At 31.5% G+C, this 144,179-nt stretch overlaps 10 protein-coding genes and 1 long non-coding RNA gene across 12 annotated transcripts in view; 3 read left to right on the top strand and 8 right to left on the bottom strand.

Annotated features, from left to right (window-relative positions):
• The window catches only part of LOC114185828 (vacuolar fusion protein MON1 homolog), a 5,777-nt gene extending 1,746 nt beyond the window's left edge, over positions 1-4,031 (top strand). The window contains exons 4-14 of the mRNA XM_028073760.2: positions 16-55; positions 591-692; positions 884-1,005; positions 1,215-1,347; positions 1,420-1,511; positions 2,020-2,101; positions 2,200-2,264; positions 2,440-2,730; positions 2,833-2,924; positions 3,336-3,400; positions 3,860-4,031. Of these exons, the coding sequence (XP_027929561.1) occupies positions 16-55; positions 591-692; positions 884-1,005; positions 1,215-1,347; positions 1,420-1,511; positions 2,020-2,101; positions 2,200-2,264; positions 2,440-2,730; positions 2,833-2,924; positions 3,336-3,400; positions 3,860-3,955 (1,180 nt within the window). The 3' untranslated portion in view covers positions 3,956-4,031. The remainder of the gene's footprint in view (positions 1-15; positions 56-590; positions 693-883; positions 1,006-1,214; positions 1,348-1,419; positions 1,512-2,019; positions 2,102-2,199; positions 2,265-2,439; positions 2,731-2,832; positions 2,925-3,335; positions 3,401-3,859) is intronic.
• A 25,341-nt stretch (positions 4,032-29,372) lies between these two features.
• LOC114186073 (double-stranded RNA-binding protein 2-like) lies at positions 29,373-31,962 on the top strand. The gene is made up of 3 exons (XM_028074085.2): positions 29,373-29,819; positions 30,386-30,605; positions 31,013-31,962. Exons 1-3 carry the CDS (start codon positions 29,574-29,576, stop codon positions 31,765-31,767), a joined length of 1,221 nt encoding a protein of 406 aa, XP_027929886.1. The 5' UTR covers positions 29,373-29,573; the 3' UTR covers positions 31,768-31,962.
• Positions 31,963-39,094: 7,132 nt separating this feature from the next.
• LOC146886530 (uncharacterized) lies at positions 39,095-42,090 on the bottom strand. The gene is made up of 2 exons (XR_014995096.1): positions 41,574-42,090; positions 39,095-39,312 (listed from the first exon to the last, which is right to left on the bottom strand). It is a non-coding gene; the product is annotated as an uncharacterized LOC146886530 (long non-coding RNA).
• Positions 42,091-49,525: 7,435 nt separating this feature from the next.
• On the top strand, positions 49,526-58,455 carry LOC114184983 (uncharacterized). Its single transcript, XM_028072433.2, has 19 exons — positions 49,526-49,770; positions 50,602-50,705; positions 50,972-51,058; positions 51,152-51,227; positions 51,315-51,389; positions 51,487-51,540; positions 51,756-51,815; positions 51,901-52,017; positions 52,384-52,478; positions 52,617-52,825; positions 53,502-53,599; positions 53,942-54,045; positions 54,322-54,487; positions 54,640-54,762; positions 56,101-56,183; positions 56,544-56,685; positions 56,778-56,807; positions 56,955-57,025; positions 57,387-58,455. The coding sequence occupies exons 1-19, from the start codon at positions 49,732-49,734 to the stop codon at positions 58,204-58,206; spliced, it is 2,553 nt and encodes an 850-aa protein (XP_027928234.1). The 5' UTR covers positions 49,526-49,731; the 3' UTR covers positions 58,207-58,455.
• Positions 58,456-64,893: 6,438 nt separating this feature from the next.
• LOC114185330 (auxin response factor 18-like) lies at positions 64,894-68,050 on the bottom strand. Its single transcript, XM_028072995.2, has 4 exons — positions 66,711-68,050; positions 65,443-66,311; positions 65,234-65,299; positions 64,894-65,150 (listed from the first exon to the last, which is right to left on the bottom strand). The coding sequence occupies exons 1-4, from the start codon at positions 67,773-67,775 to the stop codon at positions 65,066-65,068; spliced, it is 2,085 nt and encodes a 694-aa protein (XP_027928796.1). The 5' UTR covers positions 67,776-68,050; the 3' UTR covers positions 64,894-65,065.
• A 6,796-nt stretch (positions 68,051-74,846) lies between these two features.
• On the bottom strand, positions 74,847-78,864 carry LOC114185950 (GATA transcription factor 11-like). Of its 2 annotated transcripts, none has more exons than XM_085674079.1 (3): positions 78,589-78,864; positions 77,935-78,190; positions 74,847-75,658 (listed from the first exon to the last, which is right to left on the bottom strand). In XM_085674079.1, exons 2-3 carry the CDS (start codon positions 78,163-78,165, stop codon positions 74,960-74,962), a joined length of 930 nt encoding a protein of 309 aa, XP_085530205.1. In that variant the 5' UTR covers positions 78,166-78,190; positions 78,589-78,864; the 3' UTR covers positions 74,847-74,959. The 2 variants fall into 2 exon arrangements, with proteins under 2 accessions (XP_085530205.1, XP_027929728.1); XM_028073927.2 differs by having other exon boundaries at positions 77,935-78,177; positions 78,589-78,844.
• Positions 78,865-86,695: 7,831 nt separating this feature from the next.
• LOC114185046 (Pleckstrin homology (PH) and lipid-binding START domains-containing protein) lies at positions 86,696-95,630 on the bottom strand. Its single transcript, XM_028072541.2, has 21 exons — positions 95,147-95,630; positions 94,893-94,967; positions 94,746-94,799; positions 94,598-94,663; positions 94,457-94,518; positions 94,197-94,303; positions 94,024-94,070; positions 93,838-93,938; positions 92,928-93,023; positions 92,758-92,822; positions 92,600-92,671; positions 92,109-92,255; positions 91,647-91,954; positions 90,089-90,152; positions 89,826-90,004; positions 89,452-89,553; positions 89,263-89,313; positions 89,042-89,185; positions 88,556-88,651; positions 88,206-88,307; positions 86,696-88,058 (listed from the first exon to the last, which is right to left on the bottom strand). The coding sequence occupies exons 1-21, from the start codon at positions 95,321-95,323 to the stop codon at positions 87,966-87,968; spliced, it is 2,208 nt and encodes a 735-aa protein (XP_027928342.1). The 5' UTR covers positions 95,324-95,630; the 3' UTR covers positions 86,696-87,965.
• Positions 95,631-109,957: 14,327 nt separating this feature from the next.
• Positions 109,958-113,093, bottom strand: LOC114183852 (Nucleotide/sugar transporter family protein). Its single transcript, XM_028071011.2, has 9 exons — positions 112,938-113,093; positions 112,754-112,822; positions 112,295-112,420; positions 111,990-112,174; positions 111,783-111,850; positions 111,565-111,697; positions 111,246-111,407; positions 110,560-110,835; positions 109,958-110,341 (listed from the first exon to the last, which is right to left on the bottom strand). Exons 3-9 carry the CDS (start codon positions 112,413-112,415, stop codon positions 110,237-110,239), a joined length of 1,050 nt encoding a protein of 349 aa, XP_027926812.1. The 5' UTR covers positions 112,416-112,420; positions 112,754-112,822; positions 112,938-113,093; the 3' UTR covers positions 109,958-110,236.
• Positions 113,094-122,647: 9,554 nt separating this feature from the next.
• Positions 122,648-123,829, bottom strand: LOC146886529 (uncharacterized). Its single transcript, XM_085673492.1, has one exon. The coding sequence runs from the start codon at positions 123,827-123,829 to the stop codon at positions 122,648-122,650; it is 1,182 nt and encodes a 393-aa protein (XP_085529618.1).
• A 2,345-nt stretch (positions 123,830-126,174) lies between these two features.
• LOC114185658 (uncharacterized) lies at positions 126,175-133,559 on the bottom strand. Its single transcript, XM_028073520.2, has 15 exons — positions 133,333-133,559; positions 132,391-132,500; positions 132,153-132,261; positions 131,898-132,059; positions 130,823-130,927; positions 130,296-130,379; positions 130,076-130,191; positions 129,881-129,982; positions 129,674-129,787; positions 129,490-129,546; positions 129,307-129,373; positions 129,122-129,175; positions 128,496-128,570; positions 126,736-126,771; positions 126,175-126,474 (listed from the first exon to the last, which is right to left on the bottom strand). Exons 2-15 carry the CDS (start codon positions 132,399-132,401, stop codon positions 126,373-126,375), a joined length of 1,194 nt encoding a protein of 397 aa, XP_027929321.1. The 5' UTR covers positions 132,402-132,500; positions 133,333-133,559; the 3' UTR covers positions 126,175-126,372.
• A 3,402-nt stretch (positions 133,560-136,961) lies between these two features.
• On the bottom strand, positions 136,962-140,393 carry LOC114183697 (cytokinin riboside 5'-monophosphate phosphoribohydrolase LOG1-like). Its single transcript, XM_028070810.2, has 7 exons — positions 140,162-140,393; positions 139,681-139,778; positions 139,563-139,593; positions 138,676-138,775; positions 137,641-137,711; positions 137,375-137,518; positions 136,962-137,251 (listed from the first exon to the last, which is right to left on the bottom strand). Exons 1-7 carry the CDS (start codon positions 140,279-140,281, stop codon positions 137,186-137,188), a joined length of 630 nt encoding a protein of 209 aa, XP_027926611.1. The 5' UTR covers positions 140,282-140,393; the 3' UTR covers positions 136,962-137,185.
• Positions 140,394-144,179: the final 3,786 nt, after the last annotated feature.

The raw sequence follows: 144,179 nt of genomic DNA, 5'->3' as shown, positions 1-144,179 counted from the left end.
CTATTATGTTTTCAGGGGCGATAATGTCAAATTGGTGAGGGCTGGAAAACATCAGGTTTGATCATATAGCTATCTCTTGTTAAAGTTTTTTTCTCATAAGTATAATTTAATTTAGACATTCTTACTTTCAAGCCTAATAAATACTATGTTAAGCACGATGATATCTTAAACGTTTCTGTGCTTTGAAGTGTATGTTAGAGATACTGGATGTAAGATATGTTTGGACAAACGTTTCCGTAAGCACTTCTGAAGAAGAATAAAAAATTAAATTAAATTCTCCATAAGCTAAAATTAGCTTATATGTTAGTTAAATAAGTGAAAATTGAGAGGCTATATGAGAGACCTTCTACAAATTAGTTGGTGCGTAAGCTAATTTCTGCTTATGGAGAAACTAATGTCAATTTTTTTTCTTATTTTGTTCTCCTAAAAAGGCTTATAAAGAGGTTAACCCAAGCATACACATACTTTTTTTTCTTTTTGATTAGTGAGCTGCTCACCTTATGTTATTAGTATTTAGAGGATCAAGAGGCTTTTATCTTTTACCAATAAGATGATTGTGTTATGAAATCTTGTTTGAATTTATGCTACAGGTGGTTTTTCTTGTAAAAGGACCAATTTACTTGGTCTGCATCAGCTGTACGGAAGAACCCTATGAGTCCCTCAGGGGGCAGTTGGAGCTTATTCATGGCCAGGTATAATTGTGTTGGACTTGAGTTGGCTGCTTATGTGCCCAACGGAAAAGTGGATTTGTTTTTTGCTTACTTCTTTTTCTTCAGATTTTGTGTTTCTGAACTTACTAATTGTGTCTGTTTTTTGTTATTGAAATAGACTAGTTATGTTGCAGCGGTTGTATGATACATCTCTATTATTGGTATGTATGCAGATTATTGTTATACTAACAAAGTCAGTAAACAGATGTTTTGAGAAGAATCCGAAGTTTGATATGACACCCTTGCTTGGTGGAACAGAACTTCTTTTCTCTTCACTAGTCCACTCTTTTAGTTGGTTTGTTTCTCTTCTCTGAGCACATTTTTTTCTTTTAGTTTTAGAAATGTTAAAACATTTGTATTGTATAAGATAGAGAGGGATTTTTGGTGCTTTTTAAGTATTTTTCTATTAATTTCTTTGGTGGGTTGGGGGAGTAAGGGTTATTTACATTTCTCAATAATTTTATTTTTTGATGGTGAACATTGTTCTTTATCTGATTGTATCAGGAACCCGGCTACATTTCTTCATGCCTATACTTGTCTACCTCTTGCATATGCAACAAGGCAAGCTGCTGGTGCCATCTTGCAAGACTCTGCTGATTCTGGTGTTCTGTTTGCAATTCTGATGTGCAGACACAAGGTGCAACACTGAATTTGTCTATTTACATGCTAACATAACATGATAAAATAATTCATTAAAGGTTGAAGGCAGGTAATCAGTCTAGTTGGTGCTCAGAAAGCCTCTCTTCATCCAGATGATATGCTGCTCTTGGCCAACTTTGTTATGTCATCCGAGTCTTTTAGGCAAGTAAAACTGAAACTACTTTTATCTTTCAGCTAGCATTTCAAAGATTTTTTGATAGTATAGTTTTCATTTAATCCAGACTTTCTAGTTTTTGTTTGATGGTATAGTTTGGTATTTATTCAATCTACCTTGACTCAAACGGTAAAACTTCTTAAAACCTGTGCATTAACTATTCATTTAGATTTTGAATTTCTTTGCTATATGGTTATTAGACTTAGAGAAGATGCCAATCAAATCTGTGTTCTCTTGAGAATTCTTCATTAATTAGTGATGATACAATATTTTTTAATAAATGTTTTGCTAACTAATTATGGAGATAATTATATAATTATAGTTATACTATCATGCAAGATCTTTAACCAAGGAATCTGCATGAATAATAACAAATATTCTGCAATGTTCTACAATGTACAACAATTAATTAATAGCAAATATTTTGCAAATCAATTCCTTTGACAATGGTACCTTTATACATTTTAATTTTTTTTTTGGGATATGAATATGCAGGACTTCAGAAGCTTTTTCTCCTGTTTGCTTGCCACGATACAATGCTTTGGCATTTTTGTACGCTTACATCCACTTTTTTGACGTGAGTTGTTGGATTTGATTGCACTAAAATTTGCTGTATGATTTTCATCTTATAAATGATAGAGTTTACACAGATCATGACATGTAAATATTGGGCAGGATGATACGTATTTGATGTTGCTGACCACGAGTTCTGATGCATTTTACCATCTTAAGGATTGCAGGTAAATGATAGTTTAATGGTCTGAATGCTGTTATTATTGGATCCGTGATTCTAATTTTGGAAGAAAACTAAAAAGTGGAAAACGGATGATGGTTCATAGCAAAGAGATCCTCATTCTCTATGTAGCAATATCTGTCTTGCATTCATAGCTCAGAAATTTGTTTGCCAATTCACAGGATTAGTATCGAAAATGTCCTTTTGAAGTCAAATGTCCTCAGTGAAGCTCAGAGATCCTTGATAGATGGTGGGATGCGTGTTGAGGATCTTCCACCCTTACCTCATTCTGGATCTTCACATTTAGGTCAGCATAGGCTTCCATCAGATTCTCCTGAAAGATTAAGAGAACCTGATTGTGGCATTGGTGGTGCTGCTGGGTTGTGGCATTTCATATATCGTAGCATTTATCTAGATCAATATATATCCTCAGAGTTCTCATCACCTATTAATACTCCTAAGCAGCAGAAAAGGTAGTGATTTTATGGAAACTTTTGCGGTGTTTAGGTAGCTGTAGATTTTTTTTAATGCCTAATTGTTATTGTCAGAAGTATAACTTGCCTCCACTCTTGCAGATTGTATAGAGCTTACCAAAAACTTTTTGCATCCATGCATGATAAAGGACTTGGGCCACACAAAACCCAGTTTAGAAAGGATGAAAACTACGGTAACTATTTTTTTGTTCTTACTTTGTAACGGGTATGTGATATTTTGAGTCTGTTGTTATTACCAAAATCTCCTTTTGCAATATTTTGTTTTTTAAAATTCAACTGTGATTTTCTTCTTGTGGGGAAGAAGGGGGTGATCAAGTCATTTTTTTCTGTGGCATATATCCGTTGTTTTGGTAATAGATGTTTCAGAGTGATTCTATTGGTGAGCAAACCTCTTATTTTCTGAGATGCAAATGGAGATTCAAACGAATAATAGACAAGCCAATCTATAAATTTTGTTGTGCTGTGAAAAGTCAAATCTGCTAATGAAAACTAAACATTTTAGTTGGATTGAGATATAGTTGTGCTATTTCAGTTGGATGCTTTGTCAAACAGTTATCAGACTTGTTGCATATGTTTTTTGGCAGTTCTGCTCTGTTGGGTAACACCAGATTTTGAGCTTTATGCTGCATTTGATCCCCTTGCTGACAAGGTATTTTCTTTTTCTTGCCTACAACATTTCGCAAATCTCAATTATTTTGTTATACAAAAAGGTCAAGGTCCTATAACTACTATAGTTTTTGAGAATCTGAAAATGAAATATTTTTGCTGTGCTGTGAAAAGTCAAATCCGGCCAACTGTATATTCATAATTTACACTTAATGAGAATCTGCAAAAAAATATTTCATATTTAGATTGCAACAGTTGGTAAAATTTCTTCCGGTCCATTACTTCGGGAATAAACCATCAATTTGGTGTCTAAAATATCATTCTCTCCCCTAAATAGACCTTAAATTAAGGGAGTTATGTGAGTTGTTCCTAAAGTACTAGAAACCATGCTTCATGGTCCCTTAAATGTTGAAAGAATCTTGAAATTAATCCTCTCAAAGAGTAAAATATATCAATTTAGGTTGGATAAAGTCTGACTATTTTTGCACATTGAGATACGCAGGCCTTGGCAATAAAGACTTGCAATCGGGTGTGTCAATGGGTAAAAGATGTGGAAAATGAAATATTTTTGCTAGGAGCTAGTCCCTTTTCGTGGTGATTTTCTATCAAATACTGTAAACCTGTATGAGAAATGTTCGATTAATAAAAGTTCTATAGAATTTATTATTTCCTCATTCCCCATTGTCTATTAGGAAATTTTTTGATGAAAAATTATATTATCAGTATGTTTGAGCTTACAGCTGAACTGCTGCTCGGTTGTAAATTTTTCCAAATACCATTAGTTTTATTACATAGATTTATTTGAATAAATTTATTTACATGTACTTATAAGAGAAGGGAATAAGGTGAGATAAATTGAAGTTTTGCATAAGTTAAAATAAACTCCGGACACTTAAAATTGTTTTTCTTCATTTGATTTCTACTATAGTTAAGGTGCCTAAATTGAAGTTTTACACTAGTTAAAATAAATTTGATACTTAAAATATATTTTTTCTTCGCTTGAATGTTGCTTACATAGTTTATTGATGGAAAATAATGATTTTGATATTGACAACTTTTAAGGATAATACAGTAGTCAGAAAAAATATTGTACTAATAAAAGGAAAAGAGAGAGGAGAGAGTGAGATAATTATGTGAATTGGGTGTATAAATTTATTAGGGTATGAATCATATTATTTATGCACAAAGGTTTGGTTGGTGTGATGATTCAATTCCAGTGGGTTACATGATATGATTATATTGAGCAAGATGATTGTATGCATCTGGATAAATTATCACTCGAGAATTTACATAAATTGGCGAGAGTTCCGTGAAAAATAATAAATTTATATAAATAACATTAATTTAATATTTTAATAGTCTAATGAAGTGAAATAGTTAGAATAAATTTGTAATATTCAAATAATTATACCTAGTTATAAGTAATAATTATATAAAGTTTCTAATAAATAAGTTTATATAAATATTACAAAACATATATTATCAAAGTTATAAAAATTGAATGGCCATAAATGTCAAAGATTTTACATTCTTTTATATTATCAAAGTCACATTTTTTGATGATATCATCACCATCGGATATTTTATTATTCTAAGTGAATATTTTATACACTTGGACTTTTCAATCTCAGCAACATCGTCTCTTTGTTCAATTATTCGTTAATCATCTAACTTAATAGTATAAGATGGAAGAGTAACAATTTTTTTAATTGGTTTATTTTTCAACTTTTAAGTTATACACTACATAAATCTAATCATTCACATTGTTCTTATACAAACAATTTTTTCGTTTTGCATGAACCTATAATTAGATATGAAATGTCAGTAAATGAAAGTTATTAGTCAATCTTAAAAATGGAATAACAAACCTCTTCAAATTGGGACTTTCATCCATAAACATCTTCAACCATTTTTTAGGAAATAGTGTTTCCCTACATTTTTTGGCATCTTGTTCTGAGAAAATTCTCTAGCATAATGCGAATTAACAATTTGTAATTTGTAATAGATAGTGCGTGCAAAAATGTCTATGAATTTGATTATCTCATATTGCATCAATTCTTTTCCAAACATCTTTGTTACACTTAATACCAATTATGTCATATTAGAAATAATTTCACAAAAGTTATTAAATTTTGAAAGAAGGAAGGTTTAAAATTTTTACTCTTCCTTAATATATTAAAATTGCACTTAATCTTCTCTTTACATAATTTATTTTCAAAATAGTAGTGAGTGTTCTTTTGCCATATTCATCTTGTATATAAAACTCATTTGATTCCCTCAATCTTAAGATAACAATTTGAAGCATGTTGTGACATTCTTCCAAAGCCAACTAATATCCTATTTCAACTTTTCACCTATCCTACTAATCATCACGCCAGCTTGTTCTACTTTTTTTTTTCAAAAATGCTTTTTGTGATGAGATGAAAAGGTCAAATTTTGACCATTTACAAATAATTATAGAGTTGATTAATTAATCTAACTCTCACATGATAAAGTTCCTTATAGAATTTCCATTTAATTTTGGTAGGAGCAAGTAAAAAAAAAAAACTTTAGTGTGGAATGTATTTATCACTAAAATAGTGAATATTACAGAAAGAAAATTAAAACAAAATGGAACCAAAGTTTTAAAAACCAGTAATTCTATATCTTTTGTATTTTCCTCTTTACAATTATCTCATTATTTTATAAAGGAATCCCTTATCAAAACAATAAATTTTTATTCAGTAATTAAAAAACGTCAGAAACATACTTTCTTCATTAAACAATTGTAAAGAACTTTACGAAAGTATTAGAATATTTTTTATAATAATTATTTAATAATCATTGACTTGCAATAAATCATATTGAAATATCTTTCTTTCTCAGCTACAACAAGTAGAGGAGGAGCACTGATTAAAAACAAGTAGTTCCACCCCATTATAATGAGATTAAATATTTTATTCTTGATTTTATTATCCATGAGAGTAAATAATAAATAAATGGAAAAAATTATAAATTTTCGTTGTCTTATTAGCAAGTGTAGTGCTTTTAACCATAGGTGTGTATAGAGTAGGAGTTGGTTCAGGCCAAATTTATTTTGTTGGCCAACCTTTATTCATGGTTTTTTTTTTCTTCACGTTTTTGGTTATCACGAAAAAGGTGAAAAAATTGGAACCAGAAAATAAAAAAAGGTAAAAGATCCAAAAAGTTATGTTGTATCCCACAACTTTGTTTGCTTCCAAATCTTTACCTAATTTTGGTATTTTGATTTTGGTTCATGGGTGGATGGAAAACGAAAATTTTAGCTTTACCTATCCCTTATTATATGCTACAAGAGTTTTCAAGATGTTTTACCAACTCATGCAAAGAAAATAGAGTTGACATTGAGACTTAAATTAAGAAGGTTATAAATATGAAGTAATGATTTTGTAATAGTAATTTTAGGATCATGACAAACTGAAAATTTTGTAGTAACAAATAGTTGTAAATAAAAGGTTTGATATATATTTTCAGTTGAATTAGTAGAATGGTATAATTACTTGTATAGTACCCAGTTTGGGATTAATGTGTCAAATAGGTACCCGGTTTAGAAAAAGTTTCAATTGCATCCCAACTTTTGAAAAAGTGTTTCAATTAGATCTCTTTCAGACAGAGTTGACTAACGCCCTTAGTCAACGTGTCACGTGTCAGTATGTGATTTTTTTTGTTTTTTTTTTAAATTTCTTTTTAAATTTCTTTTATTTTTTAAATTTTTTGAAAAAAAAATGTCACGTGTCAAGTCCCTGTGTGTGCCACGTGGCATTGTCAGTGCCACGTGGCATTGTAATGCCACATGTCAATATCACTATCAGATGTCATTCTGTTGATTTCGATTTAGTCCCCATATATTTTTTTTTGTTTCAATTTAGTACCTACTTATGTGTATCTGATTCAATTTTGACCTAATATTTTTTTAATAATTAAAATCCATTTTTTATAAAATTAAAAGTAATTAAGTATAAAAGTTTTACAAAAAATTAAGTATTTGATATTTATATTAAAATTTAGTGGTAAAAGTCATTTTATTAAGTCATTTTTAATAAAAAAAATTAGTATAACATTCATACCACTAGAAATTTTGGTTTAAAATTGGTAAGAGACAATATTGTTCTATTTTGGAAAAAAAATAAAAATTAAAAAAACATGAGTACTTAATAAAAAAGTAATTAATAAAATAATATGTTAAAAAGTCATTTTGAATAAAAAAATATTAGTATAACATTTATACAAACAATAAATTTGGTCTGAAATTGAGAGACAGAGGAACAATATAAATATTAGTACTTAATTTTGTAAAAATATTTATACTTAATTATTTTTAATCTTATAAAAAATGGATTACAAAAATATTTTAATTATTAAAAAAAATTGGGACAAAATTGAATCAGATACACATACTTAAGTACTAAATTGAAACAAAAAGTCATATATGGGGACAAAATCGAAATCAACACAATGACATCTGATAGTGACACTGACACATGGCATTGTAATGCCACGTGACACTGACAATGTCATGTGTCACACACGGGGACTTGACACGTGGCATTTTTTTTTTCAAAAAATTTTAAAAAAGTTTTAAAAAAAATTAAAAAATCATAGACTGACACGTGGCACGTTGACTAACGACATTAGTCAACTCCGTTTGAAAGAGACCTAATTGAAGAATTTTTTCAAAAGTTGGGATGCAATTAATACTTTTTTTAAACCAGATACCTATTTGACACACTAGTTCCAAACTGGATACTATACGAGTAATTATACCTGGTACCTAAGTCCAACCAGGACTTTCGATTAACGAAAAATCATATTTTACACATTTAAAGAAAAATATACATTTTAATAGCAATATTCTTGTATTATTATTTTAATAAACCTATATAGTTTATACTTTTAAAAACAAATATAATGGTTAAGGTAAACTATTCATAAAATAATTAAAATAATAACTAAGGATACAAACTAAATAATTAAAGATAAAACTGAAATAACTAAATGTAGACAAAAAAGATGATCTCTTTGTATATTGTTATAGATTAAATTCAAATATACAAAGAGACTTATATTGATTTGAAGATACAGTTAAAATAGTAAGTATTAAAAACCTACTTTTAAATTAATATTGGTTGATTATATTTAATAAATTAAAATTAATTTTATAGAATTGAATTATACTCATTTTTAAACTCTATGGATATTATTAACAATTCTTGTAAGTAAGTACCGATGAATTTAATGTCTTTAAATTAAGTTTCATAAGTGTTTTGTGAATAAAGAATGAGAAGAAATTTTGCTAAATACTATTGCTGTTCTTTACAAATAATTGTTTTTGAATAAAAATATTATTTTTATTTGATACTGTTAAAAATTGAAGATAATCATTTTTTAATTATATCCTCAATTTAATTAACGTAAAAATAAAAATAAAAACTAGTTATGATATTATAAAGAGAAAATATAATAACATACAGATAAACATTAAAATAAAAACTGAAAGAAAGAATATCTAACTTATTAAAGATTACATCTAAAAATAAACAATGAAATAATGTTTTTGTTTATGGATAAAGATTTGAAAAACACTATAATCAAGGAAATCCAACTAAAAGAGACAAATTTAATTTAAAAAATTAATGATGTATAAAATTGGTGAATATTTTATGGGAAAAAATTGATGTGTATAGAATATAAGTGGTTAAAAATTGAAACAGACGGCCCAAGAGATAAAAAGAAAAAAAAAACGTAATTGACCCATCAAAGTTTCCTCAATTATAAATAACCATGACTACTATCCCATATTTTTACCTTTGATAATTTTCTTCTTCTTACTCCCTTTCAATCCTTTCAATGAAGTACCTGGGTAAGTGTATCTCTTCTCGTTCATCAGTAAAAAATCCTTACAAGGAGGAAAAAAGAAAACGAAGCAAAAAGAGCAAAGAGAATTATGTTAACGTCGATTACTTCTGAACGATAACGATGTGAGATTATCGAAGTAGAAATAATATTTGAGTTATTTAAAATTATGTTTAAAAATAAAAGATAATTTTTTCATTTATCGATCGACTTTTAAACAACACCAAGAAAGGAAGTATATACTATTTATTTTTATTATGTTCCAAGTATCGATCGACATTTTGAATTAATATTTATTAAAAATATTTATTACATTTCTTTTCTTTAATTTTCAGGGTCAGTTTCAATATTAATTTATTTTTATAATTAGGTGGAGACAAATTGTCTTAATTATAGTAATTATATTTTATTTTGAACACAAAATTCAAGAATTAATTTACATTATCTTCCTTAATTTGCAATATATTTATCACTATATTATAATTTTATTCAATAATTATATTTCGTATTAATAATTTTTATTCAATTATTAATGTTGTTTTTACTATTATTATTTGTTATTATAATTATAATCAACAGTTCTATTTTATTTTAATTTATTTCTTTATTTATTAATAGGATTATTTTAATACTTAATGTCGTAAACCATTTTTTCATTTTAACTTTTTAAAACCAAAGTTAATATTTATTTCATATTTGTTAATTTTTCTAACACTAATTTTATCACAAGTATCTGATTAGATTTTAACAATTTAATCAGGAATTATAAAATAACAATCAACTTACTTAGTATCTCTTGTCCAATAACTAAATATCTTTTAATATAATATAATATAATATATATTTACAATTTAAAAGATGCACCATCCATATTATAATTATCATTTTAAATTATTGTGTTTAATTACTAAATCGAAAGTTTAAATTTATATTATTAAATAATATTTATGTTAGCGTAATCTATCATCTACATCTCACAAAAAAATAACATGGTTATTCTTGTAACACCTAAGTGGATATTACTTAATAATGTAAATATCATATAATTTATTGAAAATCAAAAATATTAAATAAGGTTTTCTAGCGCGGAAAAATTTAAAACTTGTATCACTGCAGTTCAATTATACTGCTTCATCTTTATTACAAATTCATAGTAGAGAAAAACATTATAAAAATTTATTACAAAATGTCTGAAAATAAAACAGAGTAAATCCCCCATAGTCTGCCCATTTAGTCTCTAGGCATCAACATGCTCACCTGAATATCTGCTCCCACCACGCGATATCGCCAAACACAAACAGAAAGGGTGAACTGAAAAACATATAAGCAAAGTCCCTAAAAATGCAGAACACCAACCCAGCTCGAAAACACAACAAAAAACTTACGAAAAACACGTGATTCGAGTTCGCGTCGCCTGACGGTTCTTCCTTGCCACCAGGCAGTTCACCACTGAACCCATAAAATCATGACAATGGATGCGTCACTTAGCGAGCCTTCATAGCTGTTAGGCGGTTTCTGGGCAGAAACCCAGAATTTACGAAAAATAGCGTAATTTAGAGAGAAATTCAAGCGCTCAGACCATGGAATCATTCAGAACAATATACTTGAAATTAAAACAGACATGGATAGCTCCCCCTTACCTGGTTTCCTTGCTTCTAATGCATTCCCAATGATCTTTTCTTGCTCCCAAGACTCACCCCTCTTCTCCACGCCTAATTTTCGTTCAACTCTCACACTCTCTTCCTATGTCACGGTATTTTTCAGTTCTCTCTGACTCTCCCTACTGCCACACTCTATGACCTTCTGTTTTCTCACTCAACCTCTATCCTTCCCATTTTCCAGCCCAAATAAATAAAAAATATAATAACGAATTTAATTAAATTTAAAGCTAGTGGCCATTCAATTGTACTTTTTAATACACCACAACTGCCTCTATTGCCCTTCTGGTTTCTTAGAGGATCTCTAGAGTTTCTAGATTTTTCCCTCCACTAACAAAAATACTAAAACATAAACAAAAAAAAGGATAACTCTTGCCAACCAAGGTTCAATCTTACATCCCAACACTTATCAAGCATAGGCACAACCACCAAGTTATCATATAATTCATGTTAATTCATGCATATATGTCATGTTAAGTCTAGAGGTGTCAATTTGGCTCAGCCCACAGGGTTTGGCCCTGGCCCATGTGGGCTAGGGCCAAAAAAGCCTACATTGAAAAAAAGCCCCCAACAAAGAAGCTCACAGGGCCAAAAACCCTACAAAAGCCCTGTGGGCCAAGGCCAACCCATGGACTTTCATCTTCCACACGAAAAATATATTATTTTTTAAAATATATTACTATTTGTGGGACAGGCCCAACGAACCGGACAAGCACGACGACCTGAATAGGTCTAACGACTCGGACCTGCCCTACGACCTCGACAAGAACGACGACTCGAACGTGCCAGATGATCCAAACAGGGTCGACGACCCGGACAGGCTCGATGATTGGACAGGCCAAATGACCCGGACAGGACCGACGAACCTGACAGGCCCTATGACCCAAATAAGCCCGACGACCCGTATGGACCCGACGACCCGGACGGGTCCTACAACCCAGACGGGCCTGACGACCCAGATGGGACCGACGACACAAACATGCCCGACAACCCAGACAGGCCCGACAACACGGACAGGCCCAATAACCTGGACGAGACAAACGATATGAACAGGCTCGACGATCCAAACGGGCCCAATGATCCAGAAAGGCCCAACGACCACAACGGGCCCGACGACCCAAACGTGTCAGACGACCCGAACGGGCCCGACGACCCAAACGTGCCAAACGACCCGAATGGGCCCGACGACCCGAACGGGCCCGACAACCCGAACGATCCCAATGACCCAGACGGGGGCCTAATGATTCGAACGGGCCCGACGAGCCGAACGAACCCGACGACCCGAACGGGCCCAACGACGCAGATAGGCCCAACGACCCGAACGGGTCGTCAGGCCCATCCGAGTTGTCGAGCGCACTCGGGTCGTTAGGCCGTTCAGGTCATCGGGCTCGTTCGGGTCGTCGGGCCCGTTCGGGTCATCTAGCACGTCTGGGTCGTCGGGCCCGTTTGGGTCGTCGGGCAAGTTCGGGTCGTCGGGCCTGTTCGGGTCGTTGGGCCCATTCGGGTCATCTAGCACGTCTGAGTCATCGGGCCCGTCTGGTTCGTCGAGCCCGTTCGGGTCGTCTGGCATGTCTGGGTCGTCGGGCCTGTTCGGATCGTCGGGCCCGTTTGGCTCATTGGGTCCGTTTGGATCGTCGAGTCCATACGAGTCGTCGGGCCCGTTCCGGTCGTTGGGTCTGTCTGGATCATTGGGATTGTCTGGATCGTTGGGCCCGTTCGGGTCGTCGGCCCGTTCAGATTGTTGGGTTCGTCTGGGTCGTAGGGCCCATCTGGCTCGTCTGGCCCATCCGGGTTTTCGGGCTTGTTTGGGTCGTCGGGCCCGTCCGTGTTGTTTGGCATGTTCGGGTTGTCATGCCCGTCCTGGTCGTCGGGCCCATCTTGGTCGTCTGGCCCGTCCGTGTTGTCTGCCATGTCTGGGTTATCCGGCCCATCCTGGTCGTCGGGCTCATCTTGCTCGTCGGGTCTGTCCTTGTCATCGGGCCCGTCCTGGTCATTGGGCTCGTCCGGGTCGTCGAGCTCGTCCGGATCGTCGAGCCCGTCCGGGTCATCGGACCCGTTCGGGTCGCTCAATTTAATCTTTGACTCTGGCTTAATGTAGTATTATTTGGGGGGCTAACCCACCTTAGCCCTAGCCCTAACCCACTAGAGAGGAGGCTTTTTCTTTGCCCCCTTATTTGGGGGCCCTCTAAAATGGGGCTTTATGAAGAGTGGGTCAGGGCTGGCCCATGGGTTAGGGGCCAAATTGACACCTCTAGTTACGTCATACTTCTACATTCACAATATATTTGTAAAATAAAAAAATTAAATAAACATACTAATGGGATCCAAAAGATTTGAACTCTAGTTCTCTCAATAAAACTAAGTACTTTCAATCACTTGAAGTAAAATTATTCTTTGTTTAAGATTTATCAAGAATTTCTCTCAGGATACTTCCAATCTCCGACTATTTGAAATTTATTTATTATTATTTATTCCAATTTTTCGGGTATTACAATTCTTAAAATAATATAGATAAATATATAAAATAATTTTATTTTAAATAATATTCTAATAAAAAGGCTTATAAAGAAGCTTTCTTTAATGATAAAGATACAAACCTAAATAAATAAAAAGTTTAATTTAGTAATGATTTGTGCTCGGATATGTACAAATTGGAATTGTTAATATATATTACGTTTGTTTATAATATTTAAAGTTTTAAATTTTTTTTATTTTATTTTATATGGCTATTTTTTTAAAATATTGTTTTAAGTTATCTTTATCTATGTATGTTTTTATTAACAAATATTAAGCTCAACTTTATGTTATATTTATTTCGTAGGAGATCCATAATAATAATATTAACTATAATCACATAAATAAATTATTTATTTAAAAAATAAGAATAATGACAATAATTTTCTTAATCTAAGTTTAAAAGAAAACAGAAAAAAAAAATGACTATGCAATAATACATTAACAAACACATTTTGTTATTTAATGTTGGTCTATCAAACAATAATAACTAAGCAATAATAATTCAATACTAACTACACAATAATAACTAATAAAAATATTTTAAAAAATAAAATATCATAATAGTTCAACCTCCACTCATTCATCAATTAGTGTCATTCTTTGCAACAATCACATATAAATCAACAAAATATTGTAAATCCCGACTAAGATCAATATAATCTACATTAATTTTAAGGAATTAATATTAAAAAAAATACTACTTATATACAGTTAAACGATTATTATTATAAAACTATATACAAATATTTAACTTTCTTATATAATATAATTCTAAAATTAAATATTATATTTATAATCAAATATAATTTTAACAACTTAATAAGATTATAAAAGTTAATTATTTTTTAAAATATAATAATTATTTATTATTTTTCTTAACATATCATAAAAAAAAATAACACTAGTGATATTATAAAGAAAAAATATAATAACATACAGATAAAACCTAAAAGAAAATAAAAACTGAAAAAAGGATATTTAACTTATTTAATATTACATTTAAAAATAAAAAAGTGACTTTCTTTTTGGTTTATTGTTAGAAGTTTGAAAAACACTCTAATCAAGGAGATCCATCCAAAACAGACAAATTTAATATAAAAATTAATCATGCATATGGGAAAGTTTGGTGAGTAAGAGTATAGAATATAACTAGTTAAAAATTGAAACACACGGTCCAAGACATAAAAAAAAAAAAAAAACTAATTGACCCAATCAAATTTTCCTGAGTTATAAATAACCGATTACTTTTCATTTACTCTGCATACCTTTCAATGGAGCATTTGGGTAAGTCCATCTTTTCATTCCTTCTTTAATATGTGTACATGATTAAAATCGTTTCTAATCGGAAAATGATGTTTTGACTACTAAATTTTGACAACTTTTTTTTATAATTTTAGATGTTATTTTTCAGGTGATTTTTCATTTTTCTATCTTCTTATTCTCAATATTTCAAAATAATTTAAAAAATGACACATTATATTATAAAAAAAAATTATTAAAATTTAATAATCAAAATATAATTATCCATATTATAAATATACCCTGTTTATTTTAGTTTTGTGTGCAGAAAATGCTGATAAGAAGACAAAAAGAAAACGGAGCGAAAAAGCTAGAGGAAAATTGCATCCAGCCTCAGAGGTGTCCTTAAAGTTTCTTAAAATCTATTTAAAAACAAGGTCCGAATAATTCAACTTGAAGCAGAGCTTGCGAAAGCGCGTATAGAACGGGACGAGTTTTTTGCGAGGTTGAAAAGCCAAGAGGAATTAGTGCTAGAGAAAACACTGGTAGAGGTATAAAAATATTTTGATTATATATTGAGTTAAATATAAAATATTTGATTGTTTGTTGAGTTAGTTATTTTTGTTTTTTATTATTTGTTGTTTTAACCTTTTTATGATAATGACGTTGAAGAGACAGAGACACAAAAAATGGTGAAGTTTCTCAACCGCAATAAGAAGAGAAAGAAGTAATCAGAGGAGTTCTACAAATATTTTTTTTTTTCTTTTGATTATAAGTTTACCTTTCCCATTTGCATTTTCATGTTTTGGTTATCACAAGTTAGAAAGTTGGAGCCGGAAAATAAAATTGTAAAAAAACTTCCAAATTTTGCGGTTTTGATTTTGGGTAATGGGTGTGTGGAAAATAACAAGTGGTTATAGTTAGTAAAATTGTACTAAACTTTTTAAGTCTAACCAGGGTTAATATCATATTTTACACATCTAAAGAAAAATATATATTTTAATAGAAATATTCTTGTGTCATTATTTAAATAGAAATTCTTATTTTTATGCAATTTTTTATTTTGTTTGTATATTTTTGAATTGATAAATTAGTTCTTAAATTTTAAAAATTTAAGAATAAAAAAGTTGTTATTAAATATTAAATTCAAATATAAAGAGGGATTGATATTGATGTGAAGAAACAGTTAAAATAATAAATATTGAAAACCTAATTTTAAGTTCGATTATATTTATAAACTGATTTAATTACACTAATTTATAAACTGATTGGTTATTATTAACCATTCTTCTACGTCTTCAAATAAATAAAGTCTTCTTTAAATAAAGAATGAGCAAAATATTTGCTAAATACCCTTGCCTTCTTTTTCAATAGTTGTTTTTGAATTTAACCAATTCTATATCACTGTTATGCAAAACGAAACACGAACTAAAAATATTATATTTTTTTATACTTTTAAAGTTTTAAGATAATTTTTTTTTTCAATTATATTCTCAATTTAATTAACATAAAAATAACAACGCTTTATGTTAATATAAAAAGAAAAATATAATACATATAGACATTAAAATAAAATAAAAACAGAAATAAATAACATATAATTTATTTAAGATTATATTGACAAATAAAAAATAAAATATTTTTTTATTACTAAAATTTTAAACAATATAAAAAAAGAAGTATAATCAAGGAAATTCAACTAAAAGTTATAACGCAAATTTAATATAAAAATTTATCATGAATAAATTAGTTAATATTTTATGCGGAATATTAATAATTATAAATTGTCTTCGGTATTTTAAAATATATTTCAAAAACTAATGTAAAATTTTTATGATTTATCTACAATATTAGTCCCTCCTAAAGTCGTCGATATAAAATGATGAACAGTTAGCTAGTTTTTCAATTAGTAAAATTAAAACGGTTAAATATGTTTTATTTTTTCTTATCTTTTACTAAAAATTAAAGATTAAAATACTCTGTTGATCCTCGTTTTTGTTGCAAAATTTTAATTTGATCCTCGTATTTTTATTAGACTCAATTATGTCCTCATTTTTGTAAATTAATATCAATTAGGTCCTTTCCGTTAGTAGAAAACTAACATCGTCACGTGTCAGCTCCTCGTTTTTTTGATTTTTTTTTAATTTTTGATTTTTTTTAAATATTTATGCCACGTGTCACATTTATAGTGTGCCACGTGTCAATCTAATATGGTGACACGTGTCAATCTAATATGGTGACACGTGTCAAATTATTGTATGAATCTTAATTTGGTCCTCGTATTTGTTAATTTGATTTGAGTCCCAAATATTTTTAAAAATTTTCAATTTCAAGCACTCCAAATTTAGATCAAATTTTACTTTTATATAATGTTATGATTATTTTTATTAAAATTGATATTTTTACTAAATATTTTAATAATATTAATTGTATTTAATATTAAAATTTTAAATATATTTATTTTAATTTGTTATAAAATTATTTTAAAATTTTACATTTGAATTTATAAAATTGTTATTTTTAAGCCAACTCTAAAATATTGTTGATATTGAATATTATACAAATATTTCGAATATAAATTTATTAATCTATATATTTATAATTTTAAAATAAAATTTAAATAAAGTTTAATGTAAAATATAAATTTAAATAAATTAAATTGTTAAAAATATGTAATAGAAATATCACTTGTAATAAAAGTATCATCATTACATTTATAAAAAAATTAAATTTATTCTATATGTTTTATCATATAAAAAAATTAAATTATTAGTGAAGTTAAGCATGTAAAGATTAGAATGGATATAAATATGTTTTATCGTATAACCCAGTTGGGGACTCATGGTGTCTGTTTTGAGGGAAACATGGTGGAGGAATGGAGAGATGATTATTTTAGTCGCAATGCAAAAGTAATGATTTGTCGTGACAATGTAAATATTGGAGGAAGAATATTGGCAGGCCAAATGAAAGTGGAAACATGTATCCTGCACTACATCCTATGTCGATGCCTGGTGCCCCGATCAACTAACCTTGTCCAAGCTATTGAATAAGACATTATCTTAATGTGGGCAATGCTGACCTAAAGGCAGCTTAAATGGGGTCATCTGGTTAGATATCGCATGAAAAAGGCATTAAGAGACCATGCCCCTTTACCATATGCAAACCACATTACTGACATTTTAATTAAGTTTAATGTTCCTGTAGAAGATGAACCATTTGAGGAGGTTAATTGGAGAACAGGTCTAATTGGTGCTGAAATTATTCATTCCTTTGGTTTTGTAAAAAACCAAAATGGTCAATGGATTCATAAATGTGATATCCAGGATGAACCTATTCATGATGACCGCACACCATCTTCACCGCCTCAGCCTACCCAAGATGCATCTGCTGCCGTGCTTAATGATATTATCCACGAAATCCGCGATCTCCGGACTTTTGTTGGTTCAAGATTTGACAGTATAGATGCTCGAGTTGGTCAACTCGAGGAAGACATGGCTTATGTGCAACACCAATTTCCTCCTTCTTAGATGCATTTCGATCTTTATTTCATTCAAAAACTTTGTATTTGTTTAATGCACTTTCACATTGACATTATTATTTGTTATGTTAGTACTTTAATTCATTGTGATGTTTTTTTTTTTCATTATTATCACTGTTTTTTGTTTCATATTCGACTATATCATATGTCATTGCTCTTCTATCCAGTAAAATTTTTGTTAACCCTTTTTTTTTCAAAAAATTATGCATGTAATCGATTACAATTCGTCCGTAATCAATTACATTAGACCCAAAACACTACAATGCATGCAGTAATCGATTACATCATATGGTAATCGATTACTGCATGAAAAACGTTACCCCCTGCACGATTTCATGTAAAAACGTGTTGTCCCCCCACAATTTTTTTTTAAAAATAGTGTACCCCACACGATTTCGCCCTCTGACTAAACTTGACAAAAAACGTTTGGGTGTGACGATCTTTTCATATGAAAACTTTCTACCCCAACACGTTTTGTCCATTTTTGGTAATTTTTTTAAATGTGTCTACTTCCATAATAAAGCCAACTAAAATACTTATAAAGGAAAAAAAAATCCGAAGATTTTGGTTTTAGGACTATGCCTTTCTAAGTATGACTTTGAGTAATTTTTAGAACAATTAGGAGTATGGTTTTGAGATGTAAAACACTGCTCACTTTCGGTATAGAGAATAATTTTCAACTAAAGTATGACTATTTTTGTTCATGCCCACCCTTACTATTTGGCTTTTGGATTTTCAGCATAAAATATTAGCTAATTTATGCATGATAAATTTTTATATTAAATTTTCGTCATAACTTTTAGCTGAATTTCCTTGATTATACTTCCTTTTTTGATGTTGGTTTAAAAGTTTATCAATAAAAGAAAATATTTATGAATATAATCTTAAATAAGTTACATGTTATTTCTTTCGGTTTTTATTTTATTTTAATGTCTATATGTATTATATTTTTCTCTTTATATTACCATAAAGCGTTGTTATTTTTATGTTAAATAAATTGAGAATATAATTGAAAAAAATGGTTATCTTAAATTTTAAAAATATAAAAAAAAAATATAATATTTTATTCAAAAATAACTACTTGAAAATGAAGGCAAGGAGAGTATTTAGCAAAGAAATTTGCTCATTCTTTATTCAAATAAGATTTTACTTGAAGACGTTGAAGGATTGTTAATAATAACCAAACAGTTTACAAATTATTGTGATTCAATTTGATAAAATTAATTTTAATTTATTAAATATAATCGAACTCATATTAATTAAAAATAAGTTTTTAATATTTATTATTTTAACTTGTAACTTCAAATTAATACCAATCCCTTTTTGTATTTATATTTAATATTTAATAACAATATTTTTTTAAAATTTTTAAAACTTAACAATTAATTTACCAAGTCAAAAATATAGAAACAAAATAAAAATTTTCATATAAATACACAATAATATTAGGCTAGTTTAGAAATCTCTTTTACAAGAGAGAGGTTCTTGTGTATTGTCTCTTCAAGTTCAGTAGTTCAGCAAAGACTTTACTCTGCCCCGCAAGCACATTATTTCTGCCAGGTACCCAATTTAATTTGTTCATTGCCCTCTTTATTTTTGTTCAGTTCTTGGGTTCAATCTGGTTCCATTCATTTGATACGATTTAGGTTTCGAAAAAAATAAATCTAAGAGACGTCAGCATAAAAGATGAGAGAGGAAAGAAGAAGAATTGGAGCATAGGATAAACAAAAAAATGGGTCTAAATATAGGATACAAGTAGAACACACATTGGAAGTAAAGGAGCGAGATTACGTGTTTTCCAAAACTTAGAGAGTACACTATCACGAATGTCTAACCATCAAAACTTATCCTATTCTGACGTTGAAAGAAAAAAAATCATTGGTGGAAAAATATTAGAGATGATATCAGTCGAGCAATAGATTCTCTAGAGTGAGAATTTATAATTATTTATCAATTCTTGATCATGTGTATTTGAAAATTCAGAGACTTGGGTATGTTTGTTCGTTTGAATAGATGATCTTTTACGAATGGATTTGCAAATTATGTATGAAATCTATTCACTCTATTTTGCAAAGACCTGAAATGATTTATAAGCATTTTACTTATATACCCTTCTTATATTATATATATATATATATATATATATATAATAAATTAATAATAATAAGTAATATATATATATAATACTTAATAATAATTAGTAATCTATTAATTATTAAAAACATATATTATGATTAATAATATATTTATTGATATATATATATATATATATATAATAATTTTTTTTATTACTATTTATAATATTTATAAATAATAAAAATAGGTATAATAATTATTAAAAGTAATAAAAATTTTGTTAAAATTAATATTTTTATTCAATAAATTTTTTTTTATTTTTGTCATTGATGTTTTAATATATGTATTAAATTATAATATATATATATATATATATATATATATATATATATATATAAATTAATAATAATTAAAATATTGTTAAAAATGAATAATATATATAATTATTATTATTTATTATTAATATTTATATATATAAATATTGTTAAATATTAATATTTTTAATTCATCTAATAATTATTTAATTTCATTTTTATTAGTAAGGGTAATTTAGTAATTTTCAAATTTTATCTATTAAAATATTTTTTTAATCTATCACATCACTCAAATCATTCACTAACTTTCACAAAATTTATCTCAAAATTCACTTACCTCAAAATTCACTTACTTTACCTCCTAAATCCACTCAAAAAAACACACATATTATTCTACTCATATTCACTCAAATCTATCTTTATACTCTTTGTAAAGAGACCTAATTCTCATGAGGTAAAGAGACCTAATTCTCATGAGGTAAAGATAAAGAGACATAATTCTCATGAGGTAAAGATAAAGAGACCTAATTCTCAATTCATGAGGTAAAGATAAAGAGATGTGTAGTGAGAAGTTTATCATAAACAAGAGAGCAAAAACATAATATACAAGATATATTATCTCTAGAGCCACAATTATTGCTATTAAATAAAAATATTATTAGTGAGAAAATATAAGAGATGATCTCAAGAGAGCTGTATATCGTTTATACTGAGGAATGTATAATTATTAAAACATCTTTGATTGATCTATCTACATCATGATGGAAGCTGGCGGCACCGTTGATCGGCGAAAATGTACTCCATTCGACAGAGACGACCTCTAACGTCGATTGTTCGGTGAAATCGATGGAAAAACGCAGCGGAAGATTGATGACTCGATTAGTTCGGAGTTCCAGCGAGGAACTCACGCATTCTTTCCTGTTACGGTAACCCTAGGAGGAGAAATCCTCAACTAAGGAAGGAGGTGAGCTGACGAAAATGGAGGAAAGACTCAACTCTCATATATTCATCTAAGCTTGCATTTCCACACATAAATTCTGATACAAATCAGATTAGACTCTAATGAAATACGCATGAAATGAAGTTGAATATCTTACTGCATACCACTAGTAGAACTTCTAATACGCAACGATAATAACAATAATACAAATTATGTACATAACTTTGTATACAATAATATTAATGAATGATTGAAATTTGATTTTTGTTTATAATTTTTTTGTTTTCTTACTGAATATGAAAAAAAATTGTTTAAATGAGTACAAAACTTGGAATATTGTTAGCTATTAAATTGAACTTAATCTACTATCAACATTGTAAAATCTCAAAATTGCCCATACTTATAATATTGACATCTGTCCATCTTTATTCATTTTACTTATAATTCGGCCATTGACATCTGTCCTTTTTAAATAGTTTTATGTCATTTAACATGTATTAAAAATTGGCTCGCGACCATTTAGCAATGAATGATGTGTGCAGGCTTGGCTTCAAGTCAAAGTTTCACACTTTAATTGGAATCAAAGTTTCAGACGGTAATAACTATCCTTGTTTTCGTATACTCATTTCATTTGGAGTGGTGTTCATTTTCTCTTTCTTTCTCTTCATCGTATTGTAAATGTGTTTGTTTTTTCTTCTTCATCCTTCATTTCATTTGAAGGAAAGGTCTTATTAAAGTCGTAAGTGTTTTGTTTATATTTTTCGCTATGATCATGCAAGAATATTTGTGACTTGCTTCCCTGTCACAAAAGTTCATATTTATCTTCTTCTATTCCTCTTATAAGGTAAGCTTTTAAGATTTTGGTTTCGTCTGTTACTGTTATTTTTCTTCTACTTCTTTTGTTGTTATATATTGTTTTCTTTTTCTGGTGGTTCTCTGTTACTAGCATGTAAAAGTAAGTTTATTATTTCGTTTATTTTTCTTGACATGTTTTCTAACGTATTACTAAATTTTTCTCATTTGTTCACAGATGGCTTTACTCATGTTTTTCTCATTTCGTTTATCTTTTTTGTCCGCAGATGGCTTTACTCATTTGTCCGCAGATGGCTCTATAGCTTTCAATTTCCAATTTATATACATTGTTTTGTACTTTTATAGTTGCTTCTATTTTTTTTTCTTCCTTTACCTTGTGTTTGGATGGAACATTTCAACAATGCTCAGAAATTGAAATGCTTTGCATTTGAATTGCTTGTAATTAAATTTCCTTCATTTTCTAAATAACTTGTTTGGATAAAAAGAATTAAAATACATTACATTTCAATTTCTTGTTTGAAAAAAACAATTGAATTTCTTGTGAGATAAAATTTAATTTTTACAATATTTATTTTATACTTAATTATGTTTTGAGTTCATGATAAATTTGGAAACGGGCTTGATGACCCAGATGGAACGAGCTGACCCACCCGACTACCCAACTAAATTGGTCTGACCCGACGACCCAGAAGGGTCGGGCTGGTCAAAAAACCCAGACAGGCTGGGTCGACCTGATGATCCAGACAAGCCTGACGACCCATACTTATCGGTCATGCTTGTCAAGTTCATCAACCTGGCCCGGCACGACCCGACCTAACTTGACCTGTTTGGGTCATTGGCCCAGCTTGGCCCCACTAGGTCATCAAATCGACTCAACCCATATGGGTTGTCGAGCCCGTTTGTGTCATCGGGCACACCTGACAAGTTTGTGTCGATGGGTCGACCCGACTTGGCAAGGTCGTCGGACTCGTTTAGGTCGTCGAGTCGATTGGGCCTGACTAGGTCATCGAGTCGATTAGGCTTGTCGGGTCAACAGGTCGATCAAGTTGTTGGGCCTGCCCGACACGTCTAGGTTGTATGGCCCGCCAAACTCGTGTGGGTTATCGGACCCACTGACTCGTCTTGGTTGTTAGGTAAGTTCGGCCCGTCTTTGTCTTTGAGCCCACCCGACTCATCTAGTTCGTTAGTCCCATTCGGGCCATCGAACCTACCGACCCGTTTATGTCGTCGGGCCAACCTGGTTCCTCTAGGTCGTTGGGCCGGCTCGACACATCTCAGTCATAAGGCCCGCCCAGACGGTGTGGGTTGTCAAGCTTGACCGACCTGTTTGAGTTGTCAAGCCCGCCTGACCCGTATGTGTCATCAGGTCACCTGGTTCGTTTAGGTCATTGGGCCCGCTCGACCCGTTTAGGTTGTTGGGCCTGCTCGACCCGTTTGTATCGTCAAGTCGGTCCGATCCGTCTGAATCGTATGACCAGCCTAGCCTGTCATGGTTGTGAGGTTGAGTGAGAAGAATTTCAAATTCCACCTTTTTCTAGGGTATTTGAATTTCTTCTAATTTAGCTAATTGAAATACTTCAAGAAAATGCATGCATTTAAAATGCTTTTTAATTTTTCTATCTAAACAAAACATTTCATTACAAAGAATTTCAAATTCTTCAAATAAATAAATCACCCTCTTGAATTGCCTCATCCAAACACACCCTTAAATCTTTCAATTACAATGTGAAAGTAATTTGTGATTCAAGTAATTTATAATTTATAGTTGCACAACTATAATTATATATTTGTTATGTTGTATAACTGTTTGATAATTTTTAATCCTTTAATAGATGAAATTGTAGTTAGGTTATTGATTTTGCAAAATCCGGTGCGTCTGTGCATTAAGAAAGTCATATTGACTTAATTTATGTGATATGTTGTACTTTGAAATAATGACATGTATATGTTGAATTTGATTCGCATACGTTAAATTTTTTTAATTTCAATTTTCAATTACTAAAAAACATGTTATATATTTATTAAACAATTAAATTAATACTATAGCCTTATTTGAAATTTCAATTAAATTAAAAAAATAATTTATATATGGAGAACAAATAAAACAATATTCGTTTTCATTTTTTTTCTTTTTCTCTGTAGCATGTCGATATGATTCTTTTAAGAGGACCACTTTCTTGGAAAAACAAACATCACTAATACAACTTAAGTCACACCACATGATAAAGGATGATTTTTTTCCTCAATCATTATACTATTATTTTTTTTTTTATTTGGTCCCTTTTCATGATATGTAAGAACGTTTACACTAACAAGATATATTATTTTGAGCCTTCAGCTTGAACTTCAAACATAGGTAAACTTAATGCGTCCTATCAACAATTATTGTAAAGTATTTCAAAGATTTTTTTGAAGTAAAATGAATTTAATTATAAATACTACTAAGATTGTGATATATATGTTTAAAAGATATTGTAATCTTATAATAAATATACATACTTTTTTATGTTTTCAATTAATGACATTTACTTATTTTATATTTTGATAAAATGATATTCAATTTTCTTGTTTTATTTAAAAATATTTTATTGATTAAAATTTAAACATTTATCATTTTTATTCTATAAATATAGAAAGCAGTCAAATAAATTGTTTTAATAATAAAAAAATTTATATTTATTATAATACTATGTTTATATTAATATCAAAATTTTCCGTTTAATAAACAATAAGAAAGTAAGTTAAAATTAATGAAAATAACAAAAACTAATTAAAACTACACCAATAAAATTAAAAAAAAAAGTTGTGATTTTATAAGAAATTTAAAATTTTATTAAATCTTATTGGAGCATATTTTTATGATATTTTATACTTATGTGAGGTATTTTTTTTATATAGTTTTAAATGCATGCCCAATATTAGGTGACATGAAATAAAATATCTAAAAAAGTAAATAACTCATTATCACATCTCACTTTTCTACATGTAGGTATTCATCCATTCTATGAAAATCAATTAATCATTTCACCTCTTATTGCTATGGTTATGAGTATGAAACAATGAATTTGATTTTTTTAAAATCTAGGAATAAACTTTTCTACGATAATACTTCAATAAAACTTGAATATTTTTTAAATCAAACACTTTCATAACAGTATTTTTTTAAAAAAAAAAAAAAAACTTATTAATATAGTTATATTCATTTATCGTTTATGTCGCTTTTACAAATTAGGATTCGACCGATAAATAAAATTTAAGTGCTCATTGTCCAAATAATTAAATATGCAATGTGTTAGGTATATTTGATGGACTTTATGCATTGCTTACTTATTTAAAAATAGAGAGATAAATAGCTTTTGCAGTACATGAAGATGCCATTAGGTATAGAAAGATGAAGTTTGGGTTCCAACATAATACAGACAAAACTAGACCAGAGTAAGTGCATAAAAAATATTATATTTATTTCATTTTTTTAAAATATTTTTATTTTCCCCATTCTTATTTTCATATCTCGATTCCATTATCCTTTATTTTTCTTTTGGTTTGAAAAGATGTTGTAAAAAAATAAAGTGAGTATAATGCTTCTCTTGTTTTCATTAATGTGTTTCATAACACATGTTTTGAAACTTTTACATGTAAAATTGACATATATTACTAAAGTGAAAGAAAGTTATATAATGTTGTTATAACATATATTACTTGTTCACAACTGATGAGTTTGAGTGACCATTTTTTAAAGGTTAAATGTGTTTTTAATACTTTAACGTAAAAATTAGATTTTGTTCCTTTTAGAAACCTTGAACCAATTTAGTCTATTTTCTATGTAAATGTGTGGATTTAGTCATTTTAACTAAATTTTATTAAGTTTATTTGACGTTTTAAACACATTTCATTATTGTATTTTAGTTTGCTTACACCGTTTGACACATATTTTATTCAATGTTAACTAAGAAACGCGTTTGAAACGTCAAATAAACTTAAACAAATTTGGTTTGAATGACTAAATCCACACATTTCTAAACATAAGAAACTAAATTGGTTCAAAATTTTCAAAAAGAACTAATTCCATTTTTTACTAATAGTTGAAGAATAAAAATATATTTAACCCACGTATAAATAATTTAATATTATCTATCACCCACTAACTATTATAAACCCACTATTAGGTTTATTTATTTCACAAACACTACCAAAAACGACAAACCAACTTACTAATCAAAAATAGGAAACAAATGTTATTTTCTCATAATATCACTCGGATAAGTCACACAATAATTGAACCATGAAACTTAAGCTACAACGTTTTTATAAAAAAATAATTATACTTTAACTATTAATTATAATTTTTATTCAATACTAAACAATTAGTATCATAACTAAAGTGATAAATTGAAAAACTATTTCTTAGAAATATATATATATATATATATATATATTAGGCACAAATTTTAAATTTAATTGTATAGATTTTTTTATATTTATAGAAATTTAAATTTTTTATTTTTAAATTTCATATAATTTTAATTTTTTTAATTAGTATTAATTATTTCAAATTATTTTTATAACATCAAATTACAAAATCATTTTATTTTTTCATCAAGGATATTTTTGTAACTTTCTAATTCTATCTATTTTTACAATTTATTTTATCTATCACATCAATCAAATATTTTACTAACTTTCATAAAATTTATCTCCAAATCCACTTACTTTACCTTCTAAATCTACTCAACAAAAACACATTATTCATAAACTCAAATTCACACAAATCCATCTTTACATTATCTATCAAATCTATCCACACAAACCAACACACCCTTAAAAAACGCCTAATCCAAATAAATTGTAGATGTATTTTAGGATTGTTATTAATAATGCCGACGTGGATGGATCAGAATGATTGACCTTCACTAAAAAACGCACACGATAAATTAAAATTTTGAACATGCTAGTTTGTATAAGCTCAACCTACACAAATATAACGAAAAATGTAAACTATTTTGCTAGCCCATAATAACCTTTTTCAAAATAAAAACATAAATAATAAGTGTTTTTTTAAGTGAATGATATTAGCATAAAATGAATAAGTGTTTTTTTTCTCACTGCAATTTTTAAAACATTTTAAAATTACATCTAACTCTTATTTATCTCGTTGATAATATCTCTTATTCCAACTTTTCATTTCATTTTCATTTATTTATATTTTTAATTTTCTTAAACAATACAAAACATATTAAATTATATATATATATATATATATAAATAAAAGTTCACGAAAATAATTACTATATTTAATTGTTGAAATCTAAATAGAGATCATAAAATTATACGATTTTATATATTATTTAAAATAGTGTATTTCATTGTTTTCTTTTGGAATATTTTATTGCACTACTATTCGTATCATTTGATGAATAATTAAAATTTTATATTATTATATGTATTATTAGTTACACAATCACCTTTTATCTAATTAAATTATATTTTAATACAATTAAAATTACACAATCATCTTTTATTTAATTAAATTATATATTAATACAATTAAAATCATTTTTTAATAAAAAATATTAATATAATTAAAAACCAGTTGCAACACACTTTTCAAAATAAAATTTAATACAATTATAACTTTTCAATTTTGAAGCCACAATTTTATATAGACCCAAAATTAATAACATTTAATATTTATTAATTATATAGTTAGCATTTATTATTTCTCTATGAAGAAACATAATAATGTTACTATTTATTATTTTTTGTATAAAAAATTTATATTAATGTTATTCATTAAAATCGATGACGAAGTGCTTCTTTTTATTTATTTTGTGTTTGTTATTTTATTTTAGATTTTTTCATATTCAAATATTATATTATATTAATTATTATTATATATATAATTAAAAAATTTAAAAGGTAAAATTAGATTAATTTATATTTCTTATAAAATTAAATAATTATATATGTATATATATATATATATATATATTATAAAAAGTAAAATTTATTTATATTACAATCTCACCATCTACTATTATACGAACCTCTAACGATTATTATCATAATCTCAATTTTATTTTAACTTACAAACATATCACACGGAACATTAATTTTTTCAAATGAGATAATTAATAATTTACAGTTGTATATATGAAAACAAAGTATATACATATCTTTTATACATTTTTACTAAATCAGACTCATATTCTCAATAAATAAATTAAAAAAAAGATTAAAATAATTACTGTTGCTAAACAATTAGTATATTAATTTATGCGAAAACTAAAATAAGAAAAATGACACATTATAAATTGTGAATAATTCGGAAAGAAAGTAGGCAAAAATGGCAGTTCCTAAAGTTTAAATAATTAAATAATTGTAGTTAACACCTTAAGGAGGTGCCTTGAAAGTGTTTAGCTGACCTATGTGAATATAAAATTAATGGTCTCATTAACTATGTGATAAGATATTTGCTGTATTATTTAATGAATTAAAGAAAAAAATAATACTTTTTATAAAAGATATGCAAATGTATTAAAAATTTGAGTGTACACTGGACAAAATATTGTTTCATGCATTAAAATGCCATTAATATTTTTATAATATTTATTATATATAATGATTTATAATTAAATAACAGTAGAATAAAACTGTATTGAAATTATTTACACCTAAAACTTTACTGTATCTAAATTAATTTTTAATGAAAAATAGTTAATCAGTATTTTAAAGATGGCAGTGATATTTATTGAAGCTAGCAAAAGCTAACATTAAATAAGATAAGTAGTTGATTACATAGATTAGTAGATTAATAATTAATAGTAATAAATGAAACTTGGTGGGGAAAATGCGAAGTAAATAAATAGTGGTCTCATAAAGCATGAAAATATAGGAAAAGATCACATTCACATCCATGCACTGCACTGGTGCACTGCAGCCTAACCTTTGAGTTGACTCACAACAACAACGCAATAAATAACCTCCCAACATAATTATAATAATATTAATTAATAATAATAATTATTATTATTATTATCATTCACAGAAATTACCCTCCACTCTCCGCTTCTGCACTTTCCTCTCTTTTTCTCACTCCTCAACTTTCTCTCACTAACACAGTCTCCTCTCTCCGTCGACAAACCCTAAGCCCATTCATTTCCACTCCGACCAATTTCCCGGGCCGGTCCGAAATATTCGACCCGATCCGCGTGGCTAACGTCTTCTCGGTGGTGCTGGTGGCGGTGGTGGAAATGTACAAAAACCAGCTTCAAGAGCTGGCCCAACGGAGCTGCTTCAACCTGCCTTCGTACACGTGCATTCGGGAAGGTCCCGATCACGCGCCCAGGTTCAAGGCCACCGTCAACTTTAACGGCGAGATCTTCGAGAGCCCTCACTACTGCTCCACTCTCCGTCAGGCTGAACACTCCGCCGCCGAAGTCGCTCTCAATTCCCTCTCCCACCGTGGCCCCTCCCACTCCCTGGCCGCCAAGATCCTCGTGAGTATTCTCTCTCATTGCCGCTTCTAGGGTTTTTGCTTTCTCCCTTTCTTACTCTGCTTAACCCCCAAATATTTTGCGCACCCAACAACAATAACCCACGCTCTTTGCTAACCTGCGCCTTCTCACCAACCTCCACCCTTTTACTCTTTGTTTATATTAAAACTCGTCGACCTCTTCTACAATTATGCTAATGTTTCTTGTTTTCTTGATTTTTTTAATTAATGCACAAATGTTGCTGGTAGGTGTAGAACTTTGATCATACCGATTAATCCATTGTTTTTTTTTTATTTAATCATGTTAAGTCTTTATTAGAAAACTTTATGAAAGAGAACATAACATGAACATGTTTCTAAAATTAGTAGTGAACTTTATGCTGCTCTGCTTTATAGCTTGTAAAAAGTTCACCTGCTGTAAACTTGTAATGTTTTTTTTTTTTTTTTGTAATTTTGTTGATGTGGAATAAACATGTGTAATGTTTGAACTCATTGCATTGTGTGTCTATGTTGCATATGTGGTCTTTTTTCTTTCTTTCACATGCTTATTGTGTTCAATGTTTTTTATAGGATGAGACTGGAGTGTACAAGAACCTTCTACAGGAAATTGCTCAAAGGGTAGGAGCCCCATTACCTCACTACACAACGTACAGGTCTGGCCTAGGACATTTACCTGTTTTTACCGGGATAGTAGAGCTTGCTGGAATCTCATTTACTGGAGAACCCGCAAAGAATAAGAAACAAGCTGAAAAAAATGCAGCTATGGCAGCTTGGTCGGCTTTGAAACAATGTAAGTTGTAGCTGACTTTGATCTGGAAAATTAGTTGTTTTCATGTAAAATATACATACTTTATGTCAATTTGGCCTCTGAACTTAGCGATATATAAGTTGGAGATTAAAATTGGACACTGGAAACACCCAACCCAAGCCTGATTCCCTATTTCCTCCATTCTCATTACATATGGCAAAAGAATTTGGTTGGCAAATTTATTTGTGATAAGGGAGAATTCTAAAAACCTTTTTTATAGTACATATCTATTTTAGTTCAAAGATAATTTATTTAGAAGACATCGTGCCAGATAGAATTGGTCATGACCTTTTGGCAATAAAACTGCATTTTTCATCTTTTGTGTATCTGATGATTTATGATTCATTTGTGAATGATTGAATACGAATGGGCAAAAATTTTCTTACCAGTGGCAAAAGAGACTGCAAGCTCCTCAACGGAACCAGAGAACAATGATGAACTGGAACAGATCACAATAGCGCGGGCTTTACTGAATTACCGTTTGAAGGAGAAGATGACAATGTCTAATCCAAACACTCCCATTCCATTTCATAAAAGGTTTCAGATTCAAAATCCCAGACCAATCAGTTCTCAACCACCACCAGCCACTTCGTCAAAAATCCTTCCCCTAATTTGCCAAAGAACCGCACCTCGAAGTAAGCCATCAATGGCAACAGCAAATGAAAGTCCTCGAAACAGGCATCCACAGGCTGCAGTGACCAGCGACAATTCCACCCTACCACCACAGTCTTGTGCTTTAGAAAGCCGAGGGACTCGTCCCCTTAAGTTCCCTGCAGTAGGAGCAGCACCTTATGTTCCTATTCGACAAATGAGATCATCTTGCCATGGGATTGCTCCTGCAGTGACTATACGGACTGTAGTACCAGCATTTGCTGCACCACCTTGTCCACCACCTGCCTCAGTGCCACCCCATCCTGTAATACGGGCTTCTCCAATGCGAGTTGCTTCTGCAGTCAATATTCGGCATGCTGTTCCTGTATATGCTGCTCCACCTCCAAGAAGGGATGAACCTGCTCCCATCCAAAAGGATCTACCAACTGCTACTGCCTCTTGCCAACAAGATAAACAACCAGTTAAAATTCAAGATATGGACAAGGCTGAGAACATCGAGACTGTGCGTATTTTGGAGCAGCTGAAAATTTGAAATTTATTGAAGTAGGTCTGATCCATGGGAACACTGTCATGTTTTTGTACTTGATCCTATAATGAGTGATGTTAAATCATCCGTTCTTTTTTCCTTCCTCACCCCATTTTGTCCTGTTAAATGTGACAGTTGCCGCAGGTTGATTAGTATCAGCAGTTCAATTTCTGTGAAATTCAAGGGCAGTTTGGCTTTAAATTTTACTCGTGTTTTTTACTTTATTTATGCTTACCAAATCATGTTATATACCTTGTCAGGAACTCTGCGAGCTTTGGTATTTTTGCTGGCGATTTTTGTGATCAGTATTTCTCCACTCTGGTGTGCGAAATTGCTGCATTCCAGCATCGTAACAGTTGTTTCAGGAAAAATAAATACTAGAAGACTATTCTTTAAAAAATATTTCCTTTCCCCAGGAAGCGGGTGATAGTAATTGATTTTTTAAAAATAAATCGAATTAATTTCGTACTTTTCACCATTTGTTCCATCATCATTCTCGGATTTGAGAAAATCTCTGGCAGAGAACAGGCAAACTGTGCTCCAAGGTAGTTCTTTTATAAGCCATTTGAATCGGACCAACTAGAGTTACGTGTCCCATGATTGTTAGCTTTTTGCTGTTCCAGACTCCAGCAAGTTCCGAAGCTTACTAGTCTTTTTTCATCATCCTTGGAATGGGTGGGGTTCAAAGTTCTCTGATTATCAGAAACTTTTCGCCTGATTCACCTGTTTCTTTAACCGAACTGAGTCATTGCACTCCAATGGGACCCGAGAGTTGAGAGTTTGAGGTTGGTCGCATTTATTCATCCGAACTAGCACTTTTACCCATTCCTATACTGAGCAAAATAATAGATTCATAAAATAGAGCTTGTAACCACTTAGTTGAGAGGTTGCACTGTGATCCTTTTTACCTAGTGATCTTTGTCACGGTCTATTGAAGTAATGGAAAGGAAACACGTATCTTGAAGTGGTTGCAAGTGTGAGGGTGCATTAACTGAGAAGAAACAGGTTGTGTATGTGTGAGGTCACTTTCATCTGATTGTTGGATTAGAAGTGTAAAAGAGTTTCCTGTTAAGAAGGGGTGAAATAGTGTTGAAAGAGGGGTACCTTTTACACTCTGTAAATCACCTTGATACAAGAATTCTGAGATTCTATAATTAAAGAAGCAGAGGCTGAGAGTGATAATCTGAAGCCTATGCCGTGTCGGAGACTTAAATGGAACTCCAGAACGACTTATGGGGCGGTAGTTGGTATTTGTTTAATGCTTCTTTGAATTCTCGACGCAATTTTAACAATTTCAAATCATACTACTTTCTCATTCTCTCATTCATTAATCCACTGCAATTCAACTTTCTTCTCTTTCTTCCATCCTCACTGTAAACAAATATAAAGGATGAGGATGCAAGTTTATCTTTAATGTAAGTTTAGTGGTATAAAACCTTTGCAAGAAATTCAAGAATTTAGTCGCTGAGTTTTTATATCGAAGGGAGATAAGTAAAGTGAACAATGTATAAAGAGAAAAATCTCCAAAAATTTATTATTTCAAGACTTTTGGTTCAAAATGGTGTTAACATTTTATATATATATATTATATTTCATCACTTGAGATTCATTATATCCACAATTCTTCGTAGGTATAAAATGTTTTAACAATTTAAATATGAAATCACAAGTTTTATAGGGAAGGAAGATAACTGAGATGAACAAGATATGAGAAGAAAGACTCACGTTTATTATTTTAAAATTTTAAGTTGAAAATGGTGTAAAAAATTATTACATATAAAATAACTAATAGATAGATACTCACTGCATCCATAAATCTTATATATGTACCCCCAACACCCTTAGTTTATGAATTTTATTGTATTACATAATTTCTAAGATAATTTTTCTTCAATGTAAAGATTTTAAATGACTAATATTTTAATACTTAGTTGTTTATTTATGGATAGAATAGATGCTTTTAAAATAAAAAATAATTTGTATTCTCCTCTTATTACTTTTGACTAATGGCTGCATTCTAGAAAAGACTAATAGATCATTTTATTTGGATATTCTTCAAATGTATCTTCGTTTTGATAAAAAAAAATTCATATTAACTAAATATGGTATAAGTAATATTCAATTTTTTTTTTGTATATGTAATTTCAAAACTTCTCTTTTATTTTTTCTATTGCTACATATTTTATCCATTTTTTTAACTTGTTTTATAACAACAACACCTAATCACCTCTCCAATCTTGATTTTACTTTTTTGTTTTCCTCTGTGTAGTTATATTCAAATGGCATATCAATTTTAGGTCTTGTATGCAATTACTCTCTCCAATCCTTTTCAACTCATTGTTTAAATCGTTCTTATATATGAAATTGCAAATTAATTAAGGAGTTGAAGGATATTGAAAAAAAAATAACGAGTTGATTGATGACCTGAAGACAAGAAAATAGAAATAACGAGTAAGGGTGTTAAAATAAGTCAATTCGACTCACATAAGTTGGTTCAACACAAGCTCAGTTAAAAATGAGATAACTTAACACAACTTACTCTTTGGTGAATGCAAAATTTTATAACTCAACTCTACTCATCATGGATTGATGGATTCACTCATTTAAAGATATTTTATTCTTCAATATATATATATATATATATATATATATATATATATATATATATATATATATATTGTAGTACAGTCAAAATGGATTGACTTAAATCACATTTTTTATAGAAGTACAAACAAAATACTCTCTTATTTTGCCAAACATTATTATAAAAATAATTAAAAATTAAAATATCAACTTGCATAATTTAACAAACAAATAAATTAAATATTTAAATTATTCAAATATTATTAAAACACATTATATGTTTTAAAAAGTCAATGCGTCAACTTTCATAATTAAAAATAGTAAATAATTAAAAAAGAATTATGAAAAAGTTACACGGATAAAATAAAATATTATTGGTGATAAATAAATGATCAACTTACCTTAAACTCAAACCGAACACGTTAAACTCATATATTAAGTTAGTTAGATTGGAGTTCACCATATTTAGAACAAAAAGTAAATTACTTTTAATCCAATTCGGATCGTGATAAAATTGATTAACTCACATATTTAAATATATCTTAGACACCAATGATAACAATCACATCCTCTTGTTGACTGCTGATAAAAAAAAAAATCCTCTTGTTGACAACAAAAATCAAATAGCAAAATACTTAAATGAAAATAAAAAAAAAAATATTTTGAACATATCAATAAATCAATTTCTCTAATAAAAACATAAAGAAAAAAACTCAAATTTAAAAAAATAAAACCCAATTGAAATATAAATTCACTAACCAAATCATTCAAATTTTTCCTCTCTACCGTTATACTTGGAGTAGACTTTTCCAATCTTAGTCAAAGATCATTATTTCAAAAAATTAAATCTATAATAAGATTAGTGAAAATGACGACAAGGGGCGGTGTTGGAACAAATGTGAAAAGAATATGGTGTGTGGATATTATTAACCTGGTCAAACTAAGTTGGCCTATTAAATTCTATTTCTTTATATTGTTAAACTAATTAATGTGGTCAGACTACAATTCTTTAAGTAATTATTCTCATGGAGCACTCAAATTTATTTATTTTGAAAAAAATATCCACAATGCAGAGTTTTGTTTGAAAATACAACTTTGTAGGTGGAACTCGCATTCTCTTTCTTGACTTTAAAAATAACACTTTTAAAATTCATTTAGCAAGACTCACAAACCAAATCACTATTTTCTCATCTCTTTTATTCATCACAAACATTATATGAATTTTCGACAATTAAATGCAAGTTGAAACATATGTCTCCTCTCTATGTGTATGTGACGTAGAGAAATGGCTTATGTTTTCCAATACATTCGTTTTATGTTTGGTTTTATTTACAATATAAGACACGTTTAGTTAAAAACTAAAGATTTTAAGATAATTTGTGCAATGGTTTATCTATATATAAAAGAGATTATATATATATATATTCTAATTTTACCTTTTAAGTAATTGTTATTATAAACAAAAATATTATACTTTTATTTTTATATTTTAAATAATCGTAAATTTTAATTGTATTATTTTTAAAATTAAAATAATTATTTTATATTTTTTTATTTTAAATTTAATAATTTTTTAAAATTAAATTAATTACTTATAATAAAAAAAAATGACACACATACATAATGCATTATGTGTTTCCACTAATTTATGTAAAATGAATTCAAATGACCGGTGAAGGGAAACTTATTTAATTGGATTTGATTGGACTAGTGAAAACACATTTCTTATCAAATGTATGATAATAAAAAATAATAAAATTAAAATAATTTTTGCGATTTATTCATAAATAGTTTTTATTTATTTTATAACATCTCGTTTAATAGAGTAATTATACTAAGAAAAATATTACATATTTAATAATTTAAGCAGATAAATCATATATTAAGAGTTTCTATTACATTTATCCAAGACATAAAGACAAAAATGGTACACCGACACAATCTAAAATTCTAACCAAAAATGAAAAAAAATAAATCTTACAAAAGTTTTTCAAAAGATACAACTTAGCAATGAAAAGCAAATTTAAAGAACTAAACAACTACACTATTGTCACCATTATTAGGATACTAAACACCTAAATCATCATATGCTCACACCAGATATTAATGATTATTAAAAAAGAATAACAAAAACACGAGAACCACATACACAAAAGATGGTAAGTTAATATAAAAGAAATGTTTCATTATTAGAAAGCTAAGTAATTTATATCATTGTAAGCAACAAGCTATATCATAAAAGATCAATTAGACTTAGTTATTCGGATAGCAAGCATTTGTGTAGAACTACTTGGAAGCTTTAACACTTGTGATAGATAATTTACACCAATAGGTTAATGCTATACATGTTTCTAGATTTACAAATGGCTACAAATATAGATATAGATGTAATATAGTTATTAGAATTTTAGTGATAAAATGATTTATTGAACAACATTAATTTATAAAATGTAAACAACTAAAATGATGTATATTTATTCAATTTGGAATGAATTTTAGGTAGACATTATGAAAAATAAAGTTATTCTATTTAATAAGTGGAGAAACCAGAAACCCTTCAAGATATACTTATTACTAATGACCCATTTATATGTAAGTATATTTTTTTAGTTTTTATTTCTTTTTATTTATTGGATATATTATTTTTTACAATTTTGTCCTTTTTATATTAATAGTCATGTGTTTTTCTTTCATATTATTTTCGTTAACATTTATGATGATATGTGCATGACATATGTATGAAATATTGTTGGAAATAATTAAAGTATAAGTCAAAGTATTGCATTGAGTACAAATAACAAAGCTAAATATCATGTATGAGAATTTTTTTATAAATCAATTATTTTAAAATTTTAGAATAAAAGTATGTCAAATCTTTGGGTTGAGCTTAATGTCACATATGAGTGATGGTTTCTCAAGGTGGCCGAGTTAGACAATCGTAATAATAACAACAAAAACATAATCATCATACCCACTACTACAATGGAATAACAAAAAATCATTGTATAGTTGGAGGGAAATATCCAATATAAAAGAGACTAATCCTTGAAAAAGATTGTTGAGATAATCAAAATATTAATCAAAGTCACACATAAAATAAAAATAATAAAATTAAACACCATATAAAAAAAATTATATATATATATAATATAATATAATATAATATAATATAATATAATATAATATAATATAATATAATATAATATAATATAATATAATATAATATAATATAATATAATATAATATAATATAATATAATATAATATAATATACACACTTAATGAATTCTTGTACGAAAAAAATTGTATATGTGGATATATATACATACATGATGATAATAATGTTTACCTATGTCTTATTTTACTTTAGTGCACTCATGATACTTATCTGTTACCGAATGTATAAGTTGCATGTATGATAATTTTGTTATCTTCTGAGTAATAATTAATTATATAAAATATTTATGAGATATTTGAATTCTATAATATATATATATATATATATATATATATATATATATATATATATATATATATATATATATATATATATATATAGTTATAATACCTTTTGAGTATGCAATCTAGTTCTGTAAGACATTTTTTAGTAATTTCTAAGTTCAACAATTAAATTCTTCATTTCATTATTAACTATTCAAACAATTACAACAGTTATCGAAAAAAAAAATAATACAAACTCCTATTCTCACTCAATTATAATGGTACAATTTAACTTATGATACTATCACATGCAAGATATCCACGGTAACTAAAAAAGTACTTCTCGTTTATAACTTAAACTCATTATTAAATAAACTACAATTTTACTTATCTTTATTTTTTTTGTTCTTTAAGGAATTTACAACTTATGAGTAAATAACATTAAAAGAACTATTATTTCACTTCAAAAATAATGGAAACTCTAGTCATAGAACACACACAAAATAAAATATATATCAAACTCAAATCTAAAATATAAATCTTCACCTACATCCAATGGTCCTTGCATGCAAGTTGTGAAAATAAAATGGAAAGAGAAAAACTGACCAAGCTACAATTAAGAATTTATGTTATGTCGTAATTGTTTCTAACTTTGAATTCCAAAAGGTTTCACGGACAAGAGGGAAGAAACTTGATTTTGTTATTGTTGGTCTCATTGTTATTGGCACCCATAGCCTTTTCTAAACACACACCCCTTAATCGTTTTTTTGTTTCTGCAACAATTTGTATGTGTGTCTAAGCTCTAAAAGTCCAACCCTTACTTTTTCTTTTATTTGCTAATCGCTAATAGTAGTAAACGTGCAGCACATGCGATTTATTAAATATGATAAATGTTATACATAATGTATAATCTAATGTTAAAATCAATTATTATATGCATCTCGAAAATACACGTTATCATGTCAAAAACTATGTAAATCATATATCAACAAGATGAAATATAGTACGGAGTAACAATAATAATCATACTTGTAATGTATTTATAACCACAATTTAGTTACATGGAACTCCAAACCAATCACAAAATAAATAAGCACATTGGAGAGGTTTAGCTACATGACCAGTGGATATAATATTTATTCTCAGTCTATAACAAGCTAAAGCCCAAAAACAAGTCAAAGATTCAGAAACTAGTAAATTTTATATTAGAGCTGTGAAAATAGTTGAAATCTGCGAGTTAATCTGGTTCATCACGGGTTTGAGTCGGTTTTGTAACATACCTCCAGGAATATTACTTGGAAAAATAATAATAAAAGGAAAACATACTCATATTCATTAAACATAATTTCCCAAAAAGGTAGGAAATTTAAAATTTCAGTTATATCTTACATCACACATGATTTAAAATTTATCACAGACCACTCATAGTTTTTAAAACATAATAAAAACATTTAACAGAAATCTTCTTGAAACATCCCATAGACCCCTCTCCGTGCCTATGTAGCTCCTGGCTCACCTGCATCAGTATCTGCTCCCGGAAAAAATTTATCCGATCATCGCCACACACACAAACAGATAGGGTGAGCTATGCATATATAATGAATAAATATGAGAAACCCATACCAAAAAAAATTTCATAATCATTTATATTTAAACCTTTCAATTCCCTCTCACTCAAGATCCATTATGAGTGACATGCACATGCTCTTGGTCTTGGGATTTCTTGTGCTCCCACGAACCTTCCCGCTCGTGGTCAAACCTACGAACCTAACTCGTTCGTAGTCCTACCCTACGGACCTCCCCGTCCGTAGTCAAACCATCCGAAGCTCACCCGCTCGGACCATGACACGCATGCAATCACCATACTATGGACCTCCCCGCCCATAGCAGCACCAGGACTAACTTGTCCATTATCCCATCATGCGGTCCCAACTCATCACGAACCTCCCCGCTCGTAACCTCATCCGAACACATCCCGGACCCACTAAGAACTTAGTCCTTAAAGCTCAAAGGTTAGCACAACAACCTGCCGCAGCAGAAAATAAAACACCGACACTGCCTAGGCAATTGTCAAGTGGAACAACTTCACTGACCGCCTGGCACCACACTCAGCGCTGCTAGGCGCCAGGTTACAGGTACCAAATCAGAAACAACCTCACTTCGCCTGGCGGTAACAAACAACCCGTCAGGCGCCACACATCCACACAACAATACAAGCATCGAATCTCGCCTGGCGAGACCAACCACTAAGGCCAGGCGCTGGCCTAAGGAAGTCCAGAATTTAGAATACTCATTTACAAAACAATGTCAACGTTATTAACCGACACCTATTACAGTTTTATCAATAATTTTCTCTACAGATGTCTAATTGAGGTGATTCCTTTTTGGTTAGAAACTGGACTTCCATATCTTTAATTTGACTACCAAACCACTATTTTTGGAGGTCTAAGCTATTGGCAATTTAAAAACGAAAATCAGGGATCCTCCAGCGTTTTTCCAGCTTTCCCGTCCCGACGTCTGCTCACTGTTTCGATCGTTACGTTTTCCATAGACATCCAAATGAGTTGATTCTTGTTGGGTTGGAAACTAGACTTCCGTAGCTTTAATTTGACTATTCATACGAAATTTTTTAACGTTCGAACAAAGAGCAGTCCTCATTGTAAAGTGACGAAAAAGTTTAGTTTAATCAAAACTTTAAAATAATTGAATTTGTTTATTCTAGATTTGGTTGCCACCACGAATCCTATGAAGAGAATTCCATTAGTTTGACTTTACTTTCATTCAAAAAGGTACTGACGCATTGTTTACAAAGAAAAGAAAAGAATGAAAGATTGGCTATGCATTTAAGGTGGTATGCCTAAAACATAAGGCATGGAAACAAAATGTCGTGTGGGTCCGTATCTTCTCTTACTCTTGCATTATCACATTGCTAAGAGACCAAAGCTGCACCCCATACCCTTTGCATGCCCGTGGGCCCCTCCCCAAAATAACACCACCTTAACCAAACCATGGGTAGAATAAAGAACCCTTGTATTCATGTGATATCTAATAAAAAAGAAATCTTGGTCCCACCTGGACACTATACAAAGACAAAATCTAATCCCCAATCTAGATATAGGCTACGTCCCCATAAGGTCTCCACTCCAAAAGCATCGCAAAACCATTTCTCTATTGGTATGAAGCTATAATAACAGTATAACTACATCACTTGTATATGCGCATATTCAACGTCGCACCATACCGAACAATTGGAAATATACTGCACGACCCATCACTATAGACAACCCCACAATTTGAGAGGTTTGACACCCTTCATGCTAGGTGACTGCAGACGTTTTTCTGGTGTCAAAGCTCATCCTCACACATCACTACAAAACTCGAAATCAGGAAACTCGACCATCGATCAAACTTCTTCCACGTTTTAACCGCGTACATGAAGAGAAATGAAAAGAACACAACATTTATCACCCCCTCATCGGGAAAACCGCGTTCATCACGCAGCAACCCAGACCCAACGGTTACTGTCCCAAAACAGACTGTAAAGAGACCCAACTTGGCCCATGTCACAAACGATTCCACATAGGGAAATTTTAAACATCACGCCAAGCAGAAAGGGATAAAATCATAATAATCACAAGAATAGGGTCACCAAGCAGATTCAATACTACGGAAATCACATTCTTTATTGCTTGATTATCACAGTCAGACTCTCTCAAATCACATACAACAAGCATCAAGAGAATAAATGACAAATAAAGATTTAAAGACACAATTTGCAGCTCCCCTAACCTGGAACTAAGCTTCCAAGGAGTTCCTTCAATGGTGGTCTCCTTTCTTCTTCTTCTCCACACCTTTCCTCCAAAATTTTCAGGTCTCCCTCTCTTCCACACTTTTCTGCACTGCATTTTTTTTTCAGACTTCCCTTCCCATCTTTATGCAAATTTTCGTCCAACTGCAATGGAGGCTCATCAATGCCACCCCCATCTATGCCTAGGTTCTGAATATAATAAAATAATAAAAAAATAAGAAAAAAATAAGAAAATGTGGAAATTGAACTTCTTTAGCCAAGGTTCGAAGTAAGGACCATAGGTTTCCCCCTCTCACGCTCCAACCACTTAGCCATTCCACTTTTATTACTAAATATGTGTATACAATAAAATATAAATTATAGTTCCGTTTTCTCTTTCTTAAAAGAAAACATTAAAACTCACACAATTTACATACATAGGACTTGAACCCAAGTCCTCACACACAACCCCAAAGTACTCTCACCACTTGAGCTAATACTTTGCTACATCATGTTAGTCCAATTAACGCTCTTGATTTCTTCCCAGATATAAATTAAATATTCATTTTTTATTTGAATTTTTTCTCGGGTCTTACAGGTTTTGGTTGAATTTATTTTACAAATTTTAATACAGGTTGATTTTTGACTCAGCTTACCTAGAATCCGGCTTACCCGGGTTGAACCCGCACTGAACCGGATTGGCTCAACAACCCACAAATAAATAGTCATACAAGTGTTTTTTATTAATTTGAGATTTGTATTTGAGTCATTGTAGGTTGTTTTATTTAACCTGTATAATTTGTATTTTTGTGATTTTGATTTGTATTTGGATTGAAATAAAATTTATTTAGATTTTAATTAGAATTATAATTTAATTTTGACTGAAAAAAGATAAAAAAATATATTTTTTTTAATTACGTGAGCTAACCCGTTTAACCCACCAACCTGCGGTGGGTCGAGCCGAGTTCAAAATTTTTGTTGCTTACTAAAAGTGAGCCGGGTGGGTTGGGTTGGCTCACTGAGGCCCTGTTCTTTTGAGAGGATGTACTGTTCAAGAGGATTGAAGAGGAAGACATGGAGAGTGATCACCTTGTTCTTTTTGGGGTGATGCAAGAAATGGCAAGGATGAATTAGAGGGATGGCTAAAAAATTCCATCCCTCTAGTAGGGAAGATATTAGAAGGTGATGGATACAAAATTACCATTATATCCTCGTCATATTTATTTTTTACCTCTCTTATCCTCGTAATTTTTTGACACGTGTTCACAGTACTGTCTTCTTTCTTATTTCTTCACATAAATGTATCTTTTAATTTTAGTTTTAATTTATTAATAAAAATAAATAAAATTTTATTATTAACAAACATCTAAAAATCTAAAAGTTAAAAATATATAAACAATATATAATTCTTTAAAATTTGAAAAAAGAAAAAAATTTATTAAAAAATATTACCTATATTATTAACAAACATAATCAAATTAAAAAAATATGTTCATATCAAATAAACCAAAAAAATTATATTTCAAAGACTTAAAAACAAAAAATATATATAACATAAATAAATTATTTTTCATGTAAATATTAAATTGATAAATGTTAAATTTAATTTCATACCAAATAAATTTGATTATTAATTTTTTTATAAATATATTTATATTAATTCACACAATTAATAGAAATTAAATAAATTATTCTAAATGATTTATATAGCATTTTATATTACTTTTAACATTAGGGATATTTTGGTAATCTCATTTTTTTATCTATTAATTTTGTTTTAATATGTCATATCACTCAATTCAATCACAAACTTTCACAAATTTCACTCTCTAATCTACTCTAAAATCATCTCCTAATCTCTTAAAAAGAACAACATCAACTTCACCATCTGATCCTTCCCATCTCTTCCTCTCCCTCTTCTTCTAATCCTTCCTCTATAAAAAACAGAGCCTAAATGATCAACCCGTGATGGATCGAGTCAGGTCGGATCGTATTACCTGTTTTGACAATTATATATTTGTTAAATTTGATAATTATTTTTATTATAAAAATTTAAACACTTATTAACACATTTCATCACCAAAACAAGCAGAACTTGTGATAACTGACTTGAACTTTGACACTGTTTGGTTATATCAAATTAAAATAATAATTCCCTGTCATCTTTTTGTTAGTGTTTTTTTTTATCTGAATTACTGTATCAGCTAAGCAAACATAATTTTTCTCTACCATATTTTAGACAGAAAATTAAAGAGAGAGAAGTTTTAAATATTAATTAAAATTAAAATATTTTTTTTATTAAAAAGGTATAAAGAAGGAAATCGTATGTAGAAAAGGAAATGAATATATATATATATATATATATATATATATATATATATATATATATAAGTAAAAGCCGTGTGAACTTTTTCTTTCTTGATCTGACATTTTATTCTATTTAGTATTATATTATATATTATAAAAGATAAACATTTTTAATCAAATTAAAATTCATAATAATTATGTAAAAAAGTTTATAATCTATATCAATTTTTAAATATGTGTATTGTAGCTGAATTTTTATTTTATGTGTCTAAAGTTTACTATATAATAAGTAAATGTTTTTGAATATATAAACTATTTTATACTTAAAGTTTTCAATAAGTATTTTGAACACAAATTTCATTTTAGTATTATGATACAATTTTTAACTATTCATAATTTATTGTAGAAAAACATTGAAATCTAATTTAGTAATATTGATAGATTGAAAACAATAAAAGGTTAAGAAAAAAAATATTCTAAAGTCATTTTCATTGAAAAAAATTATATTCAATGATAGCTCGTACAAAATCTCACTGACAACTATTTAAACGGTTATAATTTAATTTTGTAATATGTATCTTTAAATACAAAATTATATTTTTAATTTATACTAATTTGAATATAAAATTATTTAAACTACCACTGTCTTTAAGAAAACAATTATACTTAATTTAGAAACGAGAACAAATTATAGGTTCATGTGAAAAATAAAAATATTGTATAAATAAATAATCTGAATTAGAGAATTTATGAGATTTTATTTATAGTATTTTTTTTTTTTTTGTTTTCATTGATACATAACACTTTTAAAGGTTTTTATTATTATCTTATTTCTTAAAACTTACCATCTTTTATCAACTTTGATAAATTAAATTTATCATTTTTAAAATTACCAATATGCTAAAAATATTTATATCACAAAATATTATTATAAATTAATACTATTATTATTACCACGTATTTTATATATTTAAAATATATTTATTGTACGGAATAAATATTTATTTTGTATATTGCAAAAGTTGAAATATTAATATATAAATAGAATAAAAAATATAAGTTGCAAGTATAGTTGAAATACACAATAGAAAAAATATTGAAACTTTGTAAACAAGAAGGTGATGCAATTTTCAAAATTATGAATTTCAGCTTTGCATTCTTTTATGACAATACCCCTAGCAAGATTGTTTTATTATGATGTGAAACAAGCATGATGCATCCATACATGACCATACATCCAATAAGGTATGATTAAGCTTTCTCCTTTCTACTTATCATCACACTTAACACCAACAATATCAATGCATCACTTGACACGTGTCCCTATTTGACTGGCACTTATGCTTTAAAAGGTGAGTGTCTATTATTTTATTTTTAAGCAATGAAACGTGTTTTTCATTTTATTTTTTAGTGGCATAACTGTATTATTTTTGTACGATGGATTATGAATGCACAAATTATACTATAGGGTTGCTTAATGTTCTAATAATACGGGGTTATTAATGAAATATTGAATTACAAATTAACAAAATATTGAATTATGATTTTTCTTCTCTCCGTATGAAAGAATATAATTTAAATGTTTTGGATTTATTTACATTTTCAGTTTCTTAACTCAAAATATTAGTGTCGAATTTTGAAAAAAAAATAAAATAGTGTCGAATGGTTTAAACTTGGATTTTGATATAAAGTATTGTCATCTAGTGAGTCCGTTTGATATATAAATGAAAATTATAATGTACATTTTAAATAAATATCAAAACTATAGGCATATTTTAAAAAGATATATGTATATTTATCATATTTCATAATGCATAATGCATAAATCATAAATCTTTGATATTACAACATTTTAGAAATCAATGAAAAGGAAAAATTCACTTTAAGTATAGCACATCTTCATGATGTTAATATTTTAAAGTTTATTCAGATGCTAAAAGTGGAGTGTTTTTTTGCTATATATTTTGTTTATTGATTTTGCTAAAAATAGTAATAAGAATATTGGTTAATAATTTATTTTCATTAAAAGCCATGTTAAAAATACATTGGAAATCACAATTAAGATGTTTTAATGATATTCTTAATAACAACATTTCTATTTTAATTTTCTTACGAAAATTTAAGGTTAGTTGTTTGCCCATGCCTGTAAATACATAAATCTTAGGATCACTTTAAGGTTAGTTGTTTCCAAAAAATTATTTTGCTTTTACACCAATGAGTGTTGGTTATTTTCAATTATAGATACTTTATATTTTTACAAGACTCAATTAACTAATTATTTAAAGTTAAAAGTTGTTAGTGCAATTAACAAGATTATTTTTTCATAAATTTATAATTTTCTAATTATTCTTAGTGTTAACTGAACGTACCGTATTATTTATTTTTAAATAGTTTTATTAGCTTAATTTTTTTTTTTAATTCCTTTATTTTTCTCATTATTAACATATTTACTGTCTTAATTTTTATATATTATATTTATGAGTAGTCAAAGTAAGAATGCACATAAAAATTCAATTAATATTCCCTCTCTTCAATTTTGGATTTTTGTATGTAATTTTGTTTTTTAAGTTTCTCACTTTCTCTTTTTTTGTAAGGATATTACTCTTTGGTAGCTTCTGAGTTTGAATTATTTCTTTCAAAGATAAATTAAATCAGATAAGTGTTTAGTTATTCTTATTTTATAGTTATGTTAGATCTTAATGTTGGTTTTGTGAATATATAGTTATTGTTGATTGATTTGATGTTTTGCTATCTTAAGTGAAGTTTTTCAACATCTTTGAAATTTTGGTGTTGCTCAAACTCTTGTTCAGTCAAATATAAGTTTATGCTACTTTTCCTTTTCTTAAATTTGACTATATTAAGCTTAGATTGAATTTGAGAATTGAAGAAGTAAAGAATTGGTGCATACAAGAGATAGTTTTTAATGTTCAATTAAATGAGATTTTAGATATTTTGGTTATGAATTGTACTCTTAAATGATACATGTTTGCATATCAGGATAACATTTGAAGTTTACTTGTTTGGTTTTACTGTGTAGTTTTAAATTGATTTGGATTACACTTTAATCACACTTTAAGTTCTTATTCATGTAAGTGTAAGCAATTTTCTTTTGTGGTTGTTTAAAAAATACATAAAGTTCAATACCTTTTTAATTATTGAAAAAATAGTATTTGTTGTTGATAATAAAATTTTGATATTCATTTTATGGTTGTTCTATTTGAATTTTGTATGATATTTTTTTTGGTTAAAATGGTGTCACAGGTGATCCAAGCTAAACATTTGAAATTTTAGCAATACGATTTTGGTTAATAATGAATTAATCGAAGCCTTTGCTTTAGTTTTGAAAAATCTATATAGTTATGGATAAAAATTCCTTAATGGATGAGGTTTTGCTGAATTAATTTCATTTAGACAACCAACTTTACTTTCGGACTTCAAGTTGTTAGATAAAATTGTACAAATATGAGAATATATGGATGGAAATTTTATTAATTTTACATTTAAATAATTTTGTATATTAGATTAATAAAAATTAAAATTTATAATAGGTTTTTTCATTTAAATGATTTTTATATTCATGATTTAATTTATATTAATAAAAGTCATTACTAAATTTTAGGTGATATGTGAATAATCGATTAAGTACATATATTTATAGTTTTATTATCTAATTCATAAAGACTAACACATTAGATTGTGAGAAGTAAATTCAACATACGTGTAATAAAGAGAATTACAAATATTTTGTACCTTACCTTTATGGTGATTTATGTAGTTGATACTTACACAATTTGTATGTCAATCATTACTAGAACACTTTTTATACAAATATATCAAAATGCTACCGAATAAAAAGTATATTTTATGAAAGATGTTAAATACATATTATTTATGAATACTATACACTTAGATATTTTACACCGTGGCGTCAATATGACTTTATGCATTTTTTTATAAATTAATGTTAATATATATATATATATATATATATATATATATATATATGTGTGTGTGTATATTCTCCAAAGTTGGTCTTTGACGGACTTAAATGTACATATATTATGTTTGACATAGTAAAAATTTGACCTTAAATTCATGTGTAAGGACAAAATGAGGAAGTATGTATTATTTTGGCAAACGTACAATCTTGTGAGCCTCACTATTGATTGTGTATGGACCTAAGTCAACAAATATACACGAGAGATGTTTGAGAGGACCAACTAAGAAGAATGAGTTAGAGATTATGCATAGGTCATAGGTATGAAAATTCGGGACGGGTTAGGAGGGCTGGTCTGCAAATCCGCAAAAAAAAATGCGGGACAGGTTGAGATGTTGAACCCACTGACCCGTTTACAAAATTAAATATTCTTACTTTTTTAGTTCTCACATCATTGATCATGCTGTTTCTGTAAGTTCCTTTTAATTTAATTTTATTATTATTATAATTGTTATTATTATGTTTATGTATAATCATTATATAAGATAAAAATTTTAGTTATTGAATATGAAATATATTTTTATACATTTTTAGGTACCTATATAGTAAGACAACATATTGCTATTGTACTTTAGCTATAATTTTCGTTGCTATTGTTTATTATCTTTGAGTAAGTAAACTAATTGAAATTATTTCGATAAAAAATTAATATAAATTATTATGGAAAAGTAAAAAAGTTTTTATTTTGCTAATTACAAAAAAATTTATTTTGCTCATTACAAATATGAGCTAGCTCGAGAGGTGGACTGAACTAGAAAAATAAATCCAATATTAAACTGTGGGACAGACCAATCTGGTCCATATTTTGTGATCCATAATACGGGGTGAGCCAAAACGGGTCGACACACAAAAATAAATAAATATAATAATAATATTATTATTAAACATGTACACATAATTATATTAAAATATAATAAATTTGTTATATTCATGATATAACTTAATTTTAAAGTGAATGATAGTTGCATACATTATTTGTAACAGGAAGAAAATATAAATATAAGTTTAGAAGATATGATTGTGAAGATACGAATGTTAAGTGTAATACCTTTCTTTATATTATAAAAAAAAGTTATAATATAGATGAAAAAATTGCACATATCAATTAATTTTAATGCGTATTACATTTGCACATTCGCATTTAGTGACCTTCGAAAAGTAGGTGATAATAGTAATCTGGTTTAAAAATAATAAATAGAAGTTTAAATTGGTTTTTATATTATTTTATAGTCAAAATACAGTAATTATTTTCTAAAACGTTGTAACGCATAAAACAAAAACAATGCTATAGACAGTGACTTAATTAATTCAAACAATTAAACGTAAAAGTTTCAGATTTTTCAGCATAGTCTATGCTCCTATAAATGACAGGTAGATAGGTTTTCAATTTCCACGATAATTTAACATTTAATTCGAAGAGCAGTATACTTTAATTTGAATGGTAGAATGCACGGCGACGTAACGTTGATCCATATTTTTTCAGTTGAAATTCAAATTGCGTTACGGAGAGTGGATCGCGTGGCCATATATATTATATTATACTATATAGATGGCCATGACATATACATAACATGATGCTGATACATGCCATGCATGGGATTTGAAGTACTGCATAGGTTTAAAATAATAAATCAAATAAAAAAAAATGTAGCAAGCATTATGAAGCGTGGGATAGGTTTGTGTGTGTGGCAATTCCGTAGTTCTATGGTTTGTACTTTAGCGCAAGCGATTATTTTGGGGTCATTCTTTCTCTCTCTGCCTCTCTCTTTTCTCTCTTCTATCGATCTTCACGGCGTGGTTGCTTTTCGATCTCTCTCCCACAAAATTAGGGTTAAGACCTAGATCCGACCACCTTCATGTTTTGGAAGCTTGCATCTCTCTCTGCTTCCTCCCCCGTAAGTTTCCACCTTAATCGCGCCAATTCTTCCGCATTTAAACTAAGTTTCAATTATTCTCTCTCTCCCTCCATAATTTAAGCCTCACTTAGTTTCGTTTCACCATTCCAATGTCATCTTTTTACCATTACTTTATCTTTCTAATTACAAATTAACTAATCCGTATTTCACTATGCTACTGATTAATTCCACTTTCCGGATCGACCTTCGCTGTTCTCCCTTTCAGCTCTTTTTAATTTATTACATACAACAGCTTGTAGCTTGTCTTTTACTTTATTTTTTCAGTCTACTATTTGTTTATTGAATCTACTTCAGTGGTTCACTTTATTAGGAGGATCTCAATCAGAGACAGTTGATTTGTTTTACCATGCGAATTAATATATCTATTTTTTTTTTCAGGAATTAGTTCTTGGTATTTTTTATTTCAGCTGCGAGTTTTTAATTTGAAATCTGTCTGCTGTAGGATGTTATTATGTGCATGTTAATCAATGGAAAACACTCGAGGTTTAGTTAAAGCAAACACAAATTAGTGTGAATTTGTGAAAAAGAGGCCACGTGATTCTTCGAAAAAAATTTCCCTTATCTTTTTGATAGATTAGTATTCAAAGTGTCTATCAGTTTATGGCAACTTGCTTTACTGTTGAGACTGCAGTGCTTTTTTCACAATTCCGTATAACGATGCCATGCTTGATGGCTGAAAGTTTTAAGAGGACAACTGAATTGACAATTAAAGTCTTTAAGTAGCTTAAAACATGCATACTCAGTTTCTGGCTCTCTATGTGCCTATTTGTTGCTGTCGAAGTTCATTCTTATGTTGATTGTGTTACGCAGGTGGAGGCAATATTAGACAAGGATAATTTCACTTTGGAAGAGCTTCTGGACGAAGAGGAAGTGATCCAAGAATGCAAGGCCTTAAACAGTCGTCTTATCAACTTGTATGTGTCTGTTAATTTGAGTCCATTCAATATTTTCATTCTCCAGACAAGCAATCTGAGTTTCATGCATACACACACACATGTATATATATGTATGTATGTATGTATATATATGTGTATATATATATATATATATATATATATATGTAGTTGTGTTGTCCAATTTCTATTTTTGGTGAATATACATAAAGCACAGGCTGGACAAGCAATTTGCATGTCGTTTCTACAAAATATAATTAATAATTTGCTACTTTTTCCCATTTTAGTTTGAGAGATCAGACCCAGGTTGAGCAATTGTTACGGTACATTATTGAAGAACCACCTGAAGATGCTGAAAATAAACGAGCCTTCAAGTATGCAGCTATTATTGAAAATTTGTTGCAAAATAACTTCTTTAATGTTTCAACTTCCTTGAAACCATCTCTGTTTGTATGTTTGTGATTTAGGTTTCCATTCATTGCCTGCGAGATTTTTACATGTGAAATTGATGTCATTTTGAAGACCTTGGTTGATGACGAAGAGGTCTACACTTCATCTTGTTTGTGAACTTATTTTTAGCTAAAGTCATATCCCTTTACTGATTTCCCCTTCGTATTATTGTAATTTCAGCTGATGAACTTATTATTCTCCTTTTTGGAGCCTAATCGCTCACATAGTGCCTTGTTAGCTGGCTACTTTAGTAAGGTATATATTAAGATAAATTTGAAGTTTTGTTTGCATGACCTTTTTGTCAATGTGGCCTATCTGACTGCATGATACTGATTTCTATGCCATTTTACAGGTTGTTGTTTGCCTAATGATTCGAAAGACAGTTCCGCTGATGAATTATGTTCAAGTAAGTAAAACATTGTGCTTTTTCAGTACAGTTGTAGTTTGCTTATTCAATTTTATGGAGGAAAAAAAGCTTGAGTGATTTTAAATTTAATCCCTTTTATCTCTGGAACCTTTATATTAAACAGTTTCTAGTCTATTCAATAGTTTGGTGTGCATGTTGCATACTATAGTCTCCTTGTGAAATCATTCATTCTTGATTCAACATAATTTCTACAGGCCCATCAGAATGTTTTTCGTCAACTGGTTGATTTGATAGGAATTACATCCATTATGGAGGTAAATTTTTACCACTTGTATTTATGACAGTTCTGAGATCTTGCTAATGTGCTAGAATGGATTCTGAGGTAAGTTCCTTTGACAGGTTTTGGTTCGATTAGTAGGTGCTGATGACCATGTGTATCACAATTTTATAGATGTGATGCAATGGTTGGCTGAGAGCAACTTGCTTGAGATGATTATTGATAAATTGAGTCCATCTGTAAGTAAAACATCTATCCAGATTTATGTTCCCTTAGCTAGCTTTTACTTGTTTGCTGTGTGAGGCTTATGCATTTAGCTTTATGCCTTTTCAGACCATTAAATGAGATTGAATGTAGCTACATACATTCTTTGATTTTTGGGGATTTTCTAATCCACAAGCCTGACACTGATCACTCTAATGATTGCTAGTAGTGGTGTTGTATTTGCTCCCAAAGTTTGTTTTCTGGCACATAGAAGATGTAATTAATGAAAAGTTCAATTTAGTATTCAATTTTTGTTTTGATGTTTGAATTTGTAGGCTTTTTATTACCTTATTTTTTGTTGCAAATTATCTGACAACTTTTTTCTTTGCTATTTAAACCAGTGTCCTCCCGAAGTTCATGCCAACGCGGCTGAAACACTGTGCACAATAACCAGAAATCCCTCATCTACTCTAGCAATTAAACTTTCAAGCCCAAGGTTTGTATTGCATGGGTTTATGATATTTTGCTCTAATATTTGAATGATATAATTATCATATATATATTTTTTGATGTTTTGGTCTTTTCCTCTAATATGTAATTCTGAATAATTATTGTATAAATTTTATACTCGCAGTTATGTTGAAAAACTATTGGATCACGCACTGGAAGATTCACAGTCAAAGTCTAGCCTTGTGAATTCACTTTCAGTGTGTGTTTCTTTGTTGGATCCCAAACGATCTGCTATATCATCTCCTCTTTTTCATTCCTTTCGAAGTCAACACATGTATGAGCCACCAATTCCTGTAAACCCAGACACTATTGGTGCAATGCTACCTAAACTCGGTAAGTCCAATTTGTTGTGTTTTTAAATGTGTTATTGTTATCATCTATGATGCATGGATATAATACATGTATCGGATACAACACACATTTGATATGTCAATACATTTATTTTAAAAATAATAGGATACGATACGTGATATATGTAAATATACAACAAATGTTAAAAACATGATAAATATATAATTGCTATTGTGTGAATCCTAATTAAAATTAAATGTATTGAACATTGTCAAACTAAAAAATTATATATTATTGCCATTATAAAAGTATCATTGTTTTATAGATTATATACTTCTTTGATAAGTATCGGTAATGTATCGGATACAATTACATGTTGGATATAGATACATGACATTGATTGAAGTATCGGCGCATCATAGGTTATCATCATGGATTTGGCTTAGTTGTATTATTATTCTGAATGTTGTGTAACTAAACAATATGATGCATCTAGTTTTTAAAAAAAGTTAGAGGTTTTTTAATTTTGAAGTTACATCATGGATTTAGTTCAGTTGTATTGTTATTCTGAATGTTGTGTAACATAAAAAGGTTAGAGGTTTTTTAATTTGGAATTTAGTTTTGTAACTGTTTTCTTTATTGAAGCTTTACAGAATGTTGTCTCTATGTTTTGTTTGGTACAAACAAATTGGTCAAATTTTTATATTTTTGTCTGCAGGTGAATTGCTTATGCTTCTGAATGTATCATCTGATGAAAAAGTCCTGCCTACAACATATGGAGAACTGAGACCTCCACTTGGGAAGCATCGATTGAAGGTTAGTTTTTATTACTCAACCAATTAGAGGGGAGTCGCTTTTACCCATACCTAGGGTGCATTGTCCAACATTTGTTAGCTGCTGATTTTATCATAAATGCATTCAAATTTGTTTAGTATAACAAGAAAGTACTGAATGGTTGGTAATGTACCTTGATGAAAATATAGGTAATCCCTTAACTAGGTTTGTGGTCTAGCCAGTCAATGTTGAATTGTTGTACCAAAAACCATCTTTGCTGTCTATTTCAAAGCTTTTTATCCAAATGTTCTATTCTTATGCAAGGTATTTCTAATATGAATTTTGAATATGTTTAATTTTCTGATCTTTCGCTATTTATTTCAGATTGTTGAGTTCATTGCCGTCCTTCTAAAAACCGGAAATGAAGTGGCAGAAAAAGACATGGTCAATTCAGGAACTATTCAACGAGTCATTGACCTTTTCTTTGAGTAAGCAACTATTAATTTTGTTTTATGTAGTGCATGTTCAGTTTTGCATCAGATCAGTCAATGTGGATCCATGATCCACATCCAAGCTGAAGCTACTTTGAATAGCTTCCATTTTACACATCTGAAACGTGGATCCAATGCTCTAAGAGCCACATCAAACATGCACGTAGATATTAGAGAAGCCTTTCAATTTTTTAAATTTGTGGATGTAGCATTATTGCTTATCTTTATTGCCAACCTTTTTTTAACTAGTGTGAGCATGCCTTGGTAATACAGGTATCCATATAATAACTCATTACACCATCATGTAGAAAGTATCATATTATCATGTTTGGAGAGTAAAGCTGATGCCATTGTTGATCATCTTCTTCGGGAGTGTAACTTAATTGAAAGATTTCTCCAAGCAGATAAACATTCTATTCTATCTGCTGACAAAAGTATGGTAAGTGGATGCTTAAATGCTTTGAATTGATATATCGGATGATTTCATTTTCTTCAATTTTTGATATAACCTATATGAAGTGCATAATCAATCATCTCTACATTGCTGTCATGTCTATTAGAACAGCCTTAGAAAATTGTTTTATTTTGCAGCCAACTGTACTTGCTGCTGGAAAACAGGCGCCACGGGCAGGGAACATAGGGCATATTACTCGTATTGTTAACAAACTTGTTCACCTGGCACATAGTCGAAGCCTCATACTAACATGTCTTCAGGTTAGCTGTGAATATCATATTTATAGCATAAGGAAAGCCTCATCGTTTCTATAGTAACCTTTTGCTGTTTATATAAATCTGAAGCTTTGTAATTGCTTTTGTTGACAAATGTGCTTAGAGGTTATAACTTTGCTCCAAGGCTTTTCTAAAAGATGCTTTTGGAGTCTGATAAAACACCAATTAATGAAATCAGTAAAATATAATATGAAAACTGAAATCACAGCAATGCACATGCTCTCCCATAGACAAAAGTCTCTTACAGAAAGTATTCTTAGTTCTCAAATTACAATTAACTTCACATTTCCTAATTACAAATCTTGAACAGGATATATACACTTAATACATGACTGCTAGCAGATATTTTCCACCCATAACTGCTAACATAAAATAATGGTTGACATCTGTTGGAAGTCTCACATTGACTAAAAATAATGTCAATTTACACTATATAAGTGGGCACAAACCTCACTTTACAAACTGATTTTGTAAGGTTGAGTTAGGTCTAAAATTCACTTTTCAACTTAGTATTAGAGCCATAAATTAGAGCTTATCCTAACAAAGTTTGTTGTGTCTATTGTTCCACCTGGCATCGAACAACCATTAATGTTTAGTCTCACGTTCGAGATGTATATGCCTCAATGTAAAAGGGTGTATTGGAAGTTTCACATTGACTAGAGATAAAATGAATTTGCATTGTATAAATGGGTGCAAGCCTCACCTTACAAGCCGATTTTGTAAGGTTGAGTTGGATTTAAAGTTCACTTTTTAACATCTTTATGCAATTTTATTGTGATAACAAAATAGCTATGGACATATTTTATAACAAGTCCTCAATTCAATTATAGTCTTCATAGAGGTCTTGTGGTTGCAACCCATATCCCTTTAGGACTTCAAACAGTGGGCATTTTCATAAGAGGATCTTCCTTGGGCAAATTCCAAAAATTTGTAGGCAAGTTAGGAATGAAAATATTCTTATTATTTAATTTATTAGGAGAAAACATATTTAGAATTTTCCTATTCAATAACATTTCTTTATTTTCTTATTTTACAGAGTTTGGTTGTTCCAAATAGAGGTGATGAGAATAATGTGTAATGGATACCAATAAAATAATTCTTTATTTCCTTAGGAATTTCAAGTCATGCCATGTTTTCTTTTCGTGTCTATTTGATGTTATTTTTTTGTCTATCTGTTTTTGTGTGAAATCACAAACAAGCTAACTTGTAATTATATAGATTATTCTTTCATCTGAGATCTTGGAGCTGAACTCATGTTGAAGTTATTATGCTTTGATAAAATTTTCTTGAAATATTTTAACCTGATATGTTTAATGTCTGCAGGAAAATAGTGAGTGGAATGAGTGGCAAACATCAGTTCTTCAGGAGCGTAACGTGGTTGAGAATGTTCACCGTTGGGCTTGTGGGTAAGCTTTTAATTAAATCTAAATGCTTAGCAGGGGTTGATTTGGGAGATTCAGCAGCTCCCATTATAAAGCTTGTTGTGGGTTTGATCTGGTTATTGCAATATAATTTACAAGGGAACTAAACCATACCCTTACTTTCAGTCTTGTGACCAAAGGGGAGGTTATTTTGGGTAGTAAGGTTTAGAGGGCTTGATTTCAGGATACTGTTAAACAAGCAGAGGATCTAAGCGTTGTTTTGTAAATTATTATTATTAACTATCTATCGTCTTTTGTTTGTGTAATATGTTTACTTTGTTGTGTTGTGGGTCTTTCTTATTTTAACTTGTCACTTTATTTGTCTTTTTTTTTTCCTTTGTACAGACGTCCCACTGCTTTGCAAGATAGGATGAGGGATAGTGATGACGATGACCTTCATGACAGGGACTATGATGTTGCAGCTTTAGCAAATAATTTGAGCCAGGCTTTTAGATATAAAATTTATGGAAATGAGGATAATGAGGAGGTTTGTAGTAGGGACGTCTCCCCCTGTACGATTTTTGGGTTGCATCCTGCACCTTGAATTCTGGATTAATGTCTTGATTGGTTTGGTTGCAGGAACGTGGCAACGTTGATAGAGAGGATGAGGTAGTATTGCTGTTTATCCTTGGTTACCATTATAATTTAATTTGATCGATTGTGTGGATCTTGAGAATCGGTCTGGCTCTTATATTGCTGAGTGATATATTATTAACTAATTTGATAGCAACTTTATCGGTTGTATGATCTGTGCAGGATGTCTACTTTGATGATGACTCTGCTCAGGTAGTCATATCATCCCTCAGACTCAGTGATGATCAAGGGAGGTGAGTGAATTTATCACCACTAGAAATAGATTGTGCTTTCAATTGCTTATAGATCTTTCTCTACTTAGGAATTCCTTCACTTTCACTCATCCTCATTCTGTTTTGGGCTGTTATTGATTAAAAAATTTCATATCCCGTGATAGAAATAGAATATGCTTTCATTTCTTTAACCCCTGAACATATTTTGGGTTTCTTAAGCTATTTTCCCATCACATGCAAAAGTTATTGTGAAAGAAGTAGATAGCAGAATGACCTAAGTGGTTAATTCCCACTGTATGTTTTTGCTTTCACGTAGAATATAGAAAACTAAGAAAATATTCAAAACCAATATAAAAAGTTATTTTAATTTTGTTTCTTGCAGTCTTTTCACAAACTCCAACTGGTTTGCATTCCAAGATGACAGAATTGGTGATGCAACTGAGGGCACAACATCGTCTGAGATGATGGATGAGATAAACATGAATGGTGCTGCAAATGGTGGTAACAGTAGTGATGATGAGGTAGTGGTTGGAGAGGATGAAGAATTGGCTGAAAGCACAAATAATCTCAATGGTACATCTAACTCGAGCACAAACTTAAATGGGGTAACTGGTAGTGATTCCATGAATGGGGACGCCTTGAACTTCGAAAGCAAAAAGGCAAGTGCTTCAAATGATATGGGGTTCTTCAGGTTTGAGTCATCGGACAATGAAGAGTTGTTTGGGGACAGGCCTTTCCCAGAGTGGGTGGGATGGGGTGAGCCTTTAGATGTGCAAGATTCTGGCTCAAGCACGAATCCATTTGTGGACCATGATGATTCTTCTGGTAACAACCTTTCTACCAAACCTCAAATAGGTAACCTAAATCCTAGTCCTCCAAATGGGGACTCTGTTCCTTCAAACAGGTCACCAACCCCTAAAGATTCAATTGATGGGAGTGTTGACTCGAGTCAAAGATCAATAGCAGTACCATCACTCTTCGAAGAAGATGTTGAATTTGTAGGTGTAGAATTAGAGGGCACCGAGAAGGCTATGGAACAGGCTTTGAAAGAAGGGATAGTTGGAGAGGCAGGACCATTGAAAAGAAACATGGTTTCTAAAGTGCCAGAAAAAGAAAGTTCTGATGAGGGTGGTCCTGGAATAAAGGAATTCAATGATGCAAATTACTGGAGGGTTGACCAGGAAGTTGCTGTTCTGGAGTGACATGGACATGATGGTAAATCTTGTTTGTATCAAAAGTTAGACCGACACCAGTGGACCCTATTCTTGGTTCGCAGGAGCGAATTCAGCAAATTAATGTACAGTATATTTTTGTTTCAATTATGCCCTATTTCTGTTCACGTTTATTAGAGATTAAGCTTGTTTGTTATTCTAAGTTTTGCCTCTTCCTGTAAGTGATTTATGGGCTTTCCCACATTTATCGAATTTATTCTGCTCTTCGTTTTGGGCTCATTTCAGCATTCATGATGATTTGCCATCAGGTATGTAGTCGTCAGTAAATCTGGAGGACTTGTTTTTAATTCGTTGAGGACGCTCGGCTTAATTAGTGTTGTGAAATGCATTATGGAAGATATACTTACATAATTTTCTTGTCAATGTGGTTGTGTATTTTTATGTTTTCGACATAGTGAATTTTGCCAAGTCTCTGCAAACAACACGGGTACTACCGGCATCTGGTGAATGATTCGGCTGACTATTGAGCTACAGAATCGTTCATTATATGCCACTGGCTGAAAGGTAACATTCTTCTAGGCATGTGGTTCCGCACTTTGGTCTTCAGGTTTCTTAGAATGAAAATATTTGTTGGTAAGATTTCGTTATTATCTCAATGCCTTGTGTTATTAGTCTTTATCTAATATTTTAATTGGTAGCTATTGAGTACCTTGAACAATCTCTTGATTTTGAACAAATTGGATACCAACTTTGATTATTTATTCATTTATGAAAAAACAAATTACTAAATAAAAAGTTATTAAATTTCAAGATGTTAAATGTTTTTTCATTGACAAATGTTCTTATTCATTAGTAAAACACAAAGCATAGAATGTTGTTTTTTCTTTAGAGGCCTATTTTGAAGGTAAAATTTAGTACAAACTTACGATTCTTTAATGGAACCATGATTTTAAATTATTAAAGATGAAAATAGTAAGTTGGAACTAATTTTTTGGCAATTAGTCTTGTAGTTTGAGCATGCTAGATTTCATACTAATTTATATCATATTATTGTGTATAATTGTTATCTTATCATTTTTTATGTGCACAGCACTACAGTTGTGAAAACATTTTTTTATTTTCATATTGTTAATAGAAGTAACCTAGTTTTTTTATAAACAACAAAACTCCAGCTCTAGTTTAAGTTAAATACAAGACTCAGGTTATCGTATATACAGGTATTATTATTATTATTATTATTATTATTATTATTATTATTATGTAGAGGTAGTTAATTTTTTTTTTTTGCTCAAAACAAATTTCCTCAACAAATATGTTAATAAAAGACTCGTACTTTAATGATCAACCTAAATTCTTTGAAAATCAAAATGCTTCATAAGGAATTATAGATGGTTATTGCCTTCGTAATAGTGTTACACCAGGCATAATAACACAAAAGTAACCTTATGAAATTATATTATGATTATTTGTACGAAGAAAAGTGGTATAGCATGCACTAGCAGATTATCATTTTTGACCGAGCGATAAGAGAAGGTTCTGAAGCAAATGAAATAAATAGAGAAGAAAACTAAAGGTTTTTGTGAGGAAGTAATATAATTAGTGTTTATAAGAAGAGAGAAGGGATACTAAAATGTGCTTAACGATCGGTTTGGAAGAAGGTTCAGAAGATTCTTATAAATGGTATGAGATTCATGATGCCATGGGGCTCCAACTATACTACAAATTCTATTACTTAATCATTCATCTCAACTCGATAAACAAATTTATCTATAAGATTTTCATAAAATTATTTTATTTTTATAAAGATAATTTTAATAATTGACTTAAATAAAATACTTATGTTGATATTTCAAAATAATTTACTTAAATACAACTTATATTTTACTATCTTACTCATTAAAATAAGAATAACAACTCTGAATCAATAAACTTTACTGATGATTATAATGTATTGAAAGTGAAGAAGTAAAGAGAAAGTGAATGTATTATAAATTTGTTTTATGGTGTACCATGCAGCACAAATACCTTGATACCATCATAATTACTCTGCTTTACTGTGATCACTTTTAATTTTTCTTTTTTACTGGAGCAGGTTAAATTAATGTTAGTGTCATTTAAGTCCTTAAAGACAACAAAATGTTGTACATACTTAAGCTTTTATGGAGGAGTTTTGAACAAAATTTACTGGAAGTAATTTCAAAACATGCAATCCCTATATTTTAAGATTACTCTCTAACCCCTCATATTGATTATCTCCTTTTATAGGATAATCTTAGCTAAAGATTGTTTTCTTTTATTTTCCATAGAATAATGTAGAACTCCATGGGAAAAGTGAGAGTGTTTATGGAAAAAAGAATATGTGATGTTCAATGGTTCAGGAAAAAGTGAAATTTTCAAGTATAAATCTAGACAAACAGAATTACTTTCAATATTGAAATAAAGAAGGTGCAACGAAGAAAAAAAGAACACAAATACCAAGCTCATATATACCCATTCCATTACCATGTTTTTTAACCCATTAGATAGAGCCCGGAAATGTTTAAAAAGATGCGCCTACGAGATAATACAGTATAAGATTTTTTTTTTATAATTAATTTTGATGATAAAAAATTATTAAAGAGTATAGCGAATGTCAATTTATAAAATAAAAAAATTATAAATTATTAAAATAATTATGTTATGAATAAAAAATTATAATTTATTTTTAAAATTTAGTTAGTAAGATTTTAACTATCAAAAGAATTAGTTTATAATTTGATCACTAAACATTAGTTTTCAAAGTTTTAGCTATCAAAGAAATTAGTTATAAATTGATTACTAAAAATTAGTTACCAAAGTTCTGGCTACTAAATAAATAAATTTTTAAATTAATCCCTAATTTATTAGTGATTAATTTAGCAAATAATTATAGTTTTTTATTCATAATGTTAACTATCTAATTTTATTTTGTAAATTGATATATAAATTTATCTCTGTAATAACTTACTATCATTTGTCATTAAAACTGATTATTATCTAAGTTTTCTTGTACTGAAACCTCTTAGACCCACCAAATCTTCAATTCCAATTAACTAGATTCTTTTATCTTAAACCACTTTTATGCCTATTTAATGTAAAATTTATATATGGATTTAAATATACGTTGATAATTCTGTCTTAACCACGTCTATACTTTGTATAGAATCTTAAACATATATCTTCTTCTTATACTAAAAATCAGGGATATCAAACGTTGTGAATTCAAGCTTAAATCGATCTTGTATTATAAATTTACACTACAAATTCTATACCGAATTATATACTTTATTTTATTATATTTAAAAATTATATGTGCTCTTAAACACTTGACATACATGAGAACTTATGATTAATTATAATATAAATTTGTTTTACAATTTCAGTAGTTTATATTTATTTGGTAATGAGTGAGTGGTACACTTTGAACCTAAATCAATTCCAAAAAATCGCTTGTAAAGTAAAATTTGTACTGATTTATATATTATAAATTAGTCTTATCATAGCTAATATGCAACTTCCAATACACTCTCTCAGGCTGAAACATGCATGTTGAGCATGAGATTAAAATTTAATGAATGGTCCGATAGTGAATGATACGATAGACCCAACAAATAATAAATCTTTATAGGATAAACTTTAATTCAAGACTCTGATACCACGTTAAAGAGTGGATTTTAAATATAATTCAATCTAAAAAAAATAACTTATAAAGTAAAATTTACATATATTTATATTTGACTTATAAAGTAAAATTTATATATATTTATATATTATAAATTAGTTTTTGATTGACGTGAGATTTCCACCAAACAATTAGAGTTTTATGCAATTTAAAAGTTGTATGTAACTTAAAAAAGAAAATCGAACAAGAAACTTACAATTCATAATAATTTATGGTTGAATGGTAGGATAAAAAGTGTTTTAGAAAATGAAGAATGGTCTATTTTTCTGAGTAATCATTATCATTGTCCTTTGAATAGCATTGCAAGATTAAAATGTTTAATGGTTCATGCAGAAATCCAAAAGGGTGAGTTTTGAAAAGGTGAAGAATGTTATTATGGGGATCTTTGACGCTTCTGGTGCTCATCCCATCACCTTTGACTAACACAACTAAGTTACACATTTTCTGTTGCCAAATGGGATCATTGCCATGCATCATGATGGATGCATCTGTCACACATTTGATTAACCAAATGGAATAAAAATAATAATACTAAGTACATATAAGACCTAACAAGCTTTTAAGGAAGTTGCATAAAATATAAATTGATTTGAGCTTGTAAACAGAACCTTTATGTATGAAAAAGCACGAATTGTTAACGTCTTCATGTAGTGGTGGGCGCATGAACAACACTAATAAGTATGCTTATAAGAAAGAAAGATTTTGGTGTTCTAAAATAGAAAAAGTTCTTTCTTTCTATTATGTAATGTTTGCCACCACATTTATGAGTTATTACTTTTCCACATTTTAATTACATTTTCAATGTCATATACCAGATCGTTCAAACTAAATAATTATTATATAAGATCGTTTTTACAACATCATTATGAGAATTTTACTTTTTGTTTTTTATTACATAATTAATGGTTTACTAGTCCATAATAAATTAGAGTATTTTGTTACGTACTAAATTTTTTCAATTTGTTGAGACTTCAAGTTTTAAATTTTTAAATTCAATTAAAAATATTTAAATATTTAAATTCAATTAAAAATATTTAAATTTTTCGCAAATTTAAAACTTACTTAAACTATAATTTATTGCATAGTAAATCATTAACCAAAACATAGTAGAGCCTTATAAGATCCACTCGAATTGGTTGTAAAAGTTTGTGAGTGTGTTCCAATAGATAAAATTATAAAACTTGGAATTGTAAATGAGATGAATTTTGATTTTGAAGATTTGAGTGGAGAGAAGAGAGGTGAAATTGGAAAAGTTGATGAAAATGGGGAAAGTAAAAGGCTCGAGCATCAAAACGGTGACACTAACACGTGAATCCGTGTGTCCCACTCCCACGTGTGACGATGGCTTAGGAATGAGTAAAACACTGAGGTTAAGGTGGTTTTCTCGGGATTGCGATTCACCTGTCTCTCCTCACTCTCTTCGATGTCTCACCAACAAATACGATTCATTCATTCATTCATTTCAATTTAATTTCATGCACTACACTCCATACAACAACATCAATCGGGACCAAATCCAACTTTCTCCTTCATCTCTCACAACAAATATTTCATCTTTTTCTGCTTTTCAGATCCCAATCCTTATTTCATCTAAAACACCCTGTTTTTGAGAAATTTGGATTACTCGTTTTTTTTTTTTCTTTTTTCTATACTGTTTTTTCACAATATATTAATTATCACTAATTTTAATGTTTTAAAATATATTAAAAAACATTTAAAATACTAACGCATTATATTTTTAATATTCAATAAAAACCAATATCCAAAAAACCACTAAAAAATTTGAACTCGTTTTTGAGTTGTGCTATCTTTCAAATTCTATTATCTCTTTCTTCTTCTTTTTTTTTCTCATTTTCCCTCCCATTCCAAACAAAGGTAAGAAAGTCAAAACTTAAAACTTCAAGACAATATAAAAAACAAAATTCTTAAACCTTGTGATACTACTAGCGAATAACAGAGCTTGGATAACACGTTTAATCTGTCATTTTCACTACCTGTCATTCAAAGAAAAAGGGAAAGTTTGATTCGGAAAGAAAAAGTCGGCAAAAAACCTTAAAAAAATTAATAGCTTATTAAATTGTCTAAGTTGTCTAAAATTATGGGAGTTATTTAGGTCTGTTTTCTGAAAATTAAATATATGATTAGTTTAATTTGTTTTTTGGGTTTCTATGATTCGAGACATATTTCTGTCCATTCATTTTAACTTTCTTTCAACCGTTTGGGCAAGAAAAACTCTATGCAACGAGGAATATTCTTCTTCAGCATTATTAATCTTTTGCTGATAAATTTCAGTGTTTGATTGATATTATGGAAAACATCAACCAAATATAAATAGGAAAAAAAAGGGAGAATATGAAAACCTCAAGCCTCAAAGTTTGTGTTGGTGGGACACTACTTAACTAGATTTTCTGGAGTAATTTCTTTAATTTTAATGTTGATATAGTAATACGTGATTAGACCGGATTAAATTATTCTCATCTCAAAGTTCAAATCAGGTCCATTCTCAACCTCAAAATCATCAAAATCAACTTTCTACAAAACTGCATTAGATTAATGGAATAGAATAATCAGTCATGATTATCTCTTCTAAACGGAAACATATTTCTTAATTTGTATATTATGATTACCTCTTACACCACTTATTATTTTTAAACATGTTATAATTAATGCCACTAATTCAATGAACATGGATCAACAGATGCACATATAACATTCATGAGAGACCCCACAAAAGTTCACAACAAAAGAGATGTTTTAAAAACCATTCAGTTTGTTAATTTAATCAATCTCACTCAGAGTAATGTATTTTAGGATCAAATTTATGACCGAAATTAATTTAAACTTACATTATGAAAATTAATTCTACAATAATCTAACACTGAATCTGAATCCACATATGACGCATACAAATGACAGCATGGCTTGAACTTAAGACCACACAAAACTGTACTGAGAAAAATAGAAGAAGCAGTGACGTGTAGACACTGCAACAGCAAAAAGAAGAGCAAACAACACTCTGATAGCAACAAAATCTACGTTAATTAATTAATATTGGAATAAAAATTGTCCATTATACAAGAAAAATAATTGTTCTCTACAGTCGGAGGAAACAAAGACGGCAACATCGATTGTGTGTTCTGTTCATATAATCCAAATCCTTCAACTTTCTCACATGTAAAAAACACCTTTTTAAGCAAATATGCTCATAGGACCTGTCTTATTCGAAGTAGCATCCAATCCATGTTCAGCATTCCGAGTTCCTGTGATCCAAACCCTGCATGTAAAAAAACACACTTTCAAGTCACAAAGAGGAACCAAGAACAGTTAAACTTCCACATATACAAACATTCTACACACCTTCTACTGTCTTTGCTGCTTGAATCACTCAGAATTGTCAATCTTTTAGCGGTCTTCATGAACTCACTGTACAAAACCAAACCCATCAATAAAACATGAAGACTATGTTGAAAGTTCTACATTGATTAAAGATATTCAAAATTTACGAATCGATTTTGTAGGACTGAGTTCAACGAGAAATTAGACATGAACAAGAAATGGAATGATACCTGAATGGTTCTTCTCCGGTTTGTTTGAGAGCACCGGTTGCATCGCGATAGAGAACATGACTCAACATCTCAGAGCGTTCTATTCCGAACATGGTGGCGAGTCTCATGTAAAGTTCATCATAAGAAGCAAGACAGGACAAGTCAAGGGTTCGTCCCACATCTTCTGACTCCATGAAAACCTTGCAATGACTGGTATCAGAAGCGAGTTGCCAAGAGAACTCGGCGGTGGAAGATGACTTTCCGGGGGAAACTGAAGAGAGGGAGTCACTAAGGAAGCCCCTCTCCTTCTTCTCCTTGTTGTTGTCATCATCGGTTGCGGTTGCGGTGGAAGATGTAGAGATTTGTTGCTCGGTGAGTATCGGTTGACCGAAAAGCAAAAATTGGTGTGTCTTGACTTGATCAGATTTCTCCAAACTCTTGCGTGGACTTGCCATGGTGAGCAAGCACGAAAGGCTTTCTTTACTCTTACCATGGTTGGTGATGTTGACATTAGAAATCCCATTTTGCAAATGAAGCTGGCGAACGTTGGTTGGAAGCAACCCCAACTGCAGCTTATTATGGTTAAGGTGGAGATCTGACAAAGATATTCCAATTTGAGCATGCCTGGCTCCCTGTATGCCTGCAGGAGCATTATCAGATAGACAACACAAGGGGCTGCTACTGCCGCTACACCCAAAGGGGTTGCCTGAAAACGTTGCTATCGGAAATTGAACATCAAGGGGAAACTCTGGGCTCTGTGGAAACCGAAGCTTCTTCCTTGGCGGAGAGAATGGTGCCAGATGGATCACTGGCATGTTAGATACCAACTCAACCAACCATGGACTTACGCGCTTCACATTCTGCAGCAAATCTGGCTCATCCCACGTAACCTGTACCAAACTCACGCTTGCATCGTAAGATTCAAATCCTCCCAACTATTCTTTCAATGCAATCAACAACATGTTCTAGACCTATTTCTGCTGCTGTTCCATTCTCCCAATTACAAATTTACCTCAGTAGTAGTCTATTGCTAATATTTAACCCCAATATAAACCGTACTTCTGATTCACAAACATGGCGTTTCGAACTTAAGAATACAAGTATATGCATACAAATTGCAAGGGTGAATCATTTTTTATTACAACAACCCCCACCCAATCCCAAAAGGAAAGAAAAAAAGGTTCAAGGATTGGAAAACCCTGATCTTGTTAACAGAATCAAGAATCAAGAATCAAGAATCAAGAATGAAGGAACAAAAAGTTAGAATATTGAGAAAAGAAGAGGGGTACCTGAAGAAGCCTCCAAGGCGAATTGGGCCAGCGGATAGGATCAAGAACCTGAACAGAAGCTATGGTGCCCATGAACCAGCTTATCCTGGAAGAGTCCTCAGTCTCAAAGGGCATCTTAAACCTCATCCCAGAGCACCACTGAATCCTCATAGCACCCCTCACAGCAGAAGTTCTGATACAAAACTCGGGAGTGTTGGCTCGAGGGTAATAAACAACCTCAAAGGGTTGGTTGTTAGCAGCCATAGTAATAGCCTCCCTCACAGACTCACCACTCACTTTCGGCCTCCCACACCCATTCCTCACCACCTTGCTCTCCTCCCTCAAGAAAGCTGAAAACGCCCCGTAAGGGCCAATCCCGCCACCACCACCACCACCACCAGAACTCCACCCACACGGCGCCTCGGGCCCACCAACACCCCCTCTCTTCGCCCTACGAATCCCCACGCAGAGATCGCCATTCTCCGCCCGCAGAAACACTATGGAATCCCCAGCAACCAGTTTCTTCTGGTTCACGAAACTGCTCCATCCCGTGGTAAGTAAGTGCCGACGAGGCGTCCCTCGGTAAATGTGCCGGAACTTCCACACCTCGCCGTGCACGTCCTTCGCGATCACCGTCTGCACCGGTGGCTCCGCCGAGTAATCCAGCCGCGGGAAAATGGTCTCCGCGCAGTATCTCGGCACGGAGAATCCCCCACCATTGTTCGCGTCCGATTGAGTTAACGTCTTCGCGAAAGACGCTGGCTTTTCAGAACCCTCCGCGCCGTTACCGTCAACGTTCTCGCTTTCTTCGTGGTCAAGCTCGGTGTTTCTGAGAGGAACCAACCTTAACCTGGCGAAGACCTCGTCAGTTTCTGGGTCGGCGACGAATTTGACAGCCGCCACGCGGCAGAGAACGAGCGGCGGAATAGGAATCCGGGAGGCTCCGAAATCGAGGTTGGACTGCGCGTGTTCCGCGTGCCCCTGAGGAAAGTAGAACACCTTGGAGTTCACCGGCGGCATCTGAACCATGCCGCCGGCACATGCGTGCCACAGCTGCGGATCCAAACTCTTCTCCGTTTCCTTCATTGCGCCGGCACACACCAAACCAAAACTGATTCAATTAAACACTCTCTGTGTAGGTGCTGCTGATGTTTTATGTTTCTCTCTCTCTCTTTTTTTCTGTCAGTGAATGCAAAATCAAAAGGTTTAACTTTTTCCCTCACATATCCACATACAAAACTTTTTCTTTTCCTCACTGAATTTTTTTCTTCTGCTTATTATTATCTGGGTTGGCTCAGATCTCAGAGAAAGAAGGAAAATAAAGGACAACTTTTTCTCTTACCCACACTCTCTCTCTCTTACTCCACCCGGAGCCTATAAACTAAACAATTGCATAGAAGCAAGCAAGCCTATGCCTATTCCTGAGCCAGCCAAAGCAAAGGTTTCATCTATTTATTTCATTATTATAATGGTAACATAAAAAAGTATTATTTAATTTGAAGAAGAGGAATGGAATTGTTTAATAATAGTAGGGCTATAAATTATGGTGACATGACATGATGCAATAAAGATAGTTAGAGGTAATTAGCAGCAGCATCATCATTAATACTATTAGTATTATTGTTACTATTATGTATGAGGTTATTGGTGTCAGAATGAGGAGTTAAAATAAAAGTATATGTGGTAAAGTTAAAAATTAAAATTACCTGGAAGTGTGACAGTGATAATCACTGATTCATTATATTATTATGGCACTGTTAACTGCCAACCCAACTCAACATCCCTACTTCTGACTCAGTCTCTGTCTGCAATAAGTCATAACCTGACAAGGTAAGGCATTTTTACATTTACTTTCTCTATACTATTTATACTAATCATAATAATACACAAAATAAATGCTATGTTAACCTCTCTCTCTTCTTTACTCTCTTTTGCCTCTGCTTCTAACTAGATAATATCATCACCTTCCAAAGTAAAAAAACAGAAAAAGTGAACTCAAAGACTCAGCCAGTGCTGTTCACGCGTACATGCCACGCGTTACATGGGTGGTGAGATCGTTGCCACGGAAGTGAGACCCCCGATTTTTTTGTCGGGGATCAGGTTAATGGAACACAAATACCTTTTATCTCTAAACAGTTTTCTTAAAGCTTAGTATTTATTGTTTTAATTTATTTATTTTATCATGCTATATCATAACATGTTCCATTTCTTCCTTTGTTTTCGCTAGATGTCAAATAAGTTAAGCGTCTATTGATTATATTAGTCTAATCTACACTTTGCTCTGCACACATAAATAATGAAAAAAAGGCAAAATTTTAATGAAGGAAGAAACTAGAAAGTTAGATATGTGGGCCTCTTGCTCATGCGCATGAACTGCTGCTGCATATTTCACCTGTCTGTTGTAATTGTAACAGTCACACAGTCACGAAGTGCAGTATTTTTTTTACTACTAAAAGCATCCACCGCACAAGCTTTTTAATGGACCCTTTCTTTGTGAACTTTTCCACGCTTTTATTAATATCAGTTTTTTCACCTCTGAATTAATGAAATTAACAAATATGAAATGGTGAATGAACAAACAAAGATACTGGTAAAGTGGTTCTGTGAGATGTTTAATGAAAGGGTGAATAAGGAGAGAATATAAGTTGCATTGACAAAGACATCGATCACAGAGAGGAAGAAGATGGAGATGGCCACATGGTGAAGGGTAGGTTGTGTCCACTGATGAGTGATTGTGCTAATAAAACGCCACTTTCATGCCAAGATAATACATGGCTCTCGAAAACCTCGTTTGGTTATGAGTTATGACAAAGAAGGAGGACACGGAAAGTTGTTCTTGTTCTTTTCTTGCCGACTGCAAGACACCCCATTTCTTTATGCCCTTTTGACTTTATGCAGAAATTAATTAACAGACAAATCTTAATGATAATAATAGTACCAATAACTTACATGCAAATGCAATAACCCTACAAATTAAATTCTTCCTTATGTGTATACACCTCACATAGAAAACACATACTCCATTTTTCCATCTGAACTGCAAGAAAATGCACGTACAAGCACATCAACATTTACATTAATATTCGATGGTGATGAGATATCAAATCAATAAAAGTTGAAAAAAATGTAAGGAAAAAGAAAAAGGCCCAAGGAGAGAAAAATGAGTTATAACTATGCAGATGGAGACAAAAGCAATAGATACAACAACAACAAGGGAAAGCACCAGCCCGTACGATACATAGCCGAATTCAGAAACCATTGTCAGGGCATATGCATATAGTGATAGTCAAATAGGGTAGATTATCCTGTAAGAGTTAAAAGGAATAAATTTACATGCTGCTGAGGAAAAAGCTTATGAATTAATCAGACCAACTTGGCCTTACTCCAAACAAGTCATTTAGGTGAACCGACAACGTCGTCAGTACCAGACTCGATGTAACATCAATAATCCATTAATCTATTCTGCTCGATCAGGGTCAGTTGTTATAAATAAGAGTGCTAAATGTCATTTAAACAAGTTTAATACACGCTTTTGTAGTTATGTAATGAGAAAGAACAATGACAACAAGATGGGGATAATTATGAGGAAAAAAAAAAGGTAAATAGAAAAGGTTGATAAATCAGCCAAAAAAAGATGTGGTTTGGAAAAGAATAGGATTGGTTGGTTAAGAATCAACATTGATACCGACACACAACGTCGAGACAATTAAGACAAGAAGATGAAATGATAGACGCATGGAAGAAACCATCTATGTATAGAGAAATGTTGGGATAATAATTTTAAGAATTGAATTTTGTAGTTAGCCCTCAGGCCCCTCAATCAATATCTCATTCTTATCTTCTGCTCAAAGGCCATAACTTGAACATTTGTCCCTTTTTTGCCGTCCCACACTCACTCCATTTATCTACATCATCTATTATAGTATGTACCCAAGAAATCCCATTTATTAATATTCACCCATTCTGAGTGCTCTTTTTTTTTTTTCTCTTTAGAAAAATGATCCAAGGGTGTGTTAGGTTAGGTTATGGGTAAGTGAGGTGCTCCACCAAAACTGAAATATTCACATGCATAGTCTGATCTGAAGGGGTAAAAGAATGAAGTGTTGCTAACCGAAACAGTGAATAGTGAAAGTGTGTGTGTATCCGAAGGGAAGGAGGGGACCCAGTAGGTGGGGCAGAAGCACATATAGGGTCCCGAGAAATTGACAAATGAGCATAAATTTGGGCACAGTGTGTTTGTGAGTGTGGAAAAGAATATGACAGGATGAGAAAAAAAAATATTAAAGAAAAGAAAGCAAGGCAGAGCCAAAAAAGGGTGTCGCTGTCCTCTACTCTGATGTGTTCTGAGTCTGACAACGATAATTGAAGATAAAAGGCTTTGAGTGCATCCGTTTATCTCTTCCAATGCCAATGCCAATGCCAATACCTATCTCACACGTTTATCTCCATTGTCAACTCCACACTATTTACAATGGACCACTTCTTCAACACCAACTCTTTCTTTCTTCTCTTCTCTTCTCTTTTCTTTCCACTCACACACACACCATTCAACAAAGGTACTTAGGTTGTTACACTATCATTACTTATGTACTTAGTTTGTTCTGTTTAAAAGGGAAAAACTTGTAGAAATAATGGTTAGTGAAAAAGTGGAAGTCACTGATATTTATATATATAAGGGTATTTATTTATTTATTATGTTGAAGATGAAGAAAAATTTGGTTGGAAGAGTGGAGCATAGGAAGTAACAGTAAAGAGACAAGAAGAAACAGGAGTAGGAAATAGGTGGACACGTGTGAGAATCATAGATGGGTTATAGCTGTTCCTCGTTGGCAGCGACATTGATGAAGGGACGTAACGTAGGGAGAGGGGCCCATGGGCATGGTGATGAATGATGATGTGGATGCAGTCTCTCTCAGGAATCTCTGTCGTTGTGTTCTCTGTGTCACGGGGGAGAGAGAAAGAAAAGAAAGATCCCATTTTTTCACACTTCAACCAAATGCATCATCATCCCATTCCACAACAAGATAATAATACAACCCTCTCACTTTCTCAAGTCAAGACAACCAAACTTTAAACATAACCGGCTTACCTTTTATTTTTTTCTAAAGATGAATAGTACAACAAATTACATCACTATAATAAAGTTATTAACTTTACAGTAATTATTTCAAAATTAGATAACAGAAATTATAAAAATTATACTTTTAATAAAAGGGTGGTCACTACAGTGGAAATCAGAAGGTCCCAGAGATTTTGCATAAACTGGGTGAGTTTGATGTTGTTGAGATTTGCAGGTGAAGGAAAAAGAAGTTACAGAGGAAGTTGTTGTTGAAATTGAAAGCATGATAAGAAGGAATGAAAGAAGAAGGAAGAAACAGTGATGGTTGGTCTTAAAATCTCATGATTCATCAAGTGGAGGATGAAGGAAGAAGAAGAAGAAGGTAGATTGCATGCATGATTGATTGCATCACCTTTCTTTGCCCAAAAATGCCACTACTCTCTATTCTTATTTCTGCACCAAACTGAGCCTTAGCGTTAAATTTAATCAATGCCTGTGTTACTCTCACTGACACTGTCCTTTGCCACTTGGCACGTGTCTTTTGTCGCGCGTGTGAGAGAGAGACACACACTCACCTTGTCTCGCACACATGCACACACACTTTCCCTTTCGTTCTCAAGAGAGTTAGACTGTCGGATCAGTAACCTCGTTTTAATTTCACCAACCTATCTCCTAAACCATGCTTCATTTTTTATGTCACTCATGCATATCAAAATAGCAGCTACCACATCCCACTCAACCATTTTTTTAGTTTTGTAACTTCTGTTATTATGTCTTTGGCATTGGTAAAGAGAAGAAAGAGAGAATGAATGATGTACATAGGAAGTAGTAGTCTCGGCCAACACTTTAATTTTATTAATTGTTCACAACCAAACAAGAAAACGACATCATCAATACACAAAATTAATGTTATGAGCCCCTATGGGATGGAGCAACTGAATTATGTACATTGCAACAACGTAGACACTATTCATTGGTTTGAATTGAATAGAATTAGCAGCAGAAAAAAAAAAAGAAAAAGTGAGACACCACATAACCATAATTTAATGTTGGCATCCCTTGGTTCTTGATTATTCCCTTATGAGGAGAAAAAAATGACACGCACATTGAAAAGTAATTGGTGGAATGGTGGTGCCTAAGAAGAAAGGGTTACGGTACAAAGTATGGAGTTAATGGATTAATGCATGTCATGTGGTTTTATTTCAGTTGGAGAAAGTGTAGTTAAATCTAGGTTGTTAGGGCACAACATATTATTAAGTGTATTAAAGTGTAGAGTTAGATTGGTACTTGGTTGGTAATTAGGTATTAGGGAGTGGGAATGAAATGGGATAATGGACAAAAACACGTACACACGAACTCACTCTGTCCTTAATTAAGACAACGTAGGACCACTATTATTCATGTCCATTAACTATTTCAAATGGAGCATGTACCAACACGGCAGCACCAGCAGGAGCAGCAACAGATTCAACATATTAACTTTTGCCCTCTAGTATTTTATCTCTTACTCCCTTTTCATTGAATCATTATTACCATACCATACTTTCACTTTTCGAATTTCAATTACTCTTCCCTCCCTTCATTTGAAGTGAAACAATTAAGAATGTGTCTTCAAATCTTAAGGATAGAAATATATTTATTCAATTAAAAATTATACACAGCACTTTGATGATGGCAAGCTAGATTGAATTTTGGTATGTTGTTGAGTGAAAAGGAACAACATAACAACTCCTTAATATAAACAACACAAGAAAGGAGGACGTCACAACATTTTGTGAAAAAACAGAAAAAGACATTCTCAAACTGATTTTTTTTTTTTTCTTTGTCTGATGTAGTCTTTTCATAGTCATTGGGTGATAGATTAATCCTTCATTATGTTATTTAAAGCAATTTAAAGGAGGTGTAATTCATAAATAGATGTGCAGAGGTGTGCAGCTATTTAAACCTACCACAACCCAACAAAAAAATAATACTAACATGTTATTTTTGTGTGTTGGTGCAGAGATTTTTTTGGTTTTTCGGGTTTTAGAGATCATATGGTTTGGATGTAATGTTGAATAAAAAAAAACATGTTTAAATATATGGGCTTTCTCTGAAATAGTAAAGCCCTTGTGATCCATAAGATAAGTGCATTCTTGGGCCTCAACAATTAGGACCTACTCTCACAGATATAATAAAAAAAAATAGTTTTGCTATTTTGTAAGAAAGTAAAACAATAACATAAACTTTAGACCAATAAAGTTGAAGATTTGGAAAAAATAGATATGGTTATGAAAAATTATTATTTTTTTAGAATGAAATGACATCATTTAGCATTATCAAGTTAAAAATTCATCCAAATATAGGTCCTTCCCCTAAGAGAGGTTTTAAGGCATTATGATAGGTCTGAACTTGGTTACTGTCATTCAATGCAATGTAAGGTTATACATCAAAGGTCAACCAAGGAATAATGGTTCGATTAAAAAAAAAATAGAGGACACTTAAATGGATTCTACGGAAATGTTTAGATCATAATCAAATGCAAATTTCAAAATGCCCTGTAAAATCACAACTAGGAAAAAAAGTATAAAACAATTAAGAACGATAATGACCTTTAAAAAAATTAGGCCAGCCCACACCGACCATTGGACTTTAGAATGGGCCAGCCCTTTGAACAATGCTGCTAGAAACAAATTTCACTAGCCTGTTATGAAGGGCAAGTGACCAAGCCATTTTGAAACTGACTGGAAAAACATTAATCTAGTTTGCAAGTCTTCTGACATAAAAAAAAGTGACACATGTGCTTTCTTTAAAATGTTGTGCCATGTTATGAGGCATGTGGCATTATTGTCCTTGCCTCAGTTTAATCCTTGACTTTATGTTGTGGTAGCACATGCATCAGCAATGGCAAAGATTCTTGCACCTACTTTGTAACTCTTTACCCCACAGCCATGCATGGCATCCAGTTAGAAAATCGCTGGCTGCTTCATCAACCACCACAATGAAAACTACATTATACCATTCTCAACCTCTCAAGCTTCCAACACCATGTTCTCCGAATTTCTCGCGAAGCACTAACCTGCTACTACCTTTTATTTTCACCAATCAATTTACATTAATTAAACAAATGAAGCTAAGCAATATAACATTAGACTATAATGAAAACAACAAACAAGGAGGATCCTGTTCAGGACTACGTTTCTTCCTCAGTATAATCAATCCAACATAAAATTTATCCTACAGAATTTCCATGGAGATTTGATGAAGCAAACACAGAACCCTCAACACCCTCCTGCACTTTGCTTCTCATCTCCACGACCTTCTTGTGACAGTTTGAGTGCAATGATGCAACAAAAGTTGGACTAGCTGCCGGCCGGTATTCGGGAAAGAGGCGGCCGGACCTGTACCGAACACCGCAAGCATTGCAAAGTGTTTTGGGACCCATAGGTCCCTCTCTCCATTGTGGGGTCTTTGTCACCTCACAATGCATGCATTTCCTTGGGGGATCTGACACCAGATGTGAGGATCTCATCATCTCAACATCTTCCGATAGCAGGGACAAATCCTTTTTCTTGTGGCTTTTTACTTTGTTAGACATATTCCCAACAACATTTGCTCCAAAATCTGATTCAGAACCTGATGCCCTCTGCTGTTTTTGCAAAGCCTGGACGAAAGGAATGGAAAATAGAGGACTGAAGCTTGATCGGCGCTGCCGTTTACTTCGAGCACGCTTTACCGGAATGACAGGTCGATCAAAGCTCAAATTCTCAACAGAGGAAGAACTGCTGCTTTCAAAAACTGAAACTGGGCTGTAGGTTCGGAATTGATGCAAATCTTTTCCATTGAAAGTGACATTCTTGAGGGGAATGGTTTTTCCATATGTTGGTCCAGGAGCCTTTGCCAGCTGTTTGATTGGGGAAATCCCATTACACTGCAAGGCCAAACAATCATCAAACCAACAACAATAAAAAAGAACAAGAATCGGATGCAACATCAGTGGATTTCATTATTTGAATAAACAAGTGAGAGGATTGCATTTCATTTCATCCAACATTTACATTTATACTCCACAAATCTAATCAAATGAAAGGACTGCTACTGTTCTAAAATTGATACTCATAGTAATCAATTACCATATGCTTACATCATCATTCCAGGGTCCAACACGAAAAGACACACATATTACTCAAACTACTAGCATTTTTTTTACAATTTCAATTTGCAATACCATGTGGTAGTCTTGTCTCTTAAGAAAGTGTGATTGCAGACATTGTAAATCATTTTCTATTCCATCGCCATAAAACAGTATTATACACATACACATACACAAACGAGAACTCAGTAATCATCCCCAGCCATCCAATACAACCATGTCAAAGGAGTTTCTTTGCTTTAGCCATGGAGACGGAAATAGCTTTGGGCAAGGGATCTGATATTTAGAACTGTACCCCACCACTTACCAAATACAAGAACACAAGACATGCATTCTTTTAATCATCCACCTAAACACTCATTCACCATTCAAAATAACTAAACACTCACAAGTTCCAAGCTTTGTTACCAGAACTCAATCACTTTATGGGAGCAACACCGGAGATAATATTGGCATGAGTTCTAAGGTGCTGTTGAGATTTAAGATTTATTCACCGGTACATTTAAAAATATCAACTTAGCGTGCAAATTAATTATAAAGAAGTTCATGTTATTACATCTCTTTCAAACATTTTATCACAAAATTAACTGAAGTAATTCTAACCATGTCTAATTTCTTAAATTATCTTATAGGATCAGTTTTCCTATTTCCTCCTTATCTTCTAAGTTACTTATCATGATTTGTTCCGATAGTAAGTTAGCGGGATTCTGGTTATAGACACAAGGATTAGTGCTCTAGGTTTCATGAATACATCTTTGTCAATATCAATTTAGTGTCTAAAACTCTTTTACTAATCAGATGACTCATTTTCTGGCCAATCTTCTTCACTTTTTCTCACTTTCTCCCTCTTTTGTCTTTCTCTAAACCTTCTAATGCCATCCAAAAATGTATAGCAAGAGAGGGAGTTTCTGTAGCTTGAATGGGAGAGGAAGGTTATAAGCATCATGCTTCCAACCTTAATCCTCACATTGTCACACAACCATGAAGTTCCAACTTCAGGTCCATAAACGCTGAGCACTACAAACAGAATAATAGTAACAGCTCGAGACCATTTTGAATCGGTAGTAGATAAAATGTAGAAATTTTTGCCGCAAATTTGTTGACTACATTTTTTATTATTATATCCTGTTACTGCAAAGACTGAGAAAATGAGATTGGCAACATAGTTTCGAGAATTCAGACTACTTCTACTCTTTACTTGGGGAAACAGATCATTAGTACACAATAAAGCATGTGGCGTGCAATTAAAGTCGGTCAATAATCCTGCTATTAAGTAAATGCACCTAACCCCTGTATCTTGAACCTTAATACACTAATTGTCCAATTCTTCTACGTAATGTACACTGGTACTGGAAGGCTCCTCACTACATGAAGGTATGGGGGAGGACCCATTGCACATGCAAAGAGGCTGTTTGGGGATTTGAGTCCATGACCATCCTGTCGTCAAGGCACAACTTCACAATTGTGCCAGGGTTTGCCCTCTTTGCTAAATTCTCCAAGATTATAACAAATTCATCACAAATATATTCTCTTACCCAATGAGTATTTTAATTACCAATAATTTTGTTTTGCCAATCTGATAAATTCCTAGACAACATTTTAGGAATAACAACTGTAAAACTCATAGTTGTCAAAGTAACAGAATTAACATCTCCTATCAAAGGTTTGTGATGAAAGTTCAGCAAGAACATTTCATTCAGAAAGTATAGATAACATGAAACAAACCAGTCATTCCGGCAACCGAACTAAACGACCTAGATCAACAAAATTTCTCCTTTAGCTACATTTATGTGGTTTTGGTTTCACATAACTAAAACATCCACACAGTTAATTCATCAAATATAAGTGCGATTTCACATAACAAAAACATCCACAAAGTCAATTCATCAAATATAAGTGCAGTGCAAGGATGGTTCAGCATGACTTTCCATGTACATAACTAACAGGGTATGGACAATTATGGTCTCAAAAAAAGTCTGCAATAAGAAGTTGAGTAGGTTAAAGATATCACAATCAACATTCCTACACACCATAACTGTAGACAGGATACTCACAGAAACAGAGAACTCCGTCCCAAATTGAGGGTTTTCAGTTTGTGGTTTGGCACACAGCCCATTTGATGATGCTGAAAAAACCTCAGAATGTTGGTCTTCAAGACATTTAAATTGAGAATCCCAGTCATCTTCTACTTCTTCCAGTGGGAAATCAAAAAAGCCCACGACATCATCAAAAATATCATCTGACAGACCGTTGAAGTTATTGTCGAAAAACCAAGAGTCCTTCATGTTAGCAATATCCTGTTCCGAAACACTACAGTACATAAGAAACAGCAAACACACACATTGTCATTCCGTGCTTGCACACAACAAAAGACATTTGAAAAATAAACAACGCAAACCACCTATCATTAGTTAAACATCACCAAAAAAACTAGAATTTATGCATGTTCTCTGGTGTAATTTGGATAACAAGGTAATTAACTGAGAGGATGTGCCTTGTAAAATATTCACACAGAAAAAAAGCCCAGCTAAAAACAGTAAAACACCAGTCTTTCACAATTCTTCAAATTTAGAAAGAAAAAAACAAAATCGAAAACATAAAGAGAAAATGCGTGCAATATCTGATGTTAAAAGGGAAAAATAAGAGATAAACCGAGGGAGAAAAAAATTGACAAAAAAAAAAAAGAAAAAAGGGAGAGCTTGAAAGACCTCAGACATGGGTTGGGTGGAGTGAGAAAATGGAGCACATTGTAGTAATTTGGGAACGAAGAGAGAGAAAAAAAGAGAAGAAATTTGAGGATTAATTAGAGACAACACATAAGAAGATCTTGAGGAATGAGAATCTCTGTGTCTGAATTTGGTAAATTAGGTTTTATTTTCCTGCGCCACTAACGCTACTACCATGCGGAAACCCTCATCCTTCTCTCGTGACTTCAATCAATATTTCCCTTTCCATGATAGTATTCCATCTATTTCATACCAAATTTTTATTTATTATATTTATTTAATTCTCCTTTATTAAAACCCTTTCTCATTGTTCGCACAAGTAATTATTATGGTTTTATACGCTTCCAAAAGTTAGAGTTATAAAAACAATATCCAATATCTAACGTTTATCATCATTCACTGATAATTTATCAGATTTCTGCTTTTTGTTTTGCATTCTTAACGTTAAAACGCGTTATTGTCATGCTAAACCTTTAGGAACATTGCTCGAGAGAAACCGAACACAAATTCTTCAAAAAAAAAGTTTCAATTCAAGTATATATAAAAATACCCCCTTAAAGGAAAAACATAAGAATAATCCGTTTTATTTTAATTATTACATAATGTGTGGATATTTTATACTATATTATGAAAATATTTTTCTGAAAGGGCAATTCAACAATCCCTTATAAAAAATCTTTTTTAATTGTGCTATTATGAAGGTAGAAAATTTGGGGTTTTTTTTTTCTTAATGAATGAATGGTAGTTAATAAAATTGTAGGTGAAGAAAACCGTGGGAAGTAGGAAAAACATAAAGAAGGGTTGGTCAAATGTAGTGGTAAGAGTGATGGAGGAGCATGAGATATGGATCTAAAAGCATTTGTTTAAAGAAAAAATAGGTGGATCTCAAACAAATTATTATTTCTTTAAAAAAAATCATTGTATCGTTCCAGATTTAATATAATGATTTATTTGTAAAAGAAAAATACAAAAATTCATGCAGATCACCGACAAAACTGAGCGAATATTATACAACTATTTTTATCTTATTTTCATAATTCAAAATATGAGTACAGCACGTTTAACTTTATATTACTTCGGATATTGATGTAAGAATAAATCTCGTTTGTAGAACTTTGAAACTTTCTTTTTTAAGTTTTGTAAGAAATTATTTTGTAAGAATTGAGTTAAAACGTAATATTATCTAGTTATACATTATTATGTATCATAATAATTACTTTAAAAGGTATATTAAATTTATTTTTAATTAATTAATAGCATATTACGTTGATAATATATGAAGATTAGGTTCTCGTTGTGATGTAGATTTTTATTTCTTTTGTATCGCATGAATAAGTTGATAGATTTAAAAACTATAGTATAATTTATCATTATTTTTATTCAAATAATAATGCATAATTTTTTAGTGTTAAATTGTTTATTAAACATATGTAATAAATTTTAAAATATTTGTTTGTGCAGTATTTAAATATAATGTTCAAGATATAATGTCCAACTTTTGATTAATTAGAAATTAGTTAGAGTAGACTGATTTACGTAATATTTGTAGATTAATAAGTTTATAGATCTATAGTCTAGTTCACATAAATAAAAATAAAAAAAATAGAAAGTTAGTTATAATTTGTTAGTCCCAAATTTGAGAATAGTGTACAAACAATGACTATTATAAAAAAAAAAAAACTAAAAGACAAATGATTTATTATTTATTATTAAGTAAATAAAGAAGTATACCATCAAAAATATATATCGAAGTGGATGGTGTAATAAAATCTAGATTTATATTTATAAGTATATTATATTAATGAAATAAGGAATGGAAATATTTAGCCATATTCAATATACAAATAATATTATATAATAATAGAGTATTACAAAAAATAATTTGGGTAGTAGAACTAGACAAGTCAACCCTCACTTTGTATATATTTTTTCTTAAAAGTAAACGCATAAAAGATTACTTACTTAAAATCAATAATAATTAATATTAAGGGTTACATTTTTTTAACTATTTGTATATATTGTTAATCTTTTCTATTTTTGTGTTTTTATATTTATTAAGCAACTTTTTAGTCTTTATTATATAAAAAATGTTCTGTAAATATGGAAAATGTTTTTATTATATAATTGTATCTATGATTTCATAGATATAAATTAAAATATGTTATAACTATTTTTTATATGAATTTAATTATATATTTTATATTTCATAAAAACTTAAATGTTCCTATTATATGATTATAATATAATAAAAATTAAATAAAAAAGGTTATTTTTACCTATATAGTCTTTTATATTTTTAATTCAAACTTTTGGTAATATTTTTAACAAACTTTTTTATAAGAATTAATTTTTAATTATATTTTATATTTTTATTATAAAAAAGTTGACAAACATGATTTCACATATTTTATTAATTTTAGTTATCTAATACATTTTGATAAATTGAGTTTTTATTCAATTTTATTTATTGTTTAAAATGATTTTGCATTGTATGAGATGAATTTGTCATTATTTCTCTTATTATTTCTAACTCATTGATCAACTTGCATCTTTCCTCTTCAATATCTTTTAACCCGTATATCAACTATTTTTTAAATAAGAAATAATCGAGTTGACTAATAAGTGGAAGAAAATTGAAAAAGAATGAAATAGAGCTGTTGAATAAATTAGAGAAAAAAAAAAGATATAGAAGTAATGATAGTTTCATCTCTAACTAAACTCAAATGACAGGTAGTTAGAAGAAATAAAGGGTATTCTTAAAATTCAACATAAAAAACTTAATCCAGACTTAATAAAAAATAATCAAATTTACATATTAAATAATTTATTAAAATAAAGTATAAATACAATAAATCCTGAAAATAGTTTAATTTTAAATGCTAATTTTTTATTAATGATCATAAAAAAATTCTTTTCAAATATTTTCCCCTTTCCTCTATTTACATAAGAGAAAAATGAGAGGGGTAATTGTGTTATTTGATATTCATTATTTATTTATGTACATTTATATTTTCGTTGTTGGAAATAGAAGCTTTTATTTATATTGACTCTCATTGGAGAATGAAATAATAATTGATGGTACTAATTTGGATGTGTTGGGGCATCATGTTTTGAAAGATCAAAAATAGAGATGCAACTCTGTTTAAGTCTTTTGCAAATATATTAACTTCAACGAGAAAAAAAAAAATCTTAATAGAGTTTGGTATGCTTTATTTTTACTTTTTCCCTTAAATTAAAACGAGTCAAACATTCATAAATAAAATCTGTTAAAATAATAAGTAACTTGTTTTGTTAGGGTTTCTCAAAGATAATACTTAATAGGATTTTACCTAACTTCAAATCTAGTTCCCGCGTACTTCAAAGCTAATCTGCATTTTTTTTATATTTTATTCTGCCTATAGTTTATTATTACTTAATTTTCTTAAAAATAAATAATTTAATGTTTTATTAAGTGGTTTCTTCTTCAATGCTTTTAGTTATTTTGTTTTGTAATGTCTGAATGTAATTATTTTATATTTTACAAAATATTTGTAAAAAGTAATATAAAGTGATTTCGCAGATAGTAAAATAATATATATATATATATATATATATATATGAATTTTCTTGCTTGAAAAAAATTTGTTATTAATAATCAATTTTAATAATAAAAAATTATTAATCACTATAATCGATTTTATATATTAATTTATAAAATAAAAAATTATTAATTACTAAAATAATTATTATTATAAATAAAAAATAATAATCGAAACGTAAATTTTAATCAGAAAGTTTTGACTATAAATGGTCATTAAACATCATAAGAAAATAATTTTTAAATTAGTGTTTAATTAGTGATAAATTTAACGAGTAATTACAATTTTTATTTATAATAGTTATTGTTTTAATTATTATTGATTTTTTATTTTATAAATTAGTATCTCAATTAATGATGGCTAACAATTTTTTATTATTTAAAAGTTTTCTTAGGTTTTTTCAATTTTATTTTTTAAATATATTTTTTAATTAAAATAATTATTTTATCAATTTTATTTTTTAAGCGATTATATTTTTAAATTTAATCATTCTTTTATTTAATATTTTTTTAATTATATTAATTGAATTATCCAAAAATATTTCATTCTCCATAAATTAATTAAAATTCAGTGTGACAAACATAATACTAGAATTTTATGGGCTAAACCCATGTTAAAATCTAACTAATTAATACATGGAATCAAATAGAAGAGGAAGGGAACCCAAAATGCTCTATCATAATCAATTTTCAAGTACAATTATTGATTTATCCTATCACTTGGTTAAGATTTATGTATACTTACATGCTTCCAAATACAAAAATAAAATAAAGCATACTCTTGCTCATAATTCAAAAATACCAACAGATTAAACTCACTTGTGAAAAATTTTAGATTTTAGTCCAAATCAAATACATGTAATGATGATATGGCTCTTATAATTGTTCAACAACGGTTAAAAGAGTCACCAAATAGCATAAACATAGAAAGATATTCATTCATTTTTATTTTTTTTGTATTTCTTACTAAGACTAAATTACGAATCAAACCGAACTATATTTTTTTTTATATTATTTTTTTTTGTATTATAAAAAATATAGTATTAAGGGGATTATGAAATAGAACATTACGAGTTTTCTTATCATTTAAAATGTCAAAGTCTAACTATCAATGATCCTAAAATCAAGCTTTAATCCATAAACATCCCTTATTCCATAACAAACCATGCATGAACTTCTAAGAGAAGATTTAGGAAAATTGAAGAAAAAGGGAAGACTTATACAAAGAAAAATCTCAAGGTATATTATCTTCATTATCGAAATTTTATATATCAAATATTTGAAAATTCAATTTTATATCCTCATATTTAATAAATCGCTAACATTTGTACTAAAAGAATATAATTATTAAGTAAGTCAAATAGTTATGATAGATGTTAATTTATGGGTTGGAATTTAGTATAATTTTTTGTAGATCGTCTAATTTTTAAGTATTTAATTGATGTATGTGAGAACCCATATAATTTTTGGGCTATTTTAGAAGCATGTTTTTTTTTTTTTAAATATAAACTTTGGACTTTAGCTTCTTAAAAAAATGTAATGCTTTAGAAGAAAATATTGGTATCTCCTCCCTTCACGAGTCTTTCCTTCCCTTTTCTTTGTTCCCTCTAACAATTTGTCCCTACATGAGTAAAAAGTTTTCTCTTTTAAAAAATAGTTTGCCCCTGTGTTGTTTCTCAATTATGATGATCACAAATGATTATTAGGAAGGAAATATTTATGTTTTTATTTTTAGTTTTATTTTGAATAGATGTAAATATAATATGATTTCATGAAAAGAGGAAAGCTTATTTTGAAAAAACTTAAAAAGTATAATATAAATATATTATAAATGGTTATAATGTGATATCGACATAGAACATGAGTTCTCACCTCTTCCAAAAATACCTTTTTTCTATAGTTATACTCAATAATCATCTTGTGTAACATAAATTTATTTTTAAGTAACTCATTTTATAACTTTGTTTTGAATATTAACATAGATTTATTTTTAAATAACTCAAATTATAAATTTGTTTTGAATATTAACAGTTGCAATGTGATTTATAGTTTTGAATTGATATTTTGAATGAAATTAATTTTATTACAAATTTTAGATTTTAGAATAACTTGAGTTATAAAACAACATAAAATATTATTTTGTATTGAATATACCATAACTTAAAAAATCAGTAAAAAACTATTATCATATATAAATTAAAAAAAAAAAAAAAAGAAGTAGAGCATTCATTAACTTCTTTTTTTCACAATTTTAATGCACATTTGGTTGTTTTGTACAATTTTTTTATGATTATTCACATGCGAATCACAATAATTAACAAAATTATTATTAGAAACATTTTATACATCAATTATTAATCAGTAAAAAAAATCTTTATGTTATATTTGAGTCCATGTAAGATGTGCAAAATCGGTTTTAAAAACTAACTAATGTTATATATTACTAAACTTATTATATCGATTCAAAATTGATATAAAACTTCAACACTTTATATCTACATTGGTGAATAGTGTCCAAAATAGTTAATATAAGGAAAATTTTTGAGTAATGGATATAACTTTAGACAGATAAACTACAATTTAGTTGGTTATATCCAATGTTTTTAGTTTATTTCCTCAAATACAATTTTTTTCAAAACATTATCTAAAATAGATCAATTGTATAATACAATTCTTCATATCAATAAAACTAATAAAGAAATATTTTTATTGATGAAGAGGTATCATATGTGCGACATCATAAATTTGTTTGTTGCACCGAAAAAATATAAAATAAAGTTAATTAAAGGAAAAGAAATCACTATAAAGAGAAAGAAAACGTTGAACAACTAGGGTGACAAAGAAAGATGGGTAGATCTGAAAATTGAAAAACATGCTTCTCAGATCTACCTTTAATTAATAATGTACATCAAAGCAAAATTATTAGAAAGCATATCAAAACATAAAAAAGAATTATTATTCTTATTATCATTATTATTTTTTTAATAACACGAACATTAGAAAAAGTATAAAATAAATAAACAAGTGGAGAATCCAGCTCACATAGACACACTAGTATGCTAAGCTTTTTCTAATCAGATTTTGTGTTTAAATTAATCTAGTCACTCTGATATGAAAATAGATCCAAAGGACGTGATTGTAATATTTAAGAAATTGATACAAAGGTGATCAAGTGAAAAATAATCATAATTAGAAAGGTTGCAAATTATAGTTTAATTTTTATAGTAGTAAATCAAGTTTCTATTTTCAAAAAAATAAACTGAAGTTGCTCTTGTATAATGAAATGAATGTATGTATTTACCCATAGACATACGCATATTTTGACACTGTAGATCTGAATTTGAAGTTTTAAAAGAGAACATTTAAAACAAAAAAAAAAAATCCCTAAATTGAGTTATTTCTCCTATATAAAGTATCTAAAATTTAAAATTTGATTTGATTCACTACATCAAATTAAACATATCTTTCTGTTTTACATGGACTAAATATTGAAATATTGAAATCTATTCATCTTAATTTAAATCTTGAAATACGATATAAATAAATATGGTACATATAGATTTAAGTCATATTTTCATTAATTTTTTTGATTAATTTTAGTTATTTATTTCCTTAATTTATTTTAAGTATGTTTTCTTATTAAATTTAAAAAATCTCATATAATGCACGAAAATCTTGGTAGCATACATAACTTATAAAATGAAAAATTTATTATATGCACATTTCCACTAACATAAACATTTGAAAACAAATATTCCAATATTTAAAATATATTTTAATACCTAAAACATTGACAAGAATTATGTAATTTTTATTTTACAAGTTTATTAATGTCGTTTCAATATTTAAAATATTATTTATTTCAAAAAAATTTCTGAAAGCATAAAAAAATGAATTATGTTTATTTTAACTTTTTCTTTTATAAATTTTAAATTTACTTAAATTTAAGTATATTCACATAGAGATTCGGTATGAGGCAAGTTGTCTTTATTTTTTCCATTTCTTTTAATCTATTATTTTTAAATAAATTATTGGTTCTTTCATCATAGGATGTTAAGATAATAATATTAATTATTATTTTGTTTTATTTCGATTTATTGGTATAGAGAAAAGGCAAGGACATTATAAATATCAAAATAAAAAAATATATATAGATATTATCCAAAGAAAATACAAACAATTATAATATATGTGATTTAATTACTCCCTCCATCTTACATCATATATGTCTTTTTAGAAAAATAAGTATTACTTATTTTAGTTTTAAAAATAAGTACGTTTGTCAGTTTATCATAATAATATACGTAAATAATATATATGTATTTTTTAAATGGCATACATTATCTGCAATGACAAAAAACATGTGGAGATGCAAATATACTACTACAACCTTAAATAATAGAGAAGATGTTGGAGATGCAAATATACTAAATACTAAATACAGTGACCCCCACAAATTATGATTTGAATGAATAATGGAAGGGTTGCATTTAGAAGAAGATGAAGAAGTGGTTAAGGGGTAATGGAATTGGAATTGAAGACAATGACAGAGAAGAGGTGGGTGCATGCCACAAACACAAGAGGAAATTGGGAAACAAAAGGAGATCTGTGGTTGTGTTTAGATTTGTTCCTTTACAAGCAAAATCCTCTATACAAAATTGATTGCAATCTCAGTTAGTTAGTTAGTTAGGAATCATGTCAAGTGAAGAGTGGGCCAACTGCTAACAAACTGTTATAAAAAACCTTCCTCTTCTCTCCTTCCATAAGAAGGGATTTGACATCTCAACTGCTTTCTTTTCTCTTTCAATTTCAATCCAACTGCTCCTGCATCCAAAAAGCTTTATAATTACAAAATGTTGCTTCACCCAATTTAGTTTCATAGTCTAAAAATAATGAAAACTATTGTTATGGCTACTAAACTCTATTTATGCTCGTTTAAATATTTTGTTCTTTTCATTTTAATCAATTGAAAATCATCACTGTCCATCTGTTCTCTTCCCTTCGAAGTCTCTGTCTGGTCCAAATCATCACTATTTAGAATCCAGGGCCGAAAAACTATATTATTTTTATATTGAGCTATATTATTGTTGTAGACATTTTTTATAGATCTGTCATACATTTTTTTAATTTATTTTCATTTCTAGCTTAATCAGACCGCTTACCTTGTACTACTCTCTTGTAGTTTTTATATTACTTGGTAGCGAGAAAATTTATAAAAATAAAATTTCTTGATTACTACAGGAGACTTGGGAAAACATTGGAATAAAAAAGAAAAGCAGAGTATTCCAGGTCATATCTTTCATAAGGAAATAATAACTTAGTGTAAAATAATGCCATTTTCGATTGAATTGCGTTGTTATTTAAAGAAATACAGAGAGAAAAAATGTAAATGATTTTTTCTTCACTCAAAACGCACGCCATTTTCCCAAGGAAATAAGTACTAATATTTCATTGCCTGAATTCGACACACCAAAACTGGACACAGGCAAAAGGAATGGATGATGTATTTAAATCAAAGGAATAAAAAAAATATAAAATCAGGAGTAGTGAAAATAAAATGCAACTTTCATTATACAAATTCCCCCCCACCCCCCACATCATCCATCCTAACAACGTTCACAGCACCATAAAGTGGTGCAGAATTCAAATTGATTGAACAAAAATTACTTCTGAAAGTGAGTTTGTGGAGATGAGAACGTGGACTTTCAATTATCTACATTTGCAACCTGGGAATTCTCTCCTCCACAACGTACTTGTCATTGTCAGGAAGTTTCATTGAAAATCACGGTTTCAGACAAACAGCTTTAGTGGCATCGAGATGGTTAAGGCGGCAAGTTCCAAGAAGAAATTCAGGGAGCTCTTCACGTGTGTTTCCCTAAACAAGATGATAAGCATGAATTATTTGCGTAAAGAATAGAAAAATCGTTCAAAAGAAAAAATAACAATTGCTTTAACCGGAGATTCTTCCACAAGGTCATTGTAACTAATTACAAGGAAATAAAAATTAACAACATCACTTTACCTGTATTAAAAAAGCCATCTCAATTACCAGATGGTTGAGGTACCCAAGAACAAGACTCACAACACCTCTTGCAACCGTAGATGATCCAATATCAACCCCAAGCTGAATCAATGCCAGGATTTCCAGATAAGAATTACATGAAAGATGATTGGCAGTTAAATTTTTTATGCATCATGCATATCTATTAAGCCCAATTCTTAACTTTGATGATCAATTTTCCTGCGTGTGTATATGTTTTCCGCAGACCAAAGCATACGCATAAACTCAAACAGGCATACACAATATATTTACTTTGATAGTCTTAATTTTCTAACAACTTGCTATTCTACTGTTTTCAACGCAATATTTACCTCCAAATAGTTCTTTCCCTGAAAATAATTGATTTCCAATGCTTGCCCAACTAGGCACGCCTTCTTGCCCACACTCTGCTTTACTATCCATGAACCCTGAAACAGGAATGTCAAGACTTACAATTTACAATCCAAAGGCACAAATGACAAATATAGACATTTTGCCTTCTTAACATGGACTACGCATATTTATAGGGGATCGAAAATTTTAGAATAGAGTTCCTTCAGTGATTATGTGCAATCGAGTAAATCACTGACCCAGGGGGAAACATAACATGTTCTAAAAAATAATGTTACTAGAAAATCTAAATAACTGGATCATAACATGTTCAAGGAATTGGTAAGAGGCATATACAAGGAAAGTAGAGGAAAATGTAATTAACTGGATCACTTGATGAGATTCAATCTCATGCATTCCTATAACTTCGAAAAAGGGTCGATATATAAGTGTGCTATTAGGCTGCAATTTACCGCACATTTACTCACCTTAGATATGTACGGTATAAGTTTAAATCTTGAATTTCTGAAGGCATCATCGCCCTTAATAAAACTCTCTAGCAAAGGAGCATCTTCCACGGGAGTATTCATCATGTAGTATAGTGCTAGGCTATATGTAGTAGAACCTGGAACCTGGTTCATAGAAACACATAATTAGCGCTGTGCTGAAGTTTATGTCACCACCTAAGCACAAAAAGACTATCAATCACCTGAATGTTTACAATGAAAAAGAACTCGGGCCCTCCTTGTGTTGCATATTTCTGCAACTAACAAAACTTCAGCAAATGGACTTTTCTTTATAATAGAAATCATTAGTTGCTACACGATGGTTGAATATAATTGAAGCCAGGAATAATATAATTAAAGTCAAGATAACATAATCATACGCAATGACCAACCTGCACAATGCTCCCAGGACGGCCACCAAGGTCATCTTCCCTTTTGTCAGATCTCACCCAATCTGCAGCAACCATTTGCATCAAGGTTCCCTTCGCTTTAATCTAGTAATTATTACCAGACATTTGAGATTAGTGATGATGTGCTTGGTTAAACCAAATAAAAAAAAAGGATAACTGCATATGTTGTAGTTAATCTGCAGTTAGTATCTTCCTCAAAGCATCGAAACTAAGTAACATAAAAAGAGAAAACATAATTTAGTGTTTGACCAATAATTAGAAGATCACTGATTTAACAAAATGGAGAAAGAATTGCATGCACAGCGGGAGCTACCAAGAGCAATCTCCACACAAAAATGGTAATAAGTTGTAGCTACCTTCAGGCGGTCATCAAGATAATTTTCTCCACGTATCAGGAAAGTAGAAGGATCTGCTTCAGTCAAGCTGCAAGGTAATGTACAAGTAGGATCTTGTGGAAGAGTGGATCCGTATGAGCATGTGATACTACTGTCTTCCCTGACCATCTCTTGTAAATCAACATAACCCCTTTTCTGAACTGCAACAGAATCTCTAGACATTGTAAATCAACGAAAAAAAATCATGGCTAATCATAATCTGCAATCAAAGAGGATAAAAATACCTGCAAGATCATGCAATCTTTTTACAAAGTTAGCAGCAGTTGAAAACTTCTGATGACGAAGGTCCTGAAATTCCCATCACAGCAGGACATGGAAAGGCCCAAGTCAAGCAAAATATGAAGTTTGACCAAATTTCCAATGCAAAATTATTAAAGAATAACATGAGATGAGTAGTCCAGCATCATAAAGATGCTGATAAGTAAATATGCCCAGATGCAGCCCCACCTTTGAATGTACCATCTTGGAATGCCATGGGCAGTGATGAACATGATTGCACTGAGCACCCAATGGGCTTGACAGTATAAAATGTAAAGTTTTAGGGCTATATGAAAACTGTATAAAATTAAAGTATGCCTAAATACAGCTAAATACAGCTTGCTTTCAATTGAAGCTCTTGGACGTTGGAGTGTCACCAGCAATGGATGAACATGCTTACAGTGAGCATCCGAAAATTTTCAAGAAGCTAAAAAGAGAAAATCGCTAGACTATATGAAAAACATATAAAACTATATGTAAACTATCTAGGCAGAAGCACAAAATTATAGGAGCATACAGTAAAAGGAAGGGGCCGAATTGCACAGTTGATCAGCCTTAAAAGGTAAGCATTTGATTAGAAGGCCTACTATTGTGAATAACTTTTTAAACCACTCCAATATCTAAAGGATCAGGAATTCGAGATTATCGTTAACTGTTGAAACTTGTAATTTCAAGTCAATAATATTTCCAAATTATACATAGTTCATCTGATATAGTGGTTATTCCATTAATGTGATGGCTAAGGCACGTGTAGGAGGGTTTTTGAGAGGATGGAATGGCATCGCAAGGTTAGAAATGAAATCAAATATAACAATACACTCCGATGTTTGATTGCTTAAAAAGTTTAATGAAGGAGGGGAATTTAATTCATGACATTCCCTCCCTCAACCCCCCTCTATCACCCCCTCCCCCTCCTCATGAGGAGGGAAAAGTCAGGACTTCAAGTGGCATGGGAGCTAATAGGAGGCCCCATTGCCATTCTATTCCTTTTCTTAATAAAAATCCCAAACAAACTTTGTTTAAACTGTTATTTCATTCCTCTCTGCTTCGGCCATTGCCATGTTTCCAAACATAGCCCTAGAGAATGTTGTCCGTTGCAGATGTCTACTTTATTCATTTAAAAGATGAAATTCCAAAATAATTTACATTATTCTAAAAAGTTTCAAGCCATTAGACCATATAAAAGACTCTTAAACATATAGTTGGGTGTCTTAAGATTTATGGATTCTGGAGCAAATAACTCCTTGACTGTTTACATAAACTTAAGTCTTTCAAAATGTTCAAAACTAAATCGGTGTCTATTAACTAATGGGAAAAGTAACTTATCCCTCTAATGAAAAACAGATACAATAAATGACATTTAAAAGCCATGCAGTGATTGATAGTTAAAAACTAAATATTATAGGAAATGTCTTAAGAGAAATCCCTAAATATTAAACGTCAAGACAAAGACTACCTTAAAACAGCAAATTGTTCACTTAATTTCTGTGCAATGAAAACAAATATTTCAACTATCGTTATTACCTGAGACCTTTGGTGACTACATTCAGTCATCCACCCATTTTCTGACTCGTCATAGTCTGATGGCTCTGGAACATCATAGAACTCATCATCAGCATCATTTAGAGTGACAAGGCTTGCATGCTCTGATTGCGTTTGATCTACTTCCCCAACTGAATTATCACGATTGTTCTCATCTGCCTGAATTTCGGTATCAGAATTGGTGATGCCCCCTTCCTTTCCATGAAGCCCACTCTTTGTCGTCAACTCTCCAGATGAATAATCAGAAGAAGAACAATTCCCTAGTCTAGCTTTAAATAACTCCCGTAATGCTGCAAGTATACAAGAAACTGGTAAATAAAATACAAACTAGAATATTAAATCTTCTTATTAAAAATGTTAACAACTAGCAATGTATAATAAATGTTGGCCAGCAGGAAAATAATTGAGTTCAATAATGAAAACTTCTGAACAAAATAAGACTACCAGCAACTCTCCCGAGCATTCGAATGGTTATGGAATGTGCTGATGAAGATTTAAGATAAGATCTCCAGCATTTCCAATCAATAGCAAGCATATGCTTTACAACTGATTGCTTTCCTTTGTTCACTGGTGATATAACATACCCTCCACCTACAAAAGAATACAAGTTATCACCCTTCAACTACTCTAGCCTACACTTCTACAAAACTTTCTACCTAGCAATTTTCATATGCCGAATAAACAATACCAGAAATCCTCTATACATGAATTAGATATTACAATGACAATAGTGAGGGAGAATGATTTTAGAATCAGTGACAGCTCTACTATTTTAATTTCAGATCAGAATAAAGATGATAAAAAGCAAAGAACATTATGATTCCAAATTACCATCTTTAAGTTTCACAGTATCATTTATTTTGAGGTAAAGTACAAGGCAAATAGAATAATGGAAAAGAAATATTTACTATTTCTACAGTTTAAGCATACATTACTTTTAAGGCAAGCACGCACATAGCCTTTCTGGGGAGGGCACTTCTTATGAAACACGGAATGATAAAGAATAACTGCGACAAAGAAAACCAAAGAAGTTACTTCCATTCAGAATGTGTGTGTGTGTGTGTGAAAATTTTCTTCCATAATTCACTACTACCATATGTCCCATCGTCTTCCCTCCTCCAATAACGCCGCAACAAGAGATCTCTTCGTTGCATTCCCCTGTAAAACATGTATGAAAAATTGAAACTTTTATTCTAAATAGACTGGTAGAACCTTGGGACGAGTAGTGGTACAATGATTGGCACTAAAGGCTTGGGTCTTTACCAAGGCAACCAATCACTAAATAGCTGTTTGTGAATAATGTCTGTGTGACCATCCAAGTGCTCCACCACATTCCCCTTGTAGAAACAAAAATCCCACCTGCATGCCAACAATTAATGTCTTTTAAGGACAATAGTAACAACTTCCATACTAAATATTACTAAAGCAATGTTGGTTTATAAAATTGTATCATAATCAAATTGCTTACTACTACAAATTAAACGTTTTTCTATTTGCAGTTCATTTAATTTTTTCTTTTCAATGGAAGAACCCTATTTCACCTAGGCCTATTGCCATGATCATTAGACATAAAATGGTACGATCTGTGCTCAATGTCCAGTTAAAAATTCTGCACGATCTTGTTACAGAATTTAGTAAAGATAAACTTGTTGATGGAATTTGGAGCCCTTTCTCACGTAATTCACAAGTTTTGGGGGAGAGTAAAGTGGGGAAGGCAATCTGACAATATGCAAGTGTGCTGTTATTTTGTTTGGTATTTATGACTGGTGTCATGAGCTTGATGAATTTTTGTTTCACCTGTGTTGGATAAAGTAGTCTTTTAATATAGTTATGACGATTAATTAATGCTTGCGTACCCTAGATGGGACATAAGAGGGACTAGTAAGCTTTATTTGGATTATAATCGTTTCTTTGCTCTGGTTTTTATTTGCTTGGCTTTTATACACTTTTCATTCTCTTGTAACGTCATAATTCCTTCTACATCCAATCACCGAATCTTAAGAATAACAATGATGATATAGTAAAATTTGATAGAAGTAACATGCCAATATGTTGTGATGATGAAATGCTACTTAAATCTATTTAAAAACAAAGTCGATGAGGAAAAATAAGAATGTCTTGCTAATAAAACAATGCCTCTGCTGGAAGACCACAATGCAACTAATGAACTTACTCTGATCTTGAAGGGCCAAGAGACATAAGAGTCTGGAAAATGGCTTCTGAAGTTCCATCAACCACACCAACAGCCATTATTGCAGGGTGATCATCCCATTTCTGGAGAAAGGACCATATTAAAAAAAAAAAATCATATTTCTACTCCAAATATAAAAAATAGTTACTGAGATCAAATTCTGCCAACCTTCCCACCAGAATCCCTGTCTTTTGCTTCCTTGAATAGTCGTAAACCTTCATTATGCAACCATAAAATCATTCATACCACTATTAACCAGCTCTAGTACTTATGTGAAATTTTAAAACATCTTTTACAAAACAATGACAACTCAAACAGCAGAAATAGAAACAAACATTTACCGTTTTGGCAGCCAAAGATTGTCCACGGTGAAGGGGCAATAACATCAGCAGAAGAAAGAGTCCAGTCGACAGAATTTGGGTGACTTCTACTGGAACACCCACTGAGTCTGAAAGGATGGTACCGTAAAAATAATCAAAAGATCAAGCATCAGCTATATCACCAAAACAGCTTAAACAACTGAGAATTTAAACAACTTGGAACTTTTTTATTGCAGTATAAATTAATCAGAGATCACATATACAAAATTAGATCACTCTACCTAAAGGATTGCCATCTCCTCTTAGAACAACCTACAGCATCATCTCCTCCATCGGGCGCACCCTATAAAGTTCACATTAATAACCTAATCCTTCATTTGAAACAGTTCCACCTCAGGCTTAAAACATTTCAGATCGCATACCTTTAACGATGCTTCATGGAAAGACTGAATCCACCTCGCCGCTTCTTCAGGACGGCTTGCTCCTAACTGCACAACACTCGCACTTAGCAATTCAACGGCATAACTTCAAATACAAAACTCGACATCCTAAACATAACAGCGACCTCACCTTTAACTGATCATTGTGATTTGAAGTGTTATAGAGAGTAAAAATGAAAAACACCTGCAATCAGCACAACGAATGAGCATCATGCACCAGCAGCATCGGTTACAACACATAATCAAAGACACTAGAAAAACCGAAAGAGTGCAATACTTTTCTGTTAACGCTCTCCCTCCCGTTATCCATGACTCGAATGCAGGAATCTACAATCGCACTTCTAACAGGATCCTGCGAAGAAAATTCCAGAGAAAGAGTTTCACATGTCACACTCGATCAAGCAGAGCGAAAACTATTAATCCAGAAACTTCTCCACCTTCATTCGCAATCGAATCGACGCAACTTGAATTCAAAAAAAAAAAAAAAGAATCGGCAAAATAAATTAAAAAAAAAAAGGAACAACAAAGAACCTGGTTATTAGAAAGAGGAACGGACTTGAAGCTGCGGAGAAGGTTACCGTCGAGGACGAAGTAACGCTTCCGCGAGAACTGAAGTCCAATACGGTTGAAGCGTATGAGGTACAACCAGCCTTCCATTCTGCTAGTAGCATCGCTCTGCGACGCCGATGCAGCGGCACTACTTCCCATTCTCTTCCCTCTCCAATTCACTTGTCACCGTTCACCATTCACCATTCATCTAACCAATGATTGCACTACACACGCGAGCGCGATTGGAGGTATGAAAATCAGAAAAGCGATGGAAAATGGATGAGGTTTTGAAGTGAATATGCAAGTGCGATCCGAATGCTGTAAGCGGAACTGCGGCGAGTGACAGAATGTAGTTGCAACCACTAAATGTAATTGAAATTGTAATGTAAATGTCTGTGTTTCTCTCTCTTGGGGATGGCTGTTCCGTGTGGTGTGTGTGCGCTGTGCTGTGTTGTGTTGTTTGCCTTGGGTGTAACTCTATTGTGTTGCATATGAGACAAAGATTGCCTGTCAAGTTAATTTCAGAACCATTTCAATGACGCTATTGCCCTCCGCCCTCTCATTGCTCATTCCTTCCCTACTACTCTTCCCTTTAAATTATTCTTTTCTTCCCAACACAATAACAATGCTTTCGTCGGATTAATAAAAAAATACCAACCCACACAAATGGAAAAACCTGCTTTAATTCATTTTCTATTTCTCAAGCGTTTTCTGGTGAGGTGAGAACTGGACTTGGAGGTCACTCACACTCTCATCTGCTCAAGAAACCGTATCCTAATTTAATATACTTTTCTTTGGATTTAGGGAAGAAAAAATTTTTGACACCAATTTGTGTAAGAATAAAATAGTCTTAATAAAAATTAATTTTTATATTTTAAATAAAAAAGTAAATAATTGTAAGGAATAAGATCAAATAATAGTGAAAGAAAGAACGGTGTTAAAATACTGATGTTAAAATACTAATGTCCTTATTTTACTTATTTTATAACTGTCTTAGAGAAAAAGTGTAACTTATAATTGGAGGGAAAAACTGAACGGTATTTCTTTGAAAACTAAAATGTTATGTATTATTAGTATAAAAGATACTATTTAATAAAAACTCTATTCAATATAAATTTTAATAAAATTATGATTAAATTTACATGACACAATAGTTTTGTGGCCAGATGAGATTACATGAAATAATTAGTTCAATGAATACTTACTCTGTAACTTTCCTTTTTCTAAAAAGGACTTTGTTAACCTAGCGAACAAAAGTGATTGCTAAGTAGTCCTTTTCAAGCTTCATTTTTTGACTTTAATATGGAATATAATCAGTTTTTGTATTTTAAAAGAAAAAGATATTTAAACCAAGTAAAATAGCAAACAGGTTAATCTACTGACGAAAGGGTTCCTGACCGTTTATTTTAAAGTTAGGTAAGTTTAATAAAAGAATAGTTAAAGTATGAAATATAATTAAAATACGTGTTTAAATATGGCCAATTGACTTCGTCAACGCGGAAGTTTCTTCCTTCTTCATTTGGGAACGTTAATGGAAGTGATTATTATTATTTTCAACGCTTCTTTTACAGCTGTAGCCTATATTGTATGATAGCTTATAGTGATAAATCACATACACCTACACGATATACGTTTATCACGCTATTTTATTTTAATAATTAAAAATATATATTTATACTGATTTTAATTTTAAATATATTAAATAAAATTTATTTTTTTATGTTTCAGAGTAACAAAAGTTTTAAATCGTTTAAAAGTTAATGTTAACTACAATTTATCATATTATATTTTATTTTTTGTTACTTATATATTATAGATCCAAGATTTCTTATAGGTACAAAGATAATATATAATTTCTCAATACTTAATAAAGAGTATAAAAAGTACATAAAATCATCTTGTAGTAGGAATGGAGGAGACAAAATTAATGTTTGAAAGAAAAGAAGATAAATACCAGTGATAATCGAAAATGCATTTAATTAAAAATTATATTTATTAGTTATCGAATGATCAAAAATTATTTTATTAAATTAAAATTTGTCCTTATTAGTGACTGAATTAGGGACAGAAAATTCGGTTATTAAATTGGTTTTTGATGCTTGAAAGTAATTAAAGTTTCAGTGATCGATTAACAATCAAAATTTCAGTAATAATTTAGCGAACGAAATTATTTCGATAGCAGTTTAACGATCTATTTTAAAACTTGTGACTAATTATTTTGTGATTAGGGTTTTTGCTATTTTTTTATTTTACTTATTTAACAACTAATTTCGTCAATGGTTAAAAGGTTTTTTTTCTTTTTGTAGTTAAAATTTTTCAAGATTGAAGATGTATAAAACTATAATATATGGATATTTTTTATGTAAAATCTTTTACATGTATAGTGAAGTTACTTTTAAAGAATCGGATAGGATCACATGATAGAAAAATTAAAATGGATTTTAAATTACAAATGCAAATTTTTTTCATTTTTTTTCATCGCTATGAATCGGTTAATTGAACTTGGCTAATTTCTACCGTTTATTATATTTAAAATGCGAGGTGTGTTTCAAAAGGTACATATCCTTTGAGTTATGCTATGAGCCAAATTTATGCACCATATGAAGGATAGTGAAACAATAGTTATCCTCCTAAGTCATATAAACAGTGATGAGTCTATTTGTTGTAGTGATTTATTATGCTAGAATAAAAGAACAATGTGACCTAGATATAAACCACGTACGCAAATGCAGGTTGTGTATGTTTTTATTCTAATGGTTAGTGGTGAACCAAAACTCAAAACTTAAATCTGAAAAGGTGTTCGTGTTTTATACGTTAACGAGTGATTTTGTTTTCTTTTTCTTTTTCTTTTTGTAGTGCGTGGAAATTTTAAAATACTAATAAATGGAAAATATAAAATGACATGTTTGTAAATCTATGTTTTTATAAAATGTTCTAAACATAACAAATATGTAATTCTTAGTTTTGGGATCAATGGTAAAAAAACCATACTTTTATAGGTCATTTTTTTAACCTGTCTGGAAGAGTTATTCTAAATATGTATTCATTCTATTTTCAGCTTGTTTTTCTTATATTAATATATGTTTAAACTATTGACTATAGAGAGCTTAGTTATCAAATAAGTGATTTTGCACCTTAATTAAAGATGAAGTAATATGATTGAAACCTTAGATGGAGAATACTTAAATATAAAAAAGACCAACAACATTGACTTTAAGTACATATTCAATTTTAAACAAAATTAATTTTAAATAAATTTTTTTTCATATCTAAAATATAAATATAAGATTCCAAATTCTAAACCAAGCCTACAAAATAATATAGACATGCGTTCAATTTCTTTTCGTTATAATTCTCTTTCTAATTATATCATTATATGTTCCACCCTTTAACGTTTTTTTTTTCTTCGTATCCATCTCCCAATATTTCATCAAAAATATTATTAAAGTAAAGGTTTACTTATTCCAATATATAAATAAGTACGTAAATTTTTAAGATAATTTCGTTGACTAATTGAATCAGTGCAAATTATGCAAAGGATTAAATTTGATTTTTTACTAATAATATAGTGTTAACTTTAACTCTCTTAAACTTTTTGCTGAAATTTTTCTGTGTTAAATATGTTAAAGCCATTCTGTTATATATTTTGTTGAATTTTAATATATTTTTGAAATTACCAAAGATTTTTTTTTCCTATGCAAATTAAGATTATCTATTTTATGGCAATTGGAATTTTGTTGACCCATTTTATTTAGTCTTTGCTTATGTTATATTGTGTTAAGCACTTTACTAATCTAAACGATCAACTTTACGTAAAAGTTAATAAAAAAAAAATCAAGAAAGAGTCCTTTAATCCAACCACATATCACAATCCTCTTATAATAAGACTAAAACGTATTGATCAGTAAATCTCAATTACATAATTAACATAAATTACTTACCTAAGTCATTGCTTTTAAAAATATTAAATTAACATAATAATTATACACTCAATAAATTAATTGTTAGAAGAAATTAAAGGATTATACATCTTTAGAATTTTTTTACTACCTTATTTCTATTTGAGTTGGATATACGATAAATAATTGACTATAATACTACTTTTTACTATGATAAATTATGGAAATTAATTACTTTTTAAGTATCAGTTATTCATATAATAGATATGATATCATTTTCAACATAAAATCTTAAAATTTAATGCTTATGGTCTTTCATTTTTTATGTATCACTTAACTTTTATGCAGTATTAATAGACGTGTAAGGATTAAGGAAGGTATTGATAACATTACTAAGGCTTGTGATTTTTTAATGCATGCTTCTATAGATGTTTGAGTATTGAGTACTTACATTTTCAACTTTTTCAAGAAAGGTGAGATCTCATTATTAGATTATTGTTCAAACGCCATTAATTAAGTAGTATATATAATGAAGTAAAAGTTTACCTCACAGGACGGTTTGTAGAGTTAAGTTTGATTTATACTTGAAATTTTAAAATTGTATTAGAATTTATCTTAGATCTAATTTTATATTACTTTATTTTTTATAAATGCATAAGTTCATTTTAATTTATGTATAAATTATAATAAAAATTATTTTTTTTATTTTAAAAAAAATGTATAAATTTGTGAATACATAAAGCTGTCATCCCCATCTATATTTGTTTGATAATTTGTCATAATTTTCCTCGGTTTGTCGCTATTCCTGTAAATTATTGTTTTATTTGGTTCGTTAGTTTTTCCTCGCTACTTGCTTCCAAATCTTCCACTGATTGCAATATTTTTAAAATTTACTCGCTATAAAGTTTTTGGTGAATCCTCTGCATGTGCTGAATGCATTTCTTAGTTAATCCCTTGTAAATTTCTGGCCAACATGTCCAACTAATTTATGTGTCCTCATAAGTAATCATCAATTTTGCCCAAACTATTAATTTTGTACCAAATCTACCGTATTAAACTAAATGTCAATAAAGTAATAAATTTAAATATAAATTTGAGAGTCTCGTATTCACTACAAACTATAAACGAGTGAGATAAAGAGAAAAATCTTTAACCTAATTAATATTATTGGAGAGGTTAAGTTAATTAGCCATATAATACTAATTTACAAGTAAATCTTATTTAAAAAAAGTTAGTTTTGTGAGATTAAATTAAATTTAGTTTATTTTTTATAAGAGTAATTTAAAAGTCTATGTAAACCTTTCATACCATCCATTATCATATCATCCACGCATATCTAATCTTATACATCTGAATTTATTTAAGGATTAAATATGTTTTTGATCTGTTAACTTTTTATTTAAAATTAGAATTAATCTCTGTTTAAAATTTTGGTTCAATTTAGTCTCTTAATCTTAGAAATGTGTGAATTTAGTTCTTTTAACCAAATTTTGTTAAGTTTATTGGACAGTTCAAATGTGTTTCATTATAGTATTTGAGTTGTTTACACCGTTAGACACATTTTCGCTTCAATGTTAACTGAAAAATTAGTTTGAAACGTCAATTAAACTTGGCAAAATTTGGTTAAAAGAACTAAATCTATACATTTCTAAAAATATAAGACTAAATTAGTCAAAAAATTTAAAAATGAACTAATTATAGTTTTCATTAAAAAATAATGTGCCAAAAACATATTTAACCCTTTATTTAAAAATTATAAAATTTAATCTAAAATAAAACTTGCAAGTGAGAAATGTCTTACAAAATCAAACTATTGAATGTTGTAAAAATCCAAACTTTTGTCTTACAATACCATAAGTATCAATATGTTTGAAAAAGAAAATGCAAATATGCAATAAAGCGAGGGTAGTAAAGAAAATTGTGATGGGCTTCATCCAGCAGAGGTTGGTTAGTTGACGATGTTGTTGATAGTTGGAATGCATGAATTCTTTATCTTATCATCATTGATAATAAAAAAGAGAGCAGTACATTAATTGGTTACAATTGCAATGACTTTTTTCTTCTGTTAGGTGTAGGATTTATGGAAGAAGACAAAAGTTTTGAAATATAAGCATAGATCTAATACTCGTGCCACGATCCAAGCTCTCTCACCAAGGCCCTTCAACTTTATTCTTCTTGTTTTCATATGCAACATTTTAACCAAAGACTATAAAATTTAAGTGTGAGTCTATACTTGTAAAAAAACAAAATTAAACGATATATAAAACATAATGATATTTCAACTTTTTTTTTTTATAATTTTTAACCTACCATTCTAATCACTCTTAGATCATCACATCATACCACTAAAAAATCAAAATAGATAATTAAAGAGTGATTGAGGCGATGGATTAAAAGTGAGTCAAAATATCATTATCCATATATAAAAGGAAATACTCATGAATCTATTGTCCTATTATCTTAAAGTTTTGGATTAAGGGTGTGTTGTAGAATAACCTAGTTGTCATTTGTGTTGAAAAAGTATAATAAAATGATATTTAGATAAATTGTAATTAATTTTAAATTTTTTTATGACGAAAAAAATTATTAATAATATTTATTATTTGAAAAAATAAATATTATAATATAATTGATTTGAAAAATTAATGGTAGGGATTTCACAAATGGATTAGGTTTCATGCATGAAAGGTTAATGAAATTGGAATCGGTTCCAAGTAAAAGAGAACTCGTTCCATTTGACTTTTTGAATAACATATCCGGTTTCAATAAAAACAAATTTAGTTCCATCACCATCAAGAATTACTCCTCATTACATACCTTGAGCAGCGTTATATCTTGGATTGTTTATTATAATAAAATAACGAAAGTATAATAGTAAAATGCTAACCATCATTCTCTAATCTCATATGGGATGCAAGATGCACAATTGAGCATGATCCTGCAAATCAACGACTTGTCTCACTCTTCATTCCACGAAAAAGAGCACCAAAAATATTTTAAAATTATCACTTCCTATCATGTTTGAATAGTAATTAATTTCAAAAGAACAAAGTCTAAAAGTAGTGTCAAATATCTTATATCTATAAAACTAATGTTATATATATAGAACCACAATATCTCAATTACTATAACTTTTATGAATATATATATATATATAAATCTATCAATGTATACGAGGAATGCACACTAATTTATCAACGTTATAATTTTTTTTAAGGAAAACAAATTTAAGTCAAAAATCAATTTTAGATCTAAGGCTAGTTATTAATAACTTTTTTTCTTGTTTTTGTTTTTTAACTTTCCTTTCGTATTCAAACCATATCTCTCTTGATCATAACACTCTCATAATGGCCTCCCAGTTTTGATTTGTTAATTATACAAGTATTTGAAATGCAACCAATGTTTGTCTGGCATGCAAAAATTCCTATTCCTCTGTTCTGAGTCCTATTTGGAGCTCACAGTTGTAGAAAAATATGTCCTGAAGTAAACAACATTATTTAAACCAGATGCGTGGAATAATCAATTATGCATCGTCTTTTTTTATTCTTTTGAGGTTTTAACTTGATTTCAATATGCACACGTTAAGTTTTGTGCATTATTTAAATACTATGAAAGTAAATCAATCAATAAATGTTTCATTGAAAATTGCTTGTAGAGTGACAACTTTATCAAGATATTTCTTCTTTTGATATCCAGTAATCTTAAAATAATTATTTTGTAATATTTGTTGGCTACTATTGTCCAAGAAGATAATGAATAACATAATTTATTTAAAATTAGTTTATTTTTTATATTATACTTAATGAAGACATCAAATTTGAAATCGATAATATTACCATTTTCTAATTTTAAATATTTTAACAGTGTTTAAAATCTTATATGAAAATATATTTTCTATTATATTTTTATATATCTACCAAACTTATAACATTCTTAGTGAAATATGTTTAGGAGTTGTTTTAAACAACTCTTTTACTCTACAAAGGTTTTAAGTGACACTAAAAAGTTGTTTAAAAAATTCTAAATATCTCTCCTAACAATTTAACAATAGAAATACAAAATATTATTATTATTATTTTCATTTAAAGTAATAGGTATCCTTATGTGTAGCAATTAAATTTACCATTAATTTCATCTTTACTTATCCCAACGTCATAATTAACACCAACAAGTAGGTATTATGAATGAGAAAGGTTAATCAATATAATTAACGTGCCTATTAAAAAAGGTTTAGAAAGAAAAATAGCCCCGATAACTTTTTAATGCGCCTTTATACATTATGTTTTCAAATCTTCCAATTTCTAAAAATGTCACAATGAAAGTGTTTAAAAAATCATAATAAACAAGAAAAAATATAATAACACAGTAAATGCTTTCAAATATACTAAAGACTAACAAATTAAATGCTACGATTAAGGCATACTCAAAATGATTGAATTTATAGCTACAAAAAATAATTATAATGTAAAAGATAAGAGCACGTTTGAGAATGTATGAATTCAATAATAGTTCTAATATCACACTTAATTAGTACGAGCATGCTTCATAATATCACTCATTTACCTTGTTTATCAAAAATAAATTATACAAATACTTTATGTTTTTATAAGAAAAAAGAATAAACGTGATTTTTTTTTAACATGCTTCATATTTTCTTGAAGGACAAAACTGCAGCTTTATTAATAAAATACATTAATATTTAATTTATATAACTTTTGTTCCTTTGTTATTTTTTCTATATCTAAACTAAATTCTTATCAAGTTGCTAACAAAATTCAACTGATAGGAAATATTTGATAATATTTTTAATTTATGAAGTTGAAGATAAATTTGATTTTGGTTTCTTGAATGAAAAAAAAAATGTCTTTTCAAATTATGAAAAATATGATATTATTTTCTAAATGTTACAGTTGAGAGATTAAAATATTTAAAAAAATATTTCTATACATATTATAAGAATATTGAATGGTCCATTATTCAATCAATTTACAACAAATAAATGAACAACTAACAGCTGCTCTACAAATAAATGAAAGTAGTTTGCAAGTAATAACTCCACACTACGATAATTTTAAGGGTTTATTTATTTATTTATTTGGTCAACTAATCAGTCATGATTTGACATTTTCCTACTCTTCAATATCGTATAAATGTCTTAAACAAAAAAGTATGTCCTTCCATCTTTTGGTAGTGTCAGTTTTAATCAAATTTGAGATAAATGATAGAAAAAAAAAACAAACAATGATGGCGGATGTTAGAAGACACCAGGCCATGGTCCAAAAATTTCAAAATCATTTAAAATTAATATATTAATATATTTAAAATTTTTAAATTTTAATATAATTTATATATTAAAAATTGATGAAATTAAATTAAATATTTTTTATTTTTTTATAATACAATATTTAATGTTAATAAATAATAAAATAAAAATAAAAATATTTATTTAAATATTTTTTATTTTTTTATTATTGTCTTTTGAGTTTATCACGTATAATACTCATCTTTTATTTTCATGTTTTTTTCTTTCTTTTTTTTAAAATAAATAAGTTCAACATAAATTTATTATTTTTAGTCTCATCTTTTGATTGTTTTCTTTCATTTATAAAGGAAAAATTAACTCTTTTATATCATACTTAATAATAAAATATTAATTTAATACTTAACATTATCTTTTTAATCTCACGAACGTATGTATATCTAACTTTTATAAATATAAAAGAAAAGATAATGTACTTTATTCTTTTATAGCCGGTTTTTAATTGTTGTTTAATTAACATTAAATTTTATTTTAATAATTACGTATTTTAATTTTTTATTTAATTATACTAAATTATTTTTTAATCTAAACCTTAAAAATAATAAATATTTTGATGAAAAATAAAAGAATAAATTAATTTTTTTTAAAAATAGATTCAACTCTTTAACATATTAAGGAGATGATAATAATAATTTAATTATTCAATTAGAACAGGTATTTTTTTAAGATTCAAATAATAATAAAAGTTTTATATTTATTGTTTAGAAGGTGTTAATAGAGATTTTTTTCAAATATAGAAATATTTAATATATAATAATATATATTAATTTTTATTGTATTAATGAAAATAATTAAAAATAAATATTGAATGTATTATTTGAACTTTCCAAAATTTTTAGCCAGAATCCATCATGGAAAACAGTGAACATTAATTAAAAAAATATGAAATAATAAATAATAAAATCAAAAAGACATTATAATGTTTTTCTAAAACAAAAGAACAGGACAACGCTTGAGGAATATAGATACAGTCAAAGGGAGATATAAATTTATTTTGTAAATCATTTAAAAATTATCCGCCATTGATATTCATTTTCTTCTTCTTAAATTATAATATTTAAAAAAATCATCTTTAAATCTTTGTAAGATAGAAAATAAAGAAATAGAGAAAATACAAAATGTTATATAAGTATATATAGATATATATTGAAAATTATATATCAAACATGAGTAAGCATAACATTAAAAATTGGTAATGATGAATAAACAAAAAAAATATAAAAAAGGAGAAAAAATATAAAATGTGCATCCTAAAAATGATTTAATTTAATAAAATTGATATTTATGTTTCCCTAAATGCAATACGTTGTTTAGCGAACAAAGAAAAAAAATGCGTAATATAAAAATTGTGATAAAAAGAAAAATATCTTGAAAATCAAAATAACTCATTCGATATAAAATAAGTTAAACAATTAAGAAAAAATAAAAAATTGTGTAGCAAAAGAAAGGTTCCAAACAAAGTTGGTATATATATATATATACCCATTCTAACTTCCATTTGACATGATTAATATCCATATTTGTGTCATATCAATTTAAAGATTCTCTCAAAATCAAAATTGGATTTGGAAAGAGTATAGACAAATGGTGTTTAGGAGACAACATGATTACTCAAATATGAAATTGTGATAACAGTGCCTGTGTTTACATAATATATAAAGTTACATACTAACATTTATATTTATATTGTGTTTGGATGAAGCATTTCAATAATGCTTAGAAATTGAAATATTTTACATTTAAATTGTTTGCAATTAAATTCCATTCATTTTTTAAATAATTTGTTTGGATAAGAAAATTAAAATACCTTACATTTCAATTTCTTATTTGAAAAAAAAATTAAATTTATTGTGAGATAAAATTTAATTTTAACAATATTTATTTTAGGCTTAATTATGTTTTGAGTTCATGATAAATTTGGAAACTCGACGATCAAGAAGGGCCCGACGACACAAACGGGTCTGACGACCCGGACTGGCCCGACGACCTAGACAGGCCAACGACCTGGACGGGCCTTCCAAACCGTCAGGCCTGTCTCGGTTGTCGGGCTCGTCCGGATAGTTTGACCCGTCTGAGTCGTTGGGCCCGTCTGTGTCGTTGGGATCGTCCATGTCGTCAGGTCCGTCTGGATCGTCGGACTTGACGATTTGGAAGGGTCTGTCCGGGCTGTAGGGCCCGTCCAAGTCGTCGGACCCGTCCAGGTTGTTGAGCTCGTCCGGGTCGTCGGGCCCAAAGGTTTGGAAGGGCCCGTTCGAGTCGTCGAGCAGTCTGTGTCGTAGGTTCTGTCCGGGTCGTCAAGATCATCTGGGTCGTTGGGCCCATTTGGATCGTCGAACCCATCTGGCTTGTCAGGCCCGTTAGATCATTGGTCTTGTTTGGATAGTCTGCCCCGTCCGAGTCGTCGAGCCCGTTCTGGTCGTAAGGCCCGTCCAGGTCGACGGACAGGACCGTCTGGATCATCGAGTCCATTCAGGTCGTCGGGCTCGTCTGGGTCGTCGGATCCGTCTAGATCGTTGGACCCGTTTGGGTCGTCTGGCAGTCTGTGTCGTAGGGTCCGTCCAGGTCGTCAGGCTCATCTGGGTCATCGGGCCCATCTGGATTGTCGAACCTGTCTGGATTGTCGGGCCCGTTAGATCATTGGTCTTGTCTAGATAGTCTGCCCCGTTCGAGTCGTCGGACCCGTTCTGGTCGTAAGGCTCGCCCAGGTCGACGAACAGGCCCGTCTGGATCATCGAGCCATTCAGGTCGTCGGGCCCGTCTGGATCGTTGGACCCGTTTGGGTCGTCGGGCTCGAAGGTTTGGAAGGGCCCGTTCGGGTCGTCGGGCAGTCTGTGTTGTAGGGTCCGTCCGGGTCGTCAGGCTCATCCGAGTTGTCGGGCCCATCTAGATCGTCGAAACTGTCTGGATTGTCGAGCCCGTTAGATCATTGGTCTTGTCTGGATAGTCTGCCCCGTTCGAATCGTCAGACCCATTCTGGTCGTAAGGCCTGTCCAGGTCAACGGACAGGCCCATATGGATCATCGAGCCCATTCAGGTCGTCGGGTCCGTCTGGGTCGTCGGACCAGTCTGGATCATCATGGCCATTCAGGTCGTCGGACCCGTCTGAATCGTCGGCCCCGTTTGTGTCATCGGGCCTACCAAAGAGTCTAGAATGTGAGGTTGAGTGAGAAGAATTTCAAATTTCACCTATTTTGAAGGTAATTGAATTTCTACTAATTTAATTAATTGAAATCCCTTAAAAAATGCTTGCATTTGAAATGCCTTTTAATTTATGTATCCAAACAAAACATTTTATTACAAAGCAATCTAAATTCTTCAAAAAAAAAAAATGAATTACTTCATTAAAATACTCTATCCAAACACACTCTTAAACTCTTAAGCAATAACTTGAATAACTTGATTGCTTAAGTGCTGGTGAAATAATGTATCATGTTTTTCTATATTATAAATATATTGTCCAAACATTACAAGAATATCTAAATAGTAAATGATTAAGTTTTAAAAGAGTATTTAGAGAAAGAAGAGATATAACCAATTATGTTCTCTAAAATTTTATCACTTAAATGATAAAATATTTGAAACGATAGTTATTTTTAATTACAAAATATAAGGCAGTTCAAATGATAATAGTTCGCTTAAATAACACTTAAATGGTAATTGTAATAATAAGTTATATGCTAAATTAATAAATGTTAATGAACGAGGTGGAAATTTAAAAATATAATGTTAATTTGTTAATTATTAAACTATTATATGTGATTTTCTTGTGAAATTTAATCTACTTGTAAATAAGTCATCTTCTAAAAATTAAAAACTAATAAGTATTTTTTCTAAGAATGTAAAACTTATAATAATTTGAATATAAAAGAATTATCGAAGTGTGAATAAAATATATTCATACTAAGAATGAAAAAAGAAATAACATTACAAAAATAATTATTAATTAATTTCTAATTAGTTAAATAAGTACATAATAATGTAGGATTAGTCTTTAATTCTTGGGTCAAAACTAAGGTGCTATAATTAATTAGTAAAATAAAAGCAATTGGACCAATTACAATCACTCACATTTAGGTTCACCGCTGTAAAAAAAAAAGTTATTTTTTACCATCGATTAGTCATTAACAAAGACACTTTTAATGAAAGAATTAATATCAAGATTTATTCTTATATTTTCCCTTCTCTCTTCCCATCCACCACCCAGAATTTTGCCGACAATTTTTTTTCCTATATGTAATTATCTTTTACCTATGAATTTATTGTACTATGTACAAATTTTAACTCTTGGTAATAATAATTTTTCTTATAACGAGTAAGAGAAACAACATGTCAAGTTTTGTTTCATATTTTCGACATAGAAGAGAAGAAGTCAAAGTAAGTTCTTTCTCTTCTTCCGTTCCTTATGTGATTTTTCAACTTCTAATTAGCAAGTCTTAAGTTCCATTAGTTGTATTAAGTTTGTTCATCTTCTTCTTGTTGCTATGAGATTTCATATTTTATTTCTATACAATACAAATCTTTTCTAAACAATTTAGGAACATTACTTATTTTAAGTAATAGAATTTGGAATTGAGTAGTGACATGTTAACAATACTTAAATTCATACTTCCTATTTACAGCAGATTTTATTATTTTTTTTATTTGATATTAATCAAATAGTATATTATTATTTGAAGTTATTAAAATGTTGTAGAAGAAAAAGTAAGATGTGAAAGTAAACATATTCTTTTTTAAATTTGTATGAAAATAAAAGAAATTTTATTCAATATAGTATAAAATAAATTCTTATTCAAACTTTATTTATATTGAGGTCAAGTTAAATCAGTGTAAGAGTTAAACTTTCAAACACTCGTAAATCAACTTTTATAACACTTTTGAATAACGTTCATAAAAAAAAAAGGGATGATGTGTTGTGTTTCACCTCACCTTTCACATACAAATTACGATGGCTATAAAGGTACGCCATAATAAGTTGGCAAAACTTTAATGCATATTCAAATTAGTTTTTATTTTGTAAAAAAATATTTAATTTAGTTTTTTTTATAGACTCAATAAGAAAATTCCGAATACTCCAAGTTTGAACATGTGACTTAAACCGTGTAAAGAATGTTATGTTCTCACGTTTAAATTCTATTTTTTCAGCAGAACTTAAAATGCCTTTGCATATAATTAAACTAAAATAATTATCTTGAATAATATTTTAAAGAGATATTATTATACAATTTATTTATTTATTTTAAAAATATTTATTATAAATTTTAGTCATATGAAATAAACATTCATTTCGAGTTCAGATTCTCTATTGATTTTTTTAGTGCTGTCTTCTACTGGACATTATTTTAAATATTTTTTTAATATATTTTAAAACGTTGAAATTAATAATAATCAGTGTATTATGAAACTACAGTCGAGAAATAACACACACAAAACCAGCAAAAAAATTCAAATTCATTCATTTCTCTCTATAATTAACGTGGTTCTAAGACACCAAGGAATGAGTAGAGTCCTCTAACTAAGCACACAAAGTTTGGATATTTATCACAGCACAGACGTGTGATTAATAAACACTGAAGATAATAAAATAGAAAGCAACAGCTTCCTTGAGTGATTGTTATTGAGAAGAACATACATAGCTATTGTGAATCACAAAAAATGATTGATGTCTACCTTTTCTATTGAAGAAAAAAGGAATTACAATTTTATGAAATTTGAATTTCCTGTAGCTGAAGGAATATACGGTTGGTACGAAAAACTTATTAAACAAATTTGATTTATACTTATTACAAGTTCCCTACAAGAAATTGAAGAAACCCAAAATATACCAAATCTGAAAAAGACATGTACCCTGTTCATTCAAATAACAGAATCCTTGCTTAATTTCTTAACTTCATCATTTTCCTCCTTTTGGTTTCCCACGTTTTTTCCTGCCAAAACTGCTGCACTGTCTTTGTCTTTCACCTATAGGTAAAGAGTAGAAAGTGAATAAAATCTTACAACAATTATGGTAAAAATTAAGTATTTAGTATTTTATGAACTTCACAAGATGCAAAAGTATTTAACCTCTTTTTTTTTCTTTATTAGTTTTGAATATAAACATTATAAGGATATTGTATAAAAATGAATTTTTGAGAAACTTGTCATAAAAGATTTAGAAAGAGAATAGGGGAGAAAGAAACCTGAGAAGACAATGGGAGGTCGCTAGCTAACTGTTTCTTTTTGTTGTCCTCAGTGCAGAAATAAGAGTACAATCCCATTCCAAAAACTGCAATGAGTATTCCAAGAATGTTTCTTCCAGTGAATGGATCATGCAGTAATGTGTACCCAAATCCAAGAACAAGACATGTCTTGAGATGCCCTAGTACTTGGTAAGTTACGGGAGATGTTTTGCCTATGACCAGAAATGTGCTGAAGTTCACAGATACAGCTATCAAGCAGGACAAGATGATGAATGCCTGAATTAATCATTGAATTCATGAAAAAAAAATGTGTTAGAAGAAAAAAATGGTTACATTTTTATGGTTTCCGACAAATAAGATATGGTACATAAATATGATTTGTGTATCTAATTCGCTGATTTAAAAAAAAAATGATATACGATAAATGTATATTAAAAAATATATAAAAATTCATAAAAACATTATAAATATATGATTATAACGTGGGAATTCAAATTAAAATTAAATATATTAAATATTTTAACGTAAAGTTTTATAAATTATTATCATAAAAATATTATTGATCTGTACATTCTTAAATTTTAATAAAGTACTCTAAAATATCAGATATAAATATGTATCAGATATGAATACACATATACGTATATTAAATATATGAGAAGGTGAGGGTATGGATTTAATATTACCAACACAATAGGAGAATATTTGTAGGCAAAAACATTTTGCTTGGTGAGCATTTGATCCACAACAGGGCCTGAAACAAAAAGAATTGCTGCTTGGAATGGAGCAGATTGGTAGAGCAGCTGTGTGGAAGAGACATTAAGCTTCTTTTGTATTGTGTTGGTCAGCTAAATTGAGCACTGAGTTAAGAATCCAAATATATCAGATTTTCCTAAGCTTTAATGAAGATAACTAATGATCAAGTTTAAGCCATCATAATTAATCGATGATGACAATAATTACATGCTGCGACTGGAAGATTAAGCATTGAGCAATGAAGGATACAATTTGGCCAACACATGTCGTTATGATTGCTAGAAGTGAAAGAACGGTTCCCACAAAATTGAGCTGAAGGTCTGTGATTGAGGCAATGCCAACTCCCACAAGTAATAGGAATAGAGAGAATTTTATTTTAGAGCTGCATGTGTGAGCACAAGACTTTACATTAACACATGAACTTTGTTTAATTTAAAAATTACAATCTTAAAAGTTCTTTCAATTACCTGAACTGCTTCTTTAGGAAAATAGTTTCTAACAATACAGTGAATGGTATGATCGCAAGTTTTGTCATCTGCAGAATAACCATTCCATAAGGTAAAATTAATAAATGCAGAATGAATGATTCAGAAGACAACATAAGTACGAACATAACATGTATCCTTCAGTTTAACATGATACTATTGTGTAGCAGTAAAATATTTAGGTGAAACCTGGTAGAATCCGATGGAATTGAAGCCAAGACTCAAGTTGAGAAATCCAATGGAGATGCCATTCAGAATACCAAAGAGCATCACTGTTTTGAAGTCAATGGATTTGGTCACAAACAGATTCAAGCGTTGAGCCGCATGAAGGGTGCAAAAAGTTACCATCAGATGCCAACTAGTAAGTGTTGTGGCTGGTCCAAAGGAAACATAATTCAAAGTTAGAGCGATGAGATATGTAAATGTTAATAAATTTGAACATTGATAGCCAAAATTAAATGATTTTTAAAGAGGGGACTAAAAATGATTATCACCAAAAGGAAAGCCAAGATTGCTCATCAAGGCTTTGTTGCAGATGACAATGGAAACAGAAGAAGCCACAGAGAGAAATAGTGCACCAATCACCCCCAATTGAAAGTTTGACATCTCTCCCATTTTTTCTGTCAAAAAAGAGTCATCAAAGTGCAGAATTTGAAGTTTAGTTTTCTGAAACGAACGAATTAAACCCACAGCCATTTCCAGCGTGGTATTCTACTTTAATATCATTAAATTAAACATACACTTTTCTTAAAATATCTATCCAGCTATTTAATTAAAAACTTTTTGCCTTCACTGTTTCAATGTCACCTTCACAATTTTCTGTCATACAAGTATAACGTCATCTATCAATTTATTATCAGATACCAAAAAGCACAATGGTTCAGTAATCAGCAATGTGTTCCCTTTGCTTTTACTCAATGGTTGGTACCAAAATCAAATTAATTAACACGTACCTTATTAAGAGGAAGAATAAATGATATACCAATCCCAGATCGAGTTTGTAGCTATTTCCTGGTAGGAGCCTGACAGGATCACACCAATGAAATTAGAATTGTGATTGAAAAACATTAAAAACAGAAGCTATGTAAAAATTGTTGCAGCAAAGAATGGAATGAAAAATGATGAAAAGTGATAAACCTTGGAATGGTGAAATGAAATTGCAAGATGCAAGGGCTCCTCCAACTCCAAAAGATGAGCCAAGTTTGTTAGTGAAAACGGCAGCGTTTATAGGGAGGGAGAGGTGTATTGTGGAAGTGTAATGAGGTTGTATGTATGAAGGTTTTGTGGGCTTTATATTTTGTATGGGTTGTTGGTGAGGTGGTGGTGGTGCCTAATTAACGGCGTTAAGTTCATGGGATGGCGGGAGTTTAACGGCCATTTGAAGCAACAATATAAATGAAAAAGGGATTTGGACATTTGAACTGCTGCATAGTGGTGAGTTTAACGGCCATCACGTGTGTTATGTTATAACTTATGCATATTGTTGTATATAGGGTATATAACTATTGTGATTACCAAACTCATTTGTCCCACATCGCTTTCGAAAATTGAAGGCGAAACGAGTCGTGACTCAGAAGTGAGGAAGGTGAGTGAGCTTACATGTCTGCGATTTGAAGCAACACTCTCCAATCATGTTCAAGAGACTTCAACCCCACTCCTAATTTTTTTTTTTATTTATTTTTTCTTTTAGATAAAACTTATGTATCCTTCTTTCTATCTTCTCCTACTACATTCAAAGAGTTATAGCTACTGTACTGGTATTTCTTTATCAGATTTATGATTTTTTGTTTCATAATCCTATCGAGATAGAACTTACCATTTTTTTTATATGGTGATGATGTAAAATACATTTCTTGACCACATGAATAAATTCACTCCTGAACCTTTTTGTGAAAATAAATATTCAATTTTTGTTAAATATAAGAGTAATTAGATTTACATCTATGTGGTTGAACCTGTTTCAAATTTTTACACGACCACATTTTCCACATCTATGTGGACACATTCATTAATAAGTGATTTGGAACAGTGTTTTGTATGAGCATGTCTCCCACAGAGTTATAGCAAAATTTCTTGTGGAATTTGCGCGCATCTTCCATTCTTATGTGAATGCCACCATAATCTTATAGTTCAATCTTCATTTTAATTTTCTATTTAAATTCATCTCTCACACTTGTGTGGATGTAGGAACATTTCTATCTATGATCGAATCTTCAGTGCAATTTTTTATACAAATAAATCTCCTATACTCATGTAAACATAGTTATAGCTTTGTGGTTAAATCTCTGGTAATAATTCCTATATGAACATGTCTTCCACCCCTGTTGTCGAACGTCTAGTGAAGATTCATATATGAGTATGCCTCCTATAAATATAGATGTAATCATATTTAGGCACCACAACTTCTCGGTTGGATTTGGAATTAACAAAATAATTTACCTATTATTATGCAAGTACTTGTTTAAAAAATATTTGCAGGTCTTTTAAAATTAGCAGATGCTTGTAAATATTTATGCATATTAAAAAAATATATTTTACAAATTTTTAAAATAAAATTAACGAATAATATAAAATAAAATATAAATTAAATTAAATATAAATCATATTTTAATTATAATTAAATTAAATTTAATAAAATATAAGTTAAATTTTAATTCTTTTTAATAATGAATACTTGCAAGTAATATAATACTCACACTCGATCTATTTATAAATTATTGTTAAAATATTCACTACTCATTATCCACAAGTAATAAATATTTATAGATATTAATTATTCACCACAAATACCAATGAACACAAATATTATCACCATCCCTAATCACATCTATATACGAATTATGTATTACGTATTCAAATTTATAAAATCTTACAAAATAATAAAACTCTTTCTTCTTATATAAAAGACTAGAGTAATGAGTGAAATAAGTATCTATTAAAAATCCAAGCTTAAGGGATATGTGTGCATGTCCCTATATTAATTACTATTCAAAGTGAATTAAGTGTTACAAATAATCTTTAAATAAGTTATAATGACTTCACTAATAACTCTATTTTTTTCAACAATAATCTTTAAATAAATTAATTTCAAATCATTTATCCAATAATACTTCATATTCCAACAATATATAATATATAAACAAAGTGTTTGATTGGATATTCTATATTTAAGTTTCTCACGTTTAATTAACTACAATTTTAATAGATGCAGTTCGTGTATAATGAAATGTTATTATTCATTTTCTAATGAGTTTCCATATCAGTAAATTTATTCTATTTTTAAATCTTACAATTCTTTATATTTTAAACTTTACAATTGTATCATCTCTTAACTTATTTTTATTATTGCCGGAATTTCTAGCATTGAAAAAAAGAAGGTATATGCTTTTATTAGCTGAAATTTTTATCTCCCATTGCAAGCAAGAGAGGAATGCTACCAAAATATTTTTTAAATAATTGGCTTGATTTTTTTTATGTACTAAATAAAAATTGACTTAATCATATATATATATATATATATATATATATATATATATATATATATATATATATATATATATATATATATATTAGAAAAAGAATGGTTAAATAACATATCATGTCATGTTAAGCGTAAGTACAAAAGATTTTTCATAAAAGCTTTTAGAACAAAATATAAAATAAGAGTGAGAAAAAGACAAAGGAAGAGAATAATTTTACAAATTAAAATTAGTTTACTTTTGCACTTCAAAAGATAAAAATTAATAAAATTAAGAGAACCACTGATTGTTAATGCTGGTACCTCATTTTCCACTCTATATTAGTTTGAATTTTCACTATTTCCAACAAAAACACTACACAACAATTAGGCGTGAACACGTGTTTTATGACTCTACAAATATGCGGGTATGTGTTAGAAACAAATGAACTAAACCAGGTAACCGTATTTTAGAATCAACAAAATTAGGTTTATATGGACCAAAGTAGTTTAGTTTGAATTTAATTTTTGAAACTTATCCATATTCAATCTTAATAAAACTTAATATATATATATATATATATATATATATAAATTTTTAATTATTTTTAATACGATCAATTTTATTTGAAACATAATAATAAACATTAGAAAACCATAAATTAAAAAATAATTATCAAAACCAAACACGAGTTTATTTTTACTAAAGTTCTAATATATGTATTTCATTTATTAAAAATAAAAATAAAAGTAATCGTAATTTTCTTTCAAAATAAAATTTGATGTCGAATAACCAATAATGTTAACTTGCAATAATCAATATCTAATTAACTTATCCGTGTTAACTCGCAATATGAATAACCTATTTGATAAGTTAATAACTAAAATGGTTATACGCCGAATACTCATATGTTGAATCTGAATTCAACTCAACCTCTGTCAACTTTGGTGGGTAAACTGTCGCATATTGTTTGTTCAGTGTTCGAAGGAAACACTACGCAGTGTTTCCGATACAAGAACTACTAGACCACGTGGTTTGCTTGTGGACTTATGTAAGTACGTTGACCATAATAGCAAATACTAGCTCTATATTTTTCGAATAAATGTTATTTTTGAAATAATTTTATTCAAATAATGCTATTTTCAATAAAAATAATATTTTATTAAATCAGAGAAAGCACTAAATTTATAATAAGTTGAAAATAAAAATCAAATATTTTATTATATGATTAGAACCTAATGAATTATTATTTTTTTAAAATTCAAATTGTAGTTACTTTTTAACTGATAGAATAACATGTGATTGACACACCTAATGCATATTATAATATATTGAACAAGTAAAAAAGTATAAATATTGTAGTGATATACTATAAATAATATAAAAAATAATGAATGTTAAGTGGGTGTTTAAAAATGTTTTCTTTAATATCGTTATTAACTAAAATAAGCTCTAATAAAATGAAAACTATAATTAAAAGTATCTAATTTATTTTTATTTAACTTGCAACATTTTTTGAAAATATTTCAATCATTTGACTAAAAAAGTGCTTAATAACTATACATAGTTAAACTTTTTTTCACCATATAACTCAAAATTTAAAGTGTTTTACACTAAGGGCTTGTTCACATATAAGGAAAGACTGTAGAAGTAGAATTAAAAGCCATGAATAGAGGGAAAAACAGTTATTCTTTTTTGGCGAAAGGCAGCGATGAAAAGGCGAATAATTGCGGGATTACTATATAAATCGATCTCCCTTTTTTGAAGAGATTTGAGGAATAAATATAGCAAATTACCACACTATTCTTATTGTCCATGCTATTATATGTGAAAAAAATTACGTCGTTGTTACACTCATAGCCATGGACTCGAGGTCTTAACAAGATTCCTAATGCACACATTTGTATTTGGTTCCAATTTTCCACTTACCACATTTGTATCCAGTTACAAATGGTTCAATATCCGAATACATGTTTGTATCCAATGTATATTTTTTTAAATTAAATATTAAATTTTCTAAATCAAATATATTTTAATATTTTTTTTTTCAATTCATAAATATTTATAATATTTTTATTTATGATAATAATATATGAAAAATGTAACGTCCCATTTAATTATTTAACGAAATTAAAGGAAACGTCACGTGATAAAAGTATAGTAGCGTAGTCTTGGGGTCCTTAACACAACCCCTACAACCTGGGCACACCACGATGCCAACATAAACCAGATACAATTCTCACAAAGAGTGCAGAGTAGGGAAGCATAAAACGATACAGGGGTCGTAGCCCTAAAGAAGTCGTGAGTAAAACAACTCCAGCCCAGATGGCTAAGCAGCGGACTCGCCATTCCCTTGTTGACCACGAGAACTTCGCCCATCTGCTCCCATCAATCAAATTGATGATCATCGCAAGAAGAACAACCACATACAATACAACCATACAAACAAACAGGTAAGCTAGAGCCAACACATATTCATCATATAGTCAAATACATTATCATAATCTCATATCCATATAACAATCAAGCATGTTATGACTCTTCATTCAATACACTACGACTCGACTCGACTCATCCGGATATGTATAACTTGGTCGGATTCATCGGATGTTTGCACTTGTGGTGGATACCCCTGCTCGACCCTGAGCTGCTCGATCCTGAGCTATGTAATACAAGTGTTATGATGAATCAAATTTCCCTCACCACAAGGTTAGCCCTTACTGGATTTCAGGCCTCCTGCTACTCTCACCACAGGAGTCAGTCTGCTCTAGGTGAGACTAACTGGCTCCTCAGAGTGTCAGGATGCAACCTTACCTTGAATCTTTACCTAGTTATACAGATGGGGCACCACCATGGACACCCATTAACAGGGGCCATGGAATTACGTCCCGACCACTGAAGCGTAGCCCCGGAGGTCTCACCTAGAGACCCCAAGGAATTACACGCTGACACGGACAAACATTCATAAAATAGTAGTAAGAAGACATTAAATTATATTTACATTTCCACACCAACCCCTGAGATTAATTCCTCATGCCCATCATATTTCGAATCCATACTACTGATCATCACCACCCCATGAGTCTAGGGCCTCATTTCATATTAATACCATGTTCCTTTAGTTCCACACCTCTCATTCATTTCACATGCCAACTTTCATACTAGACCCGTCATACACAATTCGTGATTCATGCCAAGCACGCATAATACTCCATTATATACATGTTTCTCATCATACAATTCACACATAACCCAATATCAATCATCCAAGAATAAACAAACACCCAAACATCGCACTGCCTCGCCCAATCCCTCGCTCAGGCTGAGGGGTCTCGCTCAGGCGAGACATGCTCGCTCAGGCGAGCCCCCTTTCGCCTAGGCGAGGGCTCAAAAGGGGAAGCAGGGAGCAACGCGGGATCTCGCTTAGGCGAGACCCCTCTCGCCCGGGCGAGATGCTCGCTCGCTCAAAACGTCGAGCAGGTCGCTTGGGCGACCTTTCGCGCAGGAGCCTTAGGCGAGCTCCCTGTTTCATTTCGCCTAGGCGAGACTGACTCGCTTGGGCGAGATTTACAGGTCTCGGCACTGGTTCATCTGGAACAGCCATGTTTCCAAACCAACCAAACATACAAAATGTTCTCACGCATCAAAACGAAAGATTAAACCATACAAGCAGCAACCAACTCAAACACCGTCCAAAAAAACTGGAAACTAAGAACTCTAACTTTCCGTACCTGGAAGAGGGCTAACGGAGCTTCGACACGGGACCTCGGGGTGCACCAACTCAAGGATGGCTCGCAGAACTGGCAGGACAACGAAATAGAACCAGGGAAACTGAGTCAACGGGGCTTTTAACCGAAAATACGAAACAAGATAGCGAAAAGGGAATCAGTACGACTGGGAGAGGCACTTACATGGAGTAGAAGTCCCTTTAGCTTACGTGACAGTCAGACGAAACCCTAGCGGAGGGGTGACGGCTGCAGCTCAAGGCAAGGGCAAAGTTTTCTGGAAATGGTAAGGTACGTTAGGTTTAGGGCAGACCTAAAGACTTTATACGTTGGGCCGGCCTTAGGCCCACTTACAAGGGCAGGCCACTAACTTTAGGGCAGAAAATAAAAGGGGGCCTCACATTCTCCCCAACAAGAAAATTTTCGACCTCGAAAATAAAGACTCACCAGGTAAACAGATGTGGATGTGATTTTCTCATGTCCTCCTCTAGCTCCCAAGTCGAGTCACCCGTCCTCCGATCCCAGATGACTTTAACAAGACTAACGACTTTTCCACGGCGTTCCTCAACCTTGCTATCCTCAAGAGCGATGGGTGGTACTTCCACTGTGAGGTCTTCCCTGATCTGTATATCCTCAGCTTCCAACACGTGGGCCGGGTCGAACACATACTTCCTCAGCTGCGAGACATGAAACACTGGATGAAGGTTTGCCAACTGCGGAGGTAAAGCTATCTCATAAGCCACTGGCCCAATCCTCCTCGTGATCTGATACGGGCCAAGGAATTTAGGAGAGAGTTTTCTTGAGCGGAGAGCCCTCCCCACACCAGTGGTTCGGGTCACTCTCAAGAACACATGATATCCCGCTGCAAACTCCAAAGGCCTCCTCCTACGATCTGCATAGGCCTTTTGCCTACTATGCGAAGCCAACATCCTATCTCTCACCATCCTCACTTTCTCGGTGGTCTGCTCTAACAACTCGGGTCCAACCAACACGGCTTCTCCATCCTGATACCAACAGAGAGGAGTCCTACACCTCATGCCATAAAGAGCCTCGTATGGTGCCATGCCAATGCTCGCATGAAAACTGTTGTTGTAGGTGAACTCTATCAAAGGCAATACCTCGTCCCAAGCACCCAGATGATCCAATATGCAAGTTCTCAACAAATCTTCTAACGATTGGATCGTCCTCTCAGACTGGCCATCGGTCTGAGGGTGATAAGCTGAGCTCATAGTCAACTTTGTTCCCAATGCCTCCTATAAGGTTTGCCAAAATCGGGATGTAAACCGTGGGTCTCTGTCGGAAACTATGCTCGAGGGTACCCCATGCAACCTCACAATCTCTTTGACGTACAGTTGGGCCAACTTGGCCATGGACATCCTCAAGTTCATCGCCAAAAAGTGTGCGCTCTTGGTCAACCGATCCACTATCACCCAGATGGTGTCATGTCCTCTGAAAGTCTGTGGAAGATGAGTCACGAAGTCCATGGAGATGCTGTCCTATTTCCACACTAGTACCTCCAACGACTGTAGAATTCCCCCGGGTCTCTGATGTTCCACCTTCGCCTTCTGACAAGTCAGACAGGCGGATACAAACTGAGCCACATCCTTCTTCATCCCCTGCCACCAGAAAGTTTCCTTAAGGTCCTGGTACATCTTAGTCATGTCAGGATGCAAGCTAAGACGACTCTTGTGTCCTTCCTCAAGGATCAACTTTCTCACCTCAGCATCCTTAGGTATACATACTCTGCCTCGAAACCTCAGTATGCCATCATCACTCACGGCAAAGTCTCTGGCTTCCTCTGATCCAAGCTGTTCCCTAACTCTGTTCAGACCAGCATCCAACAACTGCCTCTCTCTGATCGAGCCCAAGAAGTCACTAGATATAGTAAGGGTACTACACCTAATGGACTCAGACCCCAACTCCACCTGTATCCTCATGTCTCTGAATTTCTCTAGTAGTTCCACCTTCTTAATCATAAGATGTGCAGTGTGCAATGTCTTCCTACTCAAGGCATCTGCCACTACATTTGCCTTCCCCGGGTGATATAAGAGTTCGAAGTCATAGTCCTTCAAGAACTCCATCCACCTCCTCTGCCTCATGTTCAACTCCTTCTGATCAAACAAGTACTTAAACTCTTGTGGTCGCTGAACACCCGAAACTGAGCACCATACAGATAGTGCCTCCAGATCTTTAAGGCAAATACTATCGCTGCCAACTCCAGGTCATGAGTGGGGTAATTACGCTCATGTACCTTAAGCTGTCGCGAAGCATACGCCACCGCCTTCTTCTCTTGCATCAGGACACAGCCAAGTCCGAGATGAGACGCGTCACAGTAGACTTCAAACGGTTTCCCCACATCCGGAATTACCAATATAGGAGCACTCGTCAATCTCCTTTTTAGTTCCTGGAAGCTCTCCTCACACTTGTCCGTCCAAGTGAAAGGTTGGTCCTTCCGGGTAAGCAAAGTCAGAGGCGCCACTATCTTGGAGAATCCCTCTATGAATCTCCTATAGTAGCCCGCTAACCCCACAAAGCTTCTGATCTCTGTGGCCGACTTAGGACTTTCCCACTTAACCACTGCCTCGACCTTTGCCGGGTCCACTGCAATCCCCTGGGCGGATATCACATGCCCCAAAAACTGAACCTCATCCATCCAGAACTTGCACTTGGACAACTTGGCATACAACTGCTTCTCCCTCAACACACCAAGCACCAACCTCAGGTGTTCTGCATGTTCCTCCTGCGTCCTGGAGTAGATAAGGATGTCGTCTATGAAGACCACGACAAACTTATCTAGGAAAGGTCGGAAGATCCTGTTCATGTTGTCCATGAACACTGCCGGAGCGTTGGTCACACCGAACGGCATAACCACATACTCATAGTGGCCATATCTGGATCTAAAGGCCGTCTTCTGCACATCATCAGCCTTCACTAAAATCTGGTAGTAACCCGATCGCAGATCTATCTTCGAGAACACTGATGACCCATGTAGCTGATCCATCAAGTCGTCGATTCTCGGAAGTGGATACTTATTCTTGATCGTCATCTTGTTCAGCTGCCTGTAGTCCACACACAGACGTGAACTCCCGTCCTTCTTCTTTACCAACAACACTGGTGCTCGCCAAGGTGAAGTGCTGGGTCGTATGAACTGTTTCTCCATCAGATCTTCTATCTGTTTCTTGAGCTCTACCAACTCTGCCGGAGCCATGCGATAGGGGGCCATCGAGACCGGGCCTGTGCCTGGGACTAGATCGATGGAGAACTCCACCTCTCTACTGGGAGGCAATCCTGGTACCTCCTCCGGAAACACATCCACAAAGTCCTGGATGACTGGTATCACAGATGTCGTCTCTCCTCTCTCCACCTCCATATGTGTGAAGATCATGTAGCACAGTGCACCGTCCTGTAGTTCCCTCATAACACCCTGGGAGGACACCAACTCATGCTCCTCTGAGTCGGGAAACAACAACTTCTTCTCCCGACAATCTATTAGAATGCGATTGGCAGAGAGCCAATCCATCCCTAAGATCACCTCCAACTCCTGTAGAGGTAGACAGATTAAGTTCACCCTGTACCTGCGCCCCTCTACCTCCACTGGAAGTCTAGCACACAAGGATGACGTCCTGACCAAACCCGACGCCGGAGTGGACACCGCAAGCTCACACTACAGCTCGCGCACCGGCAGACCTAACCGCTCCACACAAGCAAATGACACAAAAGAGTGTGTCGCTCCAGAATCATACAACACACAACATCTCATCCCAAAAATCACACAATAACCCATAACAAGGTTACTTGAACCTGCAGTCTCAGCTCCGGTCATGGCATAGACTCTGCCCGTCGCCTGAGGCCTGTTGCCTCTATCTCTCCCCTGATGCTGATGGGGTGCCTGAACTGGAGGGCGTATCGCTGCCCTAGCAAGGTTGGGGCAATCCCTCCCAAAGTGGCCTTCCTTGCCACAGTTGTTGCACCTACGGTAACCCTCCCTACATGGACATGCGTATCTCGGGTGGGGTTCTCCACATGAGTAACACCGAACTTGGCCCTGCTGCGGAGGAAAGCTCCTAGACTCCTGAGGCTGATGGTGTGGTCTATCATATGGTCTCCTCCGCTCCTCGTGTCTGGGCCTGGACCCAGATGGTCCACCGATCCTCTGAGGCGGTTGTGGCTGCTGTGGGCACTGGCCTTCCACCTCGCGCTTCATCTTCTCCATCACCCTGGCCTTCTTTACCAGAGCGGCAAAATCCTTGATGGACAAGGGTGCCACCATCAAGCGAATATCCCCCCTGAGGCCGTTCTCAAATTTACGGCATCTCCACTCTTCGTCAAGCGGCAGGGTGTAGAAACGACTGAGGTGTTTGAACCTCTCAGCATACTCTGTGACAGTCTTCCCTCCCTGGGTCAACTGGAGGAACTCCACCTCCTTGGCGTACCGGATGCTGTCAAGAAAGTACTCTGATAGGAATCTCTCTCTGAAATTCTCCCACGTCACTGGCTCATCCCTCTCCTCTAGGATAGATCTGGTGCTGCTCCACCAATGCTCCGCCTCTCCAGTGAGCATGTAAACCGAGAACGCCAACCTGTTCTCCGCAGGGCACATCTTGGCGTCATAGATGCGCTTTAGGTCCTTCAGCCATTGGTCTGCGGCGTCAGGACTAGTCTTCCCATCAAACTTCGCTGGGTGGTGCTTCAGAAAGCCCTCCAGGCTCCACTCCCTGACTGTAGGTCGTGGTTCCGGACCAAATACAGGGGCAGCCGCCCTGTTCCCCTCCAGCTGGCGGAGGGCCTCCATGTGCTGCCGGTGAGCATCCTCAGCAGCTACCCTCGCAGCCTCCATGTGCTGCATCACTGCCTATTGCTGCTCAAGCGATGCCACCTGTCACTGCATGGATGCCTCATGCTGCTGCATCATCGCAGCACTCTGCTGCGCCATTGCCGCTACCATCGCCTCTATGGCTCTGGCGATATCAGGTACATCTCCTTGGGATGATTGTGAAGTCCTACGAGGAGGTGTCATAGTCTACTAGCACACAGAAAATCACTTGGTTAGACTTGATAAAGGCAAGAATTTTTAACTGAACACTTAGAGATACACAGAGAAAGCTAAGCGGACAACCCAAGTCCACAGACCTAAGGAATGACCGCTCTGATACCATAAATGTAACGTCCCATTTAATTATTTAACGACCACTGAAGCGTAGTCCTGGAGGTCTCACCTAGAGACCCCAAGGAATTACACGCTGACACGGACAAACATTCATAAAATAGCAGTAAGAGGACATTAAATTATATTTACATTTCCACACCAACCCCTGAGATTAATTCCTCATGCCCATCATATTTCGAATCCATACTACTGATCATCACCACCCCATGAGTCTAGGGCCTCATTTCATATTAATACCATGTTCCTTTAGTTCCACACCTCTCATTCATTTCACATGCCAACTTTCATACTAGACCCGTCATACACAATTCGTGATTCATGCCAAGCACGCATAATACTCCATTATATACATGTTTCTCATCATACAATTCACACATAACCCAATATCAATCATCCAAGAATAAACAAACACCCAAACAGCGCACTGCCTCGCCCAATCCCTCGCTCAGGCTGAGGGGTCTCGCTCAGGCGAGATGTGCTCGCTCAGGCGAGCCCCCTTTCGCCTAGGCGAGGGCTCAAAAGGGGAAGCAGGGAGCAACGCGGGATCTCGCTTAGACCAGACCCCTATCGCTTGGGCAAGATGCTCGCTCGCTCAAAACGTCGAGCGGGTTGCCTGGGCGACCTTTCGCGCAGGAGCCTTAGGCGAGCTCCCTGTTTCATTTCGCCTAGGCGAGACTGACTCGCTTGGGCGAGATTTACAGGTCTCGGCACTGGTTCATCTGGAACAGCCATGTTTCCAAACCAACTAAACATACATAATGTTCTCACGCATCAAAACGAAAGATTAAACCATACAAGCAGCAACCAACTCAAACACCGACCAAAACAACTGGAAACTAAGAACTCTAACTTTCCGTACCTGGAAGAGGGCTAACGGAGCTTCGACACGGGACCTCGGGGTGCACTAACTCAAGGATGGCTCGCAGAACTGGCAGGACAGCGAAATAGAACCAGGGAAACTGAGTCAACGGGGCTTTTAACCGAAAATACGAAACAAGATAGCGAAAAGGGAATTAGTACGGCTGGGAGAGGCACTTACATGGAGTAGAAGTCCCTTTAGCTTACGTGACAGTCGGACGAAACCCTAGCGGAGGGGTGACGGCTGCAGCTCAAGGCAAGGGCAAAGTTTTCTGGAAATGGTAAGGTACGTTAGGTTTAGGGCAGACCTAAAGACTTTATACGTTAGGCCGGCCTTAGGCCCACTTACAAGGGCAGCCCACTAACTTTAGGGCAGAAAATAAAAGGGGGCCTAACAAAAAACTAATTACAATTTATCTAAATATAATGTAATTATACTTTTTTAACATCAAGAACAATTAGATCATTCTACATTTTTATCTATTAAATTTAATTTTTTTAGTCACAACAGTTAAATTCTTCACAAATTTTCACAAAAATTATTCTTAAATCCACTCCACTATCACTCTCAAATCCATAAAAGAAAACAACATAAATATCACCTTTTAATCGACCTAAATCAATCATCTCTCCCTCAAATCATCACCCACATAAAAACACACTTTAAAACTATTTGCACAGTTCAAGCCTTTTTTCTTTTTAAAAGCAAACTGACAAACGACCAAGTGAATTTTGTAACTATCCGATATTCCTTACCTTTAAACATAAATGGAACCTAAAACTTGAAGGCATTAATTTTTTTGAACTAACGCTTTTTATTTTAAATTAATTCCGCGTAATCAATTTTCATTATCAAAGTATTTATTTTAATTTTCTTCTTATTCAATTTTCTTTGAGCAAAAAATACTAAATGTAAAAGACTAAAAATGAAAACTCACCACTGTAACATTTTAAGAGAATAGAAAAGTACAAATTAAGAAAAGCTAAATATTAGATATCTTTCAATAATTTTACATAAAATACGTTTTTATTGATCTAACAGTATTGTTTTATCAAATATTATCGAGGCTGAAAGAAAATGATATTTTTTATGTAATACTATATAACACGTTCATATTAAGGATCATTTTAGAATAATATACAATTATATATGTACAGACAACAGATTTCGATCCAACGGCTAATCGAGAGTTAATCAATAACATAAAACTGATTGAATTACATCGGGTATAAATTAATTCCTCAAAAAATATGGATCAGAAAATACGCACGCACCTGAGGGGAGAAAACAATACAAAACAAAAACAAATACTACCATTTAGAGTGTACATAAAAAATGTACAACAGGAAGATGGGCCCATATATCAATTTTTCCCATTACGTTTAAGTCCTTCAAGATAAGCCTTATCAGAATTGGTTAGGCGAACTTGAAACTGGGCCCATTCACTTTTGCATCGGGCTCGGACCTGAAAGGGTATTCAAGAAAAGTATTTGATTCAAGAAAAAAGGTTATTGCAGTAGTATCTTAGTACAAGTATACAACTAATATAACTGTTATTACATTTGCTACAATACGTGAATGCATATGTAGCGCTCGAACAACTTGAAGGAGAAACCAACAATATTAAGCAAAAAATAGTGTGTGTATATATATATATATATATATATATATATATATATATATATATATATATTCACTAACATTCTTAGACAGAAACTATACGTACCAAATCCCCAGGATTTTTTCCTTTGTCAGCCTCTCCCTGAAAATTATGCATAATATCCCAAAAGTTAAATTTGGAAATTAATACAAAATTTATTGTACAAGTAAAAGGTCATATGTGCATTCATGGGGAGTAGAACTTGGCAATAATAGTATAATCATGCAAAAAGATAATCATCACTCTAGAAAATGCCCCTACATCTTTTACCTTCATCTTTTCGTTTACCTTTAATAACTATGAAACAATTCCAACCACAACCCCCCGGCCCCCCTCCCGTCCAAAAAAGGTGAAAAGCAGAAAGAAAACAAGAATGAAGGAAAATGCCATCATATGTGTATAAAAGTAAAAAGTATAACAATAAATGGAAAAACAATTCCTATTATTCTCTCCAACGTAAGAAAGTGCAATTCAATGCATGAAGCTCCCACCAAGTCAGCCTTATCCTGCAATTGGAGAGGTTGTTTCCAAAATTTGAACTACGGACTTCCCAAGTCACAAGGCAACAACACCATACTATATCGTCAAGGCTCATTATTCCTTTTCTTTCTGACAAAAGTGACAGAAATTTTAACACAACAAAGCTTTGTATATGTAACACTCCTCACCAGGAAAAAAAAATAGCAAATGTAACTGTTTGATGGAAGCATTGGGGTTCCATGGATACCAATTCGATGTTTTAAGAGAGCACTTAATATGCATAATCATTTTCATTTCAAGAAATTATGTTTCCTAAGAATTGTGGTACTTGAAAATATCAATTTTGTGAATGTTATAAATGTAGTTCATATTCTCAAAGATTATTGGGAATGTTAGGCAATGTTTCATGAGTACGCTTTAAACTTTCGCACTTTCATGAAATCTTGGTTTCCCATACCTCTCATGAGAATGCTTTGTTGGAAACACGGTTAAAACAAATTCCGTAAAATGTTAAAATTCTGAGAACCCTTTACCAAAATTCCGTACCAAACATGGGGATGTAATATTCCCAACATATGATTTCTGGACAACTTATAGGAATCTCTCTACCAACCCCTCCCCCAAAAAGGAATCTTGAAGAGATATTAAGGCAAATTCATGGCTACATGTTTATCCTGAATACATGTCCCCATTTTTAACAAGCGTACAATGGCAACAAAAAATTTTGAACCTAAAATTTTGTACGTATTGTCCAAACCCGTCACTATAATCAACATAACAAGGTGTAAAACACACTAACTTGTGATAAAATACTGGCTATCAGATTCAGAAGGAATGTCAGTATCAAGTGCAGAAATACTCGAGGTCTCTAAAGATATTTTTCGGAATTTCAAATTTCAACTTCAGTTATTTTTTATTTTTACATAAGCCCCTTCAAAATTTTAACACACCTTCTCCCCTCTCCTCCGAAAAAAATTAAAATAAAATAAAAAAAACCTTTCATCTTAGTTTAATCTCTTTCCAATACGAACCACTCGTTATTGAAACCTTATCCAAATCAAATTCTATCACACAAAACACCAAACTATACAAGGTTGAGGAGGTGAAAAAGAAAAGAGAGAAAAAAAAAATAATATGAAGTTAGAGCAACTAAACCTAGATATCTTTCACACGTATTTTGTTATGCAATAAAAGTATATTGGTATTTTCTGCCTGGCCAAGCAAAGCATTAGCAGCCTACACATACTCCCAGTAAGTAGATGCATTTATAAAAACACACTCAATTTGAAATTATATAATCAAAGAAAATAAGTGGCCCTGAATATACTGTAAGCTTGTGAGCTAACCTGCCTCCCGAGAGAAGGAATTCCTTGATGAACAATCCATTCTGAATCAATTACTCCAATTTTTTCGTGTGCTGGCTGCAAAATGGATTCAAATTAAAGCCAAGTAAATCAAATTGCTTCTAAAAATATTTTATCTAGGCAGAGAGATTGTAGCCCCATATTTTCTATTCAGCATAAAATACACAGGCTTCACACTCAAAAAATAAGCTAGGACAAAAAAAAGGTGGTACTGAGGATGCCTCTTCAACTAATTCAAGAACAGAAAAAACAATGAAATGCATTTCAATTTCAAGAGCTACAATTGCCCATAGTCCTGATAAATTAATCCATATAGTAACTTAAGAAAAAACATAAGCCAAAATTCATTAATATGAACAGAAACACAAACACAGTAAGCTTACAAAACCAGGATCACTGTGTTAAATAAGTTCAAAAGGCCAAAAATAATTTATGCTTTAATTAAATTTTTTAATCGTATGATGTATTCACATAGCTTTCTTTTGAGTTTGGCACCTGAATGCATACTTGACCAACTAAAGCATACGGACCTTCCAACAAGGCTAACAAAAAGGATTCGAACACTCTTCAGTAGGGAGGGTTAAAAGTAAATAGATAGAATTACTGACCTCTACACATCTTCTGAGAGCAAAGTCCAGCCCCCATCCATGCACTAGATCATTCTACAGAAGACAATTGGAAAGCCATCACTAAAATTACTAAGATTATGCATCTATCGTGCAAGAGAAGATTTACCTGTTCATCCAGCAATGTTACTATAACCAATAAATGTGACAAGGAAAATAAAATATACCTGAATCATGTGCCACACACAACGCCAAGCTTCACGAGAAAAGACAGGTGCCATAATTTCCACAAATCTAAAATAACAGAAGATATAATAAAATTAACCAAGTAGACAAAGGTAAGAAAAACTAGGTAAATGCTATTGCAATACAACATTCAACTTTGAAGCAGGGTGGAAGAGAGGGCATACGCAGCACAAGGAGGCAAATGTGGATCACTACACCAGCCTGGTTTCTCTTCTGTAACCCTATTTGGCAACACATACAAAAACTTGTCAAGACTTAAGAACACATTTGAAGGTATGACAAAGAGAGCCTTATTAGATCAATGACTAAGGTAGCAAATTTAGAAAGAAAAGAACAGCAAAGGAATACATGTGAACTTCTTTGTCACCCCTCCTTTTTGTCATCTCCCATGTCAATCCCTTATTGGGCTCTAGACCAGGTTGAGAGATCTCCAAACCATATTTTTTCACTAAATCAATATACCTAGTGAATTGGTGAATAGAATACAGTTAGTTAATCAAACTAAAAACTGCATTAATGTCAAATTTGAGCTAACTAGACAGATGAAAATAATACCTGTCTGCATTGAAGTGCTCTACTCCAAGATCTTCATCCCAAATAAAAATATACTCATAAGCTGCCACTATATCAGGGTGCAAAAATCTTTTAGCATACCACCTGTACAACATCAAGTATGAGAAAATTGTATAAAAGTAAAAGAGTAAAGCAACAAGATACACTCCAAAGAATGACAAGGTCTTCTAATTATACCATTTAGTTTGTTTCCTTACGCTAACATGGATTGCATTCTTTGACCACTCAAATCGATCCCATCCACTAGTCCGACCATCATAATGAAAGAGCAAAATTGCAAAATCATCAGAAAACTACAGAACAATTTGATAGTCAGCAATTTGGAAAAAATATGATATGGTAAATATACAAATAAAAAAGTATATATGAATATTTGAAAGTAGTAAATCTCTATAACCTTCTTCACTGCAGCATTGATATTTTGCCTCTGTTCATAGCCAACAGTGAATGTAACTAAATACTTTGGCTTTTTCTTCAGATCCTGCAGCATTCATGGTTTCATTAGAAGATTTGCAAGATATCAAAGAAATAGACATGTAACATGTCTTCCCTATCCACATTGGCTTATCAACATGCAAACCTCCTGACACACTAACATGCAATGGTTTCATGCATGAATAAAGCTGCATAAATACACAATTGAGATAAGTGCACATCTCTAGCCAATATGGACATGCAAAGCATGCGTCAAGGGACATAGTTTTGATTTGCCTCTGATATCATGTGAAACTTAGATGGAAGAATGAAACAGATGTTGCTATATGTCACTCTCTGTTTTACCAAGATACACCCACCATCACAACAATAAATGAACTTTGGGGTTCGATCAAATTTCTTATTTGTAAATTGTAAAACTATATGAGACTTAACAGCTACAAGCGACAGATAAATTCTTGCATCATAAACAACTGCTTATCAACATACCTCACTAGGTTCGCCCCATAATCTGCGTAAATAAAAATCAGATTCTGATACAACAATTCCAGGGGGTAGTGATTCAGCTCCACGAGGATTTGACGCAACAAATATCTGGGAAAGTGACAGTTTTGAATCAAACGTCATTTGCTTGATAAATAGTATGCTACCAATGTAAAACAAGTGTCTGAAATGCATAGCCACGATGCTGCAAGAATCACATCTGGAAGAAAATAATTCTAGAGAGTAGTTTAATCATATAAAAAAATATTTGACACTGCCTTATGGACGAGACATAGGTAAAAGCACATTAATGTTTATCTAATTGCTTAAGTAATGATTACAAAAACAGACTACTTCCAAAGTTGATAAGCTCCTGGTTCAAAAACACCAGCACCCAAATCCTTGTTCTAGAAACAAGTACAAAATGATAATAGTTCACATAATAGAACATTTCATCTAATTATATAAATTGTGCACCAGTTTCACTAGTTATGCTAAGTTCGTGAATGCTAGCACCTAATAATTGTTTTATAAGCAATATATAAGTTTAGATAAGTTTGAATAAAGGCTTACTTTCATTTTTTTTTCAATGAACAAGCATATTTTTACTTGTTGGAATTATTAAAGGTTGGGACAAAAATTCTTCGGGGGTGCTTTTATCTAATTATGGAACAAGAACTTAAATAATCATCCAAAAATAAATTTTAAAATGTAAATCAATTAAAATTACAAATATTATTAAATTATATATAAATAGACATTTCGATTAATACTTCTTAAAATTTTGATAGAATAGGACTTAAAAGGTTTAGTTCATGATATTTTCAACTCCAAAAGTTAGCCATGAAAGAAAGCTTAGCAGCACAACATATTTTAAGTAAGATTAACCATGGCCAGGAAATGGTAATAACACACATAGATTAACCAAACCTTTCTAAGAAACAGTTTGACCTAATATATCAGTGCTAACAAACAAGTAACCACCAAAGGACCTCCCTTAGAAGGCATTAATTGACTTCAACTTTCTTTTCTGGGAATATAAGCCCATTGACATCCTTCTAAAGAATAAGCATGGAAATACCTTTGGTAATTTAATTGACCCTAAGACTTCAAGATTTTTGGTTCCTGAAGACTCATCGATAACAGCAGGAGATCTTTCTACTTCAGCCGAAAATCTCTCTATTTCATCTTCAGCTACAGGTACATCAAAAGAATTCACTACAGGTGATGAAACTAAGCTAATCTGCAAAATTATAACAAGAGAACAAAAAAACAAATTAATAGGATGATAAATGTGAAACACAACATTGAGAAAAACTAAAGTTGTAGTTATTACCTTCCTCAAATGCACAGATGAAATTGAAATACCAACAAAAAATCCAAAGGCAATTCCCATGATAGCTGTGACGAGAATCCGAGTACTTTCATTTGCTCTTTTAAATGTGCTAAAAAAGAGATTGTAAACTAAATTCATAAATTTTGGTAGAACAGATACAGGACATTTAAGATGTTTAAGATACCAGGTAAAGGCAGGCATTATTAGTAGTTACTCTAATAAATAAAGTTATCCTTACCCTCGATACATTATTGCTGTCCAGTTAGTATCGACCACAATCAAGTGAAGGTATGTATCACCCGGAAAAGCCCCAAATCCTCAAGCAAACACCGACACAAATATAACATCCTTCAACAACCAAAAATGAGACCAAGTATAAGACACAAGTAGAGTAGTAGCCTGGTTGAGTGTGCATTTTCTATTTACTTCCTGTACATGTATCTATCTGCCAGACTTTCCATCCAAGTGGAGGCACTCGCATAAACCCAAATTACATTCTCAGAATGAGTGTGAGTGAGTGCGTGAGTGTCTGATAGATATAGAGACAATTAATATACAAAACAATATAGATTTTCAGCAGCATGTTGAAGACATTGAGACCAACAGACAGCATCAAGCATTTAAAACCACGACGATAGTGCTAGTGGTCAGGAACTTTGCATGACGCCACAAGTTTAAACCTCGTTATTACTAACAGTATCATTCAAAAAGACAAATACAAATAGATCAAGCAGTTTAAAGAACAAAGAGAAGCCTGATGCAGTTTTAGCGTCACTACTTCACTGTACTCATTACCGATTAGTAAGCATTTGTATTTTCCGAATTCTTGTTCTCTATTAAACTTTCAAACACAAGCCGTAGCATACGCCACGACCTACCACAGCGCAAGTTTCCCCCAAAACGAAAAGCAAAATCCACTAAACGAACAAAACAAAACTAACGTAGCGTCAAACAACCACCGAATATCACAAACGCTAAATATCAGAATCGCTTCATTGATCTACGTCACTGAATCTCACAAAAACAAAAACAAGAAACAATATTTATTCACACCGTAACTACCGTGTTCCTAAAACGACAGCGAAAACACAGAAAACTGAATTCAAGAGCTTCCACAAACACTAGCGCGGAATACAGATTTCACAACTGGTCCTTCACTAATAAGGAAAAAAGAGCTTACAGAATCGATTGTAGAAACGCTAGGGTTGAAGCTCGCCTTCTTATTCGATACTGATCAAAAGAACAAAACGCGATCGGTTTATTTGCTGCGAATAATCACACATAAGCAAATGGAGGCACTGCCATTCTCTCAATGTCAATGATGTTGAGGCTGTGTTCTGTAGCCTAAACTGAAAATTCCGCTCTGATAATTTCGTATGACGAAACTACCCCTGCCTTAGTTTTTCTATTCCCCCTTGTGCTTATTTTTTCTTATCAGCCTATGACAGCGTGCCAGATGGTGAACACGTGTGAGTGACCTGATGAGTTTGATTTTGACTGGTCAACTCACTCCGTTGGATTGGGTTCCAGCCACCCATCCAACGGTTCAGAAGCGTCCGTAGGATCACCTCCCCTTTTCTTTATTGTTTCCTTTTTGAATTGATCAGCAACACCTCTTTTTTTATTAATTACATTAATTAAAATTAATAATATTTTCCTACATTTTTTTTTGGTATTGTGTAACATCTTATAATTCCTTAAATTAATGATATTTCAATAATTGATTGAAGTTCCTTCAGTTTTCCTTCTCGATCAAACTATATATAGATTTTTAGTTATGTGACGTCTTATTCTTCCTTAAATTAATTGTATTTAATAATACATAATTAGAAATTTTATCCAAACAATTAATAATGATAATAAATAATAATAAAAACATGACATAAAAGTTTTTATTACTGCGACATAACATGAGAGTTGATTGCTTGGTCTGTTAACCTGTCATTTTCTCAACAAATTTATGACTGCGTTGTTAAGCATCACCAACCTATCACAGTTTTAGACCGAAGTTCAGAAACAAAGAACAAAAGAGTATCATTGAGTCATTGTATTTGTAGCTTAGTATTTGTAGTTTGGATATAATCCATAATTAATTTATAATATAATTATAAACTCTGTCATTTTCTTATCTTAGTCTTTAATACAAATAGACAATATTTTTGCTGTTTCGAATTTCGAATACACACGTGGCCAACAAAGATTGTGGAAACCAGCTCAAGCCTTTCATATTTAAATATAAACTTAGGTTAAAATATTAATCCTCCACTTGATAACTTTCTTCTTCCTTGTTTGTACTTCTATCCCAACATAAAAAAAACAAAATTCCATTGTTATTCACTCTTGCAAGAGAATCATCAGTTTTTGGTCCTATTTAAACAAACTTCTCAATAAATATTTATTGGAAAATAAAATAAGAAGAATAAAATTAAATTTAAGTTGCATATAACTAATTTAAAGATATTCTATCATTTATTTATAAAATATTTTGAATTTAAATTGATGGAAATAAGCTATTTTTAATTAATGAGAAAAATTATGTTGTTTTATAGTTTTAATTCTTTATAAATGTGTGAAATGTTAATCTTAATTGGTCCAGGGTGTTATAAGCCCACTTCATTTGTTTTTTGAACTTATGTATCCAAAAACATTGACGATTTTAAATTGATAATAAATAACAAATATTATAGGTATTCTGTCATGAGTGCAAGACCTTCCCATTACCTCGCGCCACAGCAAAATAAATAAATAAATAAATTGTGGACCCAATTCCCATGTTTTTCTTTGGCTGATTTCAACCTTATTATAAGTTATCACTACTGAAAGTGATATTAAAAAAAAAGATTATTGAATCACTTTATTATAAAATATAACAACCATCAATGAGTTAATTAGTGATCTAATTTCCATTTAATTAAAAATTAAAGAAAATTAATACAAAAATTGTGAAGGATAAGGACGAATAATTAAATAATCGAAACAACTTTTATCTAAATTGCTATGTTACTGTATATTTTTATATTTTGATGATCAAAATTTTATGTTTAAAAATATTATACTCATAAATATTTTTGATAGAGATTTTGTAATTTTGTAAATAAAATTTAAATTTATTTAATTGCAAAAGTACAACTATAACTAGGTAGTTATTCTAAAAGGTCGCTTTCATTTTATAAGAAAAATGTGATATTCTCTCGGAAAAATAAATGGGCTTAGTTTTTTTATTTATTAAAATATAACATATTATAAAATGTTTTCACGATTCTTTTTATCAAAATATGATAAGATTTATTCATATGAAACAAAATGATTTTTTTAGTAATTTAGAACATTGAAGTGGCACACTCGCATCATGGACTTATGTGATCCATTGGTCTAATCACAAATTTGTTCGCTTGTATGAGATTTTATTTTATTTATTTTACTTCTGAAGTTGATAGTTGCAATTAAAAAAAAATGTTAAGAATAACGAATATCCTAAGACAAAACAGCAATAAGACAATAAACTCAGTTGGTAAACTGGTCCATGGAGAGAGTAAAACTTGCACTACAAAGTTGGGAATTTCTTTTGCAACCCATATGTTCTTTCTGTACCCCTTTCTAAAATTATAATTATATCTGTTGTAATTATGGTTTCTACGATGTGCAATCGGTCAATATTCCAAATTATACATTTCATAATACAAAATTATATTTAAGTTGTATAATTCGTAATATAAATTTATATTTTTATTGTATAATAAAATTGATTTTACAAATTATATTTTAGATCGTAAAATCTATAATATAAAATTATATTATAGATTATACCGTTCTCGATACAATTTTGAAAGAATATGTAATATAAATTATATTATAGATTGTACAATCTATAATATAATATTACATTTTAGATTAAATAATTTATAATGTAAATTATTAAATTTTGATTGTATATTTCGTAATGCAAAATTATATTATAATAATAATGTACATGAATTGTAAAATCTAGAACTTATATTTTGGGTCTTTTATTATGATTTTCATCTTCTTCCTTGCATTTCATATTATTGCGATATTTTCATTTGTTATAATATACATTTATGAAAGGACATCGGGTAAAGGTAAAGGAAAGTACCGGAGTGTTGTGAAATAGGAGGAGGGAAGTAAAAAGATGACAAATTTGACTTTTTTTTTTCTTTTACTTGTAGGGTGACATTAAGAAAACATGGAGTTGCGGTAAGAAAACATCTGGTGCAGGAGGAATTATGTGACTAGTGTTAGAAAATCGGTCATAGTTTAGTTTCTGAAAAGCTCAATTTCAGTTGTTTAATTTTAATTATTTACCTTTTTTTTTAATTTTTGAAAATTTGAGAATTCAGTCAAAACACCAAAAACTGTTGTGAGTTTTTCACTAATAAATTGAAGCGAGTCTTATTAATATCAATTCTTTCAAATTGAAAAAAATAATTTAATTTTAAATAATTGATATTAAAATAATTATTATTTTGAGTAAAAAGGAACTCATGCAAATAATTCTTGCTAAAACTACCTGTTTAATAAATATTAATGTTAGTGAACACGTTTATTTCGCGGTATCATTTTGTACTTTCAGAAATCATAAGTTTTGAACATTCGTGATTTGTTGTTTTCTGATTATCAACATTTGTCTCCTTTGAGTACCATGGACCACATGCATGGCACAAGAAATGAAGAAAAAGAAAATAGAAATCTATGATCCTCTTTCTACACAATTTCTCTAAGCCATGCGCTCTGTTTCTCTGTTTTTCAATTTTAATCAACAGATCGAATCTTAAAACAAGGACAAAAGGATTGAAATAGAAGATGGTAGTTAACCTTCATAACTAGATTTCAGTCAAATGTTTACACTAGCAAGGAAATGTAGAAGAGCACAAAGAATTCGGCTCTAGGAAATTGTGGTCATCGTCTACCATAATAGTCTCTTCCACTTTGAAATTCTAACTAAAAACTATCATCTACACAAGCTTCCATCACCCACATAGTCTAAAACTCCATTAGATTCCACAATGTGAAGACTAATGTAGTTGTTCACTTTCCCAGCTTACCTTGGAGACAACTCTTTCATGTTGTGGGAAATATTCCTACAAGGTGAAACCAATTCTCATTAGTTTTATCGAAAGAATGGAAGCACTTATGGAAAGAGAAAATAAAAATACTGATAATAATATAACTCTAAGTTAATGGAAGAAATATGCAGAAATCACCTCCATCTTTTTGACAAGTTCTTTTGGTGTTGGTGCTGATACAATTATATGGCGTGCAGTGGGACTGATGAACCCTTCTTCCACTGCTTTGTCAATGAAAGACAAAAAGGTATTGTAGTATCCATCAACGTTCAGCAACCCCACCTTTCAAAATCAAAACATTGTTAATTTTTGTAATTACTATTGTAATTCTTCTTTTAGGATGCAATAGAAATTTAATTTAGCTTTGTTGGAGGGGTAAAAATACAGAACTTTGGAGCATATACCGGTTTATCATGGATGCCAAGTTGAGCCCATGTTATCACCTCAAGGAGTTCCTCAAGTGTCCCATAACCACCTTTATGCACAAAAAAGGATATACATTACCATCATGCTCTCTGCTCTTTTCTTTTATGGTCAAAATAATGTCTAGAAAAGGAAATATATCAAGTGCAGTCTTGTTAAAAAAAGATGTGAGTGCATCATGTTTTTTAAAATGACAGTCAAAAATCTCAACAAACTTTTTTTTTTTAGAAAAAAAAAACAGGGACAATTCTTGTTACTCATGGTGCATGTTTGGGCACATCCTATGTTAGCCAGTACAGGATATTCGAGAATCTTGGAAATTTCTCGTGTTAAAAACTCTGTTGATAAGGTTCGGAGTTTTTTGTATTTTCAGTTCTTGCAGAAGTTTCATTTTATTTTAGTAACGTTTGTCAACTATTATTTTTCAAGAAGTGATATTTTTAAGTATTTTGAAAATTGAAAATACTAAGCAATTGTTTTCTTTTCTAAAAATAAATTAAATGATTCGCCATGTTGCAGAGCCGTCCCAATACAATAAATAAAAAAAGTTTATTTTGATGCCGATGAAAACGTTTTCTTTTTCCATACACTATGATTTTGAATTGACCAGTCATATGTACAAATTTTGTAGTGTGTAACCCCGTTGAGAAATCAAATAAATAATCGTACGGACATCAGACTTATAAATTTTTAATTTGAACATTTTTTTCTGTAGGTGAAAAATACTTCTATTAATTATAATGATTTAACAATTTAAAATAAAAAATACATTTAAAGCATGATATTTATCATCAGAGATATTGCTATTCACGTGTGTAACTTAGGTCTTCATAGTGGCCATGCTCTAGGTTTAGGTTTATGCATTTAATGTATTGAGTCAAAGTGAATGAAATCTCAGAAACAAGCAAGGATCTTACTGATATTGAATCAGGGTGACATGGCAGGTGATGTTAATTATTTGTTAATGTGATTAAGAAGTGATAATAATGGCATAAGATAATGAATGTTGTACGAACCAGGTAAGGCAATAAAGGCATCAGAGCGTTTGGCCATCTCTGCTTTTCTCTGATGCATGTCTGCTACCGCCTTCACTTCCCCCACTGTTTCTCCAGTGAGCTGCAACCAAATGAGTGAATCCAAATTATCACTGAAACAGGTTCATAGAGATGTAAAGTGGAAACAGCTTTTGCGCGTGAGAGAGAGAGAGGGTTGATAAGCTAGAATACAATTCAATACTACAAGAAACAATGCATGCCACGGAATATGAGGAAGCTGGGGAGAGGAGCGGTGCAATGATGAGTGTTGCAGTGTTGGCAGAGAAGTGGGCTCAGTTGGAAAATCATATGACCACCCTTTTGCTCCTCGGGGGAACCAACAAATAAGTCAGAATAGAGGAACAGATCAACCAACAAAGTCACTTACTTTCTCAATGATACCAATTAAGATGGGGTGCTAACAGAACCAGAAATGCTATCAGAATCTAAAGGGGTATATGGGACTAGGAGAGAAGGACAAAATGCTTCAGAGGGGAAAGACCCCAGATTGCCAGGTGTATTCCTATTCAATATTCAATATTCATGGATAAACCAACCCTTATAATAAATAAATAAATAACTATGTGACTCATGAAACTCAAATAATACACCAGTTCTAGTTCCTCTCACTGAGAACCGCACATGAATCACAATAAAGGACAAGAGTGAAGCTCAGATATTGGGATAACAAAAATATGGTGGAAATTCACTTGAAATAGGGTGTGTGTCAAGGAATTGGAACAAGAGCATATATATTGTGGTGAGATAGGGAAAAGATGGAGATAATTCTCTGTGTCCCCCCTGCATATGTGTTTGGTCATTTTCTTTTTTATTTCCAAGGAAATGCTTCCAAAACTCCTTAACATTACCTCTCTTGGCATAAGTGTCTTGGGAATAACTCTGCACGAAAAAGCAGGACAAAAATCAGTTGACTTCAACAAATTAAATATATATAACATCATCAGACCAAACCAAGAACATGCTCACCCGATTACATGCCGACCACCCTCGTAAACAGCCTGAGAAATCAACCCCATCAAACCAATGCTGCCCCCTCCATACACTAGATCGATATTTCTCGACACCTTTTCAATACCAAACAATACAAGTATATGTGTGAATAGAATCGTGAACCTAGGAAAGATACGTGCTTTTTATATCAACAAAAAACATAAAACTGGACAATTCATGAAAGACGGAGAAGCTGATGTGAAAACTAGTTTAGAAGATACTGGTTTACTGTTTGCCTGATTGTAGTAAAGAGGTGTAAGAATTGAAAAATGGAAAGAAAAAATAAGACAAATTAAACAAAAGAGAGAGGTTGACGTAATTGAAAGTCATGAGTTGTTGTCGGAGAAGATAAAATAAGGAAAAAAGAATGTTAAAGTAAGAGATGAGAAGAAATCGAAATTATGTTGGAGAGAAGGGAAAGAGAAGGAATAGGAGAGTGAGAGGGGCATTTACTTACCAATTCCCTTCCAAGCTCAATAGCAGCGTCCTTGTAAGTAGTTTTGTTCCCTGGACTACTGCCACAGAAGACACAAATCCTCTTGAACTTGGATTGCTTCATCTCTGTTTCTTTCTCCATCTCTCTTTTTCTCACACAGAGGGAACAGGTTCTATGTCCCACACTGGACAAAATGGATGAGCGGTTGATGGTGTAAACGCGCGCCTATGCTATATATAACAGCAACACAGGCAAAGCCTCGCACACGTCCTCACCTCATCACCGATGATGACGCTGACTCACACAACTTGTACGTAGACACTGAGGGAGACTTGATCCAATGATGTATGTGTTTTCTACTTTACCATGGTCCCCTCTCTACCACCAATCAAAGAAAAAAAAAATAAAATGAAAAAAAAAACAAAAACAAAAATCCGTGGTCCTATCCTATATGAAGATGAGATGATTGTGGTAGCTTGTGGGTTTAGATTTATTAATTTTGAGGGCATGGAAATGGATTCAAATTTCAATGACTAATGACAGCACCAAGCCGTTAAGGATATCCTAGAATTTTCAAATGTCAGTTTGAAGTGAAGCACACATAATTACCCGAGACCCTTCAATAGAGGCATTGCCGGCCTGTCTAGTACCTTGAGATGTAACTTCGACATCGAAAGTTGACCAAATATTGGGTAATGTTCGTTCAACGTTGTCATAAATCTAATAGATATGTTGATTCTTTTAATTCTTAACACAGAGTTTGGAATGCACTGTTTGTGAAGAAAACACCCTTTCCCGCTCCACCGTTCTTGCTTCTTCACATTGTCTTGGGAGCAGCATCTTCATCTGGGTTGACTTGTAATCTAGTACTTTATCACATTCGGCATCCAACTAATCCTGTCCACCCACCCACTCCTATTACAATCTATCCCTCTCACACACACTTCCTTCTATTTCTGTTATAACAATTATTTTAACACAGTGCTACCATTCCCCATTACACAACATCTACATCATATAACATTATGTCATACCATGTAATGTGTAACATGTTCGACTTCCCCAAAATTTTCATTATACACACGTTTCATTCTCATGCTGGCCCATCTCCCTTAATGCGAACCTTCCAGAAAATTAGCATATCATTCACATTCTAATTCATGTACCCCCCACTCTTATTGCTTAGTAATTTCTTACGAGTGATTCTAAATATCAATTTTGCCATGATAGTTACATCTCCTGCATACATGGGCCATCCTTAAGGAAACTTTTCACAAACACGTTGCAGGGGTAATACACTGCCTCCAAATTTATTCCCTCTTTAGTATACACACACCAGTTTGTAATTAAAATGGTTTATTACCTTATTGGTGTGTAAGATGAGCTAGAAAACCTAAAGTTTGGATGGTTTTGGTGAATTGATCCGTGCAATAATGCATGTTGAGCAGAGTTTAAAGAGAGGACAAATAGTGAATGTGTACCTCTCTGACATTGGTGTAGCATGTGCCATTCGCTCCCAGCCATTGTTTGAGAAGAAAATTGGGACAATGGGTCAGAGTCCTATCGGAAAGAAACATCTCAGAGACCAATAAGAACTTGACGCCTCTAACACCCATCATCAAATTGGTTTCACCAAATTTGGAAACGTTTAATCTGTCACACACTCTACTTTGATGCTACCCTTTCTGTCTCCCTCTTATATTACAACCAGCCAAATTTTTTGACTATGTTAATCAACTACCAATAATAAAGTACGTATCCCATCTCTTCTCAGATAAGATGTGTGACATTATGTTGGCAAACAATTCTCATTACCCTTCACTTTCTTTATCCTTTGTTGGGGAAAGCATTGCACTCTGTTTTTATAAAATTCCCCCCTCATCAATTTTATGCTCTCTGTTTCCGAATTCAACTTGTCTTTTCATCGCAATAAGTGATCTAACCAGAACCACGTAAAATTATTTCTCAATATACACCCATTCTTCTAACCCCACTTGCTCAATTTCATCACAAACATAATTAATATATTCTCAATTTAGGTTTTTACACGTCAAAAGTTATTAATTTGATGTATAGCTTTTATCAATGGAGACTAAATTTAGAATTATATATATGAGTAAAGCATACACAACTCTTTAAAAGTTTATTTAATTCAAAAATCAAACTTCAAATTAATCGTGCAATATTTTGAAGTAACTATTATTAGTCTAATGTATTTAAATTAAAATCAACCTTTTTTTTTTCTTTATGAATTGAAGGTCAGAATTATTAACCAATTTCATTATGAATTGTTTATTCTAATAAACCTCTCAAATCATGTAAACTAGACATTTTAAACTTTTGAAAATGGTTAATAAATTAATTCTGGACTTTTTTATTTGAAAATTAAGTTAAATCTTCTTGTTTTTTCTTTTAGGTGTGAAAAAGTCTTTAGAGTGGATTCTAAGGAAAAGTACAAGAATTTTGACTCATATCAGAAATTTATACCACTTTAAATCCAAAATCTTGAAACGAATTTATGGATATTTATTTTATTCTAACATTAACATGATTTTCCACAGATGTTGAACTTTTTTCACTCGGTCGTCAATGGTTCTTGGTGCAGCTTTTTATCATAAGAATCGATTGTTTTCGATGATCGAATTGTAGTCTGGAGAAACATCTTCAGTGGCAGAATCCGTCGACTGTCGATGGACTACTCGAGCTGCTTTCGCGGCGAGAGCCAATATCTGTGCCGATAGGGGACGGATTGGGAACGGGCCCTTCGAGATCTCTTTCCTAGATGTTCAGATGTCGATCAGTCGACTCAGAACCGGTATGGACAAAGAGAATCCGACTGTTTAATAGCTATTAACTTAATCATAGTTAATGTAGGATTCACATTTGAATGTCCAATATAATGTTATTAGTACCAAATATTACTTGATGGTTTAGTCAAGTTTTAGAAAATCTCATCCAATGCAACCCATTTTTAATTGTAATGTATATATGCTCCAAAAATTTCTTTGGTGGAGTGAAGCTGTGTTAACACACTCCTCTTTGGTCTTTGAATTGGAAGGAGACATCATCTGGTGCATCTGGAAGCAAATGAATGATTGAGTTCCTTGAGCAACTAAATGGTGGGAATCCTACTCAGATAATCATCCACGTACTATAGCTACTTACTAACCCAAATGCATCCCCTTTCCGTTCTCTTTATTCATGTCATCTTATTTCTCCTCATGCCTCGTAGATTTGTCGGTGCAGTTTTCTGAAATTTCATTTCTTTAAAGTACACTCATGTACAAGGTATCCATGCTGGGTCCAACGTTGTTCACTCATAAGGACACAGACCCTAGTTGGTTGCCTTCTGGGGTTGTGTCACAGATAAATAAAACAGTAATAATGGCACATGGCAATGGCATATTCCTATAATACACTCCCTGTTTATACTTTATACAAAAACTGTATTAAATAACAAAAGTAAATGCTAATTTCATTTCAAAACCAGTGCCGGTTTTACCATATCTGATAATGCATTCTCCAGAAAAAAAATAGCTTTCGGTCACACCACTCCCACAAAAGTGTAATTACATGTTTCGGACAGAACATTGGGAGATATGATTGCAGAGGTAAGTTGAGTTTATGTCTGCATCCTGTCATACTCGTAAGAGATTAAAACATTCGTCCAAGAGTTGCCTTTTCGGATAAGGCACACATCTCTTTCATCATATCGTTCAAGCAACGCAAGTATGAATACTGTTCAGCTAACCTATGCATATATTGCAACCCTGTCATGAACATGTGTGAGAAAATGGGGTCACTTCCTTTGTTAATCAAACAGAACTTGTCTATTTGTAAGAAAGTTTTGGTTCTTTGATGATGCCAACGTATGCCTAATCGAAACATTTCTATTTCTCACTTTATTTTTCCTACTACCACTAATCTTGCCGTGTTGGTAAGAGATCCGATGAATCAAGGGCAACCTTTTAATTTATGAGTTCACTTTTCAAGTCAAATTAAGTGTATATTAACTTTTAAGACACTATAGTATGATATT

The sequence above is a fragment of the Vigna unguiculata genome, chromosome 5, assembly GCF_037176805.1.
Source record: "Vigna unguiculata cultivar grain cowpea cultivar isolate G323 ecotype 2 chromosome 5, ASM3717680v1, whole genome shotgun sequence".
In the NCBI taxonomy this organism is placed as follows: domain Eukaryota; kingdom Viridiplantae; phylum Streptophyta; class Magnoliopsida; order Fabales; family Fabaceae; genus Vigna; species Vigna unguiculata.
The sequence above is the reverse complement of the archived record's forward strand: the minus strand, read 5'-3'. Positions and strand labels throughout refer to the sequence as shown.

What these genes read in the sequence shown, in the direction of transcription:
- LOC114186073 (XM_028074085.2), top strand. Translation starts at nt 29,574, where the DNA reads ATGTACAAAAACCAGCTTCAAGAGCTGGCCCAACGGAGCTGCTTCAAC. An exon ending in CCCTGGCCGCCAAGATCCTC is followed by an intron (nt 29,820 to 30,385) that starts GTGAGTATTCTC and finishes TGTTTTTTATAG; the next exon opens with GATGAGACTGGAGTGTACAA. An exon ending in TTGGTCGGCTTTGAAACAAT is followed by an intron (nt 30,606 to 31,012) that starts GTAAGTTGTAGC and finishes TTTTCTTACCAG; the next exon opens with TGGCAAAAGAGACTGCAAGC.
- LOC114184983 (XM_028072433.2), top strand. Translation starts at nt 49,732, where the DNA reads ATGTTTTGGAAGCTTGCATCTCTCTCTGCTTCCTCCCCC. An exon ending in TATCTGCTGACAAAAGTATG is followed by an intron (nt 54,488 to 54,639) that starts GTAAGTGGATGC and finishes TTTATTTTGCAG; the next exon opens with CCAACTGTACTTGCTGCTGG. An exon ending in TCATACTAACATGTCTTCAG is followed by an intron (nt 54,763 to 56,100) that starts GTTAGCTGTGAA and finishes TAATGTCTGCAG; the next exon opens with GAAAATAGTGAGTGGAATGA.
- LOC114185330 (XM_028072995.2), bottom strand. Translation starts at nt 67,775, where the DNA reads ATGAAGGAAACGGAGAAGAGTTTGGATCCGCAGCTGTGGCACGCATGT. An exon ending in ACCGGAGAAGAACCATTCAG is followed by an intron (nt 65,300 to 65,442) that starts GTATCATTCCAT and finishes GGTTTTGTACAG; the next exon opens with TGAGTTCATGAAGACCGCTA. An exon ending in AGCAGCAAAGACAGTAGAAG is followed by an intron (nt 65,151 to 65,233) that starts GTGTGTAGAATG and finishes TTTTACATGCAG; the next exon opens with GGTTTGGATCACAGGAACTC.
- LOC114185950 (XM_028073927.2), bottom strand. An exon ending in GGACGGAGTTCTCTGTTTCT is followed by an intron (nt 75,659 to 77,934) that starts GTGAGTATCCTG and finishes TTGGCCTTGCAG; the next exon opens with TGTAATGGGATTTCCCCAAT.
- LOC114185046 (XM_028072541.2), bottom strand. Translation starts at nt 95,323, where the DNA reads ATGGGAAGTAGTGCCGCTGCATCGGCGTCGCAGAGCGATGCTACTAGC. An exon ending in ACAGGGATTCTGGTGGGAAG is followed by an intron (nt 93,939 to 94,023) that starts GTTGGCAGAATT and finishes TCCTTTCTCCAG; the next exon opens with AAATGGGATGATCACCCTGC. An exon ending in TTTAGTGATTGGTTGCCTTG is followed by an intron (nt 92,823 to 92,927) that starts GTAAAGACCCAA and finishes CATGTTTTACAG; the next exon opens with GGGAATGCAACGAAGAGATC.
- LOC114183852 (XM_028071011.2), bottom strand. Translation starts at nt 112,415, where the DNA reads ATGGGAGAGATGTCAAACTTTCAATTGGGGGTGATTGGTGCACTATTT. An exon ending in CAATCTTGGCTTTCCTTTTG is followed by an intron (nt 112,175 to 112,294) that starts GTGATAATCATT and finishes CCTTTGGACCAG; the next exon opens with CCACAACACTTACTAGTTGG. An exon ending in ACCTCCCATTGTCTTCTCAG is followed by an intron (nt 110,342 to 110,559) that starts GTTTCTTTCTCC and finishes CTTTACCTATAG; the next exon opens with GTGAAAGACAAAGACAGTGC.
- LOC146886529 (XM_085673492.1), bottom strand. Translation starts at nt 123,829, where the DNA reads ATGCAGCACATGGAGGCTGCGAGGGTAGCTGCTGAGGATGCTCACCGG.
- LOC114185658 (XM_028073520.2), bottom strand. An exon ending in CATCTGTGCATTTGAGGAAG is followed by an intron (nt 132,060 to 132,152) that starts GTAATAACTACA and finishes ATAATTTTGCAG; the next exon opens with ATTAGCTTAGTTTCATCACC. An exon ending in CTCTCAGAAGATGTGTAGAG is followed by an intron (nt 128,571 to 129,121) that starts GTCAGTAATTCT and finishes TCCATTTTGCAG; the next exon opens with CCAGCACACGAAAAAATTGG.
- LOC114183697 (XM_028070810.2), bottom strand. Translation starts at nt 140,281, where the DNA reads ATGGAGAAAGAAACAGAGATGAAGCAATCCAAGTTCAAGAGGATTTGT. An exon ending in TTGAGCTTGGAAGGGAATTG is followed by an intron (nt 139,779 to 140,161) that starts GTAAGTAAATGC and finishes GGTATTGAAAAG; the next exon opens with GTGTCGAGAAATATCGATCT. An exon ending in AACTTGTCAAAAAGATGGAG is followed by an intron (nt 137,252 to 137,374) that starts GTGATTTCTGCA and finishes TTCACCTTGTAG; the next exon opens with GAATATTTCCCACAACATGA.